Consider the following 144179-nt stretch of genomic DNA (forward strand, 5'->3'; position numbering starts at 1 on the left):
CAAAAATTATTTTAAATAAAACTCTGGACACACTGTCAAAATTATAATCTTCTTAATGGAAGGTCAAGCCTTTTACTTTTATTGATTGGTACTATGTAGGAATGACTTCACATCTTCTCTATCAATCAATCACTCAAAAAAGGGAGCTACATCAGAGTCCAATCCATCCGATCTCAAGGAAAACAACTCACAAAAGTACATGCCAGCTCAGACAATGGCAGAAGTACAAAGTAGAACTTTGGGCTTGAAAGAAGTAACTTGTCCTCTGGTTAAGTAGTCAGTAAGTTTTCTTTTGAGAAATCTGCTAACTCCTATTTGATGGATTAATTAAAGCAGAGGCCAAAAATTCAAACTCGTGCTTCCATAAAAGGCATGAATGTCCTTATCCTCCCCTATCTCATCCTCCTCCCACATCCTTTTATCCCCCATTTCTATTCTCCCATCGAGAGAAAATGACTTAATCTCACTGGGACACATAGATTGTTCATAGATCAGCACAAAACCATTAAGAGCATAAAATATTTTATTTTATATTAATATTTATACTAATAAATAGAGAGCATGCACGAGCTGGGGAGGGCAGAGAGAGACAGGGAGAGAGAGAATCCCAAGCAGGCTCCATGTCGTCAGCGAGGAGCCTGAGGCGGGGCTTTAAATCATAAACCTTGAAATCATGACCTGGGCCAATATCAAGAGTCGGACCTTTAACCGACTCAGGCACCCTGAGAAGAAAACATTTTAAATTTACTACGCCTTATAAGTAGCATAGGTTATTAAAAAAAAAAAGTAGAAATAGAAAGAATGTAGAAATACCTCTACACCATTCATTCATTGCCCTTAACTTATTTTGATAAATTTTCCTCTTAAATCTAAGTCATCCAGGAACACATTGATAGTTTCTACATAAATAATATTTTGATCAACTTTTTCCAGTATTTGAATTTCATTAGAGGATACAGTCTCTGATTTTTAAATTTAATCAACGTTTTATAAAATTCAAGTTTTATTTATAATCAGATGCATTATTATTTCTTGCAAATATCTATAGACGTAAAGTCTACATTTCTATTTAATCGAGTTTGATAGTTTTTCAATGTCAATGTCACAAAATAATGTTTGAGAGTCAAAGTTCTAAAAATGTGAGCCAGTATACAACATAACAAATACATCATGTTGCCTTAGAGGTCCATGTTTTTTATTCAAAAACTTGTACATTCCCAAGTTATGAGTTACTCACAGGAGCCAAATTAAATAAGGTCCTTTAAAAACATATTCCACTCACCAGAACACCTGAGCTAAGTCTCAATTAAATAAAAAGTGAGTACAATTTTGGATTAAATTGCTATGTGTCCACCTCCAAATCTCTATAAAATCTAATTGTACTAACATTTCTATTCCAATATTAATTGAAATACCTGTTTAATAGATGTGATCATCTAATTCAGAGCCTGATTTTGGTAATCTTCATATGCTGCATTTGACTGAGCTATAGGACTATTATTCAGTATAGGACTATTATTCTAGAGTGGTATATGAACATAACTATATCTTTACATGTTTCTAGAGAGTAATACACATTTGTAAATATTTCAGTAATTGATTATCATCGAAATGCCTATAGTGATCTGTCCAAGAAATATAGAGAAGAGCATGAAAAGAGCAAGGAATTATTTTGAGGGCAAACCAATGTCAAGATTCCTTCACAGCTAGAACTCTTTGATGGAACTCACTGACTTAGAAAGTGATCTATTGGGGTGCCTGGGTGGCTCAGTGACTGAGTGTCCAACTCTTGATTGTGACTCAGGTCATGATCCCAGGGTCATAGGATCAAGCCCCATGTTGGGCTCCACACTGAGTGTGGAGCCTACTTGGGATTCTCTCTCCTTCTCTCCCTCTGCCCCTAACCGCCACTGGCACTTATTCTCTGAATGAATGAATGAATGAATGAATGAAAAAAAATTAATTAATTACTTAATTAATTAATTAATTAGAAGGTGATCTGTGTTATCTGGTAGATAGTCATTTCTTATGGCTACTGAGCTCCCTTAGAGTTTCTTGTTGAAAAGAGTTGCTTGTTGAGTCTAATTCTGGTTTCGGAATTCCATTACCTTGAATGTTGGAAGATAAGAGTCTTTGTTCCAAAGGATAATGGTATAGCAGCAGGGATGCCACCAGTCCCCTGCAGAGACTCCAGGAAATCTTTGGCTCCTTATATCATTACCCTTTTCTAATTCTCAGAAGTAGAGATGAGTCACCCACCATTGAGGCCTTTTTTATCTTCTTGGATACCAGGGAGAACACTACTACTCACAGGAGACTTATATAGACCTTTCCCATGAGCAACCATGAACACTACATTCTGATTCCATTTCAGGGCTGTGCAGCGCTGTGTCTAAAGTCCTGACCAGTCCATCAGGATCCCAAGAAAGCCAAAGGCTTTATTCCCACTCAACTGCCTGCCAGCTCCAGCAGAAGCTTGGCTCTAGAGGAGCAGATAGACTGACTTAGGTAAGAGTCGAGGGACAGCAAAAATGTGTCCCAAAAAAATCTTCCCAGAAACGTCCCTTCATTAATTTTAGAACAGTTTTTCTGATACAACTGATGTAAAATAAATCTATATTCTGTGGTCCATAATGCTTCCAGAGGTATTGCAAACCAATTTCAGGCCATAAATCAAAATCACTCAAAGATAGGTTTTCTAATTTTCTGTTTAGTCATCTTGCTATCCAAAAGATGAGTGTAAAGCAGTTATTATAAAAGCAATTTAAAATTCCTAAATGAAAAATATAAACAACTGAAAGGAAGCAGTTTTCCTTAGTACAAAACAAGGTTTTATTAGGGTATTTATTTCCAAGTAAAACCATTCCTACAGGGGTGTGGAGCAGGAAGAAATTTTAAAAAGATCATCTTGTTTAACCCTTACACATGATTTTAGCAGGTGCAGGCAAGCTCAGAGTGCAGAATACCACACCTTGACCTTGAACAATACTTATAACATGTGTGTGCCAGCAATAGGTCAGGACACATCCTGAAAACCCACAAGCAGATGCAGCTGCTGCAAGAATTCAATTATATGGAAAATGCGGTCTACTTGTAAAGGCCTTTTAGGTATTATCAAGAGAAACATTCTTTGCTGCTTTTAAATTTGTAAGACAAGTGAATCAGTATCTGCTTCAGACCCTATGGAGGGTCTGTGTTTAAATTTTTCATGACAAAGGGGAAATGGTGATTAAGATATTTAAAAAATTGGAGATAAAGAAAGAAACCAAGACTGTGGCTACCACGACTGTAAATTCCTAAACTGTGTAAGAAAACAACAAATGCTATTCCCTGAGAGCAGAAGATTTACGATTTATGTATGCATAAATGGATATTATCACCAGATACAGTAATTGAATAGTGCCAAGTTTTTTGCAACTCAACATTAGTTTTCTGTGGATTCTGGACAACCTTCATAAACAACCCCACATCCTGGTAAGCCTAAATACAAAAATATATTCTGTATCTGCACTTCTTCATTCAGAGATCATATAACTCTTCTAAGGTGTTTGGTAACCCCTCTGGAAGCAGAAAATAATTATTTGGTAGGTATAACTGCTCTTGAGAGCAGGACTGGTTTCTTTTCTAAACTTAGTGGCAGTAGGGCCAGTGCCATGATAATCTTGTACCTGCTATAAGATCTGTGACCCTTTAAAAATAAGGCTCAACATAGATTTGAGCTAAACATTAAGTTCTGAGTTCCTGAAGGCACTGCACTTAGCTGAGTTAAAGACAGCCCAAATTGCTGCTGAAGGAATTCTGAGGTAGGTGAAATAAGACCCTGACTAGTGGGTTATAGCCAGTTATGGGATGAATTGTGCCCCTCACCTCCAAGTTCATATATTGAAGGCCTAACCCCCAGTACCTCAGAATGAGACTGCACTCGTTCTTTACAGAGGTGATTAAGTTAATATACGGTGGGATGAACCCAATATTAACCGTTGTCCTTATAAGAAGAGGAAATTTGGACAGACATGTAAAGAGAGAAAACAACATGAAGACATGAGGACAAAACCACCATCTACAAGCCAAACAGAGAGGTTTAGAACAGATTCTTCTCCCAGGGCCCTTAGAAAGAACCAATTCTACCAATGCCTTAATCTTTGGACATCTAGCCTCTAGAACTGTGGGGAAAAAAAATTTGTTGGTTAAGCCACCAGTCTGCAGTATCTTTTTTACCACAGCATTAGCAACCTGATATACTTGACGTAGCTTCCTTTTACTGGAAAGCATATATACAAAATTCTGTGCAAAGTATATCTGCTCTCTTGTGCCTTTCCTTTTTACCTGACCACTTAGAGGCCAAGATTAATTTTTCCTATCAACAGATTGAAAGTTTCTTTCAAATGAGTTGTTTCATGGCACCAACTGGAAAATGGAGTGTGGAAAACCCCTTCTTCTCTCATGTCCAGATATATTTTCCCAGCAATATTAATGCCAATTTAGTTTTCTACCTCTTGATCCTTTTTTTTTTTTTAAGTTTCTTAATTGCTTCAGAAATTAGGTGGGGAAGAGAGGTGCTATTTATTGGCCCCCTTGAGAGCTCCAAGAAACCAGTTAATTATGGACTGGATTGATGAAAAGGGGACTGTGCTCTGACTTGATAATAATGAATGTTTATGTGATGATCACAAATTATTTTCATTTTATTTTTTCAAACTGCCAGAACCAATTATTCCTCTGCCTTGTGCACTTCCCTGAGACACTGCCCTATTATTGTTGAGGAGGCCTTGATAAACATCAGATTTAGAGATAGCACCCTGATTAACCATGCCCTAGAGTTATTATTGTTTCCAAGACTTTCCTTTGATGTGCATTGTACCAGGAACAGATGAACAAACCACATTTGGAATTGTTAAACTATTTCTCAAAATATTTTTCAAATTTTTAAAAACCAAAGTGCATTCTCATAAACACTCTTCCCATTAAAGCAGTGTGTGTTGTAAGAAAAAGTCTTTCCATATGGTTCTGATTCATTTACACTTAACTCATCAAAAAGTTGTTTGGGGAAAAAAAATACTTGATTGCCCAGTAAATTGTTTTGATCTTTTTATTTTAAAAACAGGATATAGTATCCAAAGTAAACAAAATCCAAAGTGGACAGTTAGTTGTCTGAATTCTTTTCTGTTGTTCTAGGCTTCAGTGTTCTATATTCAAGCATTTATGTTGACATCTATAAGCTAAACAATTACCAAAATCTTTATATATGTTCATTGCTCTCTAGAAAAATGTGAAGATGTTCTTCTTTATAACTCTGATATATAACTCCATGCTGAAAGTTTAGGTCAATCAATAAGCTAAATAGTTCAATTTATGAGGATGAACAAAGCCCTGGATCAGATAAATCCATTGCTAAAACATATGTTTTGATCAATAAGCCATTGATGCATAGATTCTATAGAGTTTTATAGATGGAAACATAGTAATTTAGTCCAAAATTGCACTTATTTTGTCCTTAAGCCTGAACTCGGGTTAACTAGTGAGTAGAATATCCCATAAGGACTTTATTTAACTTCCTTGAATAACTCATAACTTGGGAATGTAAATGTTATTGAGTCAGAAACATATTTTGCAAACTTGGAAAGATAACCAAAACTGTGATATTAAACTACACATCCAGAATTAATGATGACTTTAATACATTTCTGAAGTTTGATGTCTTCCAACTAAATAGGTCTCATTTCAGCTTTGCTATCTCGTGAGTTATCACAAAGAGATGTACTTTGTCATTACTGTAATATTCCATGTATGGATCAAATTACAATGAGTTATGAGCTTTAATATTTAGTAATAATTTAATAAGCATATGAGTATATTACTATTAACTTTTAAATATATAATGAATATATGAATTGATTCAATTTATAAGGTAAAATAATCTGTAATATCCAAGTGATTACCATGATACAGGCATATTACTAGTGGGCTATTAAAATTTCTTATATTCAGGTTGTTAAACATTATATTTCTCCAGATTACTTCTATCTTTAAAGAACACTCAGAAAAATGATATAGAAGTTGATAATAAAAATTATTTTCTCACCTAACTATAGATCAGTAATTTCCATGAAACAGGTCTGTAAAAATTTGCCTAACAGATTTTTACTATAATTTAAAAATAATTGTTATGATAGCTATGAACTATTGAATGACTCTACATTTTTTTTAAATTCTCACAGTTACCTTACATTTTAGAAATACTGTCTTCATATTTTAGATTACAAAACAGAGGATCAGAGAGGTGGCATAACTTTCAAAGCTAGTAAGAAACCAGGTTCACATTTAAACCGAGTGACTTTTTCTAATGACCGAGTTTTTTCCATTGTAATATTCTCTCAAATTTCTTGAAATGAATCTGCAATAATGTTGTCTCTTGCAGAAACTACTACCTATTTTTACAAGTTACTCATGGCTAAAATTGAGTAACACAAAAATCTTTATAAATATTGAATCAAAAATTTGATTTCTTTCTTCAAAGATTTAGTTTCAGATTACTTATTATTAAAATATAATTATATTACGGAAGTACCTCAGATTTTCTATAGAATGCCTTGCACTCACATAAAAAAAGCAGTAGAAAAGAAAACTACTGTTAAAAGGATTTAAAATGTGTGACATGATTTAGCTTTTGCAGATAAAATTATATGTAGGAAAATAAACAGAAATCAAATATGTGAAATTAATGGGAAAAATATAAAAGAACTACATCAGTTAGAAAATATTCCAGTTAGAAAATAAACACTATAGCCTCATGTTGCTCTTCTAGTATAAAATATGAGTTATGGCAGTAGGTCATCTTGCAAAAATAAAAATCACTTATTTTAATAGAAATTTTCTTTGGTCAGAACAGAATGCACAGCTCCTTTTGATTACAATGATATACTACCGTAGAAATAATGGATACCATATAATACTTGGCACGAAACTGTCAACTTTCATCCTCTAACTTTTATTTGGAAACCACAAACATTTAGAGTCAAAATGTATGAACTGATAGAAAATCTACTGTTGTGATTTATCAAAAAGTCTAGAATAAGGCAAACTTACAAAGCTAATGGTATCAATGGAGCATCTTAACTGTATTTCCTAGGGCTACCTGTGTATCTAACAGGAATCTACAAAAAGAGGAATCGTGTGTACTGTCACCTTCACATTCACCTGATTCCAATGTTTGTCAGTCATCTGTTTCAATAGGAGGCTAATGATTCTTTTCATCCTCTTTTCTTTAAAAGGCTTATGAGCATTTATACCAACTGAACCATAGGCAAATAGGATTGTGATTGTATTGGATAAAAAAAAAAAGTGGTCAAGATAAACTACGATATCACATCTATACAATCAAGCTGTACAGAGAGAAATCTAAAACTATTATTTTAAATTAAAATAAATAAAAATACATTGTTAGTACCAATGAGTGTATTCCATAATTTATTGTATTTGCCTATGTGTAGAACATGCCACAGTACTAGAGAATCCCATTTTGCATACAAATTTGGCGGGGGGAGGGAGATTATCTCATCACCGAATTACTGAAAGCAATTTTGAGGTTTCTTGCGTTTTTTTCAATGTGTACCATTTTTTTGTGTGTTAATTCATTCTATGCTATACCTCTGCAAGAAATAATTTCCAGATATGTGATATCATCTAATAATCCTAAGCAAAAGTATAACATCATATGCATAAAAGCAAACATTGTTAATGCATATATATAACAAATACCAGAAAAAGCATGCTGACAATGGAATTCTCCTCGTACCTATAGTATTCAAAACAATTATTGGCATTATTTACAGTAAATACATGCAGCAAAAAAAAAACTATAAAGCAACTAAATATGAAAACTAAAGAAGAATAGAAAGAAACAGTGAATATATCAGTAAAAGTGGTCAAAAGCAATAAAATAAATTAAACTTGAATGGACTTCTTTATAGAACATAAACAACATATGTAGACAAATATATCGGTAAAATAAGTACACACCGCATAAAGTAATAATTGTGAACATTTTCAAATAACATGGTGATGCATAAAGTAAAAATGAATATTTCATTAAATGCCCACAGCAAGAAAGGATAAAAAATTAATTATAATAGAAACTAATTTAAGCCTAATGATAGCTCATTGCTGCCATTATTTCACACAATGGATTATAATTATAGTCAGGTAAACAGCATAGATGGGTCAGGTAAACAGCATAGATGGGTCAGGTAAACAGCATAGAATCTACCTCTCATCAGCTGTATGGCTCTTGACTTGGTATTTTGTTAAACTAATCAGGACATAAAATTCATGTCTTTACTGTGATTTTTTTATTTCTTTTTTTTTTTTTACCATCTTCATCCTAAAAACATATGACCACTCTGTTCATTCAGGCCACACAAACGGTCACTCTTAAAACTTGGTATTCATTCTTAATATGGGTATACTATACGAATGACAATTTATGAAATAGTGTGAGAACAGCAGAGGAAAATATAGAGAGGAAAATGTGTTTAATATGGCAGCAAATATAGATGTAGACACAGAATTAAATACTCAAATCTATGTAAAGAGTGTAACATCACAGCTGAATAATATTCCATGGTATGGCTATACGGCTGAGCCTTGAACAACATGGGAGTTAGGGATGCCAACCTTTACACAATCAAAACTTCATGTTTAAATTTTGACTGCCCAAAAACTTAACTAATAGCCTGCTGTTGACCAAAAGCCTTATCAGTAACATACATAGTCGATGAACACATATTTTGTATGTGATATGTATTATGTACAGTATTCTTACAATAAAGTAAGCTAGACAACAGAAAATGTTTTTAAGAAATTCATAAAGAGAAAATACACTTACAACACTGTACTGTGTTTTTAAAAATCTGCATGTGAGTAGACCCATAGAGTTCAAACTTGTGCTGTTCAAGATCCAACTGAACACCTTTTTTCAGTTTCAACTTTTTATGTAAATTCTAGTTAGTTAACATACAGTGTAGTATTAGTTTCAGGTGTAGAACTTAGTGACTCATCACTTACATATGACACCCAGTGCTCATCACAACCAGTGCCCTCCTTAATACCCTCATCCAGTTAGCCCATCCCCCTGCCCACATCTCCTGCAGCAATACGTAGTTTGTTCTCTACAGTTAAGAGTCTATTTTGTGTGGGTGCCTGGGTGGCTCAGTCAGTTAAGTGTCTGACTTTGGTTCAGGTTATGATCTCATGGGTTTGTGAGTTCAAGCCCCACACTGGGCTCTGTGCTGACAACTCAGAGCCTAGAGTCTGCTTCTGATTCTGTATCTCCCCCTCTGTCTGCCCCTCCCCTACTCTCACTCTGTCTCTCTCTCTTAAAAATAATTTTAAAAAAAAGTCGATTTTGTGGTTTGCCTCTCTCTCTTTTCTTCCACTATGTTCATTTGTTTTTAAACACTCTTTTTATCTATTAACTTATTGAAGGACATCTTAGTTACTTCTAGTTTTTTGGTGATTATGAATAATGCTGCCATAAACATTCTTGTACTGGTTTTGGTATGGATGTAAGTTTTCAATCTATTTGGGTAAATACCAAGGAATGCTGGAACTGCTGGATTATATGGTAAAAGTAGGTTTAGCTATTTAAGTCTTTCAAAGTGACTCTGTCATTTTGCATTCCCACCAGCAATGAGAATTATTATTGCTCTGCATCTTCTCCAGCATTTGTATTGTTAGCTTTTTAGACATCAGTCATTCTCATAAGTATGGAGTGGAATTCTTCTCATTAGTTTAGTTTGATATGAAGTTGGTTTTATCTGAAATTAACATAACTACTCCAGCTTTCTTTAGACTAGAGTTATCATGCTATATCTTTCTCCATCTTTTTAACTTATCTGAGACTTTATTTAAAGTGGGTTTCTTATAGAAAATAAATAGTTGCACTTGTTTGCTTTTCTAAAATTCACTCTGACAAATCTGCCAATGAATTTATGTATTAACATTAATTCACATGTAAAGTATTGATACACTGAATTAATATATTTTATGTTTGCAACAATTTTCTATTCATTTCTAATTTTTATTTTTCTTTTTTTGTTTGCTTTCTTTTTCTGGCATTGTAATTTTAATTGATAAATTTATGTGATTCCATTTTACCCCTCCTCTTAAAATGGCAATTACGCTTCTTTTAAAAAAATTCTGTAGTATCCCTAGAAAAGGTAATCGATATTTTTAACTAATCTAACTAATTAAACTAATTTTTAACTAATCTAAGTCCTCTTTCAATAAACATTATGTCACTTCAAGTGTGGTACATGTACTTTTTAACAAAGTATTGCCAGGTTTTTCCTATTCTCCCTTATTATCCTCACTTATCCATATTCTGTAATAATGTAATGTCATATTACTTTAAACTGTTATATTTTAGATTAATAACAAAATCAAAGATTTTATCGTCAATCATTACTTATTTGATATTATTCCTTTCATTATGTAGATGTGACCTATAATTCTCAGTTTTCGTTTGTTTGAGAAAGTCTTCTTCTCCTTTACTTTTAAAAGGATACTTTTGCTGGGTATAGAATTCTAGGTTTGTGATGTTTTTTTTTTTCTTTCAACACTGAGTTAAAGGGGAAATATTTCACTCTTGTTTGCATGGCTTCTGAAAAGAAGTTCACTGTAATTCTTATTATTTTTCTCTTATATGTAAGGTGTGTTATTCCTCAGACTTCTTTAAAAATTTTCCCTTCAGTTTTGGTTTTCTGCAGTTTGGATATGATGTGCTGAGGTATAGATTCCTTTGCTACTTATCCTGCTTTGTGCTCTCTTAAATTTCAGGGTCTGGAATTTGGTGTATTTCATCAAGTTTGGAAATTTTCTGCTATTATTTTTTCAAATATTTATTGTTTCTTTATTTCCTCTGCTGATATCCCAATTATCCATGTTACATCTTTGGAAATTGTCACACAGTTCTTTGATGTTCTGTTCTGTTTTTATATTTCATTTTTTTCCTCTTTACATTTCATTTTGGAAAATTCCTATTGACTTAACTTTAAGTTCAGTGATTCAAGTAATCAGAACTTTGTTGAGTCTCTGTTCACTTGTCTCTTCAGATTTGAGGGTGGCAGTTTGCCCTGCAAACAGTTCTCTGACAGGTCCAAGAAAAGTCATTTATGTTCAGTTTGTTTAGCTTTTTCTTATTCTAAGAAAGGAAGTGTTTTTTCTAAGCTTTTTACATTATGAAGCTGAAAGCAGAACTGATCTATTTTTTTTAATTTTTTTTAAATTTTATTTATTTTTGAAAGAGATAGAGACAGAGTGCAAGCAGGGGAGGGGCAGAGACAGAGGGAGACAGAGAATCCAAAGCAGGCTCCGGGCTCTGAGCTGTCAGCACAGAGCCCAACACAGGGCTTGAACTCATGAAAGCAAGTTCGTGACCTAAGCTAAAGTCCAACACTTAACCGACTGAGCCACCCAGGTGCCCCAGAACTGATTTATTTTTAAAGACAAGTAGATTGACCAAGTTGTCCATAATTGACCCTATCTACTCAGTCTTCCTAAATTCAAGAAATTCTTTGTTCTCCCAAATGTAAACATTTTTAGAATATAAAAATCAGGATCATTTCCTAACTGCCACTAATAGAGTTTTAAGTTTCAAAACAGGAGTCTTTTCTTGCCCTTTCAAATACATAAAATTATTTTGAGAAATGTTTATGTAATCTGGATAAATGACCTATATAGCCTTCATAAGTAGAAAGAATTACAATAAAGTATGCCTGAAGTAAAAAAGTCTTTGCATTTATTTCACTCTAGCAGCCAAGAGCAAATTAATAGTATTTTTAAAACAGTATTTTAAATTTCAACTGGAGCCACTTGATGAATATCAACAGAGATACAAGTAACATAGCAAAGCAAAAGTCCATAAATCCAGCTTTTATCCATCAATTTTTTTTTAATTTTTTTAACGTATGTTTATTTTTGAAGGAGAGAGAGACAGAGTGTGAGCAAGGGAGAGGCAGATGGAGAGGGAGACACAGAATCCAAAATGGGTTCCAAGGTCTGAGCTGTCAGCACAGAGCTCAACAGGGGGCTCAAACTCACAAACTGAGAGATCCACGACCTGAGCTAAAGTCGGTCGCTTAACCGACCGAGCCACCCAGGTGCCCCTCATCCATTAATTTCTTATTCTTCTGTATTTCTTAAATCTACCCCCAAAGATTTTTACCTTAAAAAAAAAAAACCTTGTTCTTTCCAGTCATAGAGAAGCTTCTTTTTCCTCCTCCCCATCCCGTCCTTTGACTTATGTGTCTTTTACACCTTAGCCTCATCCAGTAATTATTTTCCAATAAAAAATAATACTACTTTCCCATTTTTATTTCTTCCAATTCTTGGGGTAGGAAGGAGCAGAAAGGAAAAAATAATACGCTGTGTATTTTTTTACTCCATTGCATATTTATAATGTTTTTCCCTCTAAAAACAATGTTTTATTTTTTCAACTTATTACATTCTTCAAGGAAGTCAATTATCTCCCTTAAATAACTAGAATATAATTTTGCTATCATGAATCAGTATATAATATTCCAATGATAACATCAGCAGTTCATCCTAAAAATCAGTTTGACCTTACAATACTAAATTGTACCTTGCAGTAAGTCAATTCATCTAGTTACCTGGGAGTACATTTCAAGGACCTCACCATGATAGACCTGTCAAGAAGAATGTAGGTCAGATCAGATAATCCACAGAAACTACAAGGTGTTCTCTTGTAGTCCAATGGGACAACAGGGAACTCTTTCTTCCATTTTCAATATAAAATTGACAATGTATTTTTTGTTTATCTTATATCTTTGCCTCTGGCTTCTTAGACCTACATTCTTCAGTGCCCCCAAGGGCTCAGGCTCTCCAAATTTCTCCTACAGTCTCTGACAGAAGCAAATGTATGGCAATTGTCTCTGCCTTGTTGGGATCCATCAATCCCTGCCACAATTTCTATAATGGTGCCACGCAATTCTCCTCAGGATTGAATAAGCCTTAGATGACTGCATAGTCCTTAAATGGGCCTTGAATACACTTTACATTTTTGTCCAAAACCCAGAGTTGAGTTTCTGTTTACATTTTTTTGTACATAGTATCACAGAGGTTCTCTTCTACCTGTATACCTAAAATCCTTTCCTCAGATCCCACTAATATTTGAATCCTTGGCGCCCCTTGTATGGCCTACTTGACTTGGCCAATTCTTTTTCCTGGAAATAGAACTGGTTCTGAGGCAAGAGACATCTTACCAACTTTTTGCATATCTACTTTGATCCATTCCCCAATTCATGAGTATAAGTTCTGGAAGCTCCATCATGCTTTGAACTATGATAGAAATCATTTCTACAATGTTCATTTTGTTGTACTCTATGGCCTTAGGCAAAGTTCTTTTAGTGTTAGAGGTTAATGTGAAGTCCTTTTATAAATATAATATTGATTTTACTCAAAAACACTGTAATCATTTCACTGCCTTCTTTACTTTTCTTCATAAACACTTAGTTTTGTTTTCACTTTCTCATATTCAAAGCATATGGATTATCTTAAGCATTATAACTAATAATATGCACTTGATGTTTTCATCACCAACATTAACTTGGCACAGCTTGCTGTCAGGACTCTTTTAAACTCCAATTTAGAGATTAACATCTAAAAAAATATACATTATCTAAGAACATTCTATCATCTCATTTGTCTAGGTATGCTAAATTCTATTTTGCAAGCAGTTTATATGACCAGAAAGCTGTACACCTGGAACTCATTAACTTTCCTTGAGATATAAAACACCTTCAACAATCCAGATTTCAGTGTTATATTCTCAGGTTTTATTGAAAGTCAATATAGAAAATAGTACCCAAAATAATGTTTTGTATCTGCTTGAAAAGCATTCCTGATTAGGGGCGCCTGGGTGGCTCAGTCAGTTGGGTGTCCGACTTCGGCTCAGGTCATGATCTCGTGGTCTGTGAGTTTGAGCCCTGCGTCAGGCTCTGTGCTGACAGCTCAGAGCTCAGAGCCCGGAGCCTGTTTCGGATTCTGTGTCTCCCTCTCTCTCTGACCCTCCCCTGTTCATGCTCTGTCTCTCTCTGTCTCAAAAATAAATAAACATTAAAAAAAAAGCATTCCTGATTTATTTAAATTAACAATTACTAGACATCTAGCAGGAACCAGATACTATTTAGGCATCAGTGATACAAAATAGTTAAAGTTAATTATTTACCTGTAAGGCATCAACAGCCAGAAAAGTAGTAGGGAGAGGGTAGGTGGGATAAAGGAGAAGAGAAAAGGTATTTAAACAAATAGGTATATTATACAATCTCCCTTCAATGATAGTTTATATGCTAAATAAGCTTTATTAATAATTTACTACATCAAATAAATTTGTTAAATTAATGAATATTCTCCCTTTCATTTAATAATGAGAAACTTATGCTCTCTGCCAGAAATCAGTTATCAGAGAATAGAATTTAATCACAAATCCGTATTTATTAGCCTCAGGATAATGAGTTTAAATTCCTCTTCATATACATTTCCCATATATTTTATATAGCCTTATTATACATATGATTAATCATATCATTTCTTAACCATAAAAAATAAAAATAAATGGATTTTTTAGGCTTTCATTTAAATTCCAGTTAGTTAACATACACTATAATAGCAGTTACAGTTGTACCATGTAGTGATTCAACACTTCTATACAACACCCAGTACTCACTTGTGGTACTTTTTTTTAACTTTTTATTTATTTTTGAGACAGAGAGAGACAGAGCATGAACGGGGGAGGGGCAGAGAGAGAGGGAGACACAGAATCGGAAGCAGGCTCCAGGCTCTGAGCCATCAGCCCAGAGCCCGACGCGGGGCTTGAACTCACGGACCGCGAGATCGTGACCTGAGCCGAAGTCGGCCGCTCAACCGACTGAGCCACCCAGGCGCCCCAGTACCCCCTTTTTTAAAGAATTCTACTGTCTGAGAAAATGTCAATTATATAATACAGTACAATCAACTGCAGTCACCATATTATACATTAGATCCTCAGACCTTAGTCATCTTATAATGGAAAATATGTGTATCCTTTTACCAACCTTTCCCCATTCCCCACACTCCCAGTCCCTAGCAACCATCATTCTACTATTTCTGTATTTGACATTTCTTTCTAGATCTCACATAAAAGCCATACCATGAGGTACTGGTCTTTCTCTGTCTTATTTATTTCACTTAGCCTAACACCTCTGGATTCATCCATGTTGTCACAAATAGTAGGATTCTCTTTTTTAAGGCTTAATAATTTCCAGACGTGAAGTGATATCTCATTGAGGTTTTGATTTGCATTTGAATTTGCCTGATGGCTTTTTCACATATCTGATGAGGAAGCCTGGGGCAAGCTGAGGGCAAAATACAGGGGAACGGCATCACCACCACCCCAGCCCCGCCCCCCAGAGGTGGATACATTCCTGGGACACTTCTGCCTACCCAAGAACAAAGGAAAGGGGTTTAAGTGCTTGCCATGGTAATGTGGTAAACTAAGGCAAATGAAAAATTAAATTCCCTTACTGCCTACAGCCCATTGACAAGTCCTTGAAACAGTCAGAGTGACCTCCCACTAGGAGCTCAGATGCCTGGATGATGAAACTTTGCTAGAGACAAAAGAGAATCTTAGTTTAACATTATCCCAATCTCAAGGATCCTGTAAATCTACTTCCTTTATCTCAATTGCCCCAAGATATATCCTGGCAATTATACTCCAAGCTTATGGCCCCCCAATATATATCTGAAGGGTCTCAAGACTGAGGTTTTATTAAATGGTAATAAATGGTGTTTCCCTAGTAACAGCTAGCCCTTCAAGGTCCTGGAAACCTTGCTTCCAAAATACCTTAGAGATTTACTCTATCCCTGACCCCCTCCCAACCTGAGAGTACATAATGAGTTACCCATTATGACCCCAGTGTAGCTCTTCCTGCCCAAGGGTTCTGTCCCTATGTTTAATAAAATCACCTTTTTGCATCAAAGACATCTTCAAGAATTCTTTCTTGGCCATCAACTCCAGACCACCCCACCAACACCCCAAAAATTCATCATATCTGTTGGCCATTTGTATGTCTTCTTTGGGAAAAAAAAGTTATTCAGGTCCTTTGCTCATTTTTCAATTAAGTTTGTCTCTGTGTTGTTTTGTTTTGGTTTGTTTGCCATGAGATATATGAGTTATATGCCATGACTTATATGAGTACCCTGTATGTTTTGGATATTAACTCCTCACTGAACCTGTGGTTTGCAAATATTTTCTCCTATTCTATAGGTTGACTCTTCCATATGTTGATGGTTTCCTTTGCTATACAGAAGTAAACCAGTGACTCATGAAAATTTCAACTATGTCAATTATCCATTATCTATGTTCTGTTCATTCGTTTTTATTTTTAAAGTGGGCATTATATAGATATCATATAGGTATTTTATAAAGTTAAAAAAAGTAAGGTAGGCATAATATTGGGAAAGAAAAATGATGGGCAAAAAGTTCACTTTTCCTCTTGACCTTCAAATCCTTTCACTTTTACTAATGAAATGTAAAGAATGCTATTCCTTTAGTCCATCTAAATAACAAAAGGAGGAAGTAAAGAAACAATGTACAGCTGTCTTTAAGGGAGTGTAATGAAGCCAAGGTACATTTACAATTTAATGTACTCCCTCCCTTTCCTTCAAAGATATTTAAAAACCACAAAAAGTTATTTTGCTTATTTATACTGAACAATTTCAATTACTATGTTTATTTACACAAAATGCATAAATGAATGCATAGAGTAACAGTGCATTCAGAAACAAGTCCACAGAATCACCTGCCACAACTGTTATTCAAAATGTAGCCCTGAATCCTGACCCGTACTTGCTAAATAATTATCTCTGGGCTGAAGCCCACCAACTTTCATTTTAACAAGTTTTCTGTATTTTATACTCACTATAATTTGAAAGCCACTGATTTAGACAATTAAGATCATAGATTTGTAGACAGAATATATATATGTGTATATATACATATATATACACATATATATATATATTTCTTATTAAATATATGTGTGATAGCAACAATACTGAGGACACGAATGTTTTAGTCAATTTTTAAAATTTAGGTAAGATTTTTTTGAAATTATATTTTTAAGAAGTCCACAGATGAAAAGTGAATTTTAAAAAACTGGCAAATATACAAATTCGTTAACCTGCATTAGAAACCAATCTAACAAATATTTGTATCAACTCAGTCTTCTTTTTAACTCTAAAATATATATATATTTGTACAGGCTACATTTTAGCTACCAATCACACACACAAATGCATACAACACATGATCATACAAACTTATTTTTACTCTTAGTTGTATATATATCATTATGTCAATTTTACACTAAGACCAATAGCTTTATAATAGCTCTCTTGCCCATATGAAATCAGTGAATTAAGCAAAGGTTTTTAATTGTAAAAAACTATTAAATCATAACTTAATAGCCATTTCCCCTAACAAATATTAATTACCTCCTAGCTTAATGAAAATTAATTGCTATTCTGTCTTGACAATTACATTGTGATCAATCAAGTTTAAAGAACCTACAAGGGTCATTTGCTGTAATTCTATTGCAATTCATTAAATCGGCAACAGATGATAACCTTTAACTTATTCACATATTAGGGAATTCTAATGGTTGCTCTAGATGTCACTGTTTATACAAAAAATGATATATCAAATTGCCTCTTTTTCTTAGCTCAATTAAATTGCTTTGTCTTTACCAATATATTTCCAATTCTACTACTGTGCCTTGATACCTAAATCATTTACATTACATTTTTTATGCAAAAATAAGCATCAGTGATTAAGGGAAAGTAACACAGGTAATTGTCAAGCAGTAGAAAATAATAAATAGTTTAATGTGATAAAGTTTTTTTACAATAAACATTATATATCTCTTCAGAAATTTTTACTTCAAAAAAGGAGAGACAAATTTATGTCCATTAGAAAAACAAAATAAAAAAAGGTGGATAATACAACTGTTAGAAAGAATGAGAAAATATGGGGACTATAGTAACTATGGGTAGGATTTTAAACCTTAGGTCAATCTGGAAAATGTTCTATTTCCAGAAGCTCTGGGTGAAATTAAATATATGATATGACCAGTGATCTTACATTTGAATACTTATCCCAGAAAATTTGTACAAGATTCCTACAGTAGTGAGTACAAAAATGGTTGCTGAGCTACTGTTTGTATCAACAGAAAGTTTGGGGGCAACATCAGTGCATAACACTAAAATGAATAAGTCAAGAATTAAAGGAAAAGAATAAAATATGACACTTGGGAGTATCAAGTATAGAACTCTATTTATAGTACTATATAGGCATAATAGTGTTCTATCAATTCACTTATTACAAAATATATTATAAATTTTGTTTTTCCTTATGTTTGGGTAAATGCAGTTTCCTATCAAATTGAGAAAAATTGCCAAATGAGTTATTTTCACATTGCATTTTGTTTTACTCACTTTGAAACTTACTGTATCACAAAATAACCTATGCTTTCTCATCTGAAAGAATTTGCTGATTTTTTTCCTTTTAATTGGTGTATGTTCTTTTTCCTCATTCTCTAAATAAGCAAATTTATCTATCCAGTAAAGTCAAGGTCAAGCCCAATCTCCTCCATGACTTCCATGACCCTGGTTTTTAATGACATTTCTTTACCTTAAACTTGTATGACACTAATAGACTATATACCATCTAATTTAAGTGTTAATACAATTGTTTTTTGTTTTTTTGTTTTTTTGTTTTTTTTTATCATTACCTCTTTTGTCCTCTACAAGACCTCTGATGAGTGGGACTGAAAGAGCGGACCTAGGCTGGCCGACTCCATTTAGTTCTGTGTCCTCCATCATGAGTGACTATTTCCCTGACATGGCCCCCTTTCCAGGAAAACCGCAGAAAGAAATTCCCGCTCAAACCTCAGACCACGCCTCCTCCCATTGAGTAACTTCCTGCCTACCTGTTCATTTTCCCGTTCAAACCACGCCCGGCAACCTGTGCAACGGAACTCAGACCTTTCCCCAGCCAATCGGCTAAGGCCACGACCATCACCCCCCCAACTGCCCCTAGATCCCTATAAAACCTTTGTGCTTTTGAAACTCACTCTCTGGCATCTCACCGCTGCATCGGTGCAGGTAAGGGATTGAGCTCGAGCTAGCTCGAATAAAGGCTCTTTGCTTTTGCATCGGACTTGGCTCCCTGGTGGTCTTTGGGGATCACGAATTCTGGGCATAACAGGACCAGATCTTTTGTTTCCTCTGTCCCTTACATTTAGTAGTGTAAGACTGGACATATTATAAAAATTTTAAATGCCTCTTTACTCACCAATAAATATGTTTTGTTGTTCTAAATACTGCGGATATTTCAGTTAATAAAACAAAATTTCTATTATCTTGAACTTCTGGAGGTAACAAGAGAGAAAATAGGTTCCAATAATGTATTCTATTAAAAATTCCTTTATGGATCTAAAGAGTAGCACATGACAAGTATAATCTATTCCTGGCCAGGGAAGTGATAGAGCAGATAAAGACAAGATATTAAAAGGAAGATTTAGCTTTGAAATTATACCAAGAACAGAAAATGAAAAAGGGGCACGGGCTTCCCTTTTCCCCTGACAGCTCTAAGAAGCTTGCCCCTGGAAAACTAAGAAGAACATTCCTTAACAAGCCTTATACACTCCCTATTTCCTTATGGATGCCTAGAATTCCTTCATCACAGAGATTAAGTCTTATTTCACAGAGGTAAAATCTTAAATAGAACAACTTGGATGATGTTTTTCACTGAAATGAATGCACATTAACTACAAAGCAACAACCATTCAATTATCAATAGTAAAAAATAAGAATGAACTTTAATATTTCTTTTAAATAAGAACACTTTTGGGCAAATGAGAATACTACTAATAATCATGGTACATCAACATGTATAAACCATGATTCTTCCAGGCAAACTGGGATAAAGTATTTACAAAAATAACTTAATTTTCTGCTTTGTTAGCGGTAAGGGAAAAAAAAAACACACACCTGTATCTATACATTTAAGACATACATTTGAGATAGCTCTTCAACTTTTGGGAAACAGAAGTTACATACTAAGTTATACAGTAAGATTTTGGCAATGTGTGATTAAAATACATACAGATTGACTTCACATGATTTTATAAAGTGAATTTCATTCTCAAGGATTTGTTATTCGGCAAGCCAAAATTAAATAATATAAGCTTGAGTTGTACTAGTCAAATGAGTAAGCTTAACTCATTCATTGAAAACAATAATAAAGCAAAAGCATGGATGAAGATCATATTAGACAAAGCATAATTCACACCCCAAAGCACTAACTACAACAACAAAAGCTTCAAATGCTGAAGGTTAGGATTCAGAATGAAGATGTTGTATCCATCAAATAATGCATCCAACACTTTTGTAGACTAGAAACTACAGGAAATGTGTGAAGAAATGGCAGCACAGGAAACAGGTATTTAACACTTCATTTACAGCCCAATTCAAGTCAAGTGGTTAATAGCTGAATAAGAAGATAGAAGTTCTAAATGGCACAATTAATAAAACCTATTTTAACTGTAATAATAAAAGATAAGCTTTATTCTCCACTTCACAGGAAATATTAAAACTCTGAAGACTCAGAAAATTCTGTGAAGTAAAACTCATAAAAGCAAGATTACCTGATCAAAGTATAGTAAAATAAAAATAATATTCAAATATAAAAATAAAAGAAGCTTTGTCTACCTGGAAATGTTATGACTCTATTGTATACTTTTTGAGTAAAACCCACTCTGTAACAAAATATCAGTAAACTGAATCCAGTCCTCTATTTATCTTGACCAAGTATGTAAATTGACCAAGTATGTTAATCCCAAGTATGTAAATTGACCAAGTATGTTAATCCCAAGAATGTAAATTTATGATCAGTCCATTGAAAACAGGAATAGAGGGGACTTTCTTAACCTGATAAAAAGCATCTTTGTGAAAGACCTAGATCTACTATAATTAATGGTGAATGAATCACTAAATGCTTTTTGCCTAAGATCTGAAACAAGGTAAGGATGCCACTCTTATCACATATATTCAACATTGTCCTGGATTCCTAGGAGCTGCAATAAGGCCTAGGGAAAAAATAATTAAAACTGTATTTTTGAAGATGATATGATTAATTACATAGTAAAATCTAAGTGACCAACAAAAAGCTACTAAAAATAATACATTAATTTAGCATGTTCCCAAGATAATGTGAGAATGAACAATTAAATGAAATTTAAAAACAATTATATTTATAATACTATTAAAATCATGAAAAGCAATATTAAATACAACAAAATATATCTAATATCTATGCTGTGAAAACTACAAAACACTTCAGGGAACATTAAACACAGCTTAATTATTTGAAGATATACATAACTGTTCAAAGATTGGAAGAATAAATACTATTAGGGTATCAATTCTCTCTAAATTAACTTAACAGATTATGCATGATTCCAAACATAATCTCCATGTGTTTAAGGAAATTGACAAAATAAATCTAAAATTTATGTGGAGGGGTGCCTGGGTGGCTCAGTTGGTTAAGTGTCTGACTCTTGATTTTGGCTCAGGTTATGATCTCAGGGTATTTGAGATCAAGTCCCAAGTTGGGTTCTGCACTGACAGTGCAGACCCTGCTTGGGATTCTCTCTCTCCCTTTCTCTCTGTCCCTCCCTTGAGCATGCATGTCACATTCTCTCTCTCTCTGAAAATAAACTTTAAAAAAATAAAATATAATATAAATGTTAAAATAAAGAATGTAGAATAACCAAAACAACTTTGAAAAAGAATAGAGAACTATCACTATCTGATTTGAAGACTTACTCTAACTACAGTAATCAAGACAGCATGGTATGAACATAAAAATAAACATATAGATAAAAGTAACAAAATGGAAAATCCAGAAATGAACCTACACATATGTGGCCAGTTTGCTTTTGACAAAAGTATAAAGGTAATTCAATTGGGTACAAAAATTTTTCCCCCAGCAAATGGTATTAAAACAAGTGGACAGCCATATGGAAGAATTAACATGTCCCTTTCTTAATGTCACCACAAAAATTAACCTGTAAAATGAGATGAAACAAACATATCAAAATGTTCAAATTAGTGAATCCAGGTGAAGGTTTAAGAATTAGTCATTGCTTCCTTTTTTCAACTTCTCTGTAGCTTTAAGTTTTCAAAATAAAAATCTGGAGAAAATTTTCTGAGATAAATATGAAACATATTAACTTGTGTTCAATTTAGTTGCTTGGGAAAGGATGATCTATCAATTACTCTATTCAATATTTATGTGAAAGACTTCAATATTAAAAATAAAATGATTAATAGAAATATTTAATAATATAGTTAAGTTTGTTAAGTAACCTTAACAATTAAATGCTGTGTTCATGGAGAGACTGATTATTTTACCAGTCCTTAGTATTTGAGTTGTTGCTTAAGTTAATTTGTTCTTTGCTATGAGGATATATAACTTGTTTATATACAACATTATAAATAGGTCACATTCTCTAAACTTCAAAGAGGCCTAAGTGGCTGTAACTTCTTATCTTATCATAGCCATGAAAGTGCTAAGAAAACTTCAATAGGTTTGAAATTAAGTCAGTCCTTCATCCCTATTCAGATTGTGAGATTATTGAACCACACTAAATCCCATGACATTCTAAAACACTCTATTGCAGTCTTGCCAGAGATAAAGCCATTCACTATTCAGTAAAAATTTATCTGTTTTCATTTAAATCACAAAGCAATACCTTTCTTCCAAACTGTTAAAATCTTTCATCTCAGAAACTTAAAATGTTTTAAGAAAGACATGGTAGTATTATCCATCATAAAGAAAAGAGAAAGGAGGCAGCGATGGGCTTTCTCTATTTCAGAGTGTCTCCCTCAAGGCCTGATGCAGAGGCTAAACAACTCTGAAATCTCAACTGCTCAGAAGTGGTGCAAAGTTACACCCAGTCCAATGCAATGTCTGTTGTGGGTTAGTATTCAGGTTTCAGTAAAGTTTCTCTTAAGTTTACTTTTCTAGAAAGCCAAAAACAAACCAGTCTTTAATAAAAGGCACCATAGTTTTCAAACGCGGACTCTTAAACAGCGATATGAGAACGGTGGTAACGATGGTAAGGTACACGTTAAGGGAAAAGATGTGTGGGAAAAACACATGCGAAAAAATAAATAGGTAACAGTGTGCCCAGTTATCGCCAAATCAAAGTCGTTCACTGAGAAATGATCATTATGTTTCATGAAATAAAAATGAACAGAAACTCCGAAGAGGTTGTAAATGGTATGCTGAGCCATTTGAAACTTTGGAAATATAGGTCATCTGTAATGGTAAAGGGGTTTGTTTCTAAAATTTCTTTGTAAATCATTTGTTTAGAACTCAGAAGGCATTTCCCCACAGAAGCTGTATTATCCATGATGTCTTGAAGGTTAGGTTTCAGAACATGACCACACAAACCTGCTATGTCCCAAATGGATCTAAAATGTGATGCAACCTACAACCTTCTCCTTTGCCACTACAGCTCAAACACAGTGCTCTGAGGTTTCTTACACTGTCACTGCAGGAAATAGTGGAAAGTCACACCTGAAAAAAGAATACCAGACCCTATAAACTTGTTGCTGGCATCAGAATGGGACTTTACGTCAGAAATATCTATTGGGAAGGCCAATGCTTACTGGGAAGGTCATTGTCTCAGGCCCAGTTCCCACACACACCTGTTTTCTGGGTAATGGCTCTCACCCAAAATGAAAGAAAGTTAAACTCAGGAGAGTCCGAGTCTGTACCGGGAAAAAGTCATCCACATGATAATGGTATCTGCATTCCCTCTACCTCCCAAATCTTTACAGTACTGTATGACTCATTGGAGTTCTTTTTCCTATGTGGCCTTATCTTGGATGATATATTAAGTATTAATAATAATTACAAATTATCAATAAAATATCAGTGATTAACATCGATAACTAATATCCTTAATTATTAAATTTAATTATTAATAATGTACAAACTTTTATTAACAAACTGGTTACATTTTGTTGGGCACCTACACATACCAAACACTTAACTTGCCTTACTTTTCATCCTACGAAATCTGAAAAGGAAAATTTATTATCCCCGAAGTACAGAGGAGGAAACTGATGTTCAGAGAGATTAAAACTATAACTTTAGTCATTCTTCTCTAAACTGATTGAGATAGGATTTCTAGGTGAGTGAATGGTAACTACCTGCATGCCCTCTGTCCCCATCCCAACCATTGTTCACTGACATTTCTAACATAAAATTTATATATGTATAGGCTGTTATGATTCAAGAGAGTTCATAACATCCACTTCTCCCTGTCTGGGATTTAAATCAAATAATCAAATAAGGTAGAAGAGAGAGAGAGAGAGAGAGAGAGAGAGAGAGAGAGAGAGAGAGAGAGAGAGTATATATATATATATATATATATATATATATATATATATATAAAGCTAGCTTTATTACTGATACAGATCATAGCTTCTGGTGCAGCATCCCAAGGCTTAAGTATTGATCTTGTCTGCACCCCAGTATTAGACAGACTCACCCACAATGTCCCAGGCAGTGCTGCACAACCACAGGTTCTGCCCTGTAGGCTTTTATTTCCAAGCTTACCACATGGCCAGGAGCAGACCTGAGCACCTGCTCTATACTGACAGGTGGGTCCCAAAATGTGCCAAGAAAGGGGCTGGCAAAATAAGCCCAGTTCCAACTTCTAAAGTCACCAGGAAGGCATAAATGAGGGTAGGGGGACATGAGGAGGGTTAACCTACTGGGTATTTCTCCAAAGGGAAGAAAATACCAGGACTAGGAATTAGTAACTCCTCAAACTAAAGCCACATGAATAGTAGTGAATCACAGACATAGTGATGGATCAAAGCATGAAAAATGCTAATCATTCTACTTATGAAGAAACCATTTACTGAATATCTACTTTATGGCAAGGACTAATTTCACATCTGAAATGCAAAGCATAAGAAACATAGCATCTCACTTCTTATAGTTTACATTCTGTAACTATGCAATGTATTAAAAAGAGAATTTAAAAAATAATTTGCTGTATTCAGCACAAATTAAAGATTGGCATTAGATTATTAGACTCTCTGAATAAAAGATAATTAGAATCTTTGAATTTGATTTAAATTATCATCAAGATAACCTCTATATCATTTTATACACAAACTATAATTTTGAGAAACAATAGACTACTTTAACTTCATTCAACTTCAATAATTCAATTCTTATCAGATGTCTTATATTCTTAATTCTTTCAAGACCAAAACTTTATTGTCTTTATAATAGTCTGGATTTTTTTTTTGCCTTCTAAACATGTTGATACGTCTCTATCAATGTCTAAACTCCACTTATTTAACATAAATACTTAAAGAGTTCTATAAAAGTGAAGAATTGTATTTTGTTCCATTATTCTCTCCAAGATGGACTTCATTAGAACATGATTCTTTGGATCTTAGCCAAGCAACTGAGATAGAGATAAAATAGTATAACAAGAACCTTCTGGTTCTTTTAGTAACAAGCACCAATCAATAGGATTATGCTAAATTTCAAGCTGTAGCAGGTCATATTTTATCAAGGTTTTACTACATTTACCATGAACAATAGCCCACTATGTAGGTATTTTTATTAGATCTCATAGTAGTGCTGTAAGCCTGGAAACTTTCCACCACAACACTCTTAACATAAATGTTGAAAATATTAATATGTTAGAAAAGCAAAATAAGATTATTTTCATAAAACTTCAAAAATATGCTGAAAGCATATATTCTTTAAAAATGTTTACTGTTTTATAAATGGATATTTGTACATATAACAGAAATAAATACAGTTGCTATCTGTTCGGTGCTAATAGTGACTGAATTTAGGGCCTTCCATGTATTATCTCATGTATTAACTTCATGATAGCCCTGTGAAATAGATACTATCTGTTTCATACATGAAGAAATGAACATAAAGGAAACAAAATGTAGCCAAAACTGAAATGTTTAAGTAATTGTTCAAAATCTGGAGCACTCTCAGTAGAGAAATCAGGGCTCACACTCTTAAAATATCCTGCCTCTAAAACTCCAACCGAATGAGAGTGCATATCCATATAAAGTTTCTCACATGCTGTTCACTGCCAGTAAAAATAAATATAATATGTAATATGTTTGTATAACATACATTATATTATCTATTCCCATATAAAAATAAGCATATATAAATTATAGACACTCATACCTTATTTATAGACACGCTTATAGATGGATTTGAAACCATGAATTTCTCTATAGATTTTTAGATATTCAGATTATACTAGATGCCTACTTATTGCATATAAATCTAAGCAGTCACTGCTACTAAATAAAAGCTTAATACCTCAAATACTTACACCAGAAAAACCAAAGCAGACTTAAAAGAAATTATATCATAATACACATATGCACACATACATAACAAATATATGTCTCCCATATAGCTCCTCTATTAACATTACTGATGAATTAAATAAAAGGATCAAAACTTACCAGGAAATTAAGTCTACAGGAACTGGTGTGTACTGTGAAGACATAAATTATATATTCCTTTGAAATATGAATTATAAAATGAATATACAATATCGTTTCCTTTTGTATTACTTTTAACTCCCAAGTGAAAAGCAGGCAAAGGGTATAAATCCCAACTGGGTTCTTTTGGCTTAATAGCTCTCAAACTGCAGCATCCATCAGAACCACCTGGATATCCTGTTAAACTACAGATTGCAGACCCTACCCTTTGAGTTTCTGATTCATAGATCTGGATTGGGTCTGAGAATTTGCATGTCTAATCTGTTTCTCCATGATGCTCATGGTGCTGGCTAAGGGGCCATAATTTGAGAAATACTCTTCAGGAACTTAAAGGTATAATATCCGTCCTTACCCTCTCCCTTTACCTTCATCAGGTAGACCAAACCTCTAGGTATCCAATGCTCTGGAAGGATGTGAATAAGTGAGGATTATCATCAGCAGCAAGTAGTTTAAACAAAGTTGTTTTCTAAGAATCCCAATACATTACCTGGTTTCTAATAAAGCCAGGCATTGCTCAGGCCCTATCCAATACCAATTAAAACAACACCTCTGGGTGTGGAACTCAGGCACTAGTAATTCTAAAGCACCCCAAGTGATTCCAGGGTGCAGCCAAGTTTGAAAATAATCGATAGTGAGAAAATCCAACAATGTCCGCATCAAGTGGTGGCAAGCCTACATATTGCAGAGCTTAAGGACATGAAGATTGTCAGTCTCGGGTCAGTTCACTATATATTGTTTTTTCTATTAAATATATAAAATTTTATAGTTATTTATAACTGTAAAATCAATACCAAAGTGTTTTAACTTTTATAAATATAAATATATTTATAATAAAATTATGATTTCTCTCTTGATCTGTCTCTCCCTGTCTCTCAACTTTTAAATGTTTCTTAGATCTCCAAATATAACCTAGAACTACAGATTGTGTTCTACATGCCTGTTTGGTACCATGACTAAGTTGGAAAGTGGTACATAATTTTTGAACATATAGAATCTAGTGTCTGGCATTAGGGGTTCAAATTTGGATTCAGACTCGTTAGTTATGTAACCTTGAGTAAGGTCTTCCAACTTTTGTTCTGTAAAAAGAACGTAATGACAGCACTTGCTTACTACAATCACTGTGTACATTAAATGAAATAATGTCTGGAGGTAATTAATATATAGGAAGGACTTGAACATAAGCTGTTCTATTATATTTTCTCTTTTCAAACTGGTTTGCCATTTACCTTAGTTAAAAAAGAAACAACCTTTTCCACAGTATTATCTGAAATCTATGAATAGATTATTTCTGTTGCATCTGCATTGAGTTTTGTTTAACGATTACAGACAAAAACTCATGCTGCTGCCTTTAACAGAAATTAAATGAATATGGTAATTAAAATGGGGATGATTTTGGCTAAGGGAGACTAGAGTCAGTTTATAAAGTAAATTCAGTCATAGAGACATAAAGTGAAGTTTCCTGAAGAGTACGTAAGAAATTTTATAAAATTAAGTTCTCAGACTTCTTTTGGCTCTCATTAATAAACATATTTCAACATAGTAATTGTTTATATCTTATATCTCTATCCGTTAAGCTAGATGTCACTAAATTCAAACATGCAACTTTTGATACACTCTTCACTCTGTAATTTTTTAAATTTATACTTATTATTTCTATGTGCAGCTTTCTAATTAAGTGAACATTTTTGCATATCACACATATATTAGTTATGTCATAATAAAATAATTTGGTTGATCATACTGAGATACTTCTACATCATCAAGTAATTTATTCACAAAACCTTCCTAGTTGTGTGATTCAATTGTTCACTCAGAGTTGAGAATGTGTTTTAAAAATGTTCAAATGAAGGGGTGCCTCAGTGACTCTGTCAGTTGAGCGTCTGACTGTGGGTCACGTCATGATCTCGTGGTTCACGAGTTTGAGCTCCACATCGGGCTCCGTGCTGACAGCTCAGAGCCTGGAGCCTGCTTCGGATTCTTTGTCTCTCTCTCTCTCTCTACTCCCTGCCCTGCTCATGCTCTGTCTCTCTCTGTCTCTCACAGGTAAGTAAATGTTAAAAAAAAAATTTTTTTAATGTTCAAGTGTCATCTGTTACAAATAATTTCCTTACTTGGGATAATATTAATGATAATTTCCTTTATTTTTAAGCAAGCAATTCATGCATATATTATAAGCGTTATTGCTCCAACAATATTTATTAATTGCCCTTTTATAGTAACGTTATATTTTTGTGTTAGAAACTTATAAAATAAAAATTTAGAAAACACTAAAATTAATAACATTAATATTCAATATATTTTGTTGAATTGCTACTATAAACAAGGTACTATAAAAGTAGTGAATAATTATGGTGAGATAACCTAAAAACTGGTTATCAGACTTTTACTGTAAAGGGCCAGATACTACACTTTTTAGGCTTTGTAAGGCATTTATAGTCTCTGTCATATTCTTTTTCTTCTTCAACAAAGATTTACAAACATTAAAAACTTTTCTTGGCTTGGAAGCCATGCTGGATTTTGGCTCATGAACTATAGCTGGTTGACCTGTGACCTAAAATGCTTTTAGAGTATATTACCATTAATACCACTGTGGTTTTTGAACCAAGATTTGAGTAATACCATCTGCAAATCTTCAACCACATTCAGAGAACATTCTTGAAAGTGACCAAGAATTGAAAATGGTTACAAGTCTGCATAATTAGTCCAGAATTGTGGAAACCCAACAATTCACTAACATTGTATAATACTGTATAACACAATAGTAACACAGCCAGAATAAGCATATAGAACACCTAAAATAGAGACAGCTGTGCATGATTTACTTTAGTTTTAGCCATAAAATTCAATATTATGTGCTAGGAATCTGAATTATGAGGCAAGGAATAAAAAGGCACAGACTTCTAGTAATGAAGTGTCACCCACAGAAGAGAAAAATAAATGCAAATATTACATATACTTGAATGAAGACAATATTCAGTAACATACACTGCAATTATTTGTTCATGAATCCATACCCAAAAACATGCATAGTTTTAGTTTTAAAAAACATGCATAATGACTTCTATTTTTATGTTGGAAACATTCCTCATACCTCAAAATATGTATCTTTTAAAATACAAGCCTCCATTATTTGGGATAGATTAAATTACACTATACTGATACAATATAAACATAGTATATGTGGTTGATAATATTCAATTTATAATGTTCTGGCTAGGCCAGTTAAAAATTGCTTAGCGATCTTTTTTTTATGTTGCTTTTTGTTATGATTCTTTGAAAGATTTTTGAGAAAGTGATCATATGATATTTGTGTGTGTATGTCTGTCTGTGTGTGTATGGTATCCATTCATATATTTTAAGAATCACTGAGCTTGAAATAGGATATTTTTTTCCTAAAAGACTGTCTTTACTTTTGCCTGGAAGCTTTAGTAGTGATTATCAATCTTCTATCCTAGGGAAGTGTGTGGGGGGGGGGGGGCGGGGAAGAATGTCTAGAACCATTTCAAGACGAATTGACTTTATTGCCTACGTACCAATTCTGCAGAATTGTTTGGGTAATGAAGCAGAAGGAAGTTGCTGAGAAAGCACAGTAGGAATCCATCTAGAAAAAAAAATTAATATGAACTAAATCACGTCATCCTGGTATATTAAAGACTGCCATGAAGAAGTATGAAAAAGTGATCATGTCTTAACTGAAATTTTAAAAAAGCCAAGAAGTACATGTCTGCAATTATGAAAGTCAATTTATAGAACACAAAAATAAATAATGTATATGTAATATATCACATTTATTACAGTAAATCATATTATTTTGATGTATACATATATAAATGTAAACTGCATATTAAAATACATATATGAAATTTGCTATTTTTGCCTTTGAAACATTTTCTAATCATTGAACTCTGTCTTTAGGTCTATCAGTTGGAGACATCAATCTTATTGCTAGTTAAAAAATGACCAGTTAAGCACAGTTTAGTGTTTGGAACTACTGGTTTAGCGTTCTACTGAAACCCCAGGAGGTAGCTACCGTGGATCAGTTAGAGCATTACTAATGGAAACAGGAAATAATCTGAGGGGATTTCTGTGCCTGCAAACTATTCTGCAATTAGAGCAGTTCTTTTACAGAGGAATTAAAAAGGAGGATGTTGAGGCACTAAAGAAGTACTGGTGATAAAGGGGGGAAAATTGTAGTCGTGCACTTAAGTACTGCATAGCAGTGCTTAGCAGATGCACTTAAGTACTTCCCTAGCTCCTACTACACAAGATCTGTCAGTTTATGCTCCCCATAGGCTTACTTACACAAAACATCTATCTAAATGATAAAATAAACACATTTTACATTTTATCATGAATTGTTCTCTTTGCTATTGTCAAATATATATTACCTAGCAGCTTCATTATGGAGATATTAAGTCAATTTTCCTATCTCTACATCAGTGGGTTCATAGAAGCTCAACATGGCCCCGGTCTGATGAAGAAGCTGCCTTGACTAATCATTCCCATGTACTTGTGCTGTCATTTGTTAATTATTTGAACAGTACCTGCTATTTTGTTTGCTGGGATCTGTAGAGAAATATTTAAATATCCCACTGTCCAAGTATGGGGAGAAAGGCATGTAAAGCACAAGAATGAGGCTTACTTTAATAGAAGTAGGCAAGAAAGACATTGTAGGCATAAGGAATGTTATTGGTAAATTTACCTACACGGCAAATACAAACTTTAGGGAGAAAAGGATGCTTTAGAATAATCTTTAAAAATTGTAAGATATTTTCCTACATAAAAAAAGGAGGAATGAAAGAAAAATTGAAGTATCAGAAGTATCAGAGGATTAATATATTTGACTATTAAGAAACCTTATATTGCCTGGATAATTTTTTTTAGCTGTTCTGATATTTTGCTTTTCTAGTAATGAAAAGGTGAAAGGCTTTTCCAGTAAATATAATCAGTATTAAGAAAAGAGCACAGGGGCACCAGGATGGCTCAGTCAGTTAAGTGACCCATTGGGCGCCTGGGTGGCTCAGTCCATTTAGCGTCCAACTGTTGGTTTATGATTAGGTGATGATCTCATGGGCTGTGAGACTGAATCCCATGTTGGGCTCCACGCCAAGTGTGAAGACTGGGATTCTCTCTCTCCCTCTCTCTCTCTGCCCCTCTCATGCTTGTGTGTGGGTTCTCTCTCTCTCTCTTTTGCAAAATAAATTAAAAACAAACAAACAAAAAATTTATTAAAGTTCACTTTTCAATGAAGACTTAAATAAAGACATTAAATTAGGTATTTTTAGTTCGAATCTCCTGTAACAAAATTCATTTTGATATAAGACATTAACATGTAGAGTCTAAGAGATTTATTCCACCAACACTGAAATGCAGCAAAACTCAAGAGGTTGATTATATAATGTATTTGCACGCTAACATATTTCTATCAGTATTACATAAATTGTTTCAGAAAAGAATGAGAGAATAATTTATCCAGTTTATAGTATGCAACATATAAATTAATTTAATGAAAAAAAGTTATGATGCTCTTAAGGAAAAAACCCTCTTAACCTACAAAAAGTGAGACAGTTGTTGGGGATAAATCATATATCTGATTAAAAAACACCTTACATTTTCTGATACAAGCTATTTTTTCACTGCTTATTCTTCACTTGGGTGTAGTGAGTGAGTGACTGAAACTTAGCTGGCAGCGGGAGGGAAGTCTAACACGTGTTTTTTATGTGTCTATCATATAAATAATTTCTATTATGGAAATTGACTTCTCACTCATGCCTCTACTTGCAGAAAAAAAAAAAAAAAGGAAAAATTGGCCTTAATGTATATGTACTATTCCACATAGCACATACCCACCAATGAATGGAATTCTATAAGTATGACCTTGAACTAGTACTCCCAAACACTAAGCTCTCGAAGTTTGCTTTTTTGAAACAGAACAAATTTGTTCTGTTTAATATTGCCATCTCAGACTTAACCAAAATGGCAGGCTTCCAGAAACATCGCACTGTGTCTCCTATTAGTCTGCAATGAGATACAGGGATGGCTGTGATTAGCAAGGGTGGGGATTGATAGTAAAACATGTTTCAAGAATTATATCAGATGCAATGGTTAATATTGGCTTTATCTTTAAATCTCCTCTTTTTAATTTGCTGAAAATCCAGGACCTAGTTTTATGCACTTCATCAAAATATGTTTCTTCTCTATGAAAAGCTCTGCCTAGAATCTTTCCAAGAAACCAACAAATCCTTTAGTTAGATACAAAAGTGTTTTTAAGTTTTGTAAGAGAGAGACACATTAAGAAACATTACTACATATTAGATAAAGTATTTCTACATCTTCATGTCCAATGCTAGGGTTTGTTTTTCAAATTTGTAAGGCTTTTTTAAAAAAATTTTGCCTTTAAATGCACAAACTGTGATACTTCTATGAAGTAGAAGAAGATACTTCTTCATTTGTGTTTCAATAGAATCTCTTTTGTGTTTTTATAAAATTGATTTCAAAAATCTGGTATTGAAAAACTATGACTTTATTTCTGACTCAATTCCTAATAAAAGTGTTTTTTTGTTTTTTTTCAGATTGGAGAACTGCTATATACAAATGGAAACAATATGTTTGAAATGAGATGATTCACTTCACTGTGTCCTCCATGTATTTTTGGAATGTGGACAATGATGTGATAAACTACTTTTTATGCTAATTCTCAGAATTCATATCCTCTTATATTTTCAACTGAAATGTTATCATTTTGTGATTTTTGTATAAAGTATGAAATAACTTTTTTATCTCAGAAATAATATTAAGCTAAGTTAAAAACGTCACTTTCTTAGTGATGCAACAAAAAGTGAACAACTTACGAAACACATTTGCAATTTGGGCATTCTCTTCCAAACCATAAATTACAACTTTGTGACACTTATTTATAATAATTATCATGATTACAATTCGTTTTCTAAAACTCTCAAACTCAACAATTACTATTCAAACTAAAAAGCGTATGAGATAATTTAAATTAAGCATCTTACTGCTTTGTGAAAAATTATGGTTTTATATTTGGAAACATAAAAAACTGAATACACTCAAAAGTATTGGTGAGTAATTATCAGTGAAAAATCCTAGAATAAAAGCCCCAAAACTGTTATTTCCTTTACAAAATTATGCAATCATCAGGCTTGTTTTTAGTTGCCTTTTTCCGTATTTTCTGTATCTTTCAACATAGAAATACCAATAGAAAAAACACTGATCTCGGTGTCTCTCCTCCAAATCAAGTATTTGCTCTAAAGGAATATTGTAGATATTATTTAAGCCAAACATTCTCCAAAGAATAGTCATTTTGTTTTACCTTAAGTGTGTAATTAAATATTGCTGTTTCTTATAACCGAAATAAAAGATGAGTTTGGGAAAGATTTGCTCGGCAGCCTAAATTTATAGCTATTGCCATAATAATTCTGTATAACAACCCCCCTACAAATATCGATGACTCATTGATCATTTAGTCTCTCAGATCTGAGAGTCCATCAGCTGGGGTTTGCCCAATCCTCAGCAGAGAATCTCTGCTTCAGGCTGCAGTAATGAGGCAGTTCTTGTCACTGTGAATCTGTCTCTTGTCCTCTTCCTCATACCTGCTACTCCTCAAGGTAACAGGAGTACAAGAGAGAACATGGCCTATTGTACAAGGTGTTTTTTTGTTGTTTTTTGTGTTTTGTTTTGTTTTGTTTTTTTTGAGAGACAGACAGAGACACAGTGTGACAGGGGGAGGGGCAGAAGGGAGATACAGATTAGGAAGGAGGAGGCTCCAGGCTCTGAGTTATGAGCACAGAGCCAGAACTCCAACCCACACGCCTTGAGTTCAGGACCTGAGCCAGAGTTGGTCGCTTAACCGACTGACCCACCAGGTGCCCCTGTACAAGGGCTTTTAAAGGCCCCAGTTGCATAACTACTCACATCCCATTGGCTAAAGCAAAACACGTGGCTGAGCCTAAAGTGAAGGAGCAGGAAAGTACACTCCACTTTTACTAAGACAAATGGGAGGTTATACAACGAAGAGCATGGATACACAATAATGCAATTTACCAACGTAATAACGGAGCACACTGACTAAACTTACATTTAAATTAAGTTATAACTTTGAGGATATCTCTTCTTGATCATAAAGACACAGACATTATGAACAGATTTATCAAAATATAAAGGTTCTCTGTATTAAAAATATTCCCTGAAATTTGAAAGTAAAGCCATTATAAAAGATGAAAGATTGGAGCATATTTGGTATGATAGAGTATTACAAAATAAAAAGAATAAAGATGTATGTCTCATTTTAATCATCTTTCACATACAGCTTTTCAGGAGTCTATCTTAGAAATTATTGCCTCAATAAAAGCTAAGCATTTATCACCTGACTAGGTAAAAATTATAATTTATGGTTTCTTAACTCCCCTTCTATTAAAATAAAACTAACTCATATTTCCTTTATCCCTTCTCAGTTTTGAAACAGTAATGTCTTGCTTCCAATTCTTTTTTTTTCCTGGATTTACAGACCCATAATTTCTACCGAAATCAGTGCTTCTGAATCCCCGTTACATATTAGATTTACCCGAGTAGCTTTTAATGTTTGTTTTTGTTTTTTTTTTTAAGTTTACTTATTTTGAGAGAGAGAGAGTCAGAGTATAAGTGGGGGAGGGGCAGAGAGAGAGGGAGACACAGAATGTGAAACAGGTTCCAGGCTCTGAGCTGTCAGCACAGAGCCCAACACAGGGCTCTAATTCACCAACTGTGAGATCATGACCTGAACCGAAGTCGGCCGCTTAACTGACTGAGCCACCCAGGTGCCCCCAGAAGGAGCCTTTAAAAAACAAACGAAACAAAATACAAAACACTCATGCCCAAAACATGACCCCAAGAATTCTGGTTTAATTTGATTGAGTGGGACTTGAGCATGATTATTGTTTAAAAAGCTCATAGGTGATTTTAATGAACTGCCAGGACGGAGAACCGGTGAATCCGGTGTGTTCAATCCAGTGTGTAATTTTATAAATCTTTTGGTTGTAAATATACAATGACACCAAGAGTTGTCAAATTAAAAAAGAAAGGGAATGTGACATCTTATGCATCTGAATAATTCAGATTTGGGTTCAACTTGACCAAGAACTCAAATGATGTGTCCAAGCCTCACCTCTCTGATCTCTTAGCTCAGTGTGGGTACCATTCTCACCGTAACCCCATGATCACAAAATGACTGCGAGCCACTCTGTGGGTGGAGCCGCATTCCTCTCCATTCATATTCAATAAAAAAAGGAAATCTTTTCTCCCCAGGTATTGAAGAAAATACTGTATTTCATTTAAGTCATATTGCCTTCCCTAAGTCAATCACTGTGGTCAAAACCATGAAATTATGCTGCTTGATTCAGGCCTAAATCCTATGCTTTACGCAAGAGCTAGGAGTAAAAACAGCCTCCCTTAAATGCAGGTGAACAAAGTTTGGCATCCTGGTACCATGAAAGTAGACTGCAGTGCCTTTATAGAGTATGCACAGTTGTATTTTTAAAAAAATTGTTTTATGTTTATTCATTTTTGAAAGACAGAGAGAGACAAAGCACAAGCAGGGGTGGGGCAGAGAGAGAGGGGGACACAGAATCTGAAGCAGGCTCCAGGCTCTGTGCTGACAGCTCACGCGGGGCTCGAACTGACGAACCACGAGATCATGACCCGAGCGGAAGTCGGATGCTCAACCGACTGAGCCACCCAGGCGCCCAGCACAGTTGTATTTAATAGAAGTTCACATTCATCTGTTATATATTGTGATATATAATTTATATTATGTAGTTACATCATTCTAAATACAGAAATAGAATAACATTAGAATATGCAAAAATTATGAACTGTTGCAATATCAAAGTGTTAACACTAAATACTCAATAACATAAAAGGAAGTTCAATAAAATTAATTTGCCTTTCTGGCTACCAGTAAAATATATTCAGAAAATCCATAAAAAAGAAAAAAAGCCCTGTGGAACTATTTTATGATTCTTTCCAAATACTAATTATAGCTGATACCATATGCAGTTTAAAATAGACCCCGAATGACTGATGATTGACTGTTATAATGGAATTCCCAAAGTAGAAATAATCAGGAAAATAAAAAATCAGAGTTTGACACACATGCTGTTTAATAATGTGCAAAATTGGCAGCTTTCAAACTGTTTTAGTACATGAGTCTAAATAAGAAAATTACAGATAATTTTGACAGTTATAAATTCCACAAACATGGTTTAAAGATGATGTAAATGTACGAATCATCAGGATACAGTGTCCACTAACCTGGTAGATTCCATGCTCCCAACATAAAGACATCATACAATTATTTCAGTTGATTTAATCTAGGCTTCACACAAGTCTAGAAAAATTATAGTTATTGTTTTGATGTAAGTTTAATTATATACCACATAAGGAGATCTTCCCATATGTTAATATGTCTAGGTATATATTTCCAGTGATAATCTTAAATTAAAATTATCTCTTGAGTTAGGAAAAGAAAAAAAAAAACTTTTTAATTTTAAATGTTGGCTCTGGTAATTGATAGGTCGATGATATAAGAATCCCATAAACTTAACGTTTTAAAATTAATTACCTTAAATTATACTTATCTATTCTATAATTTTTAAAACTTCAAACATAATTCATCTATTTTGAACTTAATAAAAACACAATATATTCATAAGTTATATCCCTGAATATTCAATTAAAAACAGACTTCTACTCCGTGTTCTTAATCAAAGGTTCAAAATGTTAACAAGTGTTAAGGTGACTAAACAGTGTGTAAGGACTCTATAATAGAGTAGAAAATGATAATTAAATACAATAAGAAAAATAAAATGTATTACAAGATGAAAATGAAACTCTAAAGTGATGAAGCTGAAGACAAAAAAAAAAGAGAAAACTAGTCAGGGCAGCAGAGTATGGTAGAAATAGATTCTCATACATTCTAGAATTTCATAGAAAGAGTTTTCAGAAACTGTTTATAATTTTTAAAATCTAAATTCAACTACTTATCAACTTTGTACTATTCCAAAATTTTATAATTAGGCTCATTAAGTGATGAATCTGGAAATATGTTTATTAATGGTGTTCATTTATTTAACACATTTTTAACACTTGTTTTTTTAAATGTTTATTTATTTATTTTTGAAAGAGAGAGAACAAGAGGGAGAGGGGCAGAAAGAGAGGAAGACAGAGAATTCCAAGTAGGCCCCACGCTGTCAGCACAGAGTCTGATGTGGGGCTCAAATTCACAAACCACGACATCATGACCTGAGCCAAAGTCGGACGCTTAGGTGCCCCCTATTTATTTAACACATTTTTTTAAAGTTCATTTATTTATTTTGAGAATGAGCTAGCAAGAGCAGGGGAGGAGGGAGAGAATCCCAAGCAGGTTCAAACCCATGAACCGTGAGATCATAACCTGAGCCAAAATCAAGAGTTGGCTGCCTGACAGACCCACCCAGATGCCCCTATTTAACACATTTTTATTGAGTGCCTACTATATGCCAGTGGCTCTTCTAGGCAGTGAGGATAAGTATATAAGGTGTGACAAGTATAAAAGAAAAAGTTAGGCATACGAGGGAAATATAAAGTGTTCAGAGAGGGGTGGGTACTGAAAAATTATGTGGCAAGGCCTGAGAAGGTGACATTTGAGTCAAGACCTAAACGTGAAGAAATAATTATATGGATATTATTATGGACTGAAATTTTGACCCCACAAATTCAACTGCTGAAGTCCAAAACCCCAATGTAACAGTGTTTGCAAATGAGGCCTTTGAGAGTAAATTAGACAGAGTTATGAGTGTGAGGCTCTGGTCCCATTAAATCAGCGCCTATATACGAAGATAGAACAGAAAGTTTCCTTGTTCTCTCTCTGCAGTGTAGGGCACAGAGAGGAGGTGGTCATCTGCAAGCCAGGAACAGAGCTCTTACCAGAAACCACGTCAACTGGCACCTTGATTGTGGACTCCCCAGCCTCCAAACTGAGAAATAAATTTGTTTCTTAAGCCAACCCTTCTGTGACATTTTGTTATGACACCCCGTACTGACTACTATTGATATGAACCATAGCACACGGTGTAGTACACCATCCCTCGCGCTGAGAGTGGCTTTTGTGTGCCTGTGCTTGTAGAACAAGGAGGCCAAATCGATTAGATGTGTACTTAGATGTGCAGGAACAAAAAGGAGAGTGGTAGGGGGTGAGTTCACAGAGGTAATGGGGCCTTATCGTGTGGACCCTTGAGGGTCACAGAAAGAATGTGGCTATTACTCTGAGTGAAATGGGACATCAAGGAGGGTTTTGACCAGAATGGTGTGTTGTTAAAATATTAAGTAGAATTCTCATGGAACTACCTGGGCATGAAGATTTATATTTTGGCTGATTTTCACATGTAAATTCAGTTTTTTCAATAATTACAGGGCTATTCAAACTACTCATTTCATAGTAGATGAGTTGTGGTAGTTTATACTTTTTGAGGAATTGGTTCATTTAATCTAAGTTATCCAATTTATGCAGGTAGAGTTATTCAGAGTATTCACTTATCCTTTATTGTCTGCAGTGTGTCCGTAATGATACCCCCTATTTCATTCCTGAGATGAGTAATTATGCATTCTCTTTTTTCCTCTATTCATCTTCATAGTATTCTATCAATGGTAGCACTCTTTTCAATGAGCCAGCTTTTTGATTGATTGATTTTCTCTCTCTCTCTCTCTTTTCTTTTTTGATTTCAATTTCATTAATTTCTGTTCTTCATTCTTCCTTCTGCTGGTGTTGACTTTATTTTGCTCTTCTTTTCTAGTTTCTGGGGAGGTAAAATTATTGTTTGGGACTTTGTCTCTTTTTCTATTGTTAGCATTTAATGCTATAAATTTCCCTCTCGGCACTATTTTAGCGGCATCCCACAGATTTTGATATATTGTATTTTTATTTTTATTCTGTTCAATATATTCTTTAAAGACTTTATTGGGGGAAGACAGTTTCAGGTTTACAACAAAATTGAAAGGAAGGTACAAAGATTTCCCATATATCTCAAGCCCACAAACTTGTATAACCTCCGCCATTATCAACATGACACACAAACATGGTGCTAATTTTACCATGAATAAAGCTGCATTGACACATCCCAGTCACCCCCAAGTCCGTAATTTACCTACAGTTCACTCTTGATGTTATACATTAGATGAGTTTGGACAAATGTATGTTCAATATATTAAGTTTCCCTTGAGACTTCCTTTTTGATCCATGGATTAACTAGAAGTGTTTAATTTCAAGGGTTTAGAAAATTTCCTCATCTTCTGTTATCAATTTTTAGATTGATTACATGGTGGTCAGATCACATACTCTGTATGATTTATTTCCAAGTTTGTTTTATGGCTCCTTTTTGAAGTTTGTTTTATGGCCCAGGATACGGTATATCTCAATATGTACTCCATGGACAATTGAAAGGAATGTGTGTGTTCTGCTGTTCTTGGTTGGAGTCCTCTATAAATATTGATTACATCATGTCGGTTAATGGTGGTGTTAGGTTCTTCTATATTCTTTCAGGGTCCAACGATAATTGTGAATTTGTCCATTTTTTTCAGTTCTATCAGTTTGTGCTTCACATTATTTTTCAGCTCTGTTGTCTGGTGCATACACTTTAGGATTGTTATAGACTTCTGTTGGATTGATCCTTTTATCATCATGTAATTTTCCCTTCTGTCCCTACTGCCTCTGTTTGCTCTAACGTTAACTTTATATGACATTAATATAGCTACTCTTGCTTCCTTTTCATTGAGGTTTTAATGGTTTACTTTTTCCAGCCTTTTACTTTCAACTATGCATATATTTGAAGTGAATTTCTTGTAGACAGCATCTAGTTTCATCAGGATTTTTTAATTCACTCTACATATCTGTCTTTCACCTAGTATATTTAGACCGTTTAATTCAAAGTAATGCTCAATTCTGTCTTTTTATTTTCTTTGGTTTTGTATTTTGTTCCGTTTTTCATTTATCTGTTTTTCTTTCCTTACTGTAGGTTACATGAACACATTTTAGAAGTCCATTTTGATGTGTATACAGTGTTTTGGAGTTTATCTCCTCATAATCTTTTTAAGTGGTTGCTCTACTATACTATATGTACATAACTTATCAAAGTCTATTAGTGACACGTTTCACTAGTTCAAGTATAGAATTCTTGCCTCCCTGTATACACCTCCCTGTTTATATTTGTCATAAATATTTTCTCTGTACACATTGAGAAACACATTAGATGGTTATAATTACTGTTTCAGCCATCAAGCGTAAATGGAGAAGCTCAAGATGAGTTATTTATTCATTACATTAAGTCATATTTTTGCTCTGTATGTATTTTTCCTTCTTTCCCGATCTTCCCAGATTTCTTTTGTCATTTTAATTGTCTGGAGAACATCTTTTAGTTTTACTTTTAGAGTAGCTCTGCTAGAAATAAATTCTCTTTATTTTATTTTATATGATAATGTCTTGATTTCCCCTTCATTCCTGAGGAATATTTTCACTAGATACAGAATTTTGGGTTAAAAATTTTCTTTCACCACTTGAAAAAATACAGTATCGCTGCTTTCTATCTTCTATGGTTTCTGATGAGATATCTACAGTCATTTTAAGTATTTTTCTACTACAGCTGGGATTTAGCTTCTCTCTGGCTGCTTTGTTGTTCTTGATAAGTCTTCAAAGATTTACTATAATGTTTCTTGACATGCATTCCATTTGGCTTATCTTGTTTGGGATTTGCCTAGCTTCTTGAATCTGAAGTTCTACGATTTTTGCAAAATTTTGGAAATTTCAGCTGTTATTTTTTTAAATACTTTATCATCCTGATATGTTATATCCTTTATTTCTATGATAAAAGTGACACAAATGTTAGATATTTGGTCATAATGTTACATGTCCCTGAGGTTCTGTTCATTTCTTTCTCTATTGTTCAAATCAAGGTATTTCTATTGTTCTACTTTCAAGTTCACTGATTCCCTTTTCCTTTCTATCCATTCCTCTTGTGAGCCCATCCATTGAGGTTTTTATTGCTTTTTTGTTTGTTTGTTTGTTTGTTTGTTTTGGCTGGAACTTGCTTACTTTATTTTCAATTACTTCAAGACTGCTATCAATGGCTCATTTAACCATTTGTATGATGAGTGCTTTAAAATCTTTGTCAGATGACTCTAACATCTGTCCTATCTCAGTGGCATCTGTTAGCTGTCTTTTCTCATTCAGTTTGAGATTTTCCTGGTTCTTGGTATAGCAACTGATTTTCTATTGAAACCTAGGCATTTTAGGTATTATAAGACTCTGGATATTACTTAAATCTGTGTGTTAGTACTCTCTGAAGCCAGTATGGTATGTGAAGGAGGCCCCTGCTTCATTACTGCCAGATGGAGTGGAAGTCCAGCTTCCAAATTCAGCCTCCATTGACCTTTGAGGTGGGAGAAGATCCTCATTGCTGCTGGATAAGGGTTGGAGTTTTGACTTTCTGAGAGTTCTCCATCGACACTGTGTGTGTATGTGTATTGGGAAAGGGGGGATGATTTTATTACTGCTGAATTGAATGCCCTGATTCTCCATTAGGCCTCTTCTGACAGCATTCCAGTGAGAAATGGGGAGGATGCTTTATTACCACTGGATGGTGATAAAAGTCCACAGTCCCCATATAGTTCTCACTGATATCATGAAATGTGTGTGGGGATGGTGATGTGGAAGGTGGGGGTAGAGGGCTCATTACTTATGGCAGGGATAAAATTCCTGGCTTTCCACTTAGCCTTCTGATGCCACTCTGGTATCCCCGCTTGCCTTCTCTCTCTGATACCACCTTGGTATCCCCATGTGACCTTGGCTGGCATGGGTATGGTGGGTCCACAGATTTTTAATTTTGATGTTTGGCTGGAGTAGATTCAATGTTGTCTGCCCCTTCCCTGGTCTAATGGCCTGAAAAAGTAGGTTTTACTTGGCTGTTTGTTTTTATGTTCCTGTTGGTGTTTCTGGGTTTCTTACTTCCAAAGATGCAGTCTCAAATATATGGGGCAGAAAGAAAACAAGGAAGTTACCACTATATAGTTTCTTGGGTCCTGCAAGATCTCTAGGTAGTTTCCCTTCTTCTCTCCACTTTTAAGAGTCTCCTTACATTTGTTTTACATAAAATATCCAGAAATTTTAGTTGTACTTAGTGGGAGCAATAGGAAAAACTAAGTCTTCTCCATTTTCCCAGAAGCGGAAATCCTCACATAGGTTAACCATTATTCTGACAGCTGGGGACAAATAAGAGGCAAGTATAGAATCAGGGCAAGTAGTCAGGAGGCTATTGCCATAATTTAGGGGGCTTAAATGAGCACAGTAACTTTGAAGATGATGAGATAAATATATTGTTAAAATAAAGGAACCGGAAGCCAGAAGTCTGAAATAAAATAGGGATGCACTCCTTTCAGAGATTCTAGGGGAGAGCCTATACCTCACCTCTTCTGCTGAGGAGCTGGCAGGGATGTATGCTAGCTATCTTTGGCTTATGGCCTTGTAACTCCAATATTTTCTTCCATTTTAACCTAGCCTGCTCCTCCATGTATAATCTCTCTTCCTCGCTCTTACAAAGACACATTTGATGGCATTTCTGTCCCAACTGCATAATGCAAAATATTTTCCTCTTCTCAATATCCTTAAATTAGTTCATATGTCTATAAACTTTACCACGTAAAGTAACATTGACAGTGTCCAGAGTTTAGGACATTGGGCTGATCTTTGCAAGCTATTATCAGCCTACTACAACAGATGAAACACATAGATAAAATATGTTAGATTGTTATTAATTTATCAAGATATTAAGTGAGACAATAAATGTTTTCTCAGAATTAGAGTGAAAGGGCAATGCTGAGAACAATGATGACAAGTACCCATTGCCAGGCTTGAAACAAGGACACGAAACCAGCCTCATCCTGTTTACATCACATCTCCCTGCTGGCCGGCATGGCATGATTGATGCTTAGAGGCCTGTAGACAATCTTTAGACATCACTTGGAGGAAAACCTCTTTGACATATTTTTGCTCCCGTGGCCAGATGAAGTAAGTGGAATGAAAACAATCAAAGAAGTGGGAAAGGTAACTGCCAAAAAGGAAAACTTACCTCAGCTGAACATATCCAGAACTACAAAAATCAAAAGGCCCAGAGCTGCTGAGAGGCTGCAGCAGAGTAGCAAAGAACAACATGTCCCTTTAGCTTGGATAGCCTTTCCTAGAGAACACTGAAGCTTGTCAGTGTGACAAGGTTAGAAAGGAGAGGATAGGCAAACATGTGCAACATTTCTTGTGGGCCAGTTAGGAACCGCTGACCATGGTCTGGTAGAAAGCATCTTGAATGAATATAATCTGAGAGGAATGGCTGCCTCCTGGACTGCATGGGCAGCCCCAACAGAATATGTGTAAAGACCTGGAGGCAGGAGAAAGCAGGGGGGAGGCTAGAAGAGGCCAGACAGGGAGTGTATGTAACATGCACCAGGGAGAGGGAAGCAACAGTCAGAATCCAAGAACACAAGGAGGTGGAGCTGTCTCTCCCTCCAATCCTTCTCACCCTGCCCATCTCAGCACCCTTGGGAAACCAAGATCAGAAGAATGAGTTGTGAGAAATGAGACAGTGGGTAAAGAAGAGCAAAAGTACATTCAAGGTGTACCATCCCCTATAACTGAGATGGGAAGGAGTCAGGCCTGAGCTACTCCAAATTTGATGTAAAATGGAAGTTTTTATTTAAGATGGTACTAGAATTTTTCATAAATAAAAATTAATGCTGTGAAAGGCTGTTAATACATGAAAGTATATGAAAACCTGGGAGATCTAATAGATGAGAAGAGATTCTAGAGGTTTTTTTTTCTTCTGTGGGAATTCACTGAAAAGAATAACAACAGTGTTTCCTAATTGTACTCTTTCAAGTTCAGATCTTTTTATAATGGATATATTAGTAACATATGGGCCATATTATAGGTGAATGAATATACTGTTTCCTCATCAAATCAATCAGTGAGTTGATTTAGAGCATCATGTTGAGTATAAACTACCTTAGCAATTTTTGGATCAACTCCTGTCATGACCATATTCTCTCTCCATCCCTTCCTGCCTTGTGCTGATACTAAAAAGGCAATTCTCTCATCTCACAGAAGAAAGTTCATTTATGGAGGATCTTCCTCCATAGCAAAGGAAACACACAATCCCCTACGCCCAAACTGTCCCAAACTCATCCTATATAATTTCAGCATTTGCTGAAATGTATGCTGAAATGCCAAAACTACTGTAGGGGCAACTATGAATGCAACTAAAACTGGAAGATACAAAGGATTTTCTCCCTTTCAAAATGTGACCACAAATCTGAGAGTAATTCTGAGAGTAATTTTTTCCAGAGTTGGGAAAGGCTTGAATCTTTACAGTGGAGAGGACCCGTAGCCCAAACATTTTGCTGGCTGAAGCAGTGGATGGAACGAAGCTACTGCAACACAGAGAAAAAAGTTTTGAAGTAAGTATCTTGAGGTAGCAGAAGTTAGCAATCAAAATAAGCTTCGCTGGTGATTTGTGTGATTTGGGGACTGCAGCTGCCCATCCTGCCAGCTAGCCCAGGAAAGGTAGCCCAGCTGTTTCCAGTGAAGATCTGCAACAATGGGAATTCTGTTCTCTCAGAGACAGGAGGATTAGCTGCCAATGGTCCCAGTTGTGTGTAGGACCACACACAACTCAATTCAAACAAAAACCCAAAGTACAGCATTTGTGTGCCATGATGTTTGTAAAATTCTGAGCTAATCCCCTAAAGGAATATACCATTCGTGAAATAATTATAAATAGAGCAGTACCACTAAAGAGTCTTCTTGGAAAAATGACTTCAAAAATGTTCACTGGTCTCTAAGTTGTTTAAATAGCTGCCCATTTTATTATCTAAATTGCTCATAAAATATTTTGACTTTTTCCCCTCTGAAAATATGTTTAGAAGTAAAATTATAGGAACAATGACTGTTTCAGTTGATGGCAGTCCATGGGTGTGCCTGACCCATTCTCCATTATATGGTTAGCCTTTCCTTTGAACATTCATTTTTTCCTCCTCCGTTACTATTTAGGAATATAAAATTTGGCTCTATTTTAATTAATAAAATGTCTTTTTAAAGAAGACTTGTCTCTCTTTGGAAAGAACCACATGCCTCAATATAAAAATGGAAAATGAACAATGCCGAAAAAAGAAGGTCGGATCTTTGGTTTGTTATATACTTGCTTAAAGGGTTTCCATGGTTCTCCATGACCCACAGGAGAAAGCTCAAACCTTTTCAGTGCTTAAAAGCCCTCATTCCCACATCTCATCTTCAGTCACATCTCCACTGCTCCCTGCTTTTCCCTCTATAATTTGAAAAAGTAACTTTTCAGTTTTTCATAATTGTCGTTTTTTTATTCCTCTGTGGTTCATCAGATGCAATGTTCTCTGCCGGTAAAAAATGACTCTGCAAACTTCAATGCACCTAGCAAATGTCTGCTCATTTTTAAAGATCCAGCTCAAATTTCACTGTAAGTAAGCTTTTCTTGAGCAATTTCATGCAGAAATTCTGTATCATCCCTTAATGTTTTACATACTTTTATACTAGTCCTATCTTTTTACATACTTTTATAATAGTCCTATCACAGAGTATTCAAATGGATTGTTTATGAGTGTATCTCTCTTCAGTGAATTTTAAGTTCTTTGAAGACAAGTGTTCCTGAAAATCTATTTCCTAGGATCTCATATTGATCGCTTGCTATACAGTAGACATTAAGTAAAGATTTCTTATATTTATGAAAAACAATGTCTCAATGACTAATTTTTTATGACTTGGTACCAACCATCCATAGGTGCTGTCTCTCAGCCTACAGCCTGCCCCAATCCTGCACTTTGATCGGGGCTTAAAGCAGAAGATGGTCATGCATTTTGGTTGACTTAGCTCCTAAGCAAAATTGGAAAGCTCAGCTAAGAACTGCTTCAAAGCATCTCCTCGTTCCACTGTCCACATCCCTCTGTAACACCATCCTAATGACAACAACAACCAAGCAAACAGCAACAAAAAAAGTAAGCTATTACTAAAAACCAGAAACCTACAATAAAAGACAAAAAGAGAGGGGGCTTTCTTTTTGAGACTGTTGTAAGCTGTGGGTAAATAATGACAAAGTATGTTATTACTGGTCCTTTTCATCAGGGCCTTATTCTTCTTATGCAAACGTTACAGTTTTATTGGCAATCAAAATAGTTCAGAGATATGTACAGAAACATGTCTCCTATACATATTTAATTCTACATTCTAAAGTAACCAATTATCAATTTGGCATCTATCCCCACATATTTGCTTTTAATGTGTTAGGAGTGTATTTGGAATGCACTGCTTTTTTTTTTTTTTTTTTTGATATTGAGATTCCAACATGATTATGCAGCCTTCTTTTTTAGATTTTGCTTTTCTCTTCCTTTTCCAATTATGAACTAAAGTCTGAAACATGTCAGAACTAGCATTCCTAGAGGGTAGCTAATGTTTGATGACTTTCTTCCTCCTTAGCTAAACACTGAATGTGACGTATTTTGCCCCACTTTGCAGCTCTTCAGTCAAGCAGGAGATCAAATAGGATTATAATTTCTTCACTTCAAAGAATGCCATTTTACACAATAACAACTTGCAAAACTGAAACAAGTCTGATTAGGTTCTCTCCCACTCCTCCCATAACCCTGTTTCTCTTTCTTTCTTTTTCTATTTCTCACGTATATGCAAACACATGTTTACCTAGAGGCAGAAGCAATGTCTCTACTCTGAAGTTCACTCTTTGTCCATCTTCAATTTTTTTCAAAGGTGGTTCTACTTAAGGAATACTTTATTTAGTGAAGCACAGCTTACTAACTCATTCACCACAGGAAGGGACAATGCTTTACCATGTTCCCCTTAATAAATGACATGTTGTACACTGTAAGTACCAAAGAAATATTTGTTGAAATGAATGACTGAATTTCACACCACATCCATCCTGCCTTAGCTTCCTTTACAGATTATGAAGTCCATGGTATTTTGATATTTATTTTCCTCCTTTGATGATAGTCATTGCTTAAAATATTTCTAATGAAGCCATGTTAGTTCCATTTAAAGCCATATAATTTATAATCAATGTTTGAATTTTACTTGGAAATTATGTCAGGAAGAACTTTATAAATATTTATATTTGACACAAAGTTTAAAATAACAAGTGGGAAGAAGAAACAGCAAGTAGAAACTGCAGATCAATGGTGGTAGTGGTGGTCATACAACACAAGACACATTTTCTCACGCAAGCAGAAATACACAGGCTTGAAAGATATTTATTTTCAGTTTATGTTCAGTTATGTTCAGTCTTCCCATTTTTCCCTATGATTATACTCTCATATTTAGATTCCTTTTCTTTAAATCTATGTTGTCTTTTACCATTATTTATATTCTACAGTGCTCCATTCTGCTTTCTACCCATTTTGCTGTCTACTTTTTTTAAATTCCTCCCCAAATATGTGCAAGATTTTTAAAAGTAACAGAAATACTGTCATATCAAAAATAAGTTAAACAATTACCTAATACTCATGTTTCATAACATAACAGACATGTCTATCATTTCCTCTTTCTTTTTATATATATTTGTGCCTTTGTAACGCAACTAAAGGTGGCAATAGAGGGTTTTTTTTTTAATGCTTATTTATTTATTTTTGAGAGACAGAAAGAGAGAGAGTGCAATTGGGGAAGGGGCAGAGAGAAGGAGACAGAGAATCCTAAGCAGACTCTGTGCTGTCAATGCAGAGCTCAGTGCGGGGCTCAAACTCACTCACAAACTGTGAGATCATGACCTGAGCCAAAATCAAGAGTCCGATATTTAACTGACTGAGCCACCCAGGTGCCCCAGAACATAAAGAGATTTAATTATTTTTTCCCTAAAATTTCATTTTATAACTGAGGAAATTGAGACCCCAAAATGCCAAATATCTTATCGACAGTTATATAGTTAGTTTGAGCAGATCCTGAACTACAGACATGTCTACTGACATTCAGTCTGTGTTTTATCCACTACACTTCATTATCTTTCAAATAAATCCAGTATTTTTCCACATTCACTTAATTTGGTACCATGGTTTAAGTTGATATTAATATTAGATGTTTGTTATAAAAATAAAATAATACATTTTATTAAAAGGTAATAGTTTGGCTGTATGTGTCTCTAATAAGAAAAAACACAATCTATGATATTCATAACTTTGTATTTTGTAAAATAATAACCCGATATTTAATAACTTCAATACTGCCAGGCAAATACTAGTTTATCATAGTTTCTAAATTATGCCAATAAAATAATAATAGTTCTTATTAAACATGAAGGAAAGTAATGAGATATTTTAGACACATCTCTCATATGCTGCAATGGAAAGAACCACACACACACACACACACACACACACACACACACACACACTGTTTTAAATTAATGCTCAGAGGTGCACTAGAAGTATTTTTATTATATAAAGCTCCAAACATTGGGACAAAAGAGAAGTCAACTATAAAAATAGATGATGTTTGTTATAATTACCACTGGCATTTTTGAAATTATCTAAATTTTCTACACAATCTAAAGGAAGTGATTTACTTTATCATTTACTTTACTGACGAGTATGTCAAAGATTTTATTCTAAGTATTTTTCCCAATAGCATGACATAAATACACTTATTTCCTTCCGTGACCTCTACTGTTAAATTATCTAAGTTTACTAGAATATTTAACACAGCTCTTGGCTTCTTAGGAAGAAGGGGATGTTATAGCAGAGAACTGTTTAGAACTATAAAACTTAATAACAAATTAGTTGTAAAATTTCAGTAAGAACTTGATTCTAACTTTAAAATCTTAAAAAGGGTTGCTTCTCCTTCCAAAATTTTAAAGTAGTCACCAAGTTCTTATTGAAATTTTACACATACACCTACATATTCATATGCACATGTGTATATGTGTGTATATGTATATCATTAGTGGTAGCAGACCTAGACAGTAGACTTATAGCTTAGCAAAACCACCGTTTCCTTCTGCTAGGCTGTTTTGTCCTTTCCTGTTAACATCCTCAATGCTTTATACTTTCTCAGCAATGGTTTTGACCTTGCCCTTTACGTTTTAAATCACAGCATGCACATGAGTACTAGTAAGGGCCACTAAAAACCAGAATTTGGTTTTTTTGAATGCTTTAATAAATTAAAATGACTTAAATTACACATTAGCAAAGTATAGGTTTTGAGTTCACAGAAAACTGTGCTAAGAAATATTTTCCAGAAAAAGAAAATATGGAAGAAGATAAATTAAATATATACTGTAACCTCATGCAGACACTCAGGTATCATTTTCTGATTTAATAGTAATAAAATCTATGCCACTAGCCCACAAAATATTTCAATAGAGACTTATGGCAATTTACAAAACTATGCGATTTTGTATATAGATTCAAGAAAGTTTCATTGCTGTATACATTTATTTGAGCATTTTACAATGTGGAGTACAAGATACTTATCATGGATATTCAATAACCCCTTGCCTTAATAAAATAACATAACAGTTTCTTTTATCAGCACAGTGTAGGATTAATTCTACATGTAAAAACCAAATGTTTGTGAAAACATTTTTTAAAGAAGAAAGCAATAATTCCAAGCAATTAAGTTTCTTCATTTGGTTATTCAGAAGATGTATCTTAACAATTAGACCGACTGGAAAAAGACTGGAAAAAGTTCAGTGCTCTTCAAATTGATGTTTACATCCTTTGAGAATGGGACAGGGTACTTGCTTGCTAGGAAGCTGCTTAAGTTTGGATTTGAGGTGAAAGTAGAAGAAATGTTCATGTATTTGAGGGCATTCTATGGAAACTGTCTACATGTCTCAATTCATAATACTACTTACTGGTAATACCTACCACTTGTCTTTTTTACCTGCTGATCACCATGTTAATTGCTCACGAGGATCATCTCATTTAATGCATACAACTCCTAATAAGCATGTTTTACATGAGAAAACTCTATTTCAGTTTTCATAAGAAAACTGAGATTCAGAGAGGGTATGTATGGCAAGATCATATGTTGAGTGACAACAAAGGAATTTGATCACAGATCTCATGAACCCCCAACAGTAGTGTTTAATAGGAGAAAAATATAGGGGGAAGCATTAAAGCCACTAAAATACACAAATAATAGAAAAATAAGGCTAAAATTTGTGATTATTTTAGAACATGTGAAGAGGATAAAATTAATTCAATTACTTCAAGTAATTAATTCCAGCACTAATAAGGGACAATTCTATTAGAAGAGGGATAGTAAAGTCACCTTTCCAAGTGTCCTGTCTAGCCTATATTACGCTCAAAGATTCTATATGTATTTTAGAAAATAGAGATAAGAACCTGAAAATGTACACCATTTCATTTCTTTGTTATTACTCTCTTTCCCATAGAAAAACTAATACAATTTCTTAATGCTGGGGTCTTGTAAGGAACCAATCACTCTTTGAAGGAGGTAGAACAGCTTGTTTTCTCACCAATTCTAAATGGCAGAACTCATTAAACCATTATGCAGAAACCATTATGTGCAAATGCTACACAATGGTAAGTACACATGTATCCTTAATTACTTATCTATAACAAATTTACATTGCCCTATTAGGGATCACTTTCTAGAATTCTCCAGCCATGAAAAGAATCCCACATATATTTCACTCAGCAATGGTTTGCCAACAGACTAGCTGGTATGTGTTGTGCTTGGTTAAGCATTCCCTTCTGTTTCTATTCTTCATAGTTTGGCAACCAAGCTTTACTGGTTGACATATGGAATTTACAATCAAAACTACCTCAAATGAGCTCTTTCAGTAAACCTTAATGAAGAATGATGCAATCCAAGAAGTACAAAAACATCTTGGACTCATTTTTTTTTTTTAGAAAACTATCAAAATACCAGCATTTAATGTGATTATAATTCTTCTACTTCCATAATTGAAATTAATTAACAGACAATAACAATTTCCAGACAGAAACATCAGGGCTGAAAGATATACTAAAACTGATACACGAGGTTTTCCATACTGGGTAGTAAGACAGTTAAAAATCACTTTTACCATGTTAGTGCTGACATTCCATTTTGATGCAACAAAGACTATGTTACTCATTTTGGACTTTAATGGTGATTCGTTTGTTTTTCTTGAATATCCACAATAGAAAGGCTAATGAATTGGCTGACTTTTATCATGGCAACTGAACTCATTCACAATACAGGTAAAATACACAAGTACACACAAACATGCACTTACACACATGATGGAAACTGTTGAGTTGAAAGAGACAGAGAGAGAGAGACAAAAAGAGAGCACAAGCCATGAGTATAACTGCTTATATTTTTAAACACTGTACCTTAGAATAGAATAAGACCTCAGTTGTATGCATTTCAAACACATTCCTTCGTCTGATTTGAAAAATTTAGGCAGTGATAAAAAAAACTAATTTCTTCACATATGGAATCCACACAGAAACAAGCCCCATATTGAGAAAAAATATTTGGGAGACACATTTCTGATAAAGGACTCGTATCCAAAATACGCAAACAACTCTTAAAATTCAACAATACGAAAGCTGATAACCCGACTAAAATATTTTCAAGATATCTGAGTACCCACAAAGATACACAGATAACAAATGAACACACGAAAAGATTATCAATATGATTTGTCATAGGGAATTGTAAACTAAAAAAAAAAAACAGTGAGATACCACTACACGCTAATTAAAAAGGCTAAAAGCTAGGAAACTGGCAATTTCAAATGCTAACAAGGACATGGAGCAACAGGAACTCTCATTTGGTGCTAGTGAGAATGAAAAATGACACAGCCGCTCTCAAAAATAGTTTGGCAGTTTCCTACAAAGCTATACAGAGTCTTACCATAAGATTCAGTAATGGTACTCCTGGGTATGTAATCAAATGACACAAAAATTGGTGCATGAATGTTTATAACAGCTTATTTACAATTTCCCAAAACGGAAAGTAACCAAGATGCCCTTCAACAGAAGAATGGACAAGCAAACTGTGCTACATCTTTATAGTGGAATATTCTTTAAAAATAAAAAATAATCATCAAGTAATGAACATATATTAGAAGAATCTTAAATGCCTATTGTTAATTGGAAGAAGTCAGACTCAAAAAGATTACATATCCTATGGTTCCCTTTATGAAAATTTCTGAGAAGGCATGCTAGAAAGGCACTAAAAACATTAGGATAGGCCAGAGGTTCTGGATAAGAGGTAGCACTAACAAGGTGAAACACAATGGATTTTTTTTAAAGATGATGAAACTATTCTCTATAATACTATAATTGTGGAGATATGACATTATGCATTTGTCAAAATCAATTGAACTTTGCAGCACAAAGAGTGAATCTTAATATATGCAAGTAAAAACAATTAGGAGGCTGGGTGTCTCTCAAAATGGATGCAGAGAATGACAAAACCATCTGTCTTACAAAAAATCTCACTGAATAAATGTGGTAGACAGGTACTGACCTAAGTAACTCTGGAAAGGAATGGAGTCTTTATGACTAAAAGGAAAAAAAAAAGCACTGCATTCTAATTGATACGGGTGTTTCCCACAGCAATATGCACTAGAAATTATTTTTCTGTCATACACACGCATGCACACACACACTGCAATTGAACAATTAAGTAAAGCTAGGAAAATGGTATTAGCTCCTCATGGATAGAAAAAGGGGAGAAGGGAGAGGCTACTCATTAAATAAAGGGCTGTCTCTTGAAGGAGAGGAAGAAAAGAGCAAGGGAAGGAGAGCAAGGATGCCTCTTTCTCTCTACTTTGGAATGAGATGAGACTTCATAGCATGTGACTACATATCTACTACATGTGTCTAGGGAAATGGACTGGTGAAAGATTAAGGTACACATGTGACAGAAGGAACCAGAAACTCAAACCATGGCTGAGCTGACTATGCTATGGAAATTTCTCTAGAACAAGCCACTGTCTGCCCCAAGAGGCAGAACCATAAGGTTAGAAGTTAGGCATAACACCTGTTAGAGTAAAGCAAGATGCTAGGGATCCCGGAGATGGTGGCAATGAAGGAACAACAGGAAACATGGAAAATATAGGCCTCGTACTACATGCTTCTATTAAAAACCACAGTGGTGGCAACAATTTAACAAAATAGAGTAGTTAAGATAATTTCTACATTATTTCTTGTCTAAATTTATTGTATCCTTAATAGATTCCTCAGGTTCTGAGTGGCACTATAATATTTTGAATATATTTGGACTTTGTATCCAAACAACTGTGTTCAAAAACTTGCTCCATTCTAAGTTTCATCATCTGTGAATGGAAAAAAAGGCAAAAATATTGATAAATCTATCATAGATTCCTTGTGAGAATTAAAAATGCATATACTAATAACAGTTCAGCCATCCTAGGATTATTATAAGAATTACATGTGTTGATACATATAAAACACTTAGAACTTGGACTTGCACATTTAAGGACTATATGCTATTTACTATTGTTTTTATCCTTTTCATCATCATCATCATCATCATCATCATCATCATCATCTTAATTATCTTCTGAGATACCATTTTACTACCTGCAGTCTTCGTTTTATGCTGCCAGGCTTTCCTTCATACTGACACCAAAGTAATCATTTAGAAAGGCGATGTGAGTCGCACTGTGTGCCACTTTACGATTATCTGGGAAAAGTTAACTGACTTCAGCAAAAGAAAAGCGTGTTTATGTGGTTTCTTAGGCTATTCATGATTTATCTTCTGAGCATCTCTTCAGATTCATGTCCTACCTCTCCTGCAACATGCATCTTCAAAGCTAGCCATAGCGAGCCTGTTGCTGCCCCCTAAACCCGCTACATTTCATCTTCCCTTTGTGTCCAGGGCAATGCTGCACTCTGCCTAGAAAGATATCCTTCAGCTGCTGGACCCTCGTTCTCATCCAGGACTCTCCCGAGACAGCACTTCTCAGGAAGCCTTCTTACTCCTTTTCTATGTGGGCATATGTTTGTGTACCCCAGTATCATCTGCACATGCTTCTGATTCAGTTTTTATAACAGTATATTGCTCTTTTGGGTTGTCTGTGCCTAGAGGTTTAATGTATATTTAGGGATAAAACAAAGAAAGAGAGGGTCATGGTTTGAGGCCAGGATAATAGGGAATTAAAAATTACCACCATATAACTATGAAGCACTCAAGTTTTATAGAGCTTCAAAATGTCTTTTAAATCCTCCAAATTCAGTATGCAAAAAAAAGAGCACAATTATGTAATTTTTTTATATTAACCTAGTTTTTTTTTTTTAAGTAAATGGGCAGCATTTGGTGGGACCTAGATTTTCCACCATTGGGGTTGGGAGGTTATATACAAACAATAGGCTAGAGTGTTCTGTGTGGTAATAGATTAGAATTGGAAACATCAATATTAGCTCATGTTTAGCTTAATATGGATCCAGATGATTACATACAGAAATATTTATAGATATATGTTAGTATACACATATGTAATTCCTTATTCTTGCATATGAGAGGGCCTAGAAGTAATATCACCTCAGGAGCAGTGAGTACACTTAGCACCTGTCTCTTGTTTTGTAATTCATTCTCCAATAAAAGGAACAAGTGATCCTTAAAGAAATAGCTAATTCTAGGGGTGCCTGGGTGGCTCAGTCAGTTAAGCATCTGACACTTTATTTCAGTTCAGGTCATGATCTCGCAGTTCATGAGTTCAAGCCCTTAGTCAGGCTCTGTGCTTACAGTGTGGAGCCTGCTTGGGATTATCTCTCTCCCTTTCTCTGTCCCTCCCTTGTACGTGCCATCTCTCCCTCAAAATAAATAAAAACTAAAAAAGAAAAAAAGAAAGAAAGAAATGGCTAATTCTAGGAGTGGGACAGGAAATATACAAGATGAACCACCATGAACTGCCAGAAAGAAAATGCTACAAACAAAAACATACACACCATGATGGAATATCTCAAAGGGACACAGGAGCCATCTAAAAGATATGCTAGTTGATTTTTGACATGTATATGCATACATACATGTGTGTATTTGTGACACAACATAAAAAACTGGAAATCATTAAATATGAAGCTTCTTATAAAAAGCTTAATTTCCTAAAAAACTGTTTCAAATCTCTATGTTCTTTGAATACAGCCTGAGCTTCAGTATTTCTATCTCAGAAGGAAGCATCACATCAGATTGTATTAAAAAATAAAATTTTATAAGAAAGTCTCCTATACATAATTCCAAGTTTTACCCAACTTCCATTCTTCACAGCTCCCAGCCCCACATGAAATTCATACAATTATTTAAAACAAATTTCAATTCGAGAGGTATAAATTATTGAAAAGAATATATTTAAAGCAATTTTCTAGAAATCTGTGGAGTAAGATTAGCTAGACAAATCGTATATCTGTATTTAGCTTAGTTTACATTTAAACATTTTTTTTCCTAACAATAGCTGTTACAGAATTTATAGAAAAAAAAGCACCTCATGGTATTGCAGGCAAAGGTAACTTAGTTGTTGTGTCTGAACTGTGCTTTGGGGGTCCTATTTAACATTTACAAATAAGCAAGATTTATCACCCTTGGTCTAACTCTCATTCTCAGGACAAATCCCCTGTAGCTATTTAGGCATTTCTAAGTGGTTTCAATTTGCATCTAACCATTTTCCCATTTAGAAATAGAAGTACGAGAGCGATTATTTTGTTCACAGTATAAAGTCTAATTATATGATTAAATGATTATACCCTACAAAAATGTTAAAGCCCCAAATATGAAAAACCCGTACTCTTAGAGCTTCAATTTCAGTAAGATTTCTGTTGCGGGTACACAATGCTTTTTTAAGAAATACAATAGCATAACTCCGAATGCAATTAGAATTTTATTACCATCTGTAAGGTAAAATAGTGACTTAAAAGTCAGATCAGATTTCTATAATACCTAATTCTACAAAAATACTAGTCTGGAAGGATTGGCTCTATTCTTCAACTCATACATGAGATCATATTTCTGCAAAAACAAAAAGTCATATTGCCATAAGTTTATAACTTCTGAATTTTTGAATATATTTTAAGGACTGTTGAAGGGCAAAAAGGACGTTTTCTGGTTCTGCTACAAAAATGGAGGAGGGATCACTCACTGCTTTTCCAATCAAAGGAAATGGCACAGCAGGGAAAATATTTCAGGCAAGAGAGTTTATCTGAAGAAACAGCTCCCTGATTAGAACAGTAGTGATAAATCAGCCACACAATGTTCTCTAGTGCAGAGCCCTGCTTTAGTCCCTCAAACAAACGGAAACTCCATTAGTCTTGAAGTACAATGAAAGGGAATTTGGTAATCCATAGAGTTTAAGGTATATGTGAATATTTTATTTCTTCTAAAGCTTTTTAAAAATAGTTTCTTCCCAGAAGTTTTCAACAAAAGACTTAAAGTTCATTCAAACACACCATAATATTTGAGTCTAAATATTTATAAATTTATTGTTTTTAATATAAGTGATTGACAGCATAAATCCTTGTTCTTTGAAGAGGTTTCCCAACAGAACCCAAATGATCTTCTAACAGAAAATGTAAAGTGTACCACAGAAAAACTTTTGGCTAGGCTAAAGATGTCAGGGCATGTCTCCATATACAAAGAGAAATTAAAATTCAGGAAATTATCCAGTTAGTTCATATATCATCCTCGGGGAGAAATATTTTTTAATTGCCTATCAAATTATTTATTTTACTTTGTTTATACCTGTGCAAGGAAGAAAAATGAGAAAAAAAGATGTGTTCTTCTTACCAGTTTGATATATTTTTGTAAGAAATAAGGAGATACAGCTAAATTTATAGCTATTTCTCATTATAAAATATAAACAAAACTTACGTGTTCACTTAATGTTGCTATTATAATAAAATGTTTGATACTGGAGATTGAGAGTTATGATTTTTCCCTTGTTTTATTTTAACTTCTCACTGGTTTATAGTCATCCATTAACAAGTCTGAGATTGTTCCTCCATGGAAGGATCAAGCAAACAAATGGAGTGTTGCAGAAGACCCTCCTCTACCACAGGGAATGGCTAAACCTTCCTCACTCAATCATCTGTCTGCCTAACACAGGACCTGCAATGTATACACCATCAGCCTCTCTCCTGACCCTATTGTTGAGACATGTCCCATTTAACTGATAAAGAGTTAAGTTTTCCAAGTGAAATAAAATCTTGATAGAAATTTTGTCACAGTATTTATATATTAGAAAGTAAAGCCTTAAAACCTGGAGAAGTAAGCTATGATGGGGAAAGAGAGAAACAAAGGGAAGGATGAGCTCACAGGAAGCTTTTGGCCCTTTAAAGACAGAATAAGAAAACTGGGCACTGAAGGTGACAGAAAGGAGAAAATTCACACTAATGTGTGAAAAAAAAGATAAAATGCACCTCCAGTGGTAAACTTCTCCTCCTTTATAATGGCTTTAGTTTGCATTTTACTGTATGAGGTAACAGTGAATTTATAACTGATAGGGATGCCTGATGTCTGAGATTCTATTACTGGAGGGAAATAATGGCTACTTAGTACAGACTATGTGTCCCCATGCTGGATTGGTTTCAGCCTGTGCAATGTAAAGGAAGTAGCTTAAGTAACTTATGTAAGTCTTGAACTGTATATAAAAAGTTATCATTCCTAATTATTTGTTTTCCATTTCCCTGTGAGAGTTTCATTCATTTCCACAAAATCCATGTACTTGTACTGCCTTATCTTAGAAGGAGTATTCTTTCAGATACCGTGGAAAGGCTCTGCATTTCACCTCGGTCAATGAAATTTGAACATAACTGACATGTGTCTGGGTTGAGTAGAGGTTCTAAAAACCACTGACTGGTGTTTCTACCAGACTACTTGTTTTTGTTGTTGTTGTTTTCCTTCTGTTATGAGAATATTACGTCCCCAAAAGAAGCTAATCTCTTAGCGTGGATTCTGAAATGAAGGCACAAGAAACAGAACCTCACATAACACCTCCAAGTTATGTGATCAAATATAACATGAATAGGCCTCTAAAATTTTAGGACTGATTGTTACCACCATATAACCTAACAAAAACTTCCAAAGCAGAGTAGATTCCTCTGTTGGGTTAGGGGTTGGTTTGACTGACCTCAGTGATTTTGCTTCCACAAATCTACTACTGTAATGTATTTACAAGGAAATAAACAACTTAGAGAACTTTCACAAATAATAGGTTATTTTTCTTAGCAAAAATGCTGATGGTAACTTATGTATAGGAATAAAACAACTATTTACAATAAAGTGAAAAATGGACCTCAGTTCATTTTGGCACTAGTGTGTATATAAATCATAAGCTAATAAGCAAATGAAATATATGAGTGGATCTCTTAGATTTCAAATAATAATTTTTTACAGCCAGTCACAATCTTGTGAAAGCCTCAAAAGAGTCAGTATAAATTGTGTTTCATTTTTCATACAGATGAATGGACTTTCTTTTCCCATGTTCCTCATGGATGGAATTTTGGGAAATTAGTAGGGTTTAGGAGGCATAGGAGTATCAGTTTTGGTGCAAGTTTTATTACTGTGGGTATTATGTCACTATAATGATGTCACCAATTAAGAACAAATAAAGGCACATTAATTGGATGTATCTACATAAGACACTGGTCTGTTTTTGACAAAGATTTTTAAAGTATTTCAATGAACTTCCTGAAGTTCTTTTTCTAGGTCTTATAGGCAAGGTCGCTTAAACTTTTGTGAGATCAACAGACTACACTTTTACTAACAAGGTTACAGGTAACAGAATAGAAAAGGCATGCTAATTCAGTTAAAATCCACATTAGCTACAGAAATAAGTCACCCAACTATAGCTTACAAAGGAATCAAAGAAATAGACTATGTAAGATAGAAAATAGAAACAAAAATTGTAAAATTTCCCTTCTTTAATTCAAAAACATAGTGTTTCTACAAAATTTAACATGTCCATTTAAAGATAAACCCCAGAACTCTATTTAAATGTCTTATATCTTTAAATAAATTTTTAAAAAACTCTGTTTTCCAGAAAGGTATAGAATTAAAAATTATTTAATAAAATCCACATGAATAGTGGCTCCATTTTTTTTTCTCTTAATTGCACTTTGGTACTATAACATGAAAAATGAAATAAATGTCATGGACAAGTCATGTCAAAATTAAAACTAAATAAATTCCTTTCTCCCCCTCAATGATCTGGATATTTTAGATAAAATTCTGTTTATGGCTCAAATCATCCAGGTAATTCCTTACACTGTATTCAATAGTTCCCTATTAACTACTAAAAACTAACTGGTAAGCCATGCTTTCAACACTGCTTTGATTTGTTCATCCTAGACTTCCAGTAGAAATTGGGTTACCACGGAGCAAATGAAGCCTGGTTTCAGGGCCCCTCGGATGTGACTCACTTCTATGGCTGAAGGGAGAAGCTGTAGTTTTGTCCCCACATGGTCACGTTTTATTTAACAATGTGCAAAATTAAGATATTTTATTGACAGTTAGTTAAGACAGCGTGTCTTTCCACTCAGACTTTTTCCATCCCATTTCTCATCACGTTCGTTGGTTGTTGAGTGGCCAAAGGGATTTTCTTGTGAGTGATATTACATTCTTTTAAAAAGGGCTTCCAAAACTGCCTAAGACTATGGCTCTACAAAATTTGGATTTCACTTCTGGTTTCCAGTCATCGCTACAATTATCTCTGTATTCCAGCCAAACTCAGATACTGCTCTGTGACGGGAACCTGTTTACTTTTACACGGATAAATTCCAGTGTCATCTGAGATCCAAATTAAAAATTACATTCTGCTTGAAGTCTGCTCCTCATGCCTCAAATTTAAATGAACTTGTATTCTCAGAATAACCTCCACAGTAGTTTATTTATAGATTTTATCCAACCTACAATATTATGTATCCTCTGTAGAAAAAAAAAACTCACTGTAATTAATAATTTCATTTTTACAGCACCTAGAAGAGTAACTGACACATTGTTAGATACTTGATGAATATTTTCTTAAAAGACTAAAAAAACCCACAAATGTGTTTTTATACTTTTGATTCTGCCTGAGTTAACTTGGAAGATTGGAATGGAGCCTCCAAATGAGAGAGCAGCCAGCTGGCACCTTGATTTGGGCCTTGCGAGATCCTGAGTAGAGAACCCAGTTAAAACATTCTAGACTCTTGTATGAACTTTTAACAAATTATCTCACAACTAAGTTTATGGTATTTGGTTATGTGGCAATATAAAATAGAAAAAGGAATCTTATTTCACAAAGCAGCCCAATTTGACACAGTTGATTATTCCCTTACAATAAACTTTGTTTTCTTTTTTCATTTTTTGTTTTTTGTTTTTTGGGTTTTTTTTAATTTTAACTTGGCTTGTGTGTCACCAAATTCACTTGGCTTTCTTCCACCTCTCCTTGGCTATTTCTTCTCAATCTACTGACTGAATCTTTCCTTTCTTTTATGACATTTAATATTGGCATATCCTAGGCTTAGTATCTATTTCTCTTCACTATATCAACCCATTCTGAGTAATTACACCCAGCCTCATTTGAAAAGCAGCAGCAAAAAACCTCTATACATTTCATCTCCAGTCTTATGTCTAAGCACCTCCTAAAAGATATCTCAAACAACATAAGCAAACACACTCAACATCTTTTTGCCATAATCTGCTCTATCCATAATCATGCCTACCTTACGGTAGGTTCATTTTTCCAGGTGCTCAAGTAGGAAGCTTCAGATTCCATCTTTGATTCCTATCTGCTCCAAATCTAGCACATCGGCAAACCTTATGAGCTCCACACTGAAAATATATCCAGACTCTATTTCTCATCATCTCCACTGTGACCCCATTAATGACTGTATTAGCTTCCTAATTGGGTTCCTGCTCTGCCCTGGTCCACGCCACAGTCTATTTTTGAAACAACATCTGGAGTAATCCTTTCAAAAAGGAATTAAATTGCACCACTCCTATTCTCAAATTTTCAACAGTTCCAAATTTTTCCAAAACTCAAAGTCCTTACAATGGCTCATAATATTCTCCAAGATCTGTTCCCATGGTAGCTCTATGACCCCATCCTCCTATACTCTTCCACTTGCTTACTCTACCTTGCCACAATACCTTCTTGATGTTCCTCATACAAGTCAGGTGTACAATTTATCATAGGGTCTTGACCCTGATCGGCTACTCAGAAGATCAAAAGACCCTTGTAGTAGGGAGCCACATGGCAAATTACCCTGTGTCCTTCAAGTCTTGCTCAAAGATAATTTTCATACACCTGGACAACCATTTTTAAAACAACAGGCCTCCTTGCACCCTCTGGCACTGCTCAGTCTCCTTTAACCTTTTCTGTTTTGTTACCTCATACCAGTTATTACATATGGGCATGCATATTTATTTATTACATTTAATATTTATTGCCTGTTCTTCTCATTTGAATACAAACACTATACAGCACAGATTTATATACATATGTTTACAAAGCTGTAAGTCTCTGGAATGTTTCTAGGCACAAAATAGGTAGCTAGTAAATAAATGTGGAATAATCATCAATTACCAATTTTTTTCTTTGAAAGAGAGAGAGAGAGACAGAGAGAGAGAGAGAGAATCTTAAGCAGGCTCCATGCTCAGCACAGAGCCTGACACAGGGCTTGATCCCACAAAACTGGGATTATGACTTGAGCCGAAATCAAGAATCAGATGCTCAACCAACTGAGCCACCCAGGTGCCCCATCAATAACCAAATCTTTAAGGTTAAGTAGGCTTCATCAAAGTAGAAAAGAAGAAAAGAATTCTAGGTAAAATAAACAATTTGTGCAGATAGAAACATACAGAGATAAGAACATTATATTAAGCATATCCCAAGTTGTTTTGTCAGACCAGAATGTCAGGATGTGAGACTAGAAAATTAGACTGAGGGGCCAGACTCTCAAAGTATTATTTGAAGGATCCTAAGGAGTTTGGACTCCATCTTACTGAGATAATTGATAGAAAAACCAAAGGGATATAGTCTATTGGACAATAGAGCAATTTTGCCTGGAAATGCTGGCCCCCTTTCCTTCAGTGGGAGGAGCTGCCCTTTTTTTTAACTTCTTTTAAAATCTATAGATCCAATCAATGTAGACTTACAGCAATAAGGTGTTCTAAATCTCCTGAAAAGTTGCCACTCAAAATGAGATGATTTTATTCCTTCGGTTGTATGACCTTGCTCACACCAAGTCAGAGTTTGAGGGAGTAGACAATGTTCAATTTTGAATTTTTGACACATTTGGATATCTGATAAATAAGACATACCCAATCAATATAAATCTAATTCATTCCATGAGGTACTATTAGAACATACTGTTGGAGGGGCGCCTGGGTGGCGCAGTCGGTTAAGCGTCCGACTTCAGCCAGGTCACGATCTCGCGGTCCGTGAGTTCGAGCCCCGCGTCAGGCTCTGGGCTGATGGCTCGGAGCCTGGAGCCTGTTTCCGATTCTGTGTCTCCCTCTCTCTCTGCCCCTCCCCCGTTCATGCTCTGTCTCTCTCTGTCCCAAAAATAAATAAACGTTGAAAAAAAAATATTTAAAAAAAAGAACATACTGTTGGAGACATCTAGTAAACAAATGGGTACATACTTCTGGAGTTCTGGAGTATAAACTTAGCATCTTTTTTGATTCCATGGATATGAAACGCCTTTTGTTTCCAGCTTTACTGAGGTATGAGTAACAAACAAAAATTGTATATAGTTATGTTATACATGATAAGTTAATGTATGTGTGTGTGTGTGTGTGTGTGTGTATATGTATATATATATATATATATATATATATATATATATATATATATAATGTGAAATGATTATCACATTATCACAGTCCTGTTAATGCACACATCCATCACCTCTTAGTACTTTTCTTTTCTTTTATGATGAAAACACTTAGGTTCTACTCTTAGCAAATTTCAAGCACACAATAAAGTATTATTACCTAGTCATTATAAATAAGTTCTGAAGATGAACTGTAAAGCATGATGCAAGGCATTTTTTAAAATTTTTTTTAATGTTTATTTATTTTTGAGACAGAGAGAGACAGAGCATGAATGGGGGAGGGTCAGAGAGAGAGGGAGACACAGAATCTGAAGCAGGATCCAGGCTCTGAGCTGTCAGCACAGAGCCCAATGCGGGGCTCGAACTCATGGACTGTGAGATCATGACCTGAGCCGAAGTCGGACGCTTAACTGACTGAGCCACCCAGGCGCCCCAGTGCAAGGCATTTTTAAGGGAAAGTTAGATGGAAAGACAAGAAGGAACAGAATAATACCAAAATTGAAGGAAGAAATGGAGTGGAAGAATTATCAAAAGAATACCGACAAGGTAAAATCATGAGATTAGAGATAATCCAGGAAAGAATGATGTTCAGGTTATTTACATATATATACACACAGCTAATAGAGACTTCAAAGCAAAAATGGTAGTCATATAAGAAAAATATTATAGCAGCTAAATGAGATATATATTGAATGTTTTACTATATCTGGCACTGAAGATGTCACTGGTAATTTTAGTAGTGCCAATTCCCTAGGAACAGAAATCAAAAGTCTGAGATTTGCAGGCAAAAGGATTATTAGAGAGTATTACAGGAAAAAAATACCTGTTAGGTGTCAGGGATTAAACAGAAAGAGATGTTGAATCACAATGTGACTGCAGCCAGTATTTTCAGGAATCCTAAAACTGGGATGTCCTTTCATAGTGGCCTTGCTTTTTGAAGCAAGAAGACTGGTCTTTATATCAGCCTCTCCATCTATAGTTCATGGGAGACAGGATGACTCTGGAGAGAAAGTATGATGTTGAGGTCAAATAGCTCTTGGGTCTCTTTGAATGAAGGCAATTTCCTTTGGTGAGAGGGACCTACCTAAGGGTTCTCTGCTGCCAACTCTCCCAGAAGCTGGGAAAATGAGTACCTCAGATCCGAACAGGAGATCTGGATCATGCCCCAGTGTATCCTACCACAGCAATGTTTTTGCAAATTTTGCCATCCATCAGAATCACCTAGAGGGATTTTTAAAACAAAAATTCCTGGGCCTATTCTGATTCAGAATCAGAATTAAGGTCAGACCTGAGAATTTTAATTTTCACCATGACACAGGTGATGCTGATGCTGATATTGCTGTTCCAGGAACCACACATTGAGAACAAATGTGCTGCACTAATAACTCCAAGCATATGAGTGTATTAGTGGAATTACAGGCCAAAACCGGAAACAGACTTCTAGGTTGTTTTAATATTGAAAAGGACTGAGCACTTAATATGAGGAAGCCATCTCATTTCTCAAGCCATTGATATTTCTCAATAAGCTCTCCAGTCCTCACTCTGATCTCAAACCTGTTGTTACTCTAGCTCCCACACTCAGTAAATGTTACCACGCAGCTGCCCAAGTGAAAAGTAGAGGTCATCTTTGATTACCCTCTTTCCATTTCCTTCCATAGCTATCCCATAGTTGAATTTTGCAGGACAAACCTCAAAACTCTATCTCAAATCAAATGACTTCTCTTCGTATCTCCTACTAACACCAGCCTGATGCAGTAACTGCTCTTTCTTGCCTAAATTTTTCCAATAGCTTCTTAAAGATTCCTCAGCTTCTACTGACGCCCTTACAACACATTCTCCGACTGCAATCAGAATGATGTTTTTAAAATATAAGTCAATTTGTGCAAGTCCCTTGCTTGAAATGTTTCGTTGTCTTCTCTTAGTAATTAAAGTTTAAACTCCTTATCACAGCTTTCATGGCTATACTGCCTTTGATCTTGCCATCAACTATAATTATTTCCTTCCTAACTCAAAGCTTCCCTTTCTGCCTAGAATCTCTTTGTGTTTATATCAAATTTTGTGCCACTGGGAACTTACTAGTGGGAGGTTATGACTCAGCTATAGGATCTATCTGCTAACTTCACAAAAAAAGCAAATATTAAATTGAAACTTGGCAAGTGGTAACAATTGATGAATTCATAAAATGAAACATATGCTAAACAGGACACTAATGTGTGTGTGTGTGTGTTGTTTTTTGCAGACTTAAATATTTTTCTTGGCTCACAGGATGAGTTGAGCATCCAAATTTAAGTGGATGGAAAGACAGGAATATGGGAGGAAAACAAAAAGTGTAGGCAGAGGTAACCAGGGTTTGAAGGAGCAATGACAGTTCAATGTCCAGTGGTTGGTATAGCACTGCTCATAAGGGAATTTAAGTGGGACCATCTGGAGTTGTGAGAAGGGTTATGAGATGGTATTTTTATATATACAGATCAGAGTCTAGGATAACATGATTATATTACAAAATGTGTCTTTTCAAGGCTGGACTTGGTTCTGAAAAAAGAAAACTTGTGTGTTCTGAAAAGAAATATTCTTGTGGAATATTTCTAAACAGCCTGACCACCAGCACATCTGTCCCCTTGCTGCCTTTTAGATCAGTAGACCAGAATGTAGTAAATCCTTCAAGACTAAAGTATGCTGGGTTAATCTATGGCAATGCAGTGTGTCACCATAGAACACAAGTTCCCTAACATATTATAGGGCCTCTTCTGAGGTTAAAAAACCCTGGATTCCTTCAAGTCATCATCCAGAGGAAGATTTATTCTTGTGAAACAGTGAAACTTATGTGACTGCACTTTTCTTAGCCACAATCATGAACATTCAAGCTTAGTTCCATAATATAGTTTTGTATCTCCAAATTTTGGAGTTCTCACATGATGATGGGTCAGCAAATTTAATTCTTTATCTTTTATTACACATGGGGAAAAAGTACCCTTCTAAAGTAACTTCTTCAAAAGCACAGCATTTTATTTCAGACTAGAAATAAATAATTAAAGTCAGTGACCCTTGCTTCAAAAGTATGTGGTAATGATAAATTTTGATATTGTTAATGAGCCCCTGTTAAAATCTAATAGTTTTAGTCAGAAATTTATTTTCCTTCCAGACTTGGATTTGATACAGTCTATATATGTTAGACATTTTGATGATGTTGGTTATTAAGAACATAAAGCTGGTAATAAATTAACTACACAATAATAAGAATATTTTATTTTGCTAGGACCATGCTGTTAAGAACTTTTCTGTACTATGTTAGAGGAAGATAAAAAATTTCAGTATAGGTCATTTGACATGCATTGAATATAAATTAAAAATTAAATTTACTGTACTTTCTTTTATTGTTTAGATTTCCAAAGTAGCCTGGAAAATGGTTCCCTGAGAGCATTAAGAGGGAAAACACTTACAGTCTTTTCCAATGGTATATATGCAAAATATTACTTATCCTGTCTTAATCAGAAATCATATGAAGGGTTTAATCAAACTATGAGCAGTACTTTAGCATTCACTGAACAAGTGGACTTTGATTTTCAACAATCTGATCAGCAAATTTTAATTTATTTTTTTTAAAAAAAGGAACACATAGCTTCCAAATTTAGAGAGTATTTCCCAGAGAAACTTGCAGCACTCAGAGTAGCTTCCCTAGTGCTTAACTCTTTCATGGCAGTTTACAAGCACTCTTTTCCTTCTCAGTTTTTTTTGAAATATATCTCTATAAAAAAGATGCATGCATAGTGTTTACATAACAATAATGAAACGCTCATCCATGTTTCCATCAGAGAGTTTAAGAAATAAAATTGCTATGATTTAAAGCCGCAGATATTCCTTCCTAAGTATGTCTTTCACCCCCTCCCAATCTCTACACTGACACTGCATTCTTCATCATTCCCTCTTTTCTTTATCACAATAGCCTTAGCAATTTTTAATGTAGTATGTACCATGTCACATATATGTGTATAGGTATATGTGTGTATAATTTTAAATAATATCTACTTGCTATTTACATAAATACAAAATAATACATATACACATACAGTAACAATTATTTACAAACATTGAGATTATTTAAAAATAAGGAAATAAACTCAGAGAGGTTAAACAAATTAAACTTAACTTTATGTATCTAAAATTAAAAGAGAACTCAACCCAGACCTTTATTTCTAAATCTATGGCCCTTTCCAATGATTCCATGAAGGGATAGGAGTTATTTTTAGTAAATAAATACTTGACAAAACGTTGCTATAAATTCAGTTGTGTTCTAAAATAAATCTTTACATTATTAAACACAAAATAGTAAGATATATATATATGTGTGTGTGTGTGTGTGTGTGTGTGCATATATATGTGCTAAATATTTTATTTTGTTCAGAATATGAGCGATGTTTGCCATGTATCTGAATTTAATCATCTCTTCCCATAAATGCAAAGCTCCCCCCCCCCAAAGTTCTTGACCCTCAATTTGTAAATATGACTCTAAAGTCTAATCCCTTAGTTTTAAGTTATTGTGAAAATATAATGCAGCAATCCTTTGAGAAGACAGTCTCTTTATAGTAAAGTCCAAACCGGGATATCAAATTCTACTTCATATAGGAGATGCATCTTTCCAAAACACTGTATGTATTCATAAATCAGAAAATTCCAGGGACATCTGGGTGGCTCAGTTGGCTAAGCATCCAAAGCCTGATTTTGGCCCAGGTCATGATCTCAAGAGTTCATGGGATCCAGCCCTTTGTTGGGCTCCATGAGGACAGTGCAGCAGAGCCTGCTTGGGATTCTCTCCCTCCCCCGTCCCTGTGCTCACTCAGGGCGCTCACCCTCTTTCTCAAAATAGGTAAATAACCAGTAAAAGAGAGAGAGAGAGAGAGAGAGAGAGAGAGAGAGAGAGAGAAAGAGAGAGAGAGAAAATACAATTAAAAAAAAAAAAAAGAAAAATCTACAATAACCAAAACAGATTACAATGTTGTACTTAGTGCTCTCAGAGTCTCATTTTGCCTTTGGAAAAATAACACTAAACAACTTGACCCACCTAGTCCACCTTTAGTTGCTATACATGATTTCTAGGAGACTGAAAGCTTCTCCCTTAAGTATCTTTGTGTCTTTTCTCTACCTGAGGGCTTTCCTCAGCACCAGGAAACCTTAAAAACACTTCCAAAAGCAACCTTAAGCCAACAGGGCTGTGGTGTTAGTGAACAAATGCCCAGACTTCTTCCTTCTCCCCTTCCCTCCCTACTTTCATACCTCAGTGGGAAGATTCTTTTTTTTTTCTTCAATTTTTAATGTTTATTTATTTTTGACAGAGAAAGAGAGAGACAGAGTGTGAATGGGGGAGGGGCAGAGAGAGAGAGGGAGACACAGAATCCAAAGGAGGCTCCAGGCTCTGAACTGTCAGGACAGAGCCCAACCCAAGGCTCGAACTCATGCCCCATGAGATCGTGACCTGAGCTGAAGTCGGATGCTTAACTGACTGAGCTACCCAGGCACACCCTCACTGGGAGGATTCTAAGACATGTTTCACATGGCTTCCTACCAAGTCCCCAGCATGAACGGGCTCCAGCTGCCATTAGTAATAACGCATTCATAATACATGCTTTCTAGTCTTCTTTCTCTGGTAGAGCTCATCTTCACTTACTCCTTTGTACTACTTCCCAGGAGCACCCTCCTCCCAGTAATCCACTTGCAGTCAAGCCTGTTTTAGTGCTTGCCTTTGGGGTACTCGAATTAAGACTTCATTCTTGTTGTATTTAACACCATTGTCATCATCATCATCTGTGTAAGTAACACTGATTAAGCACTTCATATGTGCCCAACATGATTCTAAATATTTGACACTTATTTATATATTGAGTCCTCTCTAAAAACTTTTGACACAGCTAGTTTCATCATTCTTAGTTAAAATGTGACACCAGATTTTGCATTAAGCCAATATGATATATCAGCTTAAGCTCTGCTTCCTTTGTGAGTATACATGTGTAGTTTTTAGGAGACTTAAAACCATGCCTTTTCCTTAGATAAACCTGGTGCATAATTTTCTTTCATCTTCGCACCTAGCCCCATTCTGGTATTCACTCAAAGGAACCCAAACATTTCTGGGCCATACATTTGCAACACTCCAAGTTTATGTATGCACAAGTTCTAGAGTATTTTTGAGATGACAGGTATTTCCTGAAATAACCAGTCACATTGTATATATTGGTCTAATAAGCAGATCGTTCAAGAGAGGAAAACACAACTGAATGTATTTGTAAGATCCTAGATTTCAAGACTTCATAATAAAACACCAGGTAGATCTTGATAGGTCACATATGATTCTCATTTGGTAAATTTATTAAAGCAGTCTCTTTGATAAAATAATGCCATGGGAGAAATGGGTTATTTGCTATATTTGGCTAAACTTTTAACTTACTGAACAGGATTAAGAATGAAACACACAATCAATAAATAATATATAGTTCAACAATGACTCTGTATCCATGTATTTACTGTTATTAAAATTTTATATGAATGTATCATTATACAAAACCTATCTCTCTACATATGGGCAGGCATACTTACTAAAATCATAAGAATGTATTTTAAATTATTAACCCAAAATGTTATTGCTGTCTTTTTTCCTCCCATTCCTCCCTTCAAAGGTTGCTTTGTTGTATTTAAAAAAAAAACACTAAAGGGGCACCTGGGTGGCTCAGTCCATTAAGTGTCCTACTCTTGATTTAGACTCAGGTCATGATCTTACAGTTCATGAGCTTGAGCCCTTCATCAGATGCTGCAGAGCCTGCTTGGGATTCTCTCTCTCCCTCTCTCTCTGCCCCTCCCCTACTCTCTCTTTCTCTCTCTCTCTCTCTCTCTCTCTCTCTGCCTCTCAAAATTAATAAACTTTAAGAAAAGAAAAACCACTAAAAACAACTACATTTTTAAAAATGTATTTATTGTTAATTTCCAGTATGATTAACATATAGTGTTATATTAGTTTCAGATATACAATATAGTGATTCAACAATTCTATACATTACTCAGTGCTCATCATAAGTGAACTCTAAATGCCATTCACCTATTTCATCCATCCCCCACCCACGTCCCCTCTGAGAACCACAACTTTTTTCTCTATATTTAAGACTATTTTTTTGTCTCTTTATTCATTTGTTTCTTAAATTCCACCTGAGTGAAATCATATGGTATCTTTCTCTGACTTATTTCACTTAGTATTATACTCTATAGATCTATCCATGTTGTTACAAATGGCAAGATTTTATTTATTATGGCTGACTAATATTCCATTGTATATATGTATCACATCTTTATCCATTCACCTATCAGTGGACACTTGGGTTGCTACCATACTTTGGCTATTGTAAATAATGCTGCAATAAACACCAGGGGTGTATATATCTTTTCAAATTATTATTTCCACTCAGTAGTGGATTGTATCATAATTCTATTTTAAAATTTTGAGGAACCTCCATACTGTTTTCACGGTGACTGCACCAGTTTGCATTCCCACCATCAGCACATGAGGGTTCCTTTTTCTCCACATCCTCACCAACACTTGCTGTTTCTTGTGTTTTTGATTTTAGCCATTCTAACAGGTATAAGGTGATATCTCGTTTTACTTTTGATATGCATTTCCCAAAATATGAGTGATGTTGAGCATTTTTCATATGTCTGTTGGCTATCTGTATTTCTTCTTTGGAAAAATGTTCATGTCTTCAGTCCATTCTTCAATTGGATTATTTGGGTTATTAATGTTGAGTTTATGTATTTTGGATACTAACCCCTTATTGGATATGTCATTTGCAAATATTTCTCCCATTCAGTAGGTTGTCTTTTTGATTTGTTGATTGTTTCTTTTGCCATGCAGAAGCTTTTTATTTTGATGCAGTCCCAATAGTTTATTTTTGCTGTTGTTTCCCTTGCCTCAAGAGACATACATAGAAAAAAATATTGCTACAGCAATGACAGAGAAATTACTGCTTTTGTTGTCTTCTAGGATTGTTACAGTTTCAGGTCTCATATCTATATTCTTAATCCATTTTGAGTTTCTTTTAGTGTATGGTAGAAGTTGTCCAGTTTCATTCTTTCACACACAGCTGTCCAGTTTTCCCAACATCATTTGTTGAAGAGAATTTTCCCATTGCATATTCTTGACTCCTTTGTCAAAGATTAATTGACCTTATACTCATGGGTTTATTCCTGGACTATTTTGTTCTATTGATCTATGTGTGCCCATACCATAGTTTTTTGATATCCAAGCTTTGTAGTATATCTTAAAATCTAGGATTGTAATGCCTCTAACTTTGTTCTTTTTCAAGCTTGCTTTGGCTATTCAGTCTTTTGTGGTTCCACACAAATTTTAGGATTATTTGTTCTAGTTATGTGAAAAATGCTGTTGGTATTTTGATAGGGATTGCATTAAATCTGTAGATTGCTTTGGGTAGTATGACCATCTTAACAATATTTGTTCTCCCAATAAATGGGCCTGGAATATCTTTCCAATTGTTTGTGGCAACTTAAATTTATTTCAGCAATGCTTTACCGTTTTCAGAGTACAGATCTTTCACTTCTTTGGTCAAGTGCATTTCCTCTGTGTTTTATTGTTTTTGGTAAAATTATAAATGAAATTGTTTTCTTAATTTATCTTCCTGCTACTTCATTATTAGTGTATAGAAATGCAACAGATTTCTGTATATTGATTTTGTATCCTGAAGCCTTATTAAATTCATTTATCAGTTCTAGTAGTTTTTTTTTTGGTGGAGTCTTTAGGGTTTTCTATATATAGTATGTTACCTGCAAATAGTGCAAGTTTTACTTCTACATTACCAATTTGGATTCTGTTTATTTTTCTTGTCTGCTTGCTGTGGGTAGGACTCCAATACTATGTTGAATAAAAATGGTGAGAGTGGACAACCTTGTCTTCTTCTTGACCTTAGGAGGTAAGTTCTCAATTTTTCATCATTAAGTATGATGCTAGCTGTGGGTTTTTCATATATGGCCTTTATTATGTTAAGGTATGTATGTTTCCTCTAAACCTACTTTGTTGAGGGTTTTTATCATGAATGGATGTTGTACTTTGTCAAATGCTTTTTCTGCATCTATTGAAATTATCATATGCTTTTATCCTTTTCCTTGTTGATGTGATATATCGCAATAATTGATTTGCAAACACTGTACCATCCCTGCACCCAAGGAATAAATCGCAATTGATAATAGTGAATGACTTTTTAATGTACTGTTAAATTTGTTAGCTAATACTTTGCTGAGAATTTTTGCATTTATGTTCCTTAAAGATACTGGCCTATAGCTCCCTTTTTTATAGCGTCTTTGTCTGGTTTGGTATCATAGTGATACTGGCCCCATAGAATGAATTTGGAAGTTTTCCTTCCTCTTCATTCTATTCTGACATAGTTTGAGAAGAATCAGTATCAACTCTTCTTTAAATATTTGGAAGAAATCACCTGTGAAGCCATCTGGTCCCAGATTTTTATTTGTTGAGAGTTGTTTTGATTACTGCTTCAATCTCTTTGCTGGTAATCTGTTCAAATTTTCTATTTTTTTCTGATTCAGTTTTGGGAGATTATGTTTCTAGGAATTTGTCAATTTATTCTACGTTATCCAATTAGTTGACATATTATTTTTCATATTCTTTTATAATCCTTTCCATTTCTGCGATGTTAGTGGTTATTTCATTCCTGATTTTAAAAAAAAATTTTTTTAATGTTTATTTCTGAGAGAGAGAGAGACAGAGCATGAGTGGGAGAGGTGTAGACAGAGAGGGAGACACAGAATCCGAAGCAGGCTCCAGGCTCTGAGCTATCAGCACAGACGGGGCTCGAACTCACAGACTGTAAGATCATGACCTGAACCGAAGTCGGACACTCAACCAACTGAGCCACCCAGGTGCCCCAAATTTCTGATTTTATTCGAGTCTCGCTCTTTCTCTCTCTCTTTGGTGAATCTAGCTAAAGGTTTATCAATTTTGTTGATCTTTTCAAAAAACCAGCTCCTGGTTTCACTGACCTGTTCTATTGTTTTTTAAGGTTCTAATTTGTTTATTTCAGCTCTAATATTTATTATTTCTTTGCTTCTACTAGTTTGGGGCTTTGTTCTTTCTCTAGCTCCTTCAGGAGTAAGGTTAGGTCATTTGAGACTTTTCTTGCTTCCTGAAGTAGGCCTGTATTGTATAAATTTCCCTCTTAGAACAGCTTTTGCTGCATCTCAATGATTTTGGACACTTGTGTTTTCATTTTCATTTATCTCCATGTATTTTTTTTTTTAATTTTCTCTTTGGTTTCTTGGTTGACTCATTCATTGAACCATGTTATTACACAACCATGTTTTGTGTTTTTTCCACATTTGTTTCCTGGGGTTGATTTCTAGTCTCATAGTGTTTAGTCCATTTACATTCAAAGTAAATATCAATAGGTATGTATTTATTGCCATTTTATTACTTGTTTTATGTGTTTTTGTTTGTTTCTTTGTTTTTAGTCCTTCTCTATTCCTTTCTTGCTCTCTTCTGTCACAGTGATATACTTCTTTCTTTAGTGATATACTTGGATTCCTTTCTCTTTATTTTTTGCATATATGTTATGTATTTATTTTGTGGTTACCATTAAGTTTATATATAACAACTAATGCATATAGCAGTCTATATTAAGTTGATGGTTGCTTAAGTTTGAACCTATTTTAAAAGCACTAAACTTTACTCCTCTCCCCACCACATTTTAGAAATATGGTATCATACTTTACATCTTTTTATTTTGTGAACCCTTTGACTGATTTTTTATTTTATTATTTTTTTTTCAACGTTTATTTATTTTTGGGACAGAGAGAGACAGAGCATGAACGGGGGAGAGGCAGAGAGAGAGGGAGACACAGAATCGGAAACAGGCTCCAGGCTCTGAGCCATCAGCCCAGAGCCCGACGCGGGGCTCGAACTCACGGACTGCGAGATCGTGACCTGGCTGAAGTCGGACGCTTAACCGACTGCGCCACCCAGGCGCCCCTGACTGATTTTTTATAGATCTACTTAATTTCACTCCTTTGGTGCTTTTCTTTCTCCTCTTTATGGTCTTTCTTTTCCACTCAGAGTCCCCTTTAACAGTCAAACAAATACATTTTTAAAATGTTAAAATTGAGAACTAGATCCGTTGACAGAGTACAGATTCTGATATAGCTTAAAGTACATATAATGATGTTTTGAAATTAAGGCAAAACTAAAGTAGTAAAAAATTCGTCATGGTTTGAGATATTAAGACATGATGTTCACATGTATATTGGTGGTTTATATGATGCCAAAATGGATATTCACGTCTGGAGATTTTTCAAGTAATATATAAACTTTGGCTTACATTGTTGCTCTGTGAAAATTATAACTGTCCCAGATGGAAAAATGTGTTAAAGTATATATTTCCACATCTCTAAATCTGTATATTTTTCTTCAAATGCCAAATATTTTAAGAACTTACATGTCTCACAAAGATAGAAGGTGACTTAGGGGTGCTAAAGAAATAGCTAATTTATTCCATATATTCTGAATCTTCTAACAGATGAAATATTTTCAGCAGATAACACTGAAATTATTATCCCCCAGATGATCAACACCTGATAATAGGTGGCTAGACACATCTCTATTTAAAACATGTAGTTCTACATTTAGATAAGGTAATATTTTTAAACTTTCATGAATTTTCCTTTTCATAGTGTATATTTATAACAATGAATTTATGTAAACATATTAAATACCCCTATGACTGGGACTATCTTCATTTGTATATTATAATGAAATTAATATCTAAACAAAATATTTTCCATTAGTCTTTTTAAATGCCTATTTTGCTTTCTTAAATGGTAAACATGATACAGATTAAGTTTATTTAAATTACTTAATAGTTAAACAGTTTAAGTTAAATTAAACTTATTGAATACTTATATGTAATCTCTAATTGATGGACACTGAACATTGTTGTATTTTGGATTTCTTCCCAAGTGTGTTATATAACAAGGTTTTTATTTTCTGACACAGTGATCTATATCTTAAACTTGTTACAATGTAAAATGAATATTTAAAATAAGTTATGTTCTACAAAAATGCATAATATAACCAAAGACTTATAGTATGTAGAATATCATGTTACCTAATATCAAAATTAAACCTGACATTGGAATTATAGAACTATCTAGTTCATCTCACTGCCAGTAAGAAGGATTAGGTCCAAATCAATATAAGCAATTAAGAAATTAATTTTAAAGCAAAGATATTAGATAAGATACCTTGGCAATAGTAGCAATCTTTATATTTATTCTTTTTACTTCTTTCACACTGAACTTGTTTGTGATATTTAAAGATGTACATTTTTGGAATGTGTGCATGTAGTTTTTTTATTATAGCTAAAATTAGAGCTTTGCATTTGAAACTAAAAGAAACATTTTAGGTTATTTTTTAAAAGGCAAATGAGATTAGATAACTAACATTAATTTGAAAAGTGATTATTATTTTCTGAAATGTGTTTAACCATAATGGATAAGTTCATTGTATGTCTCTGTACTGATAATCTACTTACGTAACTCCCTCAATTTCTCTGTAGCTACCAATCCATCAATCTATAGTAATTGAAGTGGTAGAGCTAGTTTACCATCCTCTGTCTCTCTTATTTATTTTTTTCCACTTGTTTTTCTTAACGTTTTATTTATTTTTGAGAGAGAGAGACATAGAGTGTGAGCAGGGGAGGAGCAGAGAGAGAGACACATACAGAATCTGAAGCACGCTCCAGGCTCTGAGCTGTCAGCACAGAGCCCTAAGAGGAGCTCGAACACACACTGCGAGATCATGATCTAGGCCAAAGTCTGACATTCAACCAACCGAGCTTCCCACCCGCCCCTGTGCCTCTCTGATTTAAACCTTTGTCAAATTTGTATACTCAAGTAGAGCATAATGTCAGTAAATATCAAAACCAGTTATTTTCTAACATTAAAAGTTATGCAATGTAAAACTCCGACCATATACATATATATATGTATATACATATACATACGTATATATACATGCATATTTATACATACATATATACATATACATACATACATATATACATATACATATATATGTACACATATACACACATATACATATACATATACACACATATATACATATACATATACATGTATACATACACATACATATACATATACACATACATGTATATATGTACATATACACATATGTATATATGCATGTGTGTATGCATATATACACATGTGTATATGTATATACGTACATATGTATGTATATATGTATATATGTACATATACATGTATATGTATATATATGTATATATATATATAAAGTTGATATTTGCTTATATTTTATGTTTGGAATATAAAGAGAGAAATTTTGCTTAAATTTGTTATTGATGACATTCTCAGTATTCCTTTGTTTTATATACAGGGAAACATTATACAAGCTTAGCCTAACAGAAATAGTAGAGTTGATAGCTTAGTTGTAAGCCTATTTGCCACTGGCACTATATATTTTGGATATACATCCAATATTGAATACTTTGAGACAATGTTGAAAACTAATACTCAAAATTGATGAATGTCTCATCTAATATTTCTATTCATTTGTGTATTGTTTTTTTGTTCATCTTTATAAACTTTAAAGCAGACTTTATCCTAAAGTGTTTTTTTATATGAAATTTATTGACAAATTGGTTTCCATACAACACCCAGTGCTCATCCCAAAAGGTGCCCTCCTCAATACCCATCACCCACCCTCTCCTCCCTCCCACCCCCCATCAACCCTCAGTTTGTTCTCAGTTTTTAACAGTCTCTTATGCTTTGGCTCTCTCCCACTCTAACCTCTTTTTTTTTTTTTCCTTCCCCTCCCCCATGGGTTCCTGTTAAGTTTCTCAGGATCCACATAAGAGTGAAACCATATGGTATCTGTCTTTCTCTGTATGGCTTATTTCACTTAGCATCACCCTCTCCAGTTCCATCCACGTTGCTACAAAAGGCCATATTTCATTTTTTCTCATTGCCACGTAGTATTCCACTGTGTATATAAACCACAATTTCTTTATCCATTCATCAGTTGATGGACATTTAGGCTCTTTCCATAATTTGGCTATTGTTGAGAGTGCTGCCATATAAATAGTTTGTGTTGGATTATTTCATCTACTCATTTATTTTTTCAAAAAATATAGTTCTTTGCAATATGAACTATTTAGACTGAAAGGATATAGTGATGACCTAGTATCTTTATTCAAATAGAAGTCATCTCATGGAAGAAATTAATGTTTAACAACTTATAACACAGTGTGAAAAATGCTGTAACACAAATGACAAATACCTAAATTTAATAAAATGGGTCTTAAACCTATTGAAACCCATAAGAGTATGTACGACAAGAAATGTAGAGAAACTTCTGAAACACAGAACTTCTGAATACGTTATATAAAATAACGTATGTAATTTATACAAAGCAATTATTTGTATAGTCGACACATTTTTAGTTAGTGTACACATTTGTTACTTAGAAGACTCTCCAGAAATATTTGTCATCCATATTATTTCTAAAGGCAATTTCCAAATTTAAGATGAGTCTTGTTAGGTCGTTTTTTGCAATCCCCCATGCAAGGACTTTACCATCTTTCAGGCAGAATGTACATATATAATTTTTTAAATTTAAATTTCTGTTTTTGAAGAACTTAAAAAGTTTTGCTTCGGGGAGCCTGAGTGGCTCAGTCGATTAAGCATCTGACTTCGGCTCAGGTCATGATCTCACAGTTTGTGAGTTCAAGCCCCACATCTGGCTCTGTGCTGACAGCTTGGAACCTGAAGCCTGCTTCAGATTCTGTGTCTCCCTCTCTCTCTGTCACTTCCCTGCTTATCCTCTCTCTCTCTCTCTCAAGAATAAATAAATCTTAAAAAAATATTTTTTAAAGTTTTGCTCTGAAGAAGTCATCTGTTTCTGTTGTTTGTCATAGAATTCCAATCTTTGATATTATAAGGATTGTTTGCATTTGTCATACTTAGGATCTACCAAATGCAGAGTTGGAAGATGGGAAAACCTGACAGTGTTCTGACTGCCACAAAACGCCTCAAGTTATTTCCAAATGCTTTGCATACAGGTATATTTGAATACAACTTGCCAACAATTTTTCTCTAAACTGTGTCCACTATGATAGGTAGAGAGAAAGAGGTCTAGTAAATATGAACATGAAATAGGAAATATAAACCAAAAAATCTGGATTGGAAATATAGTGCCAGTAACAAGGTCTGCAATTCCATAGCTGTCTATGAACTCACTACATAGATTATCGTGCAGGTTATGTTTGCATACCTGGTTATTCAACTCTCTGTGGCTACTAAGCACCTTTTTTAAAAAATTTTTTTAACGTTTATTTATTTTTGAGAGAGAGAGAGAGAGACAGAACATGAACAGGGGAGGGGCAGAGACAGAGGGAGACACAGAATCCGAAACAGGCTCCAGGCTCTGAGCTGTCAGCACAGAGCCTGACGCGGGGCTCAAACTCATGGACCGTGAGATCACGACTTGAGCCGAAGTCAGAAGTTTAACCGACTGAGCCACCCAGGCGCCCCCTGAGCACCTTAGTAAGAAGTTCACAGGCTGAAAACACTTAGTTTAGGCAGCATTTTCTACTGCCTATATTTTACCTATCCTTAATTAAACACAGGCTCAATTTTAGTTTCCCAAGTTCCAATCTACTGTCTACTTATATTCTACTTTTAAGATAAAGTATTTCAAAACATTAGTCTATTAAAGGTGGTTAAAGGTGAAAGAGGAGGTTACAAAGAGAGAAGAAACTTCCAAAATATGAGGCCTTCACCATATACAAAAAAAAAAAAAAAAAGTGGTCATATTTTCCTCTTGTACAGCTTTTAAGAGACTGAGTTATATGTAGTTTATAAAAGGAAAATAAATGAAAAATAATTCATGAAAGTCAAAAAACTTAATCTGTATCGTGTTTTTTACTTACAAGTGTCCAGAAATACTATGAAAGCTATCTCTTTGAAGTAGGAATCATATTTCTACAGCAATACATCAAAATTAAATGTAAGTGTTACGTTCACTTAAATACTTACACCTTACAGACCTAAGTTTCCATATTATAAATAAAATTTGAATTGCATAATATTAAGTAGAAACATTTAATTTCAAATGCTATATTTATGAACATAAATTAGGGAACATAAAGCCCATAAACATTATTTAGGTGTCTCTTACCTAGCCAGCAGATATTAATAGGTAGTATAACATAGGGCAAAAGTAAATATTCAAGCTAATTCTTTTAAAAAAAATTTAGCATTTCATGGAACAACTGTGTCACCCCAGAGTTTGGAATTGCCTGACATAAATACAGTGATAGCCAATCAGTTACTAAGTAATGTTGTAGGAGGAAAATTATAATATAAAATATAAATTAATTCATCCAAATATTACTTATTATTAGTTTTCTCATTCTTTCAATGCCATTGACTTAATTCTCTTTGTATGAGTTTCTTTCTACCAACTTATCGGATCCAATTTCATAGTTGATGCAAAATTTTTAACACATCTTGCTCAGTCCAATTCAACCAGCATTTACAGAACATTATGGCATTAAGATTTCTGAGGATTTGAAAGCATAAGAATGTCACCTCCATTACTGAATCAATTGTAGTATAGCTGTGGAAAGAGGCAATCTAGAAGTTCAAATTTTTTGCAGTCATTACTATAATAAAGATGTATTGAAAATGATGAGAGGAAATAGTTCTGAGGAAGTTAAAGAGTTGAATATTGAAGCATAAGTAAAAACTATCAGGATAAGAGAGGACTGTAGATGAGTTTTTTGACCAGAGGGAACATTTGTGAAGGCACAGAGCTATGAAACACCTCTGATAAAACAAATACATGATATTTGAGGCAGAGTCTCAGAGGATAAGCTTAGGGAGATAGGCATTTCTTGTTGATTTGGGTTATATCTATATGAGGGGGGAACACAATGGCTATTTTAAGTAGGCCAGTGACAGGACATAGTTTGCATTTTAAACGAATCCTGCCCCAGTATATGTGATAGGTTTGATTTAAGTAAGACTTCAGGCAAGGTGACAAGTTAGGGAGTTACTGAAAGGGATAGAGAGGTATGAAACGATGAGAGCTTAAATTTGGTCCCTAGATAAACACATGGAGGCAAAGAGGCTTCCTAGAGATATATCAAGAATCTAGGATTGTTAGAGGTGCATGTTAGGAAAAGAAATTCTGAAATAAGAGCTCAAGTTTTGAGATTATGTTAGTGAAAATGAGATCAACTGAGATAAGAAATATTGGTAGGGAAGACTGTAAAGCAAGATGGGTATTTTGAGTTTCTGCAGCTTATGGGATATCCAATTAGAGGTACTCAATACAATACAATATACAACAATACAGTATATGATTCAGAAACTTTGTGGTCATGTTTATGTGGAATCATGCATATGTATGAGATAGAGGACTGGAAGAATAACAGAAATATTACCTACATAAAAGAAGAGAGTGCAAAGAGCCATGGGTAGTTCCACCTTTGTATGTCTGAAAAAGAGAACAGGACAGAATTGTTCCCCTGGTTCTAGAGTAGTAAGTTTCAAAAAGGAGGAAGAGGGGCACCTGGGTGGCTCAGTCAGTTGAGCACCCGGATCTTGATTTCGGCTCAAGTCAAGATCCCAGGGTCATCAGGATCCTTCCTGAACGTGGAGTCTGCTTAAGATTCTCTTTCCCTCCCCCTCTCCCTCTTTCTCTCTGCCTCTCTCTCTCTTTCTCAAAATTAAAAAAAAAAAAAGGAGGAAGATGTCAAGAGTGTACAATGCAGCTGTGATATCTAGCAAGGTAAGAACTGAAAAAATGTCAGTAGGTTATGAGTGATGAACTCAGGTAGTTTCCAACTTTGAGAGCATTTCAGAGAAAAGGAGAAGCCAGGCAAAAGTGAGCTGAGGTATGGGTACAAGATAGTGAGGGAAAGATAGTAAGTATGTACTAAAATAGAGCTTGGCTGGAAAGGAAGAGTAACAAGAAGAAGTAGTTCAAAACTGAGAAAGAAATTCCCCTGTTGTGTTTTTGTTGTTTATTTTGTTTTGGTCTGCCTGTTTCTCCTTCTTCCTATCTTGTGACAAATGTTCTGAGACTCTGCTCTGTTGATCATAACCAATTAGTGTTGAACATGAAACATTTTTTTCTAATGTTTATTTTTGAGAGAAAGAGAGAGAGAGAGAGAGAGAGAGAGAGAGAGCAGGGGTAGGGCAGAGAGAGAGAAAAACACAGAATCCAAAGCAGGCTCCAGGCTCTGAGCTGTCAGCACAGAGCCGGACGCAGGACTTGAACCCACAAACTGCGAGATCATGACCTGAACTTAACCAAATGAGCCAGCCAGGTGCCCCTGAACATGAAACATTCTCAAAATTATTCAGTGTTGAAGTCTTCTAGGAAAAAGTTATCCATTTGGAATTTAAGGGAACTTTTAGCCAGTGAACAAACAAAAAGAAAGAACCACTTTTCCTAACACTGAAGTTTTGTTATCTAGAGGACTTCAAAATATTTAAGAAGTGGTTCCAAATATTCCACTTTCAAAAGCTTCCCTCATACTTCCATTATTTTCAGGTTAAAGCCTTTTTGAGAGTTATCGCGCGCACGCGCGCGCACACACACACACACACACACACACACACAAACAATAACACCAGAGAATACGCAAATATAGAAAGAACAATACAAAATTGAATGCAAAATGGAAAGGGAATATTTGGGAAGCATTTTAATACATTCGAGACAATGGTATTTGGAGTTCCATGGAAGTATAAATATAAGAAAATATTTATGGTATAATAACTTATCCAGTTGCATCATTTCCAGACATGTACTCTCTGCACCTGTATACATATAATTTTGTAGTTTGAGCCCTTTTTTATTTAGACCAACTTTTCAAGAGGAATTCTACTTTGTTTGATTCATTCTACATCTATGATTTCAAATATGAGCACATTTAATCCTTAAAGGAATCATATGATGAGGACAATAGTTTAAGAAACTATATTGTACTTTCATATTTACTATATTTTATAAAAACCAGTAAAAGTATGCCAAAACAAAACCACTATGTTAAGAATTTGGTTACAAACAGAAAAAAAAATGTATATGTATCCGAGCTTTGATCTGAGCTTTTGACTTCCTATTTTCATATTTTCTGCTGGAATAATCATGGACAAGTTTATTCATTTCAGCATTAATTGTGAAAGGTTATTTAAAAACAAGAGAGAAAAAAGAAACCTGAAGGTAGCTGCTAATATAAACTATGAAACATTCATACTACAGAGATATTAAGCTGTAAGCAGAATGAAAAAAATCTCTATATACTGCCAAGGAGTGATCTCCAGAATATATTGAGGGAAGATAACACTGTAGTGAAACGTGTATGTTTTCACTGCTTATCAAAGAAAAGGGGTGGAGGGCTGATTTGAATATAGATAGATAGATAGATAGATAGATAGATAGATAGATAGATATACACACATGTATATATATACATGCACAGGCACACACATACACACTAATGCACACACACATACTATGAATATATGTATAAATATATTTTCTTATATTTAAGCATGGAAGGAAAAACTACACATTTTAAAATATTTACCAATGGGTGTGGGAGGGAGAGGGAGGAAACCAGGTGTACCATATTGGGATGACACCCAGATTTCGCTGCATATATTTTGTTTTGTAACTGACTTTAGAACCATATAAATACTTTTGCATAATTATAAAATAAAATTTTAGAAAAGGCAATTCTTTAAAAAAGGCAATTCTTGAAATTTTAACGTCCTCTCTCAACCAGATACCATAGATGGAAAAGACTTTGAAAGGAAGTCTCACCCTTTGCTGTTTTCCGCCAGTTTCCCAGGACCCTGTGTGCAGGCTCTGGAGTGCTGCGGTGTCCCAGCAGGCCTCTTCCGGGTCACCAGAAACTGTGGAAAAGGTAAAATAATTTTTCCTCTGTAATGGATGCTTGGCTGACACCCCTTTTAAGGCGTCTTGTAAATGGAAAATTGTATCTAGGTTCAAAGTTCACCACTGTGGCCACTATAATTTAAGATTGTCTTTCCTAAGTTTGACCTATTTTTTTCAGACGAAAAACAATTTTATTTACCTGAGGCCTCACACTGGACCCAGTCCAGATTAGTCAGACCCAGTCGCTTCCCCAACTCAGTCCAGGCTCCAACTTGGACCCATTCAATCCCCAGAGGCAGTCTGGGTTTTAAGCCAGACCCAGTCCCTTCTCTGAACCGGTTAAGTTCCAAGTTGGACCCAGTCCGTCCCCGGATCCACTCCGGGCTCTAAAGAGGACCCAGTCCGTTCCCAGACGCAGTCCGGAATCTAAGCGGGAACCACTTGGTCCTGGGACCCAGTCCGTCCCTGGAACCAGTCCGGGTTCTAATTGGGAACCAGTCCATTCCCAGACGTAGTCCGGGATCTAAGCAGAAAGCGCTCTGTCCTCAGAACCAGTCTGGCGTCCGAGGCAGACCCAGTCGGACCCCAGACCCAGTCCGACTTCGGACGCAGTCCTGGACCCAGACCAGGCTCCGAGTCGTAACCAGTCTGTTCTCTGAGCCAGTCTGGATTCTCATTTGGAACCACTACAACTCCAGCAGGTTTCCAGAACCGGTCTGGAAAAAGAAAGTCTGAAAGTTCATAGCAAAAGCTGTGGAGCCAGGATCTGAAAAGGACTTTTCCACCACGTTCAGAGGCCGCGAGAAAGTGGTGAGGCCCAGATCGACAGGTACCTACACCTGGTTGCTCATCGCTCCTGGGAGCTATCAGAGGTCTCCTTCCGTTCCCTTTTCTGACACCAGGACTGTGGAAAGGTAAATTGAGGCATAGTAAAGGGCTTAACAGTTTATCTGTGCAAAAATCTATTTGACTCAGGAGGCAGCCAATCCAGCAGATAGAAGAGAGTTCCAAGGAGCAGTACAAAATAAAAGAATTTAATAGGCGGGACGGAGCGGGAACAAGAAAGTTAAGCAAGGCAAAAAAAGCAGGTTGATTATTGCAAGGCTACTTTTGTTTAGAGGATGGCAGTCATCAGGCAGATCACCTATTTAATGCTGATCAGTTTATGACTGGATTAAGATTCCATTCTGGGTATTAAACTTTGGTCTTCGGCTCAGGTCATGACCTCAGCTCATAGGACTCTGCTGTCAGCATCGAACCTGCTTCAGATCCTCTGTCCTCTTCTCTTTCTGCCCCTCCCCCGCTTGCTCTCTCGCTCTTGCTCGCTCACGCTCTCTCTCTCAAAAAAAAAAAAAAAAAAAAAAAAAGATTCCATTTCTGGGAGAGCTGAAACTGTAATTAAGTCTTCATTGGGTAATGTGGGACTTAACATGTGACTCCATTTAGGGCCTGTTGTCTTGTTTTTAAGAGGGTATATTAATTGTATTCTGACTCATGCAAACTATAAAAAGTAATTAGAAATTCAGGAAAAGTTGGTGGATATTTAGTGATATTTATGGAATACTGATACTCTTATTTTGGGTATGATAACAGTATTATGATTTTATTTTGGAAAAATAAGAGTATCTTTTCAGATACTTCTTGAAATGAAGTAAAATGATATAATGTCTGGAATTTATCAAAATCAAGAACAAGGAGGAGTAGGGAAGTATATATTTGAAATGACATTGGTCATGAGTTGCTATTTGTGGTAACGTGTGAATGAGGTAATTAAGGGTTCGTTACACTGTATTTTTTATTTTAACCTGCTTTTGAATTTTTTCAAAATAAAAAGGTTAAATTTTTTAAATTAAGAACAACTTTTGAATTCTCAAATGCAATTTCAACTTTGAATGAACTTCAATTAAATGGAACTTATCCAAATTAGAATCAATTAATCTATGAGTAAACTCTATAGAAATATGTTGGAAGCATTTAACTTTTTTGACAGCATTTGAGAAAAAATACAAAGAAAATCTCACTGTTTTATAAATAGCCTGAATTAATTTATCTCTCAATTTTACTTCTAAATAAATTTAAGTGACTTAATTCAAATAATGGGTTATTGATTGCATTTTTCTAAACTTGCATCAACTTAGCAGAAGCAATTCCTATTTAGGTATAATTTGAATGGTGAATCTTAATTAACAACAGGGTAGAATGTGTTTTATTCTTTTAATTAATAAAGAAGTAATATCCTTCTGACTAGTTTCAATTATTTTAAAATTGTTTTAAATAGATATTAAATAGAAAATTTTTACAAATTCAGAAAAACAGTACATCTTCTCTGTACCAAAACTTATGATGTGTTTTGTGTATATGCATGTGCGTTATTTTGAAGATTATAACTTAACTATAAATACATTTATATTATTTGGAGATTTTATATCTCAGTCTCCAAAAGGTAAAAACGTTAATTTTTGCCAAATACAATATATGTAATTAAAAACATATTTAGGCATTTTATCATATAAGTTTTCAAATAGTTACAGAAGAGAGATGATGCTTTAAGCTAACATGAAAGTATAATATTGTCATGATTACAAATAATGTGTTGTATATCTGTAGCTAAACATAGAATTTTTTGTTTTAATTATTATTTTAAAAGTTCTGGTTTTCTTGATAAGAGGTGAACTAGTTCACTGCTTTTGATTAATAGGTAAAAAGCTGGTAAGAAAAAAAAATTACTGATATTTGCCTTTCTGCAAAATGACCTTATATTGCAGTTGAAGGGTTGAAAGTAAACTGATGCCCAAAGAAAATGCAAAGTTGTCCTGGGGGGGTGGGAATTGTTATGTTCCTTGGAAAGTGCATTACTCAAGATGTGATTTCCAAGTACGGGGTCCCAATAATTTCTCTTGAATTGAGACATAGAACCCCCAGTTTTTTAAAGATGTGGAAGGCATCTGAATAAATAAAGATAAAAAGTGGATACATTATTTAGTACTGCTTTGAAATAAATATGGTCCTGTAAAATATCAGTTTACTAATATGGCTTATTATAAACTTACCATCTACACATATTCTATATCTTTATACCTCTGTATGAAGATTTTCTAATCATTTCACATTAATTAACAGGTTTTTTTAAATAAACAAGCACTTCATATTAGGCACTAATTTTCTAAAGATTAATATCTAACTGGTTATTATGTAATTTAATGTTATCTATGAGGTTAAAAAAATCATCTTGAGAAATTTGTTTGCCTCTACCAGAAAAGTGAACTTTTACTGCCTTAATTACTGTATTTTAATTTAAATCACTGGTGTTTTTTATTTGCATTCTGAAGTCTACCAAATATTTCTCTAAATACAAACATCCATCACTCACTTGTATCCAACCTACTTTATATAAACTTATTAAAAACAGGAACTAAGAAATACAGTCCTCCCTCCTTGAGTTACCATTTCAAAACTAAAAGCTTAGATCTCATACATAAGAAGTATTTATTGACTGTTCATTATGTGCCAGACATAGTTAAGGCCTTGTTATAAAAAAACAAATGAACCAGAATGTGTTCTCAAGGAGCATACTCTCTGGTTAGCAAGTTAACAGACAAGGAACTACAACATTAAAATAGACTATAATCTGTGCTGAGAAAGCATGAATCAGAGAAAGTCATGGGAATGAAATTTAGGTGAAGTTTCCTGAAAGAAATAAATACCTTGCCTGAGACTTGGATTCGCGGGTAATGAATCCTTCAAAAGTGTTGTGCTGGGTGGAGGCCTAGGAAACTAGGCTTATTTGGAATATAGAAGTGGAGGGAAAGGGAAAGAAAAGGCCATGATAAGCGCATATGCAAGAGGGGTTCTGTTAAGGAAACACAAATTGTACGTGAGGGCTGAAAAATGAAGTTCAAGAGGGAAAGCATAGCATGTAAACTTGGAGGGGAAGAAAGCTTCTACACCAAGCTCACGATTATACCAAGCTCACCAAGTTCTCTTAAAGACCATGAAGAATCACTGGGTTGTTTCAAGTAAGGGAATTATGTGTGAAGACTGCACTGTTTATTTGTTGAAACCACATCCAACTCAGTAAGGTTTTTTTAAAGAATGTATTTTGATCCATAGAGTGAAAACTTGGCCACAGTATAGAAGTTTAAGGATTTCAAGTCCTAGTGACCCACATTTGGTTGGTTTAAGAATCCTGCAACGTTTTTAGCACTTCAGCTCTGCACACGACAGTGGGACATGGGAAGCACAGGGCAAATCATCTATAGGCCAGGAACTCGTGAACAGGATACCTGGGAAAAGAATTACAAGAACAATTGTGTAACTTACAATCAGTGTAGGTTTCTGAAGGGATCCTTTCTCCTTTTCATTCCATGGCTCTGAACTAGAAGTTTTTAACCTCATTTCCCAGGATGAGCTTCCCACCCGTGGTCCCCCAGTTGGTCTCATCTTCTTCCCTAATTTAACCTTTTTGCAATGTAGCATTTTCATGCCCTCTTCTTCTTTCTTTAATTTTTTAAAATTTTTTTAAGATTATTTTCAGAGCGAGAGAGAGAGTGAGCAAATGCAGGGGAGGGGCAGACAGAGAGAATCCCAAGCAGACTCCGTGCTATCAGCACGGAAACTGTGAAATCACACCCTGAGCTGAAAGCAAGAGTCAGACGCTTAATCAACTGAGCCACCCAGGCACCCCCATACCCTCTGATTCTTATACTATCCCATTAACAAATAAACCCCTTATGTCATGAATAACAAGATGATTGTGTCTGCATGTGCACGTGCACACACATGTATGCAAATAAATAAAATCCAAAAATATTTCTTTCCACTTAGTGCCAAATTTCCCATAGTCATGCTTTACAGTTTTAATCTCTTACAATCTGACTTTTACTGCCATTATTCATTACAGAGGAAAGAGTGAAAACCTGTAGCTAAAAAAGGAGTAATCCTTCTTTACCTTTCTGTCATATATGATACTCATATTTGCACATGTGAAATCACCTGTGACTTTTTCATTTGCCTTTCTTGCAATTGATTACATAGGGAATATACCTTCCGAGCTAGTCTCTTATGATAGACACTGATTGCTGTTGTAAGGAATTTATCAAAGTCACCCCTATAATTTCTCAGGGTGTCAGAGAGGGACCTTGGTGAGAATAGGATGTTCCAGAAGAAATGGGTTACTTAAGTGATTACCTAAGGAAAACTTGAGTGAGTACTCCGTCTCCTGTGCATTTTGGCTAAAGAAAAGGAATAGGAGCAGAATTTTCAGAGATAAAATTACTTGCTAGATAGATGATCATTGAAATTGATTTGTTAGAAATAATTGAATGTGATCATATGCCTTTCTCTGGAATACAGAAGGGTGTGTGTGTGTGTGTATGCATGTATAGTCTCTATTCACATTAAACATCTTTTCTCCTTCTCTTCTGCTCCCACTCATTCATATATTATAGTTTCTGAATTTTCTGAAGGTCCTTTCTTTGTCCTTGAAGTCAATCAATTTCCTTAGTCCATTATGTTTTCTTATTGTTTCATTAAGATTTTCTTAGAGATTACAGGAAAGGTTTTGGAGCTATAATAATAAGATTTTATCCAGTTCCCCAAGCTTCCTAAATCTTGCCCTTCAAATCATCTAAACTTCCCAAGGGAATTAAGGAATACAAATACAGAGAAAACTTGGAATCAAGGTGCTTCTTTATTAAAATGAAAGCCAGCGGGGTGTCTGGGTGGCTCATTCGGTTAAGCTGCAGACTCTTGATTTCAGCTTAGGTCATATCTCTGGGTTCGTGGGATCGAGCCCCATGTTGGGCTCTGCGCTGACAGTCCAGAGCCTGCTTGGGATTCTCCCTCCCTCTCTCTTTGCCCCTCCTTCATTCTGTCTCTCTTTCTTTCTCCCTCTCTCAAAATAAATAAACTTTAAAAATAAAAATCATAAAATAATAAAATAATAAAATGAAAGCTAGCATGTGATTATCTGCAACGCAATGTTCTTTGATAACACATGAATTGCTTGTTCACTTGTTTTGGTTTACAGCTTAAATAGAGTCCTAAACTGCCTCCCTTCCCTATCCAACCATCACAGTCCAAATTTCATATCAAAAGATTAAATTTGCCTTTGCTAATTTTTCCAAAAACTCAAGATGTTCTTAGCCCCATGCTACTGCTAATGTTAACCTGTCCTATGTTTCTGTCTTAAAGATTCAATGAGAATACATGACCTCTGCCATATAAATTCCTTCCTAAATCTTGCTGGTTTTTGCTTTTAGTTTTTGTTTTTTAATTCACTAAACCTTGGTTAACCACCAGTATGGTTGTTTTATCAGGAATTAAATTCAAGTCTCTGGGTGAAAACCAGTAATAGACATGTGTGAAGAGAGAAGATTTTATTCTAAATTATCCTTCCCAGTAGATGGTTTAAAGAAATAGGCTAATATGGGCAGAGGCCTGGTTACCAGGTCCAACTAGCAGTGCACATCCTCTTGTGCTTGCTTACTGCAAAGAGCCAGCAGCACACAGCTGTTATTTTTGAGCTATGGCGAGATTGCTGGTTACAGAAGAGTCTAACCACTCTATGGTTACCACTATAATCAATCAGTTCACCAAGTCCTATTTGACTGAAGAAGGGTAGGGACGAGTATAGATGCATGGGGAGATGAGGAATGAAGCCTGCTCCCTCTAGATGCTTCACGTGCTGTGTGTTATATAAGAAAGTATATATATAATCAGGTTGATGAAATTGCCATTTTGGTAAATCAAGTAATATTGAATATTGGCATTTTCATGTGATGCAGTCTCAAGTGATCGCAAGTTGGTTCTGTTTGTAAGAATGATTAATGAAATGTAAAAACAGGAAGTGGGGAAACTCCCCAGAAAGACTCCATCTGGTTGAAAGATGTAACCTAGTGTGCTTAGAAGCTAGGGATTCATCCTGTTTTCTTGATAGGGACTAGAGAGTGATCTACTGGCTATGTGTTTTATAACATTTAAAAATTGTTCTCATGGAAATACACAATGCAGTGACACTCAGATAGATGAAAGGCAGAAGTCTCTGTTACTTACAGCTCTGAAAGAAGGCTGCAGCATGGAGTCACGATGGGGGTTGCTCCTGGGGACTGGATAACGGCAAGCTGGAGCCACGGGGACCAGTATATGCATGGCAAGAAGGGTGGGGTTAACTGTGTTTCCTGGGCTTTCTGTGGAGTGGCTAATTTGAATTATCTTGCATATTCAAGGGGGGGAGGGGGGAGAGACAGGGGATTGCCTCTAGTTTTCTGGTACTAGCCCTGAATCAATGAGGGCCTATGCATAGTGGCCTGAAGTGTGAAAGCCACATTAGAGAAGGGTTCATTGCTCATTTAGCTGCTCAAGAAGGCCCAAAACTGAATCAAAACAGCATTAAAACACACTATATGTTCCACATAATGGAAGTAGACAAACACTCCACTCTACCCTCCACACTTCACTCCATGAAGGCCTAATTGGCTAAATCTCTGTAACTTTAGAAGACAGGAAGTCGGAGAGGGCTTGCTTTGGCATTTTTTAGTAGGCTACAGGTACTTATTGAGTTCACGTAGGCTATAGCACAGGAGAAGATTCCATAAAGGTGGGAAATATCAGGACAATATCTTTCTTGACAGATTTAAGACCTACAAACCATGTTTGGTTAAGGATTAGCAGTTGGTCAACCATCATTGTTTCACCCTATTGATAGTTCTATTTTCTCATGCATCTCAATTGTTCAGGCAAAAATAACAGTCTCTTAATAATAAGTAAAAGAATTTACACCAAGCCCTAGGCTGGTTTATATTCATTTTAATGCTTTATAATACTATATAAGGATACTCTTGTGTCCTTATATAGCATAACCACCTTCCCACATCCAGGTTGGCATTCTCTTCAAATATGCCACTTAGAATTGGCATAACTAATACTAGATATGTTACATGCATGTTCCTTAAGTGATAGGACAATGAGACTGGATTCTACGTTCTCTTGCATTTTAGCACGAAAAGGTTTTTCCACCAAAATTTTCTGAGTCATTTATTTTTAGATTGCATCGCAATCTGAGATCTTCGATATGTAGAATAATGTAGTCATGGCCAAACTTAAAGGTCTTTATAAAAAGCTCAAGTGTAGGTGGTCTTAGAGTCTTACTCTTGTAATTACCTCTATCTGAGACACACTGCTGTCACTTTTTCAGGAGGACAGAGGATACCTCTCTTACTTCATTTATGTTCTGCCTCAATGCCAGGCTGCCCTCATAATTATATCTAAAATAGCATCTTATCTCTCTCATCAACCACCTTTTACTTTTTACTGTTTTACCTTGCTTGATTTGTATTCAGAAATGTGCTTCAAAATTATTAAACTGCTTATCAATTCATTCCAATACAAGGTAATCCAATACAATTTATTTTTAATTCACATAAAATCTTCACTTTAAAATTTTCTTTAATCTTTCATTAAAGATTAAAAAGTTATTTTTAATCAACCCCATAACTGCCACATACAGAATCAGCTTATAAATGTCACTGAGTACTTTTGTTATGTAGGCAGTAGCAGTTTGAATGTTATGCAACCCTCAGATAATATACAGATTTTCCACATCTCCATATAAATGTCGCTATTTAAAACAGATACTGGGGATATTTTTGAAATGCTATCTCATTAATCATCATTGTTCTATAAACGATGGTAGTAAAAATAGTTTACAATAGTGGGAATGTGCAAAATGACTTTAATGAGAAGAAAATATTATGTGTGTTTCTGTAAATCTAATTTTATGCTTTCAGTGGGTATTTTAGCCAGTGTGTGGAAGGGCAAGAAAAGGCCCACCAAGAAATAGGAAATAAGAAAACAAGATTTCAACTGTAAATTCGACACACTATAGTAAGGCCAGAGATATTATTATATGAACATAGAATCACTTGCAAGCAAGAAGAATCTGATGGCAAAGAGATTAAAAAATTAACATGGCTGAAGAAAAAATGTGCCCCATGAAATGGATTTTGTCAGAAATGTAAAAAAAAAAAAAAAAAAAAAAAAAAAAAAAAAAGATGAGTTTTGGCAGCATCCATTCATCATTATACAAGGAAGAGATTGCCCTGAATCAAAAGTTTAGCCCCTCTTTGGAATGAGCACGTGAATCTATTGAGAAAATGGATACATCTGTCTATTTTAGCCTGTGGGCATAGAATATTCAAATCATATAACTACCCCTCTGTTCTATTCCCACCTCTCAGACACCAGTTCCGTTTCTATTGTCAACCAGCAATCTTCTGATAATGGTCTCCTCATGTAGTTTGCCTAAAGGAAATGTGCTATGACAGTTATATTTCTATCATAAGAAAATATATTGGCGTTGTAGTTTATATATGTCGCTTTTGATTTTAATCAACATGAAGTAGCCTTCTCAAGTTTGATCAACTTGGTATTATTGAACTGTGCCAAGAATTTGTCCTAATGATGCAGAAGACCAGGTCATCATATCCTACACCAGGACTGAATAAGCATTGTAAACTGCCCCTTTGCAAACAATGTCTGTCTTTGACAAATTAGGAACTTGTTTACAACATCTTCAAGATCACATCTATAAACCACATGGTACTATACTATAAATAATTGTAAACTTCCAAGAAAGTATGTTTTCTAATTTTGCAAAATCTTGATAAATTTCATAGGTCTCATTGCATTATAGACTGTTATAGACTCAAAATATTCTATAATATATCTTTTGCCTTTCTAGAGAGTCAGCTTTTTATTTTATGACTAAAGGAGGATTTTTAAAGTACGTACAGATGTAAAGAAATTTACACATTTTCTAATTCCTTCTTAATAGAATTCTGTCTTTTATGATTCTGAGGTATCTTATGAGAATTGTATTTCTATTATTTCTTTCAAGATTTTGCTTCAAGCACCTGCATCCCAGGAGGACATACACATGAGAAATCTCCAGGTCTTACATAATTATCTCTGAATAACCCTTGAATTAGTTCTTAATCAAAAGCAGGAATTTTTCCATGTAAAGGGTCAACCCTATTAAATAAAGACTGAATTTTATAGTATCTTGACTCTAGTCCTAGTTCACATGGTAATGACTATTTCTGCTCTTCCCTGGTAATTTTAAATCCTTCAATCAAGAAATAGTAGGACAAATGTTTAAATAAGCCTTTAATGCATTTAGGCTTGTATCCCTGGATTCTTGTTTCCTACTCCACCTCCAGCTAATCTAATAATTAAACATGGAAAGAGAAAAAATAATTGAGTAATAAAATTAACACTTTATACAATGGAAGTGATGTGAGTCATTTGCTTTTATATTTATTCTATAGGGACTATGTCTAACTACTGGATACTGATAAATCAGATTACAAACTGGAAGAGGTAGAATATTTACATATCGAACAAGGCACATAGAAATAGGAGTTTGCCTTAAGAGAATCATTTGATTTAAATTCACTTGAAATGATATTTAATTGAATATTTCTTTCACGCTAAAACATGCCAGATTAAAAACTGTCTAGGGGCATCTGGGTGGCTCAGTCGGTTAAGTGTCCGACTTCAGCTCAGGTCATGATCTTGCGGTCCATGAGTTCGAGCCCCGCATCGGGATCTGTGCTGACAGCTCAAAGCCGGAAGCCTGTTTCAGATTCTGTGTCTCCCTCTCTCTCTGCCCCTCCCCCACTCACTCTCTGTCTCTCTGTCTCTGAGAAATGAATAAACCTTAAAAAAAAAAAACTATGTAAAGTACTAGGATAAAAGATTGAAGATTACACACCTCAATAGAGAACTGATATATGCTATTATAAAAACATAAATGTGTCCTGATCACAATTCCAATGTTTTAGGGAACATTTTTCCCCCACACAACCAAGCAATGCTGTGACAGCAGTTGGGCGTCTTAGTATTCAACTCAATTCTGACACTATCTACCTGGCATCAGATTCCACAGGTTAAGGGTTCAGTCCTACAAGATGCCCCCCACCCTAACTTCAGGTGCCAGTCATAGTCCAAGTTGTCACCTGTACTTCTAACCAGCTGGCTATAAATCATAGGCTTGCACAGTCTCCTCTTCAGGCTCCATTAATTTGCTAAAGACGCTCACAGAACTCAGGGAAACACTTTACTTACTAGTAATTGCCTCACTGGTTTATTATGAAAGGATTTAACTCAAGAACAGCCAGATAGAGATGCTTAGGGCAAGATATGGGGAAAGGGCATGGAGCTTCCCTGCTCTCTCCAAGTACACCATCATCCCTGCATCTTTACCTGTTCACGAGCCCAGAAGCTCTCTGAACCCTGGCATTTGGAGCTTTTATGGAGGCTTTATTAAATGAGCATAATTGATTAACTCATTGGTCATTGGTAATTGTTTCAAACCTTTAGCCTCTCTCCCCTCCCTGGAAATCAGGGGTGAGACAAAATTTCTAACCATCTATTCGTGGTTGGTTTCCCTGGAAACCAGCCCCCACCTTCTGTGCTTTCAAAAAGTCACCTTATTAACATAAACCTAGTTGTGGTGGGGCTTGTTAGGAATAACAGGACATCTATTTTACCTTAATGGCTCCAAAGCTGTTTTAGGAACTGAAGACAAGAGACCAAATATTATAACAAAAGATGCTCCCATTGCTCTCATCACTCAGGAAATTCCAAAGGTTTGGCAACCCATGGATGAAGGCTAAATATATATGAGAGATATATTTTGGTATTTTGAATGGCCAAATATATATTTCTTATTTTTAAATCACAATATTGCAAAACATATCCCAACTTTAACGATGGAATGAATTGAAAAGAATCTTTTATTTCCCTAGCAAGGGGTGGTGGTGAAAGGAAATGGAGTTTTGGAGGGGACTCCCCAGAAATAATTTTGATTTTCTGAATCTGTTTAAATTTCTGGCATGGAAATGCAAGGTATCCATAGGTAACACCTTACATGCAAAGAAGACACAAAGTTGAAAAAAGTTGTTTTTTTTTAAATTCTTTTTGAAGTTTATTCGTTTGTCAGAGAGAGACAGAGTGTGAGTGGGGGAGGGTCAGAGAGCAAGGAAGACAGAATCTGAAGCAGGCTCCAGGCTCTGAGGTGTCAGCAAAGAGCTCGATGCAAGGCTCAAACCCACGAACTGAGAGATCATGACCTGAGCTGCAGTCGAACGCTTAACTGACTGAGCTGCCCAGCTGCCCCAAGAAAGGGCAGTTTTAAAAAGTGTTAGGATGAGTTAGAGCAAAAAAGGAGAGGCTGGAGTCCCATAAACCATGGAAGACCAGAGTTTCAAGAAGTTTGGCCACCCTTATCAAATACTCAAAAAGGTAGCAGAGTAAATGGACGTTAAAAGGTCAGCAAGGTTTTGGTTTTCAAAGATGAAAACTGTTTCTGAAGATAGGTTAGGGCTCTCTTTGTCTTATGGTCCCATCTTCTGTTAACTACATTATCAGGCAAGTAGAAAGGAAGCAAAGATATACTAGGAGTCCCAACGACATAACAACATCCAGAGAAAAGGCCGTTTTCTCTTTTTGATCTAATAACACTTTGCCCAGAAGTACTCTTCCCAGGAAATTATTCCTACCAACTCTGGCCTATGGATAAACAAATCACTTGCAAAGAGAATCAGGCCACCACTAGGTTAGATAAATATAGCTTCTCCCCTGATGCTGAAGATGCTACTAGCTTTCTCTGAATCAAATGGCCATGAGGCAGAGAAGACTACCTGATTACAACTAGGGTTATTTTAGGAAGGAGGATGTAGAAAGAATGAACACTCAATAGACAAGTCTTCTGGATCACTGCATCTCACACTTTAGTGTGCACGTGCACCACAAAGAGATCTTGAGAAGTGTGGGTTTGGACTCAGTAGTCTGTAGGGGACCTCAAATCCTGCAGTTGTAACAAGTTCCCAGGTGATGCCAATAATGCTGGCCTTGACAACAATAGGAGTAAGAAGGTCTGAGAACAGTCATCGTGCACTCCCTCTGAATTTGGCCTTCATTGGTACTTGAAATACAAAATGATCATAGTCTCCTCAAGGGGATCTAGACTAATGAGGGATTTATAGTCGAATGATAGTCTAGATTTCTAGTATGAAAATAAAAACATGTCTTCACATTAAAACCCTGATTTAGAATTAGAAGTACATATAAAGCCTCATTAATAAAGTAAGCTAATATTTAACCCTTATGAATTACATGCAGATTCCAATCACTCTGCAAGAATATCTTTTAAAGCATTAATTCATTTATTGCTATTGTTAATTCATGTGATATGAAAGTAAGCCCTGTATTTTTTTTTTTGCTATATCTTTAGATATGGAAGTGTAGAAAGCACTTCTTTTGGCTTATAATTTGTAGCTTGTCTACTCACCACATTATTTGAATTTGCTTGTGAAATTATTTCTGATTTCCTTGGATATTTTGTAGCAAGCTTGCACTCAATTATAATAGCAAATTAATAGATCTACATGTTCATGGAGAGAATTCTTTGAGACTTCACAGTGTGAGATTGGTTTTCGTGTTGACCCAGGTCCTCTGAAGAGCAGACACCAAATCAGGATGACATGAGAAAGAAATCTCCCAACGGCAAAAGCCTGTGAGAGAAAATAGAGAAGGCAGTAGGGGAAACATGCAGAGTCACTAGGCCATGATAAAAGTCTGGCTGCTGGAAAAAGAGTGTGGAAAATTTGGAAGGAAGGAAGGTTTGAGTAAGTGAGGGAGGGAGGGAGTTACTGTGGTGGCATCTCAGACTGCTGTGCGGTTCTCAGAAAAGTTAGGCAAGGCAGCCTGTGAATCCTTAAGCCAAAATTACTCATCAGAGGAGTCCTGCATCTCTCAGGAACATGCTCACTTCAGGACCCCTGCCTTGCTCAGTCATGGCCAGAGAGCAGCAGAAGGGAAGCCCATTGGCATAAGCAGCAATACGGATTTCAGAGTGCAACTTCCAGGCCCTTGGACACTTAAGCTCCCTTAAGTGTCTTAAGCAGCTGGAGATTGGAGAGGCACATTCTCATGGCCACCGTGGTTACATCAACCAGCCAGTGTCCTTTGCAAAGCTAGTAGAGCGAAGCCAAATTCCATACATTTAAATTTGTTCCATTCAACCATAAGCATGAAATGACAATTGATCTACAGATGCTGGTTGCATATGCTTCCTGACATCTTGAATACAGTCTCAATTCATCTTATTACAGGCATAAGCCAAAATATTAGAATTAAAATCCCAGTGTGCATGACCCTTCTGGAGGCTTTGCAGAATTCCCAGTGTTTTGAATTGTAACACTGGACATACTGAGGAACACATTTCAGTACATTCCAGGAAAGCCCTGCCATGCAAATTTATCACTACAGCTACTTACTACTGAACTTTGTTACTTACATAGCACATGAAGAAGAGCTAGAGAAAAGCCAACATGATGAACATCACATCTAGAAGACTCTCAAAGTGTTGCGTGGCACACAGCCCAGATCAAGTACTGGGGACTATAAAAATTATAGATGAACTCTTAGAATTTAAACATAACCGAGACATATTGTATGGCTTCGATATCAGTTTCTTTACAACTTTCCTTTTTTAAGAATTTTTATATTAAAATGTGAATTCAGGATCACCAAAAGTTTTACAGCCTTTTGAACTTTCAGTCACTATCGCAATTTCACTGGTGTGCTCCTGCAAGAAAAGAGTGAGCTAGATGCTCAATTGTTTTAAAACAGCAGTGACTATACATGGGAGAAGGGGAAAACTAATTTAGCGAAGCATCAAGACTTGGCTTTAAACTACAGCAACTGTCAGGTTCTGAGAAAAAACAACAGCTGCCTGGTGCCCTACGTTCAGGAATGGGGTTGTTCTGCAATCAAGACTTCTGGCCAACCACAAGTCAGAAACAATTTCTCAAATAGTGACTAGTTTTGGAAATGCATTCTGCAGTAGCAAATCAAAGAATAAATTTTATTTGTGCATTAATGCGGAACAAACTTATGGTTTGTCATCATGCAAGTATTACAAAACTAATCAGTTCCACAAAAATGGGGTACACACTGGTATGGTCAATTTCTTTGCATGGTATTTCAGCTGCATAGTATTTCCAGAAATGTATGGTATGATGAATCTGAATAAGTAGACAAAATGTCATTATTCTTACTTGAAATAAAGACTTGTAATTCTATAAGAAAAGACCTTAAGATTATTTTTATCTGCTTGTAAAATGTCTACACAATGCTTTCTGATGATTAATAGATTTAATAAAGAACTTATTGTATCAAATCACAGTTGAATAAAGTCAACTAAAAAAGTGAATGGAAATGATACCAAATCTTGGAGAGATTTAAAGAAAACCTAGTTTAAAAATTGAGTTTAATTTGTTAAAATTTCACAAACAAGACATATAACCAAGTTTTGAGAAAAATAATATCTCAGGATTTAGTAGAATAAGTTTATGCTTCAGAAATTGCTAAATGCTATAGAAATATAAGCTAATAACTGGTGTATTTCCAAAATTATTAACACAAATATAATATACCAGAACATTGGGGTAAATTCAAATATTGCTCTTAGGAACTTGAAAATCCCTCACAATGAAAAGGAAAATTGATGTGCTATAGAATATAATATTTTAGAAAAATGCTTATAAATATTAAAGAAGCATGTGCAGTCGCTTTCTTTGTCATAAATTAAAAGAGGCAATCTCATATGCTTTTCAGTTTACCTTATTGTTCCTACTTAAATTCAGAGCAATTTTTAGAAAAAAAAAATTTAAAAGGGATGCTTAGTGATTGATAACTCTCTATGACAAAGGCAATTGAATTTTAAAACTTCTTCAGATAAAAGTGACATAAGAGATTACTCTTTTTAAAAACCTTTTGTTGAAGGTCTCTAAGACAAGGACCAATTTGAACTTTTGTGTACAAATTCTTGAAAAAGACGCTGAGCAGAGGCAGTGCTCAGGCAGAAGCCTGACTGAGAGCTCATCCTTTCCCCCCTCACTTCTAAGGAAAATAAGAAACAGGTTTGCAGAAGAAAATAGCAGACAGCTCCCTTGAAGGCCAATTTTCATTCCAATTTTACTAGATCTTAGCTACAGTCTGCAAAATCTACTTCTGATATTTTATGCTAAGCACATCTGTTGTTAGTAGCTGGAAGACAAGCATGCTCATTTTTTAGAAATCTTTATAAATGGAGAAGAGTGACATTATGCAAAGGCTTTTATAAGTATCACTTAGAATCAAATCAGTGCTGTTAGTCCACGTAAGCATATTCAAGAGGAGTTTTTCTCTGATCCTCAAAACAGATTTCTACAAATTATTTCACTTTAAGAGATGTGAATCCCTCTTGTGGATTAAAAACAGAACACTCCACAGAAGGTCACTTTCCAATAATCAGGTACTTATACACTGCAATAAATAGGTAAATAATTAGATCCACCAAAATAATTAAGGAAGCTGGTTTCAATTCTTAGATTTCATTATTTGTGACTGTGTTTAACAGAGATACTGAAATATACCTCAAAAAAAGGGACATTACATGCTATACATATTATATAGAACCAGCTCAGAAAAGTACCAACTTTAATAGTAAATTCAAATAAAATTGTGTGTGTGTGTGTGTGTGTGTGTGTGTGTGTGTGTGTGTGTGTGACAGAGGGGGAGGGAGAGAGAGAGACAGAGACAGAGACAGAGATGGGGGCAGAGAAAGGTGGAGAGGTGGGGTAGTGGAGAAAGCTAGAGACAGAGTTACCATTCATATTAGTTTGCCCCAGATCATTAGAGAAAGGCCAGGCAGGCTCTCCATATCCAACAGATGCCACTGCTATAAGCCTCTTTATAAAGCGCCACCTAGGTTTAGAACCAAAGAATGACAAGAAGCCAGATATATAAAAGGAATAAGGTATTGTGAAGATAATTATACTAGGCACAGGAAGTAGCACTTGCAAAGGCCATGAGGCAGGAAAGTGGTTGCACTTTCAGGTTTGAGGAAATGAATGAATGGCAATGTGGCTAGGAAGTGGCTTTCAAAATACTTGACTCTGACCCATAGTGAAACTAATTTTATATGGCCATCTAGTACACAGCCAGACAGGGACAAACATGCATACATATGTAACTTAAGAGTTTTGTGCAACATTTTCACTTACTGATCTCTGTTTCAGTCACAGTAGTCTCCCCCCCCCCCCACACACACACACACTTATCCTGGGGGGATATATTCCAAGGCCCGCAGTGGATGTCTGAAGAGCCAGACAGTACCGAACCTTAACATATACTATGTTTTTGTGTGTGTGTGTGTGTGTGTATATATGTGTATACATATATATATACATATATATACATATATAATTATATATATATACATATATATACATATATAATTATATATATATATACACATATAATTATGTGTGTGTATATATTAATCTTATTTATAAATTAGGCACAGTAGGAAACTAACAATAACTAATAATAAAATAGGACAATTATAACAATATACTGAAACAAAACTTATGTGAAAGTGGTCTTTCTCAAAATATCTTTCTTTCTCAAAATATTTTACTGGACTGTACTCACCCTTCTTGGGATGACATCAGCTGATGAGACACCTATGCAATGAGATAACGTGAGGTAAATGACATAGTCATGGTGATGTAGACTTTGGCTATTGCTGACCTTCTGACCATATGACAGAGAGATTATCTGCTTCTGGATGGTGACTAACCGCTGGTAACCGAAACCTCAGGTAACTAAAACTGCAAAAATCAAAACTGCCAATAACGGGAAGACTACTGTACTTTCTCTTTTCTGTCTTTAATGCAGGTAGAGACCATAAGTTGGTATTTCACAATCTTCCAATGGGTCACCCTGCAGTTTGTGAAACAAGGGGTAGAGAGAGTGTGGTAGTGACTGATATAGGATGATGATGGCAACCAAGGTAGGCAGGGCCCAGAGTGACCAAGGTTTGTAGTTTAGTCAAAAAAGGATCTGCTTTATGAGTTAAACTAAGGTGACAGAGGTAGCAAATCTGTCAGATACAGATATATTACAAGTACATATGCAGATTGGAATTTCAGGTCAGCAACAAATAACTTTTATTGTAAAATATCTCACCAAGTACAAGTACTACGATAATAAAATACTTCTACTTACCATGTAGCACTTATCCTATATTTTATCTGGCAACCCCAAATTGAGGATGATGGGAAACCATTAAAAGGTTTTAAACCAGAATGATAAATGGACAGGTAAATGACCTGACTTCCTTCAAATGTTGAGTTGACATGGGAAGAATTTGTTAGAGGCTCAAAGAACAGCTCAGGTAGGAGGCTCCTGTGGGAGAGGCTATTGTGAGCTGTATAGAGGGAAAGCAGGGAGAGGATATTGGTTTCATGTCATTTAGGACAGTGAATATCAGCAATATGACAGGTCTTAGAGCAAAAGATGATTAATTGAACTAAGCCCATCTATCATATACTAATATATTTATTATATATACATTATGTTGCAATTTTATTTCTCAAAATAACATCAGTTAAAATGTTATCCAGATAATAAACACAAATTGTTGCAACTCTTCTATGTGAAGAACATCTTTTTTTTCTTTATTTTTGTACTATTTTTAATTTCTCCTGGCCCCACTGAGTGGGGAGCCTCAGTGTGCATCCAAGTCCCTGGGTCCAAAGTTTGGAGGTTTGGATGTGGTTTCAATACCGGAGAGGAAAATGGATTCAGGTGCTCGTCACCACAGACCTTCATAGCATACACTGTGCTGTTGCTTCAGTGGATAACTCTCAAGGCTTAGGAGGAAATTTTAGAGTGGAATTTCTCATGTGGTTACGTGTTTTCACAGGGAAATCATGTAATGGTATCTTGATTTAAGTGCCTTTGTTTAAATATTTTTTAAAAATATTCACAAAAGCTTATTCGATGGCTTCTTAGAGGATAGTAAGTCCAATTATAGTTTTGTAATTACTCCAGTAAGTCCAATTGCCATATAAAATTTTATTTTACCTTTGCATTTTTTAAAACCATATTTAAAAGTTTTCTCAAAATCATGTTCCTAGAGCAGTGACAGCCTTATATCTTTAATGACTAACCATATTAGTTTAAAAATGTAATGTTGTTTCAATATCCCTTCATCTAAATTTTGGAAAACTAACTCATTCTAATTTAGTAAGACTTAGTCACACGGCATAATTGTCCATGAAATTACTAGGATTCTCGGTATCCCTTAAAAGGATGTAGGTAAATCGCTTAAGCCCTGTGAGATAAATTAAAGAAAATCTATTGTTCTTTAAAAGTTGACTAACATCAGCTGAAATAGCATAAGATAATCCCTGTGGCCAACAAAAAGGTAGGTGGAGGATAGCTTATTTGGATATCAAAATTAATTCTAATATAAGCCACTCTGAATAAATTGTAATCCTAAATGATAATGCCTACATACATTGAGCATAACAAAAGAGTCCCCAAGTTATGTAGTAGATGACTGCTTTTGGTCTTGGATTTTACAGGAACACCATAAATGTATTATATATAGAAGTTCAGTTGAATCACAAGCTATTTCCATATGTCTATTATGCATTAATAGACATAGTTATAATAGGATTTTTCCATATTAAATTGAAGCCACCTTTCATTTTACTAAGCATTTGGAAGAATTTAGATTTCTTTAGAATTAGAGCAATTACAATCTACGTACCTCCCAGCTCCTTGCAATTTTCTTTTTAAAGTGAATCCAATTATACCTTTTTCTTTCCCTAATGTTAACAAACCCTCATGCTAATCAATAACAAGAGCGTTCCTCATTATTCAAAGCTGTAGGAAGTTGTTGTAACTTGTGGTTAAGATTGTATTTCCAATTGTTTAAACCAATTCCTCATTATAAGTCAATTCAAAGAACTCCAAAATCATGTCAGATAAACTAATCTAAAAATGCAAATGTCTCATTCATCAAAGAACTGCCCACAGTGTGACAGAATTCAGTTTATTCCAGTATAAATGATCTTATTTTCATAATCTGAAGATACCAGAATTCTTTTTTTTGTTCAATTATTGTTGTATTATAAATTTGTTTTTAGATCTGAATCTTTTAAACCAATTCACAATCAGCATATGATTTTAGTTTCTGATGTATAGCTATAACAATAATGAGACTAATGAGAATGCTTTAGTACCCCACAAAAGTTAAAAAAAATATACTAAAAGATTAAATTTCAGAGGATCATAGATTAACACAACAACTGCTTACCCATTCATTCACTGTGTTTTAATTCCTACAGCACATTTGGGAAGGAGCTTTATTGTTAACCTACTACTTTAAAAACCCAGCAACTTTGGTTAGGATTGTAGAAAACTGACCTGTTGCTTTGGCTATTTCTTTTCCATTCACTTTTCTACAATATGAGAAAGAATATTTAAATATCAGTAAAAATTTTCCTTAATTTTTCTTCAGACATCTGCATGTGAAAAATATGGTAAGCCATCTTAGTTATTTGAGTAAAATGAACCTCATGTGTCACCTTCAGAATAGTTTTTTGTGTGAAATAGTGTATATGATGCTTCCCTGACATATATGCCATTATGCCTTATATAATTCAATATATGATGCCTTTCATTAATATGTTATCCTTACTAAGTTAATATACTAATAGATTAATGGAGGAAAGCCTCCCAGTTAAGCATCCCAGGGATTCTCAAATACTGACACCTTAGACTCTAGCGTTTCATCTCTTGAAATCTACTAACAATAGCAATACTATAAAGCCTATAGAGATATATTAGCAACCTTGACAACTATAACTATAGCACAGTTGATAAAGATTTAGCTACAGGGTGTTCTTGTCAATATTTATTTATTTGTTATACTTATTTATTTGGGGAAGAACACAAGTTAGGGAGGGGCAGAGAGAGGGGGACAGAGGATTGGAAGCTGGCTTTGCGCTGACAGTCTGACAGCAGTGAGCCCGATGTGGGGCTCGAACTCATGAACTGTGAGAGCACGACCTGAGCAGAAGTCCAGTGCTCAACCAGCTGAGCCACTCAGGTGCCCCTGTTCATGTCAATATTTATAATGTGAGACAATTGAAAGAATAATCTAAATGGTCTACAAATAGAAACTACAGCACAGATGAAATAATACATGAAAAGAAGTTTAAAACACATCTACAAAGCAGTATTTATGAAATGAACCTATTTAGGGGACAAAAAGCATGTATGTCTTTGTCTAAAAAGATGAACACAATAATGTTAAAAACTGATGATCCCTGAGTAAATTATGAGCTTTTTTTAAATTTTATATTTCTTAGTTATATTCTATGATGGTTATATATTAGTAAAGTTTTTTTTTAAGTCAATATAAGGGATTTTTACAAAAAGTGATTTTGTAGATATGAAATACTGCCTGGGCCAATAAAATATTGCCAAAGTATATTAAATACCATGCCTTCACAAACCTTGCACCTGAACATATATGTTCCTTTCTCTCCTCTAGGAAAATAGAAATTAATGTTTCTATACGTTAATCCCACCTTCTGCCTAGAATATCATATTCACTAATACGAGTTCTAAACATTCAGTGTTGTCATTTGCCTACCTTATTCACCACAATGTGATAAATGTATAAGGCAGCCTTTCCTCAAATCTCAATTTTACTGAAAAAGTGAAAACAATAGTATATTAATCATGTTTGGCTAAAATAAAGAAATTAAGCTGATTTTAGAAAGACTAAATATAAATTTTCCCATCAAAAAACTATTATATAATTTGTTATTTGTGCATAAGTTTTCTCATGACACTATTAACTATTAGCACTATTAATAGGCAGTGCATTCAAATCAGAAAGTATGTTTTAGGAAAAAGTATTTTAAACTAATATTGAGATTTGAGTTACAATCCTTACTCTGAAATAAGAAGATGGATTTTCTATATATACATACATATATATTATCAGTCGCTTTAGAATACCTTAGGTTCTCTAGGACTCAGAAATATTATATCATATACATTGTTACAGAGAACTAGGAAATGTAGATATTCATGAATTACTTTAACAATTAAGATTTAAGCACTGCTTCTGTCTACGATTTGCCTCCAGAACAATATTTATTTTCTCAGAACTAAAAGGAATCAATACTGAAAACATACAAGTTAATTTCACGATTTGTACTATTTGTTTTCCAAAAAAAAAAAAACCATGTAATAGAATTTAATTTTACTTATATCCCATATTTTTACTTTATAATACATTTGCTAATTTTTAGTAATAGAACCAAATTCTCTAATAAAAACAGACAAAATAGGTGAGCATAATTTATTTTCCACTGCACATTTCCTAACTTTTAAAAGTATTATTTGTAGGCTGAAAAATATGTAGACATTTTTGTTTGAGGACAAAATCAATTTATATGTTTTTTAAGATACTAAATTTTCAAGTTAACCTGTCGAGTATGTATCTTAAGAACACCAAAATGGAGTTTATATGACTTAAAACATGGCTTAGCCTCATTTTAAAATAAAGCTGTCTTTAAAAAAATTAATAAAAAAATAAAATAAAGATGTCTTTCAAAAAAGAAGAAGAAACACAGAGGGGAGTTAACATAGGTAATGATGGAAGGTCTTGCTTCAAACATACAATAAATTAAAAGCAAATGGCAATGATATGTTAGGACAAAGCAAGCATGAAAAAGAAAGAAGACAGCAGGAAATGAAGAAATTAAGACATTTTATAAAGGTATGCTAGCCCATTGGAAAGAGGAGGAAGTATTAATGTCAGGTTATATATATGTACACGCTTTCCAAATTACAGGTTTGGGAGTAATAAAACATAAAAAAGACATTAGTCCTTTTGAAAGGAATGATTCTTACATGAAGAAAACTCTAACACACTCTTGAAGGGCACAAAAGTAGACTTGGATATAAAGATTTGTCATACTGTTTGATAGAAGAAAACAAAATCTTATCGATTATCTTTAACAACATGAATTCAAAATGAATTACAAAATACAAACAGGTATTTTATGGAAATAGACAAATAGATTCTGATGTTCATTTAGAAAAAAACACACATAAATAAGAGTAGCAGAAAGTCTGAAAAATAAGAGTTAGGACTAACCTTACCAGATAACATACTATTATCATAAAGTCTCAAAAATTAATAGTATTGACATATGAAAGGACAGGAAATGAAACAAAAAAGCCAGAAATATAACCACGCACATTTGAAACTTTAATATACATTAAAGGCAGCCTTTCAAATCACTAAGCTAAAAAGAGACTTTTTAGTAAATTGTTTTGGGCCAAATGGGTACAACTTAAAAAAAGATCAGGTTAGACTTCTGTCTGACCTGCATAAATACAAAAGAAACAAAGATCTAAATACTTTAAAAGTGTTTTGAACTATAAAGTTATTATTAATGTTGTAGTAGAGGTGGCCTAATAATTGAAATCCAAAAACTGTAAGAAAGATGGGTAAGTTTGATTGTATCAAAACCAAAAAGATCTAGATTGGAAAATAGTATCAGCGAGGTCAAAAGACCAAAGGCAATGCTAAAACCATTAGGTAGACAGTAGATGAGGAATTGAACATTTATGTAGTACCCAAGTATAATCGCATGTGTTACTTTCAGGTTATACAAGAAAGCACCAAACAGTGCTAAGGGGCATCAATCACCACTATAATTTAGTGGTCAGACTCAGCATCCATTATGGTGTTTCAGGTATATATTCTGAGCCTCCTGGTGATGAAATATGAAGTCCACAATATCATCTAGAATGGAGGGAAAAACCTTGAATCCATCTATCTAGCTTTCAGATTCACATTCGCATTTGCAGAATATATAGGGGATAGAGAAATAAGTCATAAGGTACTTCAAGGAAACAAACAGACAAATCATAAAGACAGATCATTCATCAGGAAAACCAGGCTTTGAACTGATAACCAACCCAAAACAACAACAACAATAAACTTCTAGGTAAGAGACATAACAAATAAATTCAACAAATGAGCCTGGATTTAATCCCTGCCTGGCCAAACCACTATTAAAGATAGTTCAGGTAATATTGGAGAAATCTAAATCTTCCCAGAAGGTGAATACCTATGAACATGCAAAAGTAGTGACTGTTAACAAAAAGTAACAGTTGCAAAGTAACAGGCAGTCTGATCTCATTTTATGCATATACATTTATGCATATACACATGTAAATTAAATATAGATACAATTCATTGAGTATATACATAAGGTTTTGCAAGTGAAAATATCTGTGTGGTCATCATACAGAGTTTACTTTTCTACTTTTGCTTATTTTCTATCTTTCTGCAATAAATATGCACAAATGTTATAGTAATAAAAGGCTCTTTTTAATCTTTGAAAAACGATTGGTTCTGAAGCATGAAAAACACCTCTTTTAAACATACTGCTATCTCTCTTGGTCAGCTACCTCAAGATATAGATGAGCATCTTTCACATGTGATTGTCCAAATTCTGTTTCACATACTGTACTTGAATGTGTTATTATAAGTTTTCGAAATCTTAAGCAGCGATAAAAGTAGATTCAAGGGGCACCTGGGTGGCTCAGTCGGTTGGGAGTCTGACTTTGGCTCAGGTCATGATCTCACAGCCTGTGGGTTCGAGCCCTGCATTGGGCTCTGTGCTGACAGCTCAGAGCCTGGAGCCTGTTTCGGATTCTGTCTCCCTCTCTGTCTCTACCCCTCCCTGACTCGTGCTCTGTCTCTCTCTCAAAAATAAATAAAAATTAAAAAAAAAAAAGTAGACTCAAAACATTATGCACATTTTATGGAATCTGCATAATGACATCAATTTCAACAGAGCTGCTCAAGCTTTTTTTTTTTTTTTATTCTATTCTTCAGATTGATTATTCTCCTAGGTTTTCTCTTAGACTTTAATATTTTGCAGTAAGGAAATAAATCGTAACACCTTTGAGGTACTTTTGTTCTGCCCAGGGCCTCCCGATTTTGTCAGCAATTTTATCTTCCTCCAGGACTTGGGGCATATAGTTTGCTCTCATAAATATTTAAATAGGTATTATCAGTATTATTCACATATATTTAATAACAACCCTTCATAAAAGCGGAGCTGCTGCCACCTATAAAACCTAATTGACACCTTTTGATGGATATTGTTTTGAGAGGAGCTGTAAAGAACAAAGTAGCTGGCTGACAGCTGCAGTGGAGCGAACATAACTCCATCCCCGGGAAGGCCAGTGATTGCCACTGGAGCGACAGGCTCCAGGTGGTTTCATTTATCTCCCTGATACCTTTCAAATACCTTCCTAGCAAAAAGCCTTGAGCAAAACACGCAGATTTCCAGGTGTGGTCTTATGAGAAGAATACTGTAGAGGTGTGTAGAACTTTTGCAGGAAATAGTTCCAAAAATTCATATTTGTAGGAGCACAGTTTAATCATTTCCCTTCTAAAAGTTTACTTCCGACAACTCCAGCTAATCTTGTGTGGTCCTGACCAGTCACTATCTGTCAAACATCAAGGATCAAAAGGAAATTCTCTTTAATCATGCCTTCTGCTCTAAGAATAGAGAGATTACAGGATGTGATTTTAAGCTTCAATCCTAATGAAATAAAACTTACAGAACAGAATTATTAGGATTATTTTCATTTGTTAAATGTAACTTCGGTCTAAATAGAACTTTCCCTGAGAAAACATTTATGGGTGATTTCCCATACCTCCCAGAAATGTGCCCCGTTGGTAACCAAGAATAAAAAATTAACTGACCAATAAAAAGATGGAAGGAAGGGAAGGAAGGAAGGAAGGAAGGAAGGAAGGAAGGAAGGAAGGCAGGCAGGCAGACAGGCCGGAAGGGTTTTGCCCGTATTAAAATAAAAGGATTCACAGTCAAACACATGATAATTGTCCACTTCTCTCTCTTTCTCCCTATGGATATGCCCTATTCAGTGTGTTTTGCAGCTGTAGCTGCAACAATCTGGAGAAACCTGGAAGAAGATATTAAAGAACCCAAAGAAGAAAAGGAGAAGGTGGATGGAGAAGGATTGTTTCTGTTTTGAATTATAGAAACACTAGCTGAGGACCATTTCCCCCACCTGTATCTATATCAGTGCCATTTATTCCAATATGGAAATAATTTGAACTGATGTACACAGAGGGGAAAAAAGGAAAGGAAAACAAACCATGACCAGGCTATTAAAATACTCTATCCTAGTTTACTCACTTAAAAATGTGAAAAACAAACCCATGTAACTGGAGCATCACTGCCACCCTCTTTCCCCTTATCTCATACTTCATTTGCCATCTGTGCTTTGTGTTTTGCCTCCTTTTTTCCCCTCTTAATTCATTATCTTATCTTCTTTTTTCCGGTTCCCTGACCCTATGAACGGGTGGTCTGTTTCATGTTCCTAGACACAATATTCGTGCTCAGATTTGATGGGTGACATAAGGTTTGTGTATTCAAATACCATTTTATGCACTGTTCCACACTTCTTATCCTTGGGATCATTAGTCACAGTATGTGTTCCATGCTGTGCCCAGAATGTCTCAGCTGATAATGACATACTCAAAGAGCATTTTGAGTCTCTATTTTACTAACAGAGTATCAGTATCCCACACAATTTGTCCCTTGTGATTCCACTCTTTCCAAAACGTAAGTCTTAGCATACAGAAAACATTTATCTCTTTAGAATTCCCATTGGTCAATGACAGTTTTTCAGAGTCAACAAAGAGAAAAGTCAATTTTTTTTAAAGCTTGAGGTTAACAATAAAAAAAAAATTTAAATAGGCTAAAATATTCAAATACATTTCAAACCAATTCAGTTTTAATCATATATGTCATCCATGGAATAACATGGTATAAAAAATTGTAGGAAGGAAGAAGTTATCATAATTAAGTCTTGGGATTGAATGAAAATTCTTTTCATGTTACAAATCATTATTTTTTTGGAACAAAAATAGGAAAAAAATTGTAAGACAGCCTCAGTGGGAAAAAAAATCTAACATTTCTTAACTTGATATCTACAAAATATATATAAAATTGCCATAGACCTTTATTAAACCTTCACAAAAATCCAAATAGAATGAATTTTGGTATGTTGTCATCTGGAGGAGAGAATATGAACATTACACAATGGTGGAAATAAATTAAGATTTATAGATTCTACTCTAATTTCAAATTCCAACTTACAAGAAATGCTCTTATAATTTCTTCTGTGGTCTGCTTGGCCTATGGCCACTTATTTTACTTGGGAAATAGGCATATGATAATTAAGTTTCTACATAGCCCCCTAATGAACCATGCCTCATCATATTTGCATCCTTGTATCGTGTCCTCCAATAATGAATCTCCTCTGACCCTATGGAACCAAAAGATTATGGCAACAATGATGCATGAATTCTAGGCTAGCTTTTAAGCCCCAAAACTTTTATACTAGACTCTTGAAATGCTCACTTATCACAATAGCCACGTAAAAAAATCTAACAAACTGAGACCACCTTGCTATGAGAATACTCAGGCTGACCAGGTAAGGAGGCCATTTGGAAAATAGCCATCCCAGCCCAGCTGCCAGACATGTGAGTAGAGGAATCATCTTGGATAGTCCAACTCCAACAGATCTCAAAGCGGGGCGGGTGGGGGGATCTGTAAACTTACCACCCTATTTATACTGTCCTAGCCATCTCCAGCCATTGACCTACTCTAGTTAAGGCCCCACAGATGAGCCATCCCTGCTGTGGCCTGCCTGAACTCCTAACCCACAGAATTTTTATCAAAATTTAATGGTTGTCATTGTATGCTATTAAATGTTGGAGCAATTTATGATGCAGCAGTAAATACTGGAACAGAATTTGGTTTCTAGATGTGGAGTAGTTGCATGAAAAAAATAAAATATGTGACATTAGCTTTCATACCAGGCCATGGGCAAAATCTGGAAGGACATTGAAGGAATGGTTATTATAAACTGAAAGGGACTCAAGGAGATGGTTGATGAGGATTTGAGGGACCGTGAAGAAAAGACACCTATTATATCCTGACAGAAGTGTTGCAGAAACTTATCTGTGGGAATGTGAAAAACAGAAAGGGGTTTTAATGATCTTGTGGATAATTAAGGAGACTGCAGCACTTAATATTGAAAGTTCTACCTTGTTTTTTCTAGGCATTCATATTACGAAAGAGAAAGATGCATTCAAGAAAAGGTAGTCCCATTTTAAACATCAATTAGAGCATACACACACACACACACACACACACACACACACACACACACACACACCAAGGGTTGCTAGGTTCAGAAAAAATCTTTCTTACCCCGGTAAAATATTCTCAAAGTAAGAGATCAGCAAGGATAAAAAAATCCTAAATGAGGCGCTTAAGTCCTTCGCTAAGATTAAAGGTGTGGGGGTTCCTCAGTGGCTCAGTTGGTTTAAGCGTCTGGCTCCAGCTCAGGTCATGACCTCACAGTCGTGAGTTTGTGCCCCACATTGGGCTCTCTGCTGTCAGCACAGAACCTGCTTCGGATCCTCTGTCCCCTTTTCTCTCTCTCCACCCCTTCCCCACTCATGTGCGTTCTCTCTCCCTCTCAAAAACAAGAATAATATTTTTTTTAGAAAAAGATCAAAGGTGTGGCCTCATAGAAATATTCTGCTGTTCATAAGACCTTGAAGGTCTTAAGGACATATCTTACTGAATTTTTTTGTTGTTGTTAAATAATAGGGGTTCTAATGATTTTAAGGGAAATACTCCACCAGAGCCTAACATAAGGCCCAAGATAGAGTAACCTTTCTGAAGACACTGTTTGGTTGTGACTTTTGTTTCGTGTAGTAAACTCCAATATTATTTATAGGAAGCTCAAAGATTTAATGGAATGATATTGGGAAAGACATTGCCTGTTTGATTAAAAGTCACAGAGCCAGGGGCGGCTGGGTGGCTCCGTCAGTTAAGCAGCCAACTTCAGCTCAGGTCATGATCTCACGATCTGTGAGTTCGTGTCCTGCATCAGGTTCTGTGCTGACAGCTCAGAGCCTGGAGCCTGCTTCAGATTCTGTGTCCCCCTCTCTCTCTACCCGCCTGCCCCCCAACTCACACTTTGTGTCTCTCAAAAATAAACATTAAAAATTAAAAAAAAAAAAGTCACAGAGTCAGCACAAAATACGTGTTATTTCCTCTAGAGAGAGACCCCAGGAATTGCAGCCATGCCAGCTCAGGTTCCACAGAGGTGAGATCACTAGCCTCAGTCTCCATCTGACTACTACTTAATGGTATGACAGATCCAAAGTGGGAATCACCCAGCTGAGCCTGTCATCCTCAGAAACCAAACTTCAATACATAGTGTCTGCCTGACTCCTATCTCTTGAAGGCATTAAATAGGCTTTTCCAGGTTGACTGATATGGTGCAGTAATGTTTAACTTGACTGTGTTTTCCCTGTTTTTGATTCTCTACAAAGTAACTTTTCATACCTTTAAGTAATTTACATAATTCCAAAAATCATAGCTACTCATATCAAATGAGCTAATCCAAAAGAGTATCAGCCATATGATCTCTAAAGTTGGAACATCAAAAAAAATTTTTTTGAAATTTTTTGAAATTTATTTTTGAGAGAGAAAGGGTGATCGGGGTTGGGGGGTAGAAGAGAGAGAGAGGAGGACAGAGGATACAAAGTGGGCTCTGTGCTGACAGTAGCCAGCCCTATGCAGGGCTCGAACTCACGAATAGTGAGATCATGACCTGAGCCGAAGTTGGACGCTTAATTGACTGAGCCACGCAGGTGCCCCAGAACCCCCAAATTTCTAATTTTGCCACATACATTTCAACTCCCTTTTCTCTATATACAATCTACTTTAATTTCATCTTAAGTTGAAAAGTCTTCGGAATTTGAGTTGAGAATTTTAGCCTGTTTATTTTCTTCATCTAGTTCTAAAACTCACCTTAAAACCCAGAGAAAAAAATAAAGGCAAAACTGCCAGTACATATATTAGAAAACTAAAAAAAGTCCGTATAGAGCTTAAGTGTTAACAGAATAAAAGTCATGTTAGCTGGCTACATGTGAAATTTTAAGTGCAAAATATATAGAATGTTTTATAAATTTTTATACAGTAAATTTATTTCTCAAATGAAACCAATCTCAGAGCCCAATATATCCTAACACAGATTAAAAATTTCTCTGGAGTACATTATAAGATTTTATTTTCCTAGTCTTAAAGGTTCTTTCCAGACTCTTTCAAAGATACTTTCTTTTTTTTTTTTCAGTCATGCTTATTTTGCAGACACTCATAAACAATTTGATAGATTGTAAATACCTAAAATGCATTTGATAGTTCAGTTTGGAAGCCAAACTGCTAGTTTTATAACCAGAAGAACTTTATTATTTAGTATTAGCTAGTTCTCTTTAAATATTTATTGAGCATTTGGGGTTATGAACTTCATGATGAAAACCTCTGAACTGTTTCTTGAAGTGGAAAAAGACAGTAAATTATATAAGATGCAAAACAAAAATTAAGTTTATCTTTAATAATTATCTAAATCAAACTTAGTAACTTCTGATATCCCTTTCCTCTGACCCGAGATTGAATTAGGAAGAGTAGCAACATCTTGAATATAGTTATATTTGTTATAAAATGCTGTATTCAGTGCATATTTATTTTGAATCCAAGTAAATGTTTTCTGTTTATTTTTATTTGTTTTCTGCCCATTCCAAACCAAATAGCTCATTTAGAAATTCCCAAATTGTCACAAAATCTTAAGAGTCGGAAGAGGCTTTGAGGCACTGTTAGGTAAACTTGTACTCAGTGATGTCTTACCAATTGCATTGTACCTGAATCCCATCATTTGGGGGGCTCCTGCTAGGCTCTAGACCTTGTCCCCACCATACCTCCCCTGCTCTACTCTAAACAATTTGAGTTAAACAGCTTCATATATGAAAGTAGTAACCTACTCTATATAAATTAACCTCACAAAGATCAGGGATCCCCGATTAAGAATATTTACCCTTCCTGGGGCGCCTGGATGGCTTAGTCAGTTAAGCATCCAACTCAGGTCGACTCAGGTCATGATCTCATGGTTCATGAGTTCAAGCCCCATTTTGGGCTCTGTGCTAACTGCTTAGAGCCTGGAGCCTGCTTCGGAGTCTGTGTGTGTGTCTCTCTCTCTGTGCCCCTCCCCTGCTCACACTCTGTCTCTCTTTCTTCAAAAATGAGTAAACATGAGAAAAATTAAAAAAAAAAAAAGATTTACCCTTCCCATTTTAAAACCAGGAAGTTTGGGAGCTTTGATAAAATTCATATTGTATTTTTGTAGTGCCTGAAGTTGAAAAGATGGATTAGAAGTTGCTTTAAAGGTATAAAAATGTTATAATGCTAAAATTATAGGCCACAAGATCAAGCTACCATATGAATAATATGGAGAGGGGCACCTGGGTTGCTCAGTTCATTAAGCATCCAACTTCAGCTCAGGTGATGACAACATGGGGCTGTCTACTGTCATCACAGAGACTGCTGTGTCAGATCCTTTGTCCCCTTCTCTCTCTGCCCCTCCCCTGCTCATGTGTACACATGTGCTCTCTCGCTCTCTCTCTCTAAAAAATAAATACACTTTAAAAAATGGATGGGGAAAAAAATAGCTGCATTATACCTCTTCCCTTCACTTTTACTCACTCTGTTTTACCTGTACTCGTATCTTTATTCATTTCTCATTTTTTACGTTATCTCCTCCAACTGCTACCTAAGTCAATCTATTCTCATTCCACATCTCCCATGCATATCAGACACATGACTTTATATCTTTCACATGAGAAAACAACTCATCAAGTGCAAGTCAATAAACTGTCAGTAAAGTTCTTAATCACAAAAGTGTTGAAAAGTGTCTAGATTGTAATTGTATTTCCCACCCTCTCATTTACTTTGTGACAGAACTTAAAGAACAAAGGAAAGAAGAATGTTCAAATATCACTTCGTTTTCTTAACTCTTTTTAATGACTATAACATTGTAATGCCTTGAAGACAATTATTTTTTATTACTCTACAGTAATTATTTGTTATAAGATAGAGAAAAGCAAGGGTGTCCAAAATATAGTTTCAGAAAATCAGGTACCACAAAGTGACAATGATTGTGAATATTAAGTTTACACATTACCTTGCCCTTAAGAAAATTCCCAGCTGAAATAAACATTAATTATAGGAAATTAAATTGTATTAATCCAGATTAGTATTCTAATAAGGGTATGTCCACAAGAAAAGGTATTATATTAAGAACAACATTTATATATTTGAGAGACTGAGTAAAATAACCCATGCACATGAACTAAATTTTAAACCAACCAAATTGCTTCTTTCTAATTGATTATGGCTCATTTTTGAAGCTCCAGAAACATTAAGTGTCCAGAAATATTAGTGTGATTCTCAGAATCTTTGACAAGGTACTAAGGGTTTAGCATGACCAAATATTTGTCATTTCCAACTCTATCACATGTCAGTAGACATAGCAAATGTGCTATTAATTTCAGTTTAACACGTTATATAAAAAGTAAGACAAAAGTGCTTCATTAGATCATGTTTAGTTTACCATTTCTAAGAATTTACCCTTGAGCTGGCCAAATAATTTCACTTCTTTACCAGTACTGTGTTCTTAATATTCATATAGGCAGTTAATGTTGTTTACTCAATCTCTCCATATTCTCTTGTGATATTGTCATGAATTGAATGGTCAGCCTCTCAGTCATTCCCATGGCTCTTGGACACATTCCTCACAATTTGTTGACACTAATAAGAATAGGCATCAGCATTTTACACATGGCCCTATCCAGCTTTCATCAGTAGATTTTCATCCACCTTCAATGATCTCATCAACCAAAGAGTAAACGTGACATCAAACAGGCCGAACTGCTTTTTCTCTTCATATATAAACTATTTGCTACCATTGTATTTTCAAAATCAGATTTTGATCATTACCACTCGTTTTAGCATACAGGAATCAAACTATGTGTATTTTAGAAGCTAATTATATTCTTTTTTCTGTTACCCTATATTAGCCAATTTGCTTCTCCTGATAATATAAAAAGAAAAACATTGCAGAAAAGTAGAAATTTAATATTAAATAAAATTGTGAAAGACTTCTAATAAAGGTCAAATATACTAGGAAAAAAAGCTAATTTTGAGCATTCAAGCTTCTCCAATATCTTTTTATAAAACAAAGAATGACACCAAGCTGTTCAATAATAGATAATATGTGAAATTAATTTTAAACCAAAACTATCTTAATTATCATACTAGAGTATTACTTTATTAAGTGACAAACTATCAAATTTTAGTTTTTAGTCCATAAAGATAAATTATGGTATATATAACTCAAAAAATATAACAAAGTGTTGCCACAATTTCAAATTCATGCAGATAGCTGGCTCATTCTGCTGTATCTCATGGATTTTTCTTGTACTTTTTCTTCTTCTCAGAATGTTTTCCCCCATTTGCCACCCACTGCCATCTATCAAATTCTATTGATTCTCCAAGGTCAGCTCAAATGTCACTTTCTCTGTGAAGTTCTCTGCAATCCTAATTAAAATAAATTACTCCTGACTCTATGGTTTGATAGAACTTTGTTATATTTACTCAGAACACAACCTTCTCCTCTATTAAAATGGAAATTCTGTCAATACCAAGATTCTATCCACTTGTTTTATAGTCCCGTAACAGCCAGTACAAATATTTAGTCACCCCATTCTCTGTATATTGCTAGCACAACAGATTCTGGCAGAACACTATGAATTTAAATATCCAGTTTAAGAATAAAGAAGTACAAGTCCATTCAGAGCACTAGTGGGTTTGTTGACCAAGTGCCCTCAAATTTCTCCTATAGCAATAGCTACTCTAGAATAAGAATTTGAGATACTAATATGCAGTAATTTCTGGGGTTTATGTTTGTCCCTAACAACCATAGCCCCTTAAAACATGAGTTTTAACCGCATTTTCCCCTATAATAAGACTTATGGTTAAATAATTTGCTGATGCTGGGAAAATGCCATTTTGTGGCCAAAATGGAGGAAAGACACTATTGACTTCCTGCCTTGAGAGTATTGCCCACAGGTACAACTTGATCTTTCAAAGACTATGTGTAGTTGTCCTTTTAGGCAGAAATAATATTCTCATATAACAACACTGTATCTTTTAAATTTAACATACAGTGGGTTTTAAGCAAACTCTTTTTTTTTTTTTTTTTAATAAGAATCACTCGGGGTGCCTGGGTGGCTCTGTCAGTTAGGTGTCCAACTCCAGCTCAGGTCATGATCTCACAGTTTGTGGGTTGGAGCCCCACATTGGGCTCTGTACTGACATCTCAGAGCCTGGAGCCTGCTTCAGATTCTGTCTCCCTCTCTCTCTGCCCCTCCCCGGCTCACACTGTCTCTCTCTCTCTCTCTCTCAAAACTAAATAAACATTAAGAAAACATGTTTTAATAAAAAAATAAAAATAAGAATCACAGTGATAATTCGAGTGCTTCAGATAAATGAAAGCTTTATATTTCATCATTTAGTCTCACCATTCATTTGACAGAACGGCCACAAATGTCTTTTTGAGCTGTGATGTCTTTGACAAAGAGATTACTGAACTGAATATAGTTACAATAATGTCTAATAGTTATTTTTTTATACTACCCCAAGAGTGAACAGATTATTACTAGAAGAAAAAATAGACTCACTTAAATTACAGGGCATTGACCCCACAATTAGAGATATTACCTCAAAGACTTGCCCTTAGCCCATTTTATCAAGTCACTACATAGTCATCCAATGACAGTCATACAAATATGTTTTTTTTTTCAACGTTTATTTATTTTTGGGACAGAGAGAGACAGAGCATGAACGGGGGAGGGGCAGAGAGAGAGGGAGACACAGAATCGGAAACAGGCTCCAGGCTCTGAGCCATCAGCCCAGAGCCCGATGCGGGGCTCGAACTCACAGACCGCGAGATCGTGACCTGGCTGAAATCGGACGCTTAACCGACTGCGCCACCCAGGCGCCCTGGCAAATATGTTTAAACTATGTATAATGAGGGGCACCTGGGTGGCTCAGTTGGTTAAGCGGCCAACTTTGGCTCAGGTCATGATCTCGCGGTCCGTGAGTTCGAGCCCCGCCTCGGGCTCTGTGCTGACGGCTTAGAGCCTGGAGCCTGTTTCAGATTCTGTATCTCCCTCTCTCTGACCCTCTCCCGTTCATGCTCTGTCCCTCTCTGTCTTAAAAGTAAATAAACGTTAAAAATAAAATAAAACTATCTATAATGAATTTTTTAGCCATTATGAACTCAAAATATCCAATAAGATGTATAAATATGTAAACCACACTTTGGCTTACATTATCTTTCTAACGGATCATCACAAATGTGTGAGGAAAAGAGAATGTAACATAAGTAATTTTTTGGCTTGCTGAATTGTGGTCAAATAACATTAGCCCCCAAATTATTTTACTCTAATTGTTTCATTTTAAAGTGGTTACCGGTACTAGTAAAAAAAAAAAAAAAAAGATACCAATAATGTATTTTCTTAACTGTGACCCCTACTGTTTTGGTAAAAAATGATTGATTAAAATGTTCACAATGTGCATAGACATTATTTTTTCAGTAATAGTCCAATGTTATGCTTTAATAATAAAGTCAAGGGCTGTGCAGCAGACCTCATATCTAAATCTTGGAGGCCAATAATATATGTACTGCTTTGTATATAAAATGTGTTTATTCTATTTTAATAAGATGTTCAATCAAATTAAGATGAAGTTCTATATCCGAATTTCAAACCTACCCATAGTACTGTACTTTAGCTCTTAAATGTGTGGTAACCTGAGCATGTGACTTTTTTCATACATGGGAAATTATCAGAATATCAAAGGATTTATTACACAGATATTTTTCTTCTTACTTTTCATCTTTTCCTCTAAATATCAACAATATGGACATATTGGATCCAAGAAGAACCGACATTACATTTCTCAAAAGCATGCAAATGATAGCTAGGGAGCAACAAGTGTGTTTAGAAATGTTTGGAGAGGGCATTCAGGGATGGACTGGAAGTGATTTAATGATTTATAAGATTAAAGTGATCTGAAGAGTTTAATAATATGAATTAAGGGTGGAATTCAATAATAATATGCCTGATCTTGCTCAGATGTTCTGTCTTGCAGTTCTTGACATTAAACAATCTGTAGCTTCTCCATTTAAAATCGTAAATGTTTGGTTACCAAAATGATTTTTCCAAATTCCCCAGGCTCTCCGCTCGCCAACTATATTATAACACAGGGTCTTGAATATCTTAATGGCATAACTGGCACAGAATCTTTTCTATATTAACACTGGATCTTCAAACACCTTCAACACTACGACAAGCCTAGTGAGACGTTTAAAGTAAATATTTTTTAAAGATGTTTGAAGTAAAATAACTTTGCGTTATTCTTTATATAAACTGATCTATTTATGGCTTCCTAATGAATAGTAGGAATGTGCACTGAATAGAGCAAAGTGAGCTACTGTCAGGAACAAAAATGTGCTTATACAAGTGTCCTATTTTTAGCAAACCTTCAGATAAAAATGATGTATTCCTCCTTATTGAAACACATGAGCATCTCTACCCCCTATGCACAAGTGTGCGTACACACACACACACACACACACACACACACATCACTAATAAAAAGCAAACATTTTCTGTCACTGTAGAACACTCCAATGGTGACTGCTCATTTTGACTACCCAACCCTGGTGTCTTGGGTTGTCACTCACATGGACGTTGCTCTATTTTCTTGGCTAGAAACCATATTTTTGACTTCCACAAAAGTTCTGGTTATCTTCCTCTTGTCAACCAGTGTGTACTGGGAAGAATGCTCAGCACCTGGACCTCTGATGAAGCTGGAGGCAGAGTCAGGCAAAACTGTGATTCCTGTAACAGATTTCAGGTTCAAAATGGCTTTACTGTGGCAAATCATATTCAAGAACAGGCTTTCTATGTGTTCCACGAAAGTGAGTGACTAGACACCATACTCTCCTTATTCATGAAAACCTAGTCTTTTTACAATTGACAGTTAAAGATTAGTCTTATCCCTTTTTAAAATGCCTATGCTTAGAAACTGAGAAACATATTTCTGGCCTTAGGTTACTATAGAAGACTGATGCTTCTGGTATAAAAATAACGAATCATTTTACAAGTCCATGTTTCCTTGTCCTAGTTTTTTTTCTTCTTCACTTCTATGGGTCACAAATTCAAAAAGCTATGTTTGTTTCTGTTTTTGTTTGTTTTATGTGTCTTCTATGGCATAAATGGTCATCTTCCTTAGAGACTCATAAAATGATGTATCTAAGATCTTACATTAACTTTTTTAGATGTACCCTTTATTCAAATTTTCAAAAATATATCTCCCTTACAGCTAAAATAGAATCCATATTTGATAAATTATAACTGACAAATTCAATTAAATATAAATCAAATACTTGATAATTCAACTAACCATATGTAAGTCAAAAACATACCTAAGCAAATGCACATGATAAACTAAGGAAAAATTTACTTGCGACACATCATAAAGAGGCAATTTCTTCCCTATATAAAGAATCTAAATACATACATTCATACATATATACAAAAAAAAGTGGAAAGTGGCTGTGAATTTCTATAGTTACTATCACATGGCTTAGCACAAAGTAAGATCTCAAAATTTTATGAAGAAATGGGTGAATAAATAACTATTTAGGCAAGTGTCCAAGGATTTCAATTAAAATCTTTGCTTTATCTGAAAGTGACCAGTAAATGATTGCATAAAGATTATGCATATATAATATATATTTTATTTACATACTAAAATATATATTACATATTATATAAATTTATTTTATTTCTATGTTACATATTATATATGAAATATATGTATATGTTTATATAAAATATATGTATGTATATACATATTATCTTTTCCCTTTATATTGTCATGTAAATAGAAAGGTAGAGGTTACTTTCAGATATTACAAAAAAATTTATTTATGTGGAACTCTATTTTTTTATTTATTTACATATATATATATTTTTTTTTTTTTTGAGAGAGAGAGAGAAAGAGTGGGAGAAAGGGGCATAGGGAGAGGGAGAGAGGAAATCCCAAGCAGTCTCCATGCCCAGGGTGAGGCCCTCAGGTCCTGATCTTACTAGATCTGACTAGCGTAAGGTCATGACCTGAACTGAAATCAAGAGTCAGATGCTTAACCAACTGAGTCACTCAGGCAACCCTGGAACTCTCTATGTTTAACATCATCTCCCATAAACTATAACTTTCAGTCCAATCTAAGCATAAAAAGAAAAAAATGTTATTTACTAAGTGGATAAGTGGAAAGTCTAAGTAAACCCTTATTACTAAGGGAGATAAAAGAATTCAATATCTAATGATTTTCTGGTAACCAAAGATATTATATTGTAGAGAGATTCTGACACTGTCATAAATGCACAAGAATATTACATATACTACTTTAAGAATTAACTTGGGTTTGCTGGCAAGATGGACTGTCTCCAATATTTATATGTGACTTCAGAATAAAAAGTTAATAGATTTCATTTATAATTCTTTCTAAAAAGCTGTTGGTTAATTTATTAATTATTATAGAGACTTAAAATGTATTCAACAGAATGAATTGAATGTCCTTCTTTTGATGTTTTCTTACAAACTAATTTGTATCTCAATAGCTTTTTTCTTCTAGAATTTCTATAGTTGTTTTTGTTACACTAAATAGATTCAAATGATATTGTTTTTGCACCTACTTATCTCAAAAATAGTCTCACAATAGATATAAAAGTCAAAGAATTTTGCATAATAGACCATAAGAGAAAGGGTGTTTTTATTTTAGCCCGGAGAAAATTGATTTGAATGAAGTCCAGTCTTTGTCTCAAACTGTATTCAACTAAATTGATTCTCTATACCTTAAATTAAATCTTATCTCTCCTTTCTCAGTGACCAAGACATTTACATAGACTGTTTTATAATTTTGATTAAATTCAAAGCTTGCTAAATACTGTGGGAATTAAAGTCCATGAAATCTTGTTTTAACTCTCATTTGTTTTTACTTTTTTTGGGGGGGAGGGGTGGTATCTAAATGTCCTATTCTCAGCTTCTGGGGTGGGTAGCCTGGGTTGACTGAGGAGGCCCAATGCTTGGCACCTACAGAAAAGAAAGGGAGGATGGAATTTTTTAAAAATATAAACAAACAAACAAATATTCTATTCTGTGTCCTCCCCCTCCCCCCACCCCAGGCCAAGCACAACTCATATGAGTGGATGGTTGCTATTTTTTAAAAAAAAAGAAAGGAAAGGAAAAGAAAAGGCACTTATTTGGATAACTTAGATTCTTTCCTCGAATGCTTTCATCAGGCAAAGTGGATGTGAATTTCTACACTGGTAATAGAGTGCTAAGTACAAGGTACTTTTTGCTCCAAAGAAGGACACTACATTTGGGTCTGATTTCACTAAGTAGAGCACACATGTCAGTAATGGAAAAAAAAAAAAAAAGAAGGAGAGAGAGAGAGAGAATATTTTCTATTACTGAGAAGCTACTTATATATTACTTTCTTGTTCTCCCCTGGGATATATTGAAATCTCAGGTAAGTAAGCTATCATAAAGGTCACTGAAATTTTGTGCTAAAAACCCATGTTACGGTAAGAAGACTTGGAAATCTGTAACTAGAGAAGAAATATATCAACAAAAGACAAAATGTTTATAGTATTATAGTTTCTTATTATTTAATGTATTTTTTATTTTCTGAAAAGTCATATGCTTTGAGATATTCTAAAATAGTTCACTGAAATATATTAAGAGATGAATCTGTTATCTGTAACATGTCATCAAATCCATATATTTTTTTTCTCATTGGAATATGTCTAGAGATGTATATCCCCTGTTAAACTGTTCTATTGGTCCTGGAATTTAAAACACACCATGTGCAAGATTTTCCTTAAAAATGATTGGAAGGATATTTTATTCTCAGTTTGCAAGTGTTCGTGCTTACCCAGCTATTGATGTCATTTTTATCCAGTGGTATTCAATACAGCCTTCACCAAATTGACACTGTGTACATGGCAATGAAACAACCAATGATACTGTGATAACCCTTGAAACAAACTATCTTCTCTAGCTGTGTGGTCTCACATTTGTCAGCTGGATTTGCTAACAATGTTTATAGTCTATAATTACGAATCTTCCACTGGTTTGAGTTCTAAAATAGAAAATAGGTGGGAAAATGCCCTCTCTTCTTTTAAGGAAGTTACTTTTATTTTCTTCCTGATTTGAATATAATTCCCATCCTCTCCCTGTATGTCTATGTAGAAAGAGAAATAATATATTATTAAGAATTTAAAATATCACTTAAGCTTCTATACTGAATTTGTCTATAAATTTAGAATTAAGTACATTGAGTTATGAAATCTACTTTTCAAGTTGTTGAGGGTGTGAAAGCAGATTGAATGGCCCGAAATATTTTATTTCTGTATGGCAATAATACGTACTACTAATAGTTAATATGCTTACATTTAAAAATCTGTACTTAGGTAAAGTATTCTAATTTAGTTTATAGTTATTTCATTAGGCTATAAAATGGTGAAGGTACTGCTAAAAGGCAAAAATATAGCTGCCCTTCTATAACACTAGAGAGAAGTGAGAATATTCCCTCAATGTTATATTTGGGATTGAGGAGGAATGCTAGCATTCAAGACAGGTACTGGAAAGTCATAAGTCATCTTCCTATAGTATAAGGCTGACATATTTTGAAGATTGATAGTTAAATATTCCATTAGATATTTTTTATGCATGAAAATCTGCTCATAGAGGGAGGTTTGTGTTGGCTCAAGCTACCCTAACAAAGTAACATAGACTGGGTGGCTTAAACAACAGAAATTTATTTCTCACAATTTTGGAGGCTGGGAAATCCAAGATAAAGGTGTTTGCCAACTCACATATACTTATTCTCAATAGGCTCAAAATATGCTAGTTCTATTCCCGCTATTACAGGAACCAATCATTTTTTTTAATGTTTATTTTTGAGAGAGAGAGAGAGAGCGCACATGCACCAGAGAGGGAGAGGGGCAGAGAGAGAGGGGAGAGAGGATCCGAAGCAGGCTTCATGCTGACAGCAGAGAGCCTCTGATGCGGGGCTAGAACTCACAACCATGAGATCATGACCTAAGCTGAAGTCTGACACATAACCGACTGAGCCACCCAGGTGCCCCGGGAAACAATCTTATAAAACTTTGCCTTTGCATATGATGAATCTCCAGTTTTCCAATCTAGGACAGTTTTTAGTTTTGTGTGCCCTGTGTCACTGGACCACTAAGACTTTGCACCAGACATTAGATTTTTTATGGTTACACCTTCTTCAAGGTACCAATTTCCGTAACATTAGGGTAGGACTACATGCCTAAAAAGATTCCTGGAACTTGTTACAAATGAATTTTAACTTAAGAACCAGGAGCTTTCATCTCGGTCCTCAGTTCAAAGGATAAATCTACTGCTTTTTCTACATAGCATACATTATTATGCACTAGCATAGAACTATTCTAAATTTAGATGTGGTAACATGAACTTAAAATATCAGAAAACTGAAAAGCATGTGAAAAAAATGCCTCACTAATCATTAGGAAAACACAAATCAAAACCACAATGGTATACCACTTCATACTATTAGTATAACTATAATTAAAAATCAGAAAGTACCAAGTATTGATGAGGGTGTGGAGAAACTAGAAGCCTTGTCCATGGCTGGTAGGAAGGTAACATGGTACAACCACTCTAGAAAACACTATGCTATTTCCTCAAAGAGTTAAATATAACATTACAACCTGATCCAGCACCTTCACGTCTGGGTAGCTACCCAGAAGAATTGAAAGCAGGGACTTAAACAGATATTTGTATACCAGTGTTCAGAACAGCATTATTCACAAAATAGCCAAGTGGTGGAAACAACCCAAATGTCCACTGACGGATGAATGGATCAACAAAATGTGGTTATACATACAAGGAAATATGATACAGCATTAAAAAGGGATGAAATTCTGATATATGTAACAATATAGATGAACTTCGAAGACATTATGCTAAGTGAAATAGCCAGATCCAACAAGATAAACATAGCATGAATCTATTTATATGAGGTATCTAAAATAGTCCAATTCATAGAGACAGAAAGTAGAAGGGTGCTTTTCAGGGGTTGAGGGGCAGAAGGAACATGCAGTTATTGTTTAATGGGGACAGAGTATCAGTTTGGAATGTTGAAAAGTTTCAGAAAAGGATGGTGGTAATATTTGTGCAACACTATGAATGTATTTAATGTCACTGAACTGCACACCTAAACATGGTTGAAATAGATTTTATGATATATTTAACACAATTAAAAATTTCAAAATAGGACACCTGGGTGGCTGAGTCGGTTAAGCGTCTGACTTGGGCTCAGGTCATGATCTCACGGTTTGTGGGTGCGAGCCCCACATTAGGCTCTGTGCTGACAGCTCAGAGCCTGGAACCTACTTCAGATTCTCTGTCTCCCTCTCTCTCTCTCTCTTTGCCCCTCCCCCACTCTCTCTCTTTCTCTCTCTCAAAAAAAAAAATTTAAAAAATTAAAAACAATTTTTTTCCCAATGTAGGAAACATGGGCTTGTATCTAGTTTCAGCAGGGGAGAAACACACTTAAAGTGCAACTATATCTCTTACAAAATCCCAAGGAGTTATTCTCAGGAGTATTCTGAAACCCCTTCCTAACAGGAAATGCTTCAAATAGCTGGGAGGGATCTGAAGGAACCTGTAATTCTCACAGTTCTACACTTGGAGTTGAACTTTTTTTTTTTTCATTATTATTGTGACACTATTGAATCCTCCGCTTAGTGTGGTCTGAGGAAATGCTAGTTACACAAGCTGTTCACATTCCAGCTTGTATAATAGTTGTCATCAGTAGCACAGTAGCTTCAAATTTCAAATGTAGGGGTAAACAAGAATGGAAATGAACCTTCCTGAGAGTGGTGATAACTGCAAAATTACCTACTCCATTTGCTCCTGACACCAGTAATTTCAACCAGGAGCCCGTAAGTGGGTTCCTCTCTCCATCCATAAATTTGGCAGAAAGTTATAATTGTGATATTTTAACGACAACAACATGAAATGTTCCTCTCTGAATTACAAGTGCTCTTAAACCAATTGCTGGAGGCAAACGCACTCCTTGCCTCAACAAGTCAGTGAAAGTTGTTTGAAAGAGGAGAAAAGCTAGAGATTCTCTCAGTGATTGATAACCACAAACACCTGTATTAAACGACTGGCCACCAAGAATTATGGAAGTAATGAAGCAGTAACAAATCTCATGTTCACTGCTCATTCCTTGACAACATAATTGTCTTCCTTGCTGATATTTTAATCATGGTGCTAGAGAACACCCAGGTAAGCCGAAAAGAATCATGAAGAAATCTGTGTCCATATGTGTCCATATGTCTTTTACCTATAATGGAATATAGGTTAAATATATATTTATATATATTATAATTATATATTTATATATTATATTTATATATTACAATATATTGTATATTATATAATATATTACAATATATTATATATTATATAATATATATTAATGTATATATTATATATATCATGTTTTTTAGAGAAAGATGTAAGAGCCAAAAAGGATGTACAGCAGCTTATATATTTTTTGCTTCCTTCTTATTTAAAAAAAATTTTTTTAACGTTTATTTATTTTTGGGACAGAGAGAGACAGAGCATGAACGGGGGAGGGGCAGAGAGAGGGGGAGACACAGAATCGGAAACAGGCTCCAGGCTCCGAGCCATCAGCCCAGAGCCTGACGCGGGGCTTGAACTCACGGACCACGAGATCGTGACCTGGCTGAAGTCGGACGCTTAACCGACTGCGCCACCCAGGCGCCCCAACTTCCATCTTATTTTAAAACCGTTTACTAAGTTAGTGTTCTCTTTAGTATCATCTTAAAAATAATGAAATAAAATTTAATCTGCCAAAGACATATGACATTCAATGTAAGAGAAATCATACATTCTTTAGATACCTTTGGGCAATAAGTAGGTTATCTTTAGCTACAAATCTGATGTTAATTTTACTGTAAATATACACAATGTGATGAGTGTTAAATTGCTCATGGCCAGTTTTCATAAGCGTCAAATAGGTCCTGTGAAACAACTTCTTGATTTCTCTTGAATCATGGAAAAAATAGAACACAAAAAAGCACTGTAAATTAAAAATACGAAAAATGGTTTGTAGTGTGCTCATCGAACAAATACTTTCCTGGTTACTGCAGCCATCCTCAAAATCTACTCAGATTCTTCAGACACTTGAAAACTAAGCATATATCATATATCATTGAAAACTAATAACAAATCTACTTTAGTAGAATTTCCATTGGCATTCTTTCTCCAAGTGAAAAAAATTTTAAAAAAGGAAGAAATGGAAAGAGGCATTTCTCTATCAATAACAAAGTGCATTTTCAAATTAAATTTCTATCACTGATTATTAACATAGCATAAAACTAGAGGCAATGGCATGTCATGAAATTTGTATTTTTTTCTGATTGCTAAACTTCATAGCCTACAAAGAATACTGCCTGAAGAATGATCTATTAAGACCTGAATAAAAGAACATTTATAGTAACAATGGGCAGTGCCACTTCTATTTCTCTTTCCCTTGCCCCTATTCAAAATGATTCCCTAATGCCTTTTTTTTTGTCCCCCTTATAAGGTTGCCAAAAGATTAACAGAGGCTATTCAGACTACATCTTTCCCAACTACAATACAATCCCAAGCTTACCTTCTAGCTCTCAGTTCCTATTTTCTGTAAGTATAACTCAATTCAGTTTCCTGGTGTGATTTAAATACTGTTTGTCTCTATTTTATAATAATGTGACTCATCAATTATATGATGAGTTTATATTCTTGCTTATAACTGTTTCTAAATCTAGTAGCTTGCCTTAGTGAAAAAAAAAATGACTCTAAGCTATAGCTTTATTTCTTATTTCGATGAACTATTTGATAGACATTCCGATTCTTTCTAGTTAAGGGTGAACTTCTGTTACCTCTGTTGTCTTCAATTCATCCCAGATTATTGAGTGAATTGCTTATTGTTAACATAACTTAAATTGTTGAGGTACAGTCTTTAAGAAAAAAATAGAAAATTTTAATGAAAAAATACTTAAATGATAACATGTCCAGCTTCTACTAATAAACTCCTTTTACATAAGACTTTGAAATAAATGGAACAAATTAAAGGTATTTTTAAATACTTTAAGTTGCTTTTAGGGGCACCTTGGTGGCATACAACATCGACTCAGGTCACGATATCTACGTTCATCAGTTCAAGCACCCCCCGATGGGCTCTGTGCTGACAGCTCAGAGCCTGGAGCCTACTTCAGATTCTGTGTCTTCTTCTCCCTCTGCCCCTGCCCCGCTCATACTCTGTCTCCCTCTGTCTCTCAAAAATTAATAAAAAGGTAAAAAATAATTAAAATAAATAAATCGCTTTTCACAATTAAAAAAAAAATTTAATGGTTAGTTGTTTTTGAGACACAGAGTGTAAGTGAGGAGGGCCAGAGAGAGAGGGAGACACGGAATCCGAAGGAGGATCCAGGCTCTGAGCTGTCAGCACAAAGCCGGACGTGGGGCTCGAACCAATGAACCATGAGATCATGCCCTGAGCCAAAGTCAGATGCCCAACCGACCGAGCCATGAAGGCGCCCCTGCTTTTAACAATTTTGATATTCTTCTATTCTAATATCATCTTGATCCAGAAAAGTTAATCCAAATTAAATTTCCATGTGGGTGCAAGTGTATTTTTACATGTTTGGTTATATTCCCAAGGTTAATTTGCACCCTCCTCCTATTAAAGGATGCAACATACTTTGAGCTCGAGATGTTATGCTTCACCCAAATCTAGAACCAACTAGCCACAGGTGTCTACCGTGTGAGTTGCTGAAAACAGGGTCATGAGAATTGTGGTGCATAGAAAATATGTTCATCTCAACGTGAAGCCAGTCACTGTTTATACACTCCCGGTATTTTTATTGGTAGCCTTTGAAATAGTCAGACAGGTGGCTAGGTATGATTTTGGTCTGTTCAACAGATGTTTATCTATGCCTAACAGATCATAAAAACCTAAAGGTTAATAAAGGGATAAGAGGTGCAACCATGAGTAGAGCTTGGTTTTAGTCCACAGTATAATTTAACTATGAGGTTGACACAGTATATAGAGAAGTACATTAAAGATAGCATTTCTTTCCTGCCAAAGAGACACTTAAATGTTTCCATTGTAAGGTGTGACCTTGTGCTGGATTATTTTCAGGTGGTGGGGTTTTAGTGCATTGAGAAGCATCAGAGTGGAATTTGCAAGCTATTTGTTCTTTTGCTAGAAAAAATTAAAAACAAATCTTGTAAGAGAATTTGTTAAATATGTTATATCATCATTCCACAAAATATAGTGTTTCAAATGAAGTTCAGTGCCAAAGGCATTTGATATTACTCCTGAAAATTATAGTGTCCTTTTAAAATAAAAATATTTACAGGAAATTAAAACCCAGTATTAGAATGCTATAGTTGACATGTGAAATGCATAATCCTGAATTTGAATCACTCTAGATTTATACTGATAAGTCACTAAAAACAATTTATGCAATTCAATTTATTGAGCTAAAAATGCAAAAGAAGGCACTTACAGCAGTACACAGCACTTATTTGGTGAGTCCTGGCTCTGAAATTCTTTTAAAGTAGGATAAACACTGTTATTGAAGCAAATGAATGATCTGAATATGCAAAAAGAGTCATGTCAAGAAGTCTCATATTTTTACTAAAATAATTAGTAATTAGCCTAGAGTAAGGAGATCTATTCTGAAATTATAGGTTGAGGATCAGGAAATTAAAATGATAAAAATAACACTCTTATATGTGGGAGCTTCTTTTCAGGACTGTGTGGAATAATTGAGGAAAATTTACTAAATATGAAGCACTCAGAGTCATAAATCCATGACCTATATGAAGATAGTATACATTTTGATATTTTAGAAGTTATTTACAACTTTTGAAGAGCAGTTATTTGTTGCTCTTCTTTCAAATACTCAACAAAATATAAAGCAGGATTCTAGAAATATAACAGTAGTTAGAGTCTGGTGTGATCTCACATAGTTTGTTGGTTTGCTTCTCTTACCAACATAAAATGTTAGAATTGTGTGTACAATTTATGGGCATCTCTGTGTGCAAAGTGTGATGGTGGACAATCTATTAATGATATAAAGATTTTTGAAAAGGTGAACTTACGCTCACACTCAATCTGATAGGCAGTGAGGAAAATGCTTTCCACATGGCATTCAACAAACCACAATCCAATCCTCTGCTTTCAAGATTATTTGCAGTGGCAGACAGAAAAAACACCGTGGGTGGAGTGATTCTAGGTTTACAGCTGTGGGTAGCTTTATTAGCCAAGATTGAAGGCTAACAAAAAAATAGATATTGAAAATTCTTCATTCTTACCCTATTCCTAACCAATTGGTTCCCTGCCAAGAGATTATTCATGATCAATTCCTGTGTAGCTTTCCAGAAATATTTTGCATGTATGCAAACAAATTATTAAATATTATTCACTTTTATACATGGTGCCACATAGTATGCTTAACACATTTCTATACTTGGTTACTATTAGACTGTTGTTACTGGTTAAGTTCTCTCTAAATTTGATGTCCTTGGAACTGACCACTGGTTTACATAATACTCAGTGCTTACTTGCTGTCTCTGAGTCAAATGAAGCATCTATCTTACTCTCCCTTTTGACATCCAACGATGGGAATTTTTTTTTTTGTAATTTAAATTTTAGTCAGCTAATATACAGCGCAATATTGGTTTCAGAAGTAGAATTCAGTGATTCATCACTTACGTCAACACCCAGTGATCATCACAAGTGCCCTTCTTACTACCCAGAACCCATCTAGCCCATATCCCACCTACCCCCTCCCTCCATCAAACCTAAGTTTTTCCCTATTGTTAAAGAGTCTCTTGTGTTTTGTTTCCCTTTCTTCTCTTCCCTCCCCTTCTCATATGTTCATCTGTTTTGCTTCTCAAATTCCACATATGAGTGAAATCATATATTTGTCTTTCTCTGACTGACTTATTTCACATAGCATAATACATACTAGTTCTATCCACATCATTGCACATGTCAAGATTTTATTCTTTTTGATGGCTGAGTAATATTCCATTATATTATCCACTTCTTTATCCATTCATCAGTCAATAGACATTTGGGCTTTCTCTACAGTTTGGCTGTTGTTGATAATGCTGCTGTAAACATTGGGGTGCATGTACCCCTTTGCATACATACCTAATAGTATGCTAGATTATAGGGTAGTTCTATTTTTCAGTTTTTGAGGAAACTTCATATGGTTCTCCAGAGGGGCTGCACCAGTTTGCACTTCCACCAGGAGTGCAAGAGTGTTCCCTTTTCTCTGCATCCTTGCTAACACCTATTGTTTCTTGTGTTGCTAATTTTAGCCATTCTGACAGGTGTGAGGTGGTATCTCATTGTGGTTCTGACTAGTATTTCCCTGATGATGAGCGAGGTTGAGCATCTTTTCATGTGTCTGTTAGCCATCTGGATATCTTCTTTGGAAAAATGTCTATTCATGTCTTCTGCCCACTTCTTAACTGGGTTGTTTGTTTTTTGGGTGTTGAGGTTGACAAGTACACTATAGATTCTGGATACTAACCCTTTACTGGATATGTCATTTGCAAATATCTTCTCCCATCCATAGGCTTTTAGCTTTGTTGATTTTTTTCCTTCACTGTGCAGAAGCTTTTTATCTTGATGAGGTCCCAAGAGATGATGCTTGCTTTCATTTCAACAATGGGAATTTTTATTCCTGTCTTAAAATTTCCCACACTCTTCCCTTCTCTGGAATAAAAACCTAATCTAAGGACAAATTTAGAAATTAAATCATTCTATCATTTTTTATACTTAACAGTGAATATTCATTCACAACAAAATGAGCCTGTTCTAGTTTTATTTCTCTCTTCCCTGATACGTAATGATTTTGCAGGTTTTCAGAAAAAGAAAAGTAAATAAACATTTCAATCTGAGAATTAGGACTTCATAAAATATTTGGGAAGCATGTTGATAGGGCCCTGGAACATAGTGATTGTGAATCTTGATTCTTCTAAATGTCTGCCACCTAAGCCAGTCATCTTCCTCCTCTATGTGTCCACAACATTATCTCTAAAGTAACGCAGATGAGTTAAATAGTTTCTATGTTCCTCAGCACTAATATGATGTACCTATTTTATGTCTACACCGGACTTTTCGCTATCATTCCACAATGCAAATGTCAACAGAAACATGGAGAAATGATGAGAATTTGCATAAGTCTAGGGAACTTTAAAACCAACAGCTATCCGTTCCTCCCACATTTTCTAAAGAGTGAGGCTTCTGTTTGCAGTTGAAAGGTTGGCGTCCCCAATTTTTACTAAAGGAATTGTTAGAAAGATGCTCTTAAACCATTACTGTGTTAGCTTTTTAAGAGCAAAATCAAAGGAGAATTGTTTCTTTTATTTAAATTTCTTAAAATTATTGTAAAATAACAAATCACATGGAAATGTAACTCAAACATGGAAAGGGACAATATGAAAATTTAAAGGGAATCAAATGACAATGAAATTTAAGTAAAAATTTAAAATGTCAAAGTTCATTCCCCTCCCCAGCCTCACAGTGATATCGGCAGGAGTGGATGCTCTTGATATCTCTCCCAGGTCCCACTTACTGACCAGTACACCCATCCCTCACCCGTTGTGTTTTTTGTTTGCTGAAATATCACAACATCCACCTATCCCATGGATCAAGGTACCCATGTGAGGATCCTGCCAGTTGCTATGCTAAGAATTGCAGATCTGGATTTGGAAAAAATAGGGTGAGTTTATGGACCCACTTGACCCACTCTGACATGGACTGGAGCCAAACCTCCATTGATCACCTAACTTCCATAAGCCCATACTCAATATACAGGCCAGAGTAGTGTTTGGTGTGTTTAGGAATTAGAGCTAGTACCCAGTAATCCATGAAAAGTTTCTTTATTCCTCTTCCCAAATTCATAGTCACTCTGAAAAATGGCCACAAGTTCTTTGAGGAAGGAAGATTTATAGTGTGTTTTTGGCAGAGTAGCAGAGTCCTTCCTCAAAGGGCCCTGGCCTCCCATGCACTCCAGGAGTTCTGAGTCTGTGAACTGAATCAAGTATGGGAATTGGTGAAGGGATTATAATTCTCTATTTTGGTAATTCAAGTCAGACTTCTATTAACATTAACCAGATTTAGAACTCTTTTAAATACATAAATCAAATAAGATTTTTGTATACTGCCATCAATTTTAGATCAAGGGGGATCCTGATCAATTAGCCAATGGCAAAAATCTCTGTGGGTCAAACAATTTTAATTATGGCATTGACTGTGATGCCCAGTGCAGTAACCACACTCACTTTTCTCTGGTGATTAAGTGCAACTAGTTGGTTCCTGCCATCTCAGGTGCACATCATCTTCAATGCATTCAGAGTCCAATTCAATGGCACTCTGATTGTATTTTTAGCCTCTGGAGTATAACCTCCAGATATCTTCAAGGACTCCAGGACTCTCCTCAACAAGGCATTTCTGAAAGGCTTTGTAATGATAGTATCCTCTAGAATCTATCTCCCAGGGACAGGTTATGGAGATGGTTGAGTAGGTCTTAAACGAGAAATCTATTCTAGGATTCCAATCTTCATGAGCTTTTGCATACTTTCCTTTATAGTACACTAAGGAAGTTCTGCAATTTCAATTTAATCTGGTATAGACCAACCAAGCAAACTGTTAAAGCTATTCCCATGGTTTGAATTAACACACTGAATTCAGAATCTCTGCTTAATGCACTGAAATCAATACACTTAGGTTCCTCCAACATTATATTCCTTCCACCCTAACCTATACATGTCCCTTTAGTTTCTGACCATATATATTGACAAAATGTTACAATGTTTTAAAACGTTTATAGCACCTCCTACTGAGTCATATTTTTACCTTACTTCTGTAACCTACTGGACCTGGGGCTCTTCATACCTCCTATGTAGTTAGTAATGTGACTGTCCAAATCTCTGTCTTGAAAAGCAGCATTCTGCCAAATGCCAAGCCTAAACCCTCAGCCTCCTCAGCCACTAGACATTGTCTGAATTTAGAAAGTATCTCAAGAAGAAAAGTGATTACACACACACGATGTCAATACACCATTCCCTCGAAGGCTTTTCAGTTTTTACTTCTCTTATTTTGAGTCCCTCTCCAGGAGGTTGCTTTCTGAATACAGTGAGACTAAAGGAGATTTCACTCTGCCTATCACACCGTGCCTTTTGGTCTCTTTGGCCACATTAGACTTTTGCAAATTCTTCACAAACTCAGCCTTCTGTTGCGGCCCTTCAAATAGCCAGTTTTGTTACTTTCTCTCTGTGCAGCTGATCAAATCTTTGCTGGGTTTCTCTTTCCCCTTGTAGAGGCCCTTTGCTTGGTTCAAACCTGGGTCTTAGGTCCATCCTCAGAATCACAAAACTCCCAAAGGAAGTGAGCTGCCTGTTGTTAGCTCATGTCTAAATGATGACCCTATTTGTGGAATTTTAGTCAGGTAGGACTTCTATCCCTCCATAGCTCTCTGATGCCATACAAATAAAAACTTTGTGATTTAACCAACCACCTTTTGCTATTTGTGGTAATGGAAACTCTGGTCTTACCTAAAACTATTACATCTTACTAAGAAGCAGAATTCCCCATTTGGCTATAACAGAAACTGTGTTTAGATGGAGCTCCTTGACTGGTGACATTTTACAGTAGGAGGGCAGAGAGCTGGTTATGTGCTACTGAAAATCTGGAAACCCAAAATAAAGGCATCTCTAGGATCTCTATTTGGAGGACATTAGATCCTATATTTCTTTTAGCAAAATTCATTTAATTTCTGTAGGGAAAAAAAAGTATCTGATTCTAAAACTCCTCACTAAACCTCTTGGTGATTCTTCAGAGGAAATAGGCTTCTTTTGTGCTATATACCAGGCTGTGGCCTCTTCCACATTGAACATCAGGTGACTTGCCTGTGTTTTAGAAATATATTGAGATATCCTCTTCACTAATACTCAGTTGCCATTCTCTTCACTGATAGAGGTTTATTTGAATGAGTGTCATTGAAAATAGATAATGCATGCAATCAGTATACAACTACACTTAGATGTCTTTTCAAAGATCATGGAATATTTTACATATTTTAAAAATTAGAATGAACTGTTCTGCTATGAAGTTTTAAACTGAATACTTAATGTACCTTGATATAGAAAAATATGTTGTGGAATAAGTGAAGACCACCAAATAAGACCACCAAATGAGAACAAACAGAGGCTATTTATTCAGAGCTTGCTATAACAAGGGAGTTGGCCGCCACCTCTTGGGTTTGGCAGACTCAAAGGCAGTCGTGAGAGCAGGAAGCTTTACTGTGGGAAAAGAAAAAAAGAGGGAAGGATGCATATAAACTTTAATTGAAGGTTGTTGGCATGGGGAAGCTAGAGGGAGGTTAACTAGAAGTGGAGCATCCTGTGTGATTGGTTTGAGGAGCACATTTGACATTCACTAGTTGGTGTCTGTTTAGTAACAATTTGGCCAAAATATTACTTTCCTCCATATCTTATAACAGGAGGCAAGTGAATTGTACAATACAAGATTGCATGAATTCCCACTTTCCACCTTTCCCTAATGCAATCTTATTAGAAAGTTGCTTTCTAAACTAAAGTAAATGAAGCTAATAAAAATTCCAATATTGACAGTTAAGGCTAAGTTCCCAGTAAGTTACTTCATTAAATTAAAAATCTTTAGCATTTTGGATTGGTAATTGATAGACGGCTTTAGTTTGGAAATGTTTGATTGACAGAAAATCTCCCCAATCCCTTAAGCAGGTAAAGAAGGTCGAATCATTGACTTTCATATTTCACACCCTTCTTTTCACTATTCCTTGTTAATCCACCTTGCCAAAACCTGCATGATGCCCCCTCATTTGCTATATATCACATCAATAATGTATTTATCATCCTGGCACAGACCCATTCAGGTTTGTTACACTGTCACTGAATATTTTTTAAAAATACTGATTTACTTAATAGAATAACTGTCAATTAACGTCAAATCTAGCAATATGCCAAAATATGTAAAAAATAAAGTATTACCATTTATGAGAATCTTCTCCTAAGTATGCCAAATGTATTAAATATAAATTAGCTTAAAAGTTTGGCTTTGGGGCACCTGGGTGGCTCATTTGGTTAAGTGTTCAACTTCAGCTTCAGTCATGATCACGTGTTCATGAGTTCAAGCCCTGCCTCAGGCTCTGTGCTGACAGCTCAGAGCCTGGAGCCTGCCTCAGATTCTTTCTCTCTACCCTCCCCCACTCATGTCTGTCTCCCTGTTCTCAAAAACAAGTAGACATTAAAAAAAATTTAGCCTTAATCTAACTTGAAGAGTCTTATATGTTCTTTCAATAATAAAATATAGAGAAATAAATAAAAAATACTTTAAAAAGAATGGCTTTCTGATGGCTTATTGATTCTATTTTTGAAGTTGTTTTCTTTTGTGATTTGATGTAAGCATTTAATGAATGCTAATGACATTTTGCATTTTTTATTAAGTGAACAACTGCCTTTAGTTGGAGGAGGAACTATTAAATAAATCAAGTTAAAATACCAACAAAGAAGGTATGTTAGAAGTAACAATTGTGCTCTGATCACATATGATTTGGACATGCCATATCCTTGATCACTGGATGTGTAACCACAGTTTTACTCAACGGGCAATGATCTATCTACATGGACTTACTTAACCTGTCTCCTCCCCTGAGTTGTACTTAGCTGGACCCACATTCACACCTGACACTGGACCGATTGGATTATCCCCCATGAGAATTATGGGTCAGAAGCTAGAATTTATAGTCAGTATCTGATACAGAATGAAGAAAAATAATATGTTCATTCAATAGATGTAGGAAAAAAACTGGTCAAAATTCAATCTCTATTCCTGAAAAAAGCTTTCAGTAAACCAGGACTGGAAGTAAATTTTCCCATTCTGCTTAAAGACATAGAAAAGACATAGAAAAAGACATAGAAAAGACAACAAAAAACTTAGAATAAACGTATTTAATGGTGAAATACTGAAAACAAATAAGATAAGAACAAGGCAGGGATAAATACTCTCTTATATTCTTCCTTGTTCTGGCGTCCTAGGAAGGAAATATGGGTGGAGTTTGGATGAAGGAGAAGAAGAAAATGCATTGAAAGGAAAGAATAAAATTTATATCAAAGGTACAGAAGGGGCTTACATTATATCTGAGTGTTCTATTTCTTAAACTAGTTGGTGGGTACATGAGGTTGTTTTGATTATAGTTTAACATGTGAATGTAACATTAAAAACTCTTTCAAAGTAATGTGTATTTTTGAGATAATGTATAATCCAAGGGGAATAACTTAACAGAGTACTTAATTTGGGAAAAGATAAGGGAATAACTTTAGGTCATTTAGGACAATGACTTTTTTAGTCAGGTGATAAGTGTGTCTCATTAAAATGACCACATGTGGAACGGTAGCTCCACACAGAAGGTGAGGGTCCCTTTCTCCTATATCATTCTTAGACTTCAAAATAGTTGGAAGAGCCCCCAGCCTTTATGTTCAGTGAACTCCCATAAGATTTAATTTCAAATTTCTACATTTACATCTTTCTTCTACTCCATGATTTCAGAAGTGGCAGTTGGGAGAAGGCTTGAAGAGTTGGAAATATCAAGAGAGTATTAGTTAATGGACTAGCACCCCCATCGGTGTGTCATTAAATAGTATACCAATGAGATAACAGTAATACCTCCAAGCCTCAGACCTCACAATTTCCATTCTCACATCTGAAAATAGATCATAGCTGTGCTAACAGTTCATGCTATTTTTCAAATTAGGCCAGCAGAGCCTTTAATAGCCAGCATTTTAGAGAGCATTACCACCAATGCTATTCTCACAAGCACTCAGGTAAAAGTGGGTGTGATTTAAGGGGCACAGAGGAAATCCCCCAAAACACAATATTCACTTATAAATAAACTTGGATTGCCCCCTGGTCCTACGAAGGTGATTCAACACTTCATCATCCTATCAAATTGCAAGGAAGATAAATCTAGAGTAATGCAAGTTTAAAGAGAGACGAAGAGGAAGAAACAGAGACCGAGGGAAAACTAGAAAGAGAGAGAGAGAGAGAGAGAGAGAGAGAGAGAGAGAGAGAGAGAGAGAGATTGCTGAAGAATGAGTGAGTGTGAGGAGTAACAAGCTTGAGAGACAGAAAAAGAGAAGGCGGAGAGGATGAGAAACAGATGGAGGGAGGGAGAGAACAAGAAAATACAGAAGAGCATCTCTGTGGTAGGAAGAGAATGAAAACTTTGTGAGTATCTTGTAAAACCCACACACAAGATGAAAGTCAGGCCTCAGAAGAATAGAAAAGTAATTAAGAGCTCATTCTACTTCCTATATTCACAAAAGAAACTCATCTTTAACTTCTTCAACCAACTTGCTTTATTTTCTTTTGCTTTTTATAGACTGACTTCCCTTTATTCATTCACTCGCAAAAGGACATCGAGAAATGTTGCCTTTAATACATGATTCCACTTGGCTTTTTTTTGTTGTTGTTTCTTCAGTGTTGCTCCACAAGCTAATTAATCCCCTCTTTGATTCTCAAGTTTTAATTCCCTAAAGAGTTAATTTGATCTGCCACAGGTTAGGTGTCCATCAAGCAAAGCAAAGGGAGGGGTGGGGGAAGGAGCTTATCATATGCAAAGTCACAGATGAAGCTGGTTTTCTTAGAGGTGGGGGTGAGGCAGACAGCCACCTCCTTACTCACCTACCACTACTTTTAGTTCAAATAATTAAAAGACAGTATTAAAATGTGAATGTTACCTAGAAAACCGCCCCCTCACACACAAAGATTCAAATGATTGTTAAACTTTTTAGTCAACTTCCAACTCATTCAAATAATCACTGACACATGAGTGATGAGGCAGAGCTGACTTTTGTGCTACGATCCATGGCTGCTTTGGGTGGTTGGACAGGAGGCAGGATCCACCTGGTGGGACTTTGAGGGTTTAGGTAGGAAGGAGAATTTGTTGATTGGAGAAGGCAGCAGGAATGGAGGCCGCCGAAATGTGAAATTTATGTTGGAGTGCATAGGCGGAGTTTTCCTAATTTTTCCAGGAGTGATTGTCAATTCAAACAAATGTTTATCGACTACAAGCCCCTTTGGTAGTACAGAGGGGCAAAAAAGGCAAGAGATTTTAAGCAGTCGGCTCACCGAATCTGTCTCTTAGCCTCCACCTTCTATAAAACTTCCTTTGAGCATCTGCTGACCCTTCCTGGACATCTCATTTACCACCACCTTCCTTCACGTTAATTTACATCCAGGACTCCAGCTCTGTTTATGATTCTGATATGAAATTGAGCCCCTGAATTAACATGATTAACATGCAGCACAGTAGAAATTACTGGAGCCACATTCTAAAGTCATGCCAAACACGCGCTCTGTAGACATGATAACCTTCAATAAAGACCCTAAATGAGTGTTTTCATTTTCAAGGGAGAACATTAACTCCAGGATTACCACCCAGAGAGCTACATTCATGATGCTGGGGCATGATTAATTTTGAGTTATGAAAATGGAACTCCTTTCACTCGTGTCTGAAATTCCATTCAACCTGGTATGAAAGCAACTATAACACACAAAAATACTAAGAAGGGTGCAAATTAAACCCACACAAAGAGGGATGCAGGCCAGATTTCTGGAAGGATATTCGAGCTTAGCTCGTGTCACTGTTGTGCAAACATAAATTAAAGGAGGGAGAGTGCCAGTATCCTGACCGAGTAACAGCATGAATCCAGCCTGAGGCCTAAAGTCTAAATTATCCATTAATAATATTTTCAGTCTTATTCAAACCGGGCATGATCCTTAGAGCAATTCAGAAGAGTTTGATGCGTGGTGAGCATTACTAGCCCACATATGTGAAGTAATATCAATCTCTTGTGGTAGGAAGGAACAGAGGTAATTTACCAAATGTTACCCTACTGACCTGAAAGAACTGATTTACCTCATATGGAGGTTTCATTTTAGAGGGGATTTTATTTACTAGGCCTTATTGTAAGACTGACATATTGTATGCTGATTAAGAGTGCCTTGGCATATTTTTCTTCCCTATGGTCCTCTTCTGAAGTAAGAAGATTTGTGTATAGTTGCACATTACGAGGTACTGAGATAGTATTCCACAACTAGAAATCAAAGTATGCTAAAGCTGACTCAGAATGAGATCTATTATGGAATTGTTAAAATGCAGACTGTTTGCAAATGCTGATTCACAAAGGAAGTTCTCTTCTCCTTGAAGCAGTCAGCATATGTGATTATTTCTCATTCAGAATTTCTCCGTAATGTATATCCTATAGAAAAATTATATTTAAATGTGATATATTGAGGACTTCCCAGTCTGTAGTTTAGGATTGGATTACTAAAAATGAGACTGTTTCTGTCACTAAAGGAAGAACAAAACTCTTTGATGAGATTCAAAGTTACAGTGAAGCATTCACATTCAGAATATGCAGGAAAAAAAAAAGGTTATCACTTTGTAGTGCATTGTGTCACTGTAATTTCTGTTTCGAGAAATCACTTTGGGGATAATGTTGAGACCACTCAAAAATTCTACCACCATAAAAAACAAATTGCTTGTCAAGCCCACAAAGTGGAAAACCCAATTGACTTGGGGGAGCAAGAAGGAGAAATAATTATTGAAACACAATTCCAAATGCTTGAGAACTGCATATCATATTTTGTCCTGTGGGTCTCTGAAGGACTCAGCTGACAATAGCACTGTTGCTCGCCCCTGTGATACTCCCACAGCGTCGCTTAGTGTTCTCTCATCATTAAATAACAGACATTTTGTGGAATTGATAAATATAGTCTTCAACATTAACTAAATAATCCTCCCAATAGCCTGGTAAAACAGATGGAGAAAATAAAACAGAGAAGTTGTTAAGGGGCTTAACTCAGTCCACAGAGACAACCCTGTGACTTAGTTAGTATTAGACCTCCCTAGTTTCAGTTTATGACACCTTCTCTTCCATTTTCTACTTATAAATAGCAACCAAGTCTCCAAACCACAAACCACCCCACCCCCCACTCCCTCATGCTTGTCTTTAATTCTTTTCATGTGATCAAGAGCAGGACCCAGTGCTGCTGCAAAGGGAACTGTAGCTTTGTCATGTGTATATTTTTTAAATGTACATATTCATGAACATTAAAATGGCCTTTCACAAGACATTTGTAATGGATAATGTCTTCATTTTTAACTTTTTTTTTAAAAGATCAAATTGGTTTGAAACACATTGTTTCTATCAGCCCTCTAAATTACTTCTACTTCTTGCTCCTTGATACAACCAACTTTTCCATAATTAAGTAGACTAAGCTTACATATTTAATGTTTTCTTGGTGCCAAACACTTTGCGAGCTACTAGAGGAACATGAATGGGTATGAGCTGCTGCCATATTGAAGGAAAGCAGGATGGGGAAGGAACACAATGGCTAAGCAAATAATAATGGTCATAGGGATGGTAATAATTCCTGGGAGTTGATTATGTTCCAGACCCTGTGCTAAGCATGCCTTACTTCATTTGATCCTTTGATACAGGAGCTATTTCTAGTCTCATTTTTTATAGACTGTGGAACTGAAGCTTGCCAGGTTAATGCCTTTATATCTGAACCCATGTAAATAACGAATACTCTATCCTCCCATTCAAGGCTCATCAAGAAATCTTTTATCACTTAAATTTTTCATACCATTTTTTCCACATTCAACCTGTCTGATAGTTTTAGCTCCCATAATAATTAATACTTTTCATCCTGGTTTATATTTTTATGATTTTTCTTGGCTTGAGTTCCATCCCCAAGTCTAATCAATTCTGGGTCAGTGACAAACAGCATGTCAGAACCTGCAAAGTTGAGAACTATTTTGACAATTATTTTTAGGTCATGCTACCATGTCAGGTTTTGTGGTTTAGTGGGTTTTCTCTCAAATACCAGCTGATCTTTGGAAACTTTCCTGAGTTTTAGATGGATGTGAATGCTATTGCCTTTTAAAAATATCCTACATTGCTGTGTTTATTTTTATACCTTATTCATATGATATCCTTCATTTTCAAATGATAAATATCTTAAGACAGAAATTCAATCTTGCTAAATTTCAATCTCGCTAAATTTGGATTCTTCAGGGTACAAGTTCAGTGTCTGGTATATAATAAGTCTCAATGTTTGTTGCATTGAATTGTACTTTCTTGAGAAGGGGCCTTTATCTATGAGGTCTTTAACTTTCCTTTGCATTACCTAGTCAATATTTCTATCTCCTTACCTCTCCTTTATTTATTTCTTCTTATTTCAGAAGAATAAAGGTCTCTCCTAATTTTTGAATGTGGCCTTACCAATTTTGCACTGTGGTTGCTATTGTTATGTTTTTGTCCTTGACCAGTAGTCACCAGTATCTATGCTCCCTGTCAGGAGCATTCATGGCTATTTCTTCCCTCCAATTGATTATAAGTTGTTGTCGTTTTTTTTTTTTTATAAATGTTTTATCTATTTTTGAGAGAGAGAATGCTAATGGGGGAGGAGCAGAGAGCGAGGGGAACAGAGGATCCAAATTAGGCTCTGCACTGACAGCAGGGAGCCTGATGCAGGGCTCAAACTCACAAACTGTAAGATCATGACCTGAGCCGAAACAGGACTCTCAACTGACTGAGACACCCAGGCACCCCAGTTGATTACCAGTTTTAAACAGTCTTGTCAAAATTCCTCCCAAAGTTACAATATGGAGAAGGAGGTTGGGGGGAAAGAGTATCTTCATAGAGGAGAAACATTTTCTGACCTAGAGGTTCAAGGTCAAAACCAACAGTGATATCAACAAATCATGTTGACAGCATGTACATTTGATGCAATATGAGAAAATGGCACTTCATCTCTGCAATCTTCCTTCCAAGAATGCTAACTATGAGAAAAACACCAGATGAATTTTATAAGGGGCATGGGAGAAAATACCTGACCAGTACTATCACAACTGTCAAAGTCATTGTTTTCCAAATGTGTTGGGAGGGCTGTGCTCCCTTCAGAGGTTCTCGGAGAAATTCTGTCCCTTGACTCTTCCAGCTTCTGGTAGTTGTTGGCATTCCTGTGCGTGTGGATGCATCACTCCCACCTCTGTGATCGCATTGCTTCTTCCTCTTCTGTCTGTTTATCTCCACTTTATTCGTCTCTTGTAAGAACACTCATCATTGGATTGAGAGTCCACCCCCATAACCCAGGACAATCTTATCTGAAGGATCCTCAACTTACTTATACATTAATTACATATAAAAACAAAAACAACCTATTTCCAAATAAAGTCACATTCTCAGGCATTAGGGATTGGGACATGGGAATATATCCCAAGGGCCATTATTCAATCCACCTGAGTCATCAAAAACAAAGAATGTTTGAGAAACTGTGACAGCCAAGAAGA

At 35.2% G+C, this 144179-nt stretch overlaps 1 long non-coding RNA gene across 1 annotated transcript; it reads right to left on the reverse strand.

The window, feature by feature from the left end:
* Positions 1-26595: 26595 nt before the first annotated feature.
* Positions 26596-84099, reverse strand: LOC123383866. The gene is made up of 4 exons (XR_006594174.1): positions 83805-84099; positions 83531-83622; positions 30228-30295; positions 26596-26687 (listed from the first exon to the last, which is right to left on the reverse strand). It is a non-coding gene; the product is annotated as an uncharacterized LOC123383866 (long non-coding RNA).
* Positions 84100-144179: the final 60080 nt, after the last annotated feature.

This window comes from Felis catus, chromosome A2, assembly GCF_018350175.1.
Source record: "Felis catus isolate Fca126 chromosome A2, F.catus_Fca126_mat1.0, whole genome shotgun sequence".
Taxonomy (NCBI): Eukaryota; Metazoa; Chordata; class Mammalia; order Carnivora; family Felidae; genus Felis; species Felis catus.